General features: G+C 33.5%; 13 protein-coding genes and 1 long non-coding RNA gene across 24 annotated transcripts in view; 9 read left to right on the top strand and 5 right to left on the bottom strand.

Annotated features, from left to right (window-relative positions):
• Positions 1–26,115, top strand: part of LOC120771788 (phosphatidate phosphatase LPIN3) — a 26,248-nt gene extending 133 nt beyond the window's left edge. Inside the window, exons 1-13 of one of the 3 annotated variants that reach the window (XM_040099981.1) lie at positions 1–290; positions 15,426–15,938; positions 16,133–16,338; positions 16,624–16,755; positions 17,077–17,206; positions 17,272–18,395; positions 18,464–18,560; positions 19,031–19,159; positions 19,277–19,466; positions 19,998–20,227; positions 20,301–20,801; positions 20,883–20,986; positions 23,019–24,268. The exon at positions 1–290 is cut by the window's left edge and continues 133 nt beyond it. In XM_040099981.1, the coding sequence (XP_039955915.1) occupies positions 15,759–15,938; positions 16,133–16,338; positions 16,624–16,755; positions 17,077–17,206; positions 17,272–18,395; positions 18,464–18,560; positions 19,031–19,159; positions 19,277–19,466; positions 19,998–20,227; positions 20,301–20,801; positions 20,883–20,986; positions 23,019–23,343 (3,348 nt within the window). In that variant the 5' untranslated portion in view covers positions 1–290; positions 15,426–15,758 and the 3' untranslated portion in view covers positions 23,344–24,268. Of the gene's footprint in view, positions 291–15,425; positions 15,939–16,132; positions 16,339–16,623; positions 16,756–17,076; positions 17,207–17,271; positions 18,396–18,463; positions 18,561–19,030; positions 19,160–19,276; positions 19,467–19,997; positions 20,228–20,300; positions 20,802–20,882; positions 20,987–23,018; positions 24,269–25,524 lie in introns of those variants that run through there. The other 2 variants (XM_040099982.1, XM_040099983.1) reach the window with 2 other exon arrangements.
• A 12,642-nt stretch (positions 26,116–38,757) lies between these two features.
• On the top strand, positions 38,758–39,566 carry LOC120772350 (general odorant-binding protein 99a). The gene is made up of 2 exons (XM_040100915.1): positions 38,758–38,924; positions 39,017–39,566. The coding sequence occupies exons 1-2, from the start codon at positions 38,880–38,882 to the stop codon at positions 39,401–39,403; spliced, it is 432 nt and encodes a 143-aa protein (XP_039956849.1). The 5' UTR covers positions 38,758–38,879; the 3' UTR covers positions 39,404–39,566.
• Positions 39,567–39,672: 106 nt separating this feature from the next.
• On the bottom strand, positions 39,673–42,201 carry LOC120772351. Its single transcript, XR_005705054.1, has 2 exons — positions 40,846–42,201; positions 39,673–40,779 (listed from the first exon to the last, which is right to left on the bottom strand). It is a non-coding gene; the product is annotated as an uncharacterized LOC120772351 (long non-coding RNA).
• A 126-nt stretch (positions 42,202–42,327) lies between these two features.
• On the bottom strand, positions 42,328–46,972 carry LOC120772348 (polyadenylate-binding protein 2). 3 transcript variants are annotated; one of them, XM_040100912.1, is made up of 6 exons: positions 46,809–46,972; positions 46,310–46,554; positions 45,588–45,986; positions 45,378–45,511; positions 45,241–45,305; positions 42,328–43,078 (listed from the first exon to the last, which is right to left on the bottom strand). In XM_040100912.1, exons 2-5 carry the CDS (start codon positions 46,406–46,408, stop codon positions 45,266–45,268), a joined length of 672 nt encoding a protein of 223 aa, XP_039956846.1. In that variant the 5' UTR covers positions 46,409–46,554; positions 46,809–46,972; the 3' UTR covers positions 42,328–43,078; positions 45,241–45,265. The 3 variants fall into 3 exon arrangements, with proteins under 3 accessions (XP_039956846.1, XP_039956844.1, XP_039956845.1); XM_040100910.1 differs by having other exon boundaries at positions 45,241–45,308; positions 46,809–46,971; XM_040100911.1 differs by lacking the exon at positions 42,328–43,078 and having other exon boundaries at positions 45,241–45,308.
• Positions 46,973–48,104: 1,132 nt separating this feature from the next.
• On the top strand, positions 48,105–48,981 carry LOC120772349. The gene is made up of 3 exons (XM_040100914.1): positions 48,105–48,419; positions 48,477–48,800; positions 48,892–48,981. The coding sequence occupies exons 1-3, from the start codon at positions 48,257–48,259 to the stop codon at positions 48,903–48,905; spliced, it is 501 nt and encodes a 166-aa protein (XP_039956848.1). The 5' UTR covers positions 48,105–48,256; the 3' UTR covers positions 48,906–48,981.
• LOC120772347 (snRNA-activating protein complex subunit 3) lies at positions 48,898–50,275 on the top strand. Its single transcript, XM_040100909.1, has one exon. The coding sequence runs from the start codon at positions 48,919–48,921 to the stop codon at positions 50,149–50,151; it is 1,233 nt and encodes a 410-aa protein (XP_039956843.1). The 5' UTR covers positions 48,898–48,918; the 3' UTR covers positions 50,152–50,275.
• Positions 50,276–50,802: 527 nt separating this feature from the next.
• LOC120772270 lies at positions 50,803–53,134 on the top strand. Its single transcript, XM_040100774.1, has 3 exons — positions 50,803–51,032; positions 51,115–51,776; positions 51,862–53,134. Exons 2-3 carry the CDS (start codon positions 51,130–51,132, stop codon positions 52,331–52,333), a joined length of 1,119 nt encoding a protein of 372 aa, XP_039956708.1. The 5' UTR covers positions 50,803–51,032; positions 51,115–51,129; the 3' UTR covers positions 52,334–53,134.
• A 472-nt stretch (positions 53,135–53,606) lies between these two features.
• On the top strand, positions 53,607–56,027 carry LOC120771499 (coilin). Of its 2 annotated transcripts, none has more exons than XM_040099552.1 (5): positions 53,607–53,906; positions 53,958–54,454; positions 54,531–55,579; positions 55,649–55,754; positions 55,861–56,027. In XM_040099552.1, the coding sequence occupies exons 1-5, from the start codon at positions 53,677–53,679 to the stop codon at positions 55,989–55,991; spliced, it is 2,013 nt and encodes a 670-aa protein (XP_039955486.1). In that variant the 5' UTR covers positions 53,607–53,676; the 3' UTR covers positions 55,992–56,027. The 2 variants fall into 2 exon arrangements, with proteins under 2 accessions (XP_039955486.1, XP_039955485.1); XM_040099551.1 differs by having other exon boundaries at positions 53,608–53,906; positions 53,958–54,460.
• On the bottom strand, positions 56,007–57,227 carry LOC120771500 (mediator of RNA polymerase II transcription subunit 30). Its single transcript, XM_040099553.1, has one exon. The coding sequence runs from the start codon at positions 57,143–57,145 to the stop codon at positions 56,075–56,077; it is 1,071 nt and encodes a 356-aa protein (XP_039955487.1). The 5' UTR covers positions 57,146–57,227; the 3' UTR covers positions 56,007–56,074.
• Positions 57,228–57,767: 540 nt separating this feature from the next.
• Positions 57,768–62,681, top strand: LOC120770211 (phosphatidylinositol 3-kinase catalytic subunit type 3). Its single transcript, XM_040097465.1, has 7 exons — positions 57,768–57,929; positions 58,002–58,623; positions 58,686–58,781; positions 59,512–60,586; positions 60,713–60,986; positions 61,051–61,412; positions 61,483–62,681. Exons 1-7 carry the CDS (start codon positions 57,856–57,858, stop codon positions 61,926–61,928), a joined length of 2,949 nt encoding a protein of 982 aa, XP_039953399.1. The 5' UTR covers positions 57,768–57,855; the 3' UTR covers positions 61,929–62,681.
• Positions 62,682–62,784: 103 nt separating this feature from the next.
• LOC120770209 lies at positions 62,785–68,700 on the bottom strand. Of its 3 annotated transcripts, none has more exons than XM_040097464.1 (8): positions 68,628–68,700; positions 66,597–67,942; positions 66,402–66,536; positions 66,189–66,320; positions 66,069–66,130; positions 65,312–65,994; positions 65,089–65,249; positions 62,785–64,163 (listed from the first exon to the last, which is right to left on the bottom strand). In XM_040097464.1, exons 2-8 carry the CDS (start codon positions 67,892–67,894, stop codon positions 63,422–63,424), a joined length of 3,213 nt encoding a protein of 1,070 aa, XP_039953398.1. In that variant the 5' UTR covers positions 67,895–67,942; positions 68,628–68,700; the 3' UTR covers positions 62,785–63,421. The 3 variants fall into 3 exon arrangements, with proteins under 3 accessions (XP_039953398.1, XP_039953397.1, XP_039953396.1); XM_040097463.1 differs by lacking the exon at positions 68,628–68,700 and adding an exon at positions 68,370–68,613; XM_040097462.1 differs by lacking the exon at positions 68,628–68,700 and adding an exon at positions 68,110–68,190.
• Positions 68,701–69,145: 445 nt separating this feature from the next.
• On the top strand, positions 69,146–70,357 carry LOC120772257 (SAGA-associated factor 29). Its single transcript, XM_040100760.1, has 3 exons — positions 69,146–69,324; positions 69,388–70,009; positions 70,070–70,357. The coding sequence occupies exons 1-3, from the start codon at positions 69,286–69,288 to the stop codon at positions 70,282–70,284; spliced, it is 876 nt and encodes a 291-aa protein (XP_039956694.1). The 5' UTR covers positions 69,146–69,285; the 3' UTR covers positions 70,285–70,357.
• On the bottom strand, positions 70,298–71,365 carry LOC120772258 (mRNA turnover protein 4 homolog). Its single transcript, XM_040100761.1, has 3 exons — positions 71,241–71,365; positions 70,913–71,160; positions 70,298–70,857 (listed from the first exon to the last, which is right to left on the bottom strand). The coding sequence occupies exons 1-3, from the start codon at positions 71,266–71,268 to the stop codon at positions 70,363–70,365; spliced, it is 771 nt and encodes a 256-aa protein (XP_039956695.1). The 5' UTR covers positions 71,269–71,365; the 3' UTR covers positions 70,298–70,362.
• Positions 71,366–71,913: 548 nt separating this feature from the next.
• LOC120772074 (14-3-3 protein zeta) lies at positions 71,914–119,345 on the top strand. Of its 4 annotated transcripts, none has more exons than XM_040100468.1 (7): positions 71,914–72,017; positions 110,144–110,344; positions 110,416–110,529; positions 111,826–111,952; positions 114,999–115,122; positions 116,396–116,559; positions 119,088–119,345. In XM_040100468.1, the coding sequence occupies exons 2-7, from the start codon at positions 110,283–110,285 to the stop codon at positions 119,241–119,243; spliced, it is 747 nt and encodes a 248-aa protein (XP_039956402.1). In that variant the 5' UTR covers positions 71,914–72,017; positions 110,144–110,282; the 3' UTR covers positions 119,244–119,345. The 4 variants fall into 4 exon arrangements, with proteins under 4 accessions (XP_039956402.1, XP_039956398.1, XP_039956400.1 ...); XM_040100464.1 differs by lacking the exon at positions 116,396–116,559 and adding an exon at positions 115,474–115,637 and having other exon boundaries at positions 71,915–72,017; XM_040100466.1 differs by lacking the exons at positions 71,914–72,017; positions 116,396–116,559 and adding exons at positions 74,459–74,542; positions 115,474–115,637.
• The last annotated feature ends 2,551 nt before the right edge of the window (positions 119,346–121,896 follow it).

Here is a 121,896-nt window from a genome sequence, read left to right on the forward strand (position 1 = left end):
ATTGTGAAATCAATGTTTCAGCAAAGCAAAGGAAATCAATTTTAAGAATCTTTGTAGTGAAATAACTGAAAGAGCAAAGGTCTAAAGTGTCTAGTAAAAGCAAAATATAAGTGAATTTGATGTGTGTGCAAGACAAGACGGCAATGCTTGCTAAAGTTGTCTAAATTAATTATTACTCTGGTGCAATAAGAATATCTAAACTTGTGAACTAAATGAAATAAGACAAAGTGTATAATATAAAAAAACGCAAAGGAACAAGAAGCGAAAGTCAAAATAATCAAGCAAAAAAGGTAAACCACCGTTAATAGATAAAATTGTGTTAAAAAGCGCTTTCATGAGTTCAAGTTCAATATTGCATGGACTCTGTTAAGAACAAAGGAAGTTTAGTTGTATACAGAAAAACCCAAGAAAATAAAAAAAGAAACCGCCTTTCAAAGCATATTGGCAGACAAAATTTGTGGAGGCGTGCAAGACATCTCCCGATGGAAGTGACCAGAACAGACTGTGCTGGGCATACGAGAAATAACCTAGTGTCGCCCAGGCGCAATGTACGCTGCTCGTGCTGCTTACGTTTTATTAGCGTTCACTTATTATTATTATTATTACTTTTTTTTGTTTGCCTATACTTTGTGCCTTATACTTGATCTCGCATACGACTCAGCGCCAAATGGACTTTGATACTGATTGAACGGCTTGCTAGATGGTCGTTAGTGTTATTTAGTGATATGCATTATTTGTTTATTTGTGCTGGCAAATTGAAGGTTCGCCTGGTGCAAACTGCCATAGAAACAAATTAGCATATAGTAAACATATCTGTTCTCTCTCGCATTCACCTTTGGTTACCAAACGCAGCAAAAACCATGCATGTCTAATCTAAAAATCCCGGATCACCTTCGAGGGTCATTCATTTAAGCAAAGAAACAAACAACATAACGTGCTGTTTATTAACTTTTGTACTTTATTTTGTGTAGTTTTTCGTTAGTTCTGTTTGTCGCCTCTCTCTCATCGCTCAATATACATATGTATGTATGTAATTCGTTGTCATTTTGAAGTCTTCACTTACGGACTGGTTGGTGCGGCTTTAGCGGGGGCAGAAGCTTGGCTTGTATGCTAAGGCATACTCACATAATACAGACTCGTATGTTTGTATGTATGTGTGCCTGTTTGAGCAAACGCTTAGCAACAACAATGTTACAATTTTCTTTTTATAGGCTTTGACTCTCTGTGTATTGTTCATTAGCGGCATTTTGTACGTTACGAAACAGATGATTCGGCGGGAAGCTATAAAATTTGTGTGCACACACTTACATACATACCTGTAGATGCAGAAATACATAGCATACTTGTACATGTACTTACATATATATTTTTGGTACTCTTGTAGCGTTTTTGAAAATTAAATACATATATTGAAATTAAATAAAATTAATAAAAAAAATAATGAAAGAGCTAAGAAAATTAAAATTTTATAGAAAAAATTAATAAAATCCACAAAACAAAATTTTTATAAAGTAAATTAAAAAAAAAAAATTTTTTATGAAAAAAATCCAAAAAAAAATGTATACATTAAATAAAAAAAACACGAAATGTTTGATGCAAAAATTTAAAAAAAAATAAAATTTTTGGGTTTAAACTTTTTATTGTATTATAATCAGAAACGTAACTGTTAAAAATACATGTACATATGTATGTATGTATGTACATACTACATATAATACATATGTACATATGTATTTCTGGCGTACATACATACATATGTATGTATGTAGGTATATAATAAAGTGGCATTTTTGAAAATTAAATACATCGAAAATACAAAAAAAAAATAAAATGTTAATGAAAGAATTAAAAAAATTAAAATTTCATGAAAATAATTAATAAAATGCTATAAATTAAATTAAAAATAATTTTTTTTTGATGCAAAAAAATTAAAACTTTAAAGTTTAAACTTTTCACTGGTTTTTATTTGGAAATGTAACTGTTAAAAATCATTCAAAAAACTTTTGAACTGCGCATAAATAAACTATTTGACCAAGAGCGCCGTTTTCCAATATAAATAATTATAAGAAAATATTAATACAGAAATATAAATCTTTTAATTTTATGTCTCTTTGAGCATAAACAAGATGACATTAAAGTTTAATAATTTCCTTAAGAACTATTTTGAAAAAAAAAAAAAATGATTTTTGACAAAAAAAACTTAAAAAAAATCATACATTTTTAAAAAAAAATAAACTTTTTATGATATTTTTTTGAAAAATAAAAATAGTTTTTCATGATTTTTAGAAACGTTAAAAATCATAAAAATAATTAATTTATAATAATGCGTAATTTTCTTAATATTATTTTGAAAAAAATTTAAATTTTTTGAAAAAAAAATAAAAAGAACTACTTTTTAATGATTTTTAATTTAGAAATTATTTAAAAATCATAAAAATAATTAATTTATAATAATTTTACTAATACATGTATTTTATTTACTAATTTATACATACATATGTATATTGAAATTGACAACAACAAACCAATGTTATTTTTAACAAATTTATTATCTATTATTTTATTTTTTTTTTTCAAAAATATACAGCTTTTGTAAGAAAGTAAGTAACAAAATAAACACAATCATATTCTAATTAGATTATCAAAAGTACACAAACAAATAAATTAATATATTCAAATCAGCGAAAATTTCACATTAAAGGAAATTAGCTATTTCACATTAACATAACTGTATATTTTTCACACTTTATATTAACAAATATTATAAATTATTAATTTTAAAGAGTATTTGTCTTTCCCTGCCTCAGGCGGTATCCGCGAAAAAATTATGATAATTATGCCTAGGCACATGCTTACATACAACTTCATACACATACATATGTACATACATATGGACATATATATTTTTTTACATCTGCTCTTTTTCATTTAATTCGACATGCGAAATAATTCCGCATTCAATTTTGCCGGTTTTAGCTGTCGGTGGAGCGGTGAAAGTTGCCTCAAACCGATACAGAATGGCGTGATTTGTTCATACGCCAAACAAAAAACAGAGAGAGACCGAAATCACACCATAAAGTCTTGTACTACAGGCGATAAGAGGGCGGTGCGTTGAGTTAACGCAATTACAAACAGTGCATAACACACTACACGCATCGTGCGATTTAAGCCATGTTCGGTGTGTACATTACAAGCGTGTGGTACCTTACTGCGGTTAATGAAATCGAGCTTGCCGAAAGACAAAGGTTGGGAAAACAAAGAAGTTGTGAATATCATTAAGAATACCGCATATTTAACCGAAATTCAGTGCTTTAAATGTTGTTTGTAGAAAAGGTTAAAAAGAAAATATGCAAAGGAGCTCGAAACTAAAGCTTGGGTATGTATAGGGTGCTTTTCTACAGGTTTAAGATTTTCATTTCAAATAAAAGTGATGAGAAACAAAAATATTTTGATTTCGTTGGCTCAAAATTTTATTACATGTAAGGTTGAAATAGAAGAATTAAAAAAAAGGTTCAAAAGAAAATATGCAAAGGAGCTCGAAACTAAAGCTTGGGTATGTATAGGGTGCTTTTCTACAGGTTTAAGATTTTCATTTCAAATAAAAGTGATGAGAAACAAAAATATTTTGATTTCGTTGGCTCAAAATTTTATTACATGTAAGGTTGAAATAGAAGAATTAAAAAAAAACTGGAAAAAAATTAAAAGAAAATTTAAAAAAAAAATTAAAAGAAAATTTTTAAAAAAATTAAAAAAAAAATGAAAAAAAATTTTAAGGTAAACAAAATACTAAAAAATATGTGAAATATACAATATTTTGCTTTTATTAGTTCGCAAGTTTTATGAAATGAATGATTTGAATAAAACTGAACTGTGATCTGGCTTGTGAATTATTTCCCAGTACTACACATAAATCTCAAAAACAATCTGCACATATCTAAATGTCAAAAACTAGTGCTTATTTTGACAGCTACCATACATACATATACATACATATATTTAAGAATCTAAAATAAGACTCTCTATTTCTTAGCTATATTATATTTTTAAGGCTTACAAAAGATCATTACATAACACGAAACACCAGAAGAAACTTTCAGTATAATTACCTTTGACCATACTACTCATTAAACAGTTATCTTTGAGCAGCAAAAAATGTATAAATTTGTACATTGAACCTTTTTGGTAAATATACACCAACAATATATACATGCACATGTATTTATGTATATAAATCAGTTATGTTACATAACTATAGTATAGCGCTACAAATAAAGATATGAGTATGTAGATAGTAAAAAAACTGTTAACCTCTTAACGATATGCCGAATTGAAATCAATTAAACGGTCAAAAATTTGTTACTCATGGTTTATGAACTCAATTTCAGAGCTCGTAATAGCTGGAAATGTCATTATTGGCGAGTTATTTAAGAAGTTACGAAGAAGAAGTGATATACAAATGCAAAATAAACATTCTTCTTGTTGTTGTTGTTGTAGCGACAGAGTTCTACCGAAGTGACAGTCCTTGGCCCGATAAAAATCCGGGTCCGTTCCGGTACCGTAGACCCGACTGTCGTGTCTTCTTTATTGGAGTAGACACCGCTTACGCGGTTAGAGCCGAGTTTATGACAGCAAAATGCTGTTTTCTTCTTTTCTTTGAGCGTGTTTTTTACATAGCGGGTCCCAAGCATAGCGCACTACCCTGGGAAGGGATCTCACTTTAGCTCGCCTTCAAACAGATGTTTTTTGGCTACCCAAAGGATACTTGGTCTAAGACCGGAAGTGGAGAGGTACTTGAGCCATATATAAAAGAATCATTTCTAGCCATTTCCGTGTGAATGGCGTTCATAGAACTTTCCTCACTTGCGTGAACTTCTACACATGGATCCATCATCATAAATAAACGTTCAGTGAATTTAATTACAGTAATAGTTAGTAGTAATGATTGTTTGATCTTCTAAAATGAAGTTAAATTGATTTGAAAAAATAATAATAATAATTTTTTATTTTATATTTTCCTCAACATTTAAGCAAAATTATAGCATATGATTCAAATTTCAAAAAACTGTTAAACCTAACTACGGTATAGTCGATCACGCCATTTAGTCATACGTTGTTAGTTTTCGCGGTAAAGAGGAAAATATTGTAAGGGTAGTTAAAAACATACATACATGTACTTAGTCATTTAAGTATTTGTATTTTTATAACAATATTTGAGTACATACATATGTACATAAATACATATTGTACATTGTGCAATGAGTGGTATGACTATAGCCAATTTGCTAGTAAAATTTTATTAGGAAATTATATCATGCTCTACAATTCTGCATACATATTTATCTCGATATATAACACAAATTGTTTTTTTACACTCAATAAATACCTTAATTTGCACTTTGAAATTATTTTACGGCTTCGAACAAAAACTCTTCAAATATAGTATTGTTTAATGGACTTTAATACTACCTCATTGTATAAGACCCAATTGAATGTGGCGAAGCGAAACATTTTGCAAGAATTTGGTAGTAGCCTGCAACTATGTATCCATAAACGTATGTAGTATGTATGTATGTGTATATGTAGGTAGGTAGTTTAATAGCTCCTGGTTGAGTAATTTGTCGCTTTTATTAATGTAGACATACAACCATGAAAATGAGTCAGCAGAATTTACAAGCTAGCATGTGATATTGCTTTGAAGACTGGCTGATAAAAATGGCAGCTGCAAAATAATTTTAAGTTAAGGAGGGAAGTACCCGTAGAGTCCGAAAAAAAGTAATTTTGCGCCATTTCGTTTTAGGGAAATGAAAACGGCGCGCATAAAATTGATAATTGATAAGATTGAAAAAACACACTTTTAATATGATGAGAAATTTTAATAAAGAGTGATCCATTTCGAGCTCTCCATTTTTATGAAGGAAAAACACAGAAATTTAAATTTTATGGAGTATATTTATAATCATTCGAAAAACATTTTTTGAAGATTATCTCTTTCAAATGTTGGCCGCTCCTATGTCTCAGTTGGTGCATTCATTGAGTCCAATTTTCGTTGACTCGTTCGAGCATTTCGACTGGTAACTGGCGAAATACACTCGTGATATTTTGCTCCTAGGTTTGAAGCAAAGCGGGATTGCCCGCATAGACTTTAGACTTTATGTACCCCACAGGAAAAAGTTTAACGGTGTGATAACACGATCTTGGTGGCCAAACGACCGACCCAAAACGTGGAAATATCTGCTCACTGAAATGCTCTCTCAATAAATCCATTGATTGATGCGATGTGTGGGAAGTGGCGCCGTCTTGTTGAAACCAAATATCGCCGAGATCACGAGCTTCAATTTCAGCCATCAAATAGTCGGTTATCATGGTTACCATGACGGTTACGTTCTCACCGGCATCATTTCTTAAGAAATATGGACCGATCATTCCACCAGCCCACAAACCACATCAAACCGTTGTTTTTTCTGGAAGAAATGGTAGCTTTTCAATCTCTTCAGGTTGCTCTTAGTCCCAAATGCGACATCGCTGCACAAAATTTGACTCGAAAACATCGGATCTTCTTGAAACTTTTCAAGAGCTCATAAAGCGAAGCGATGTCGCTTGGGAAGGTTAAGCAGCTTCAGTTTCTTGCACATAAAATGCGCCAAACGTCGAGATTTTAAATTCAAAGCGTACAAAATACAGCTTGTGCAAGAAATTGAAGCTGCTCAACCTTCCCAAGCGATATCGCTTCGTCAGTCCGAGTTGCTGCGAACGATTATGTTAACCATAAGTTGACCGAAACATGCGTTCTAGACAAAAGAATTGAATTTTATCCTATTTTTGTTTAAATAATTAATATACATACATATACCCAACAAATATACATATGCATTCAGGGACAAGTGTTTACACAAATGAAATATTTGCATTGCTTTTGATTTCCCACAAAAAACAAACTCTCGATAGTCCTGACGTCAACAGTGGATATTTTAGAAACGCAGTACCCTTGGAAATTAGCATTATAAAGAAATATTTCTATAGCGACATATACATACGTACAACGTACATGCATACATACGTATAACAACAATAGTTAACTTAAAAGAGAAAGCACGCAATAAACCTATTTTCTGTGAATTACACTAAAACACGAGGGTTTGCAAATACAATTGGATTCCTCACTCACATATGTACTACATACACATGTCAAATATTTTTGTAAACATATACATATGTGATATTTACTCATCGACAGCTCGAACTTATCATCAGTAGTATTTTATTAAACACAAGGTGCTATAATTTGATAATGCCTAATCTTTAGTAGCTCTTCAGTTTATCACGCGCCTTCAAAACAAATCCATTCACACACATAACCACATACAAGTGCGCGCTGCATGCCAAATTGATCAAAACAAGAAATGGAAAACAAATAAAAATTCAAAATAGTTTCAGCTTAATTAATGCCATAATTTAAATTATCAAATAAGAAGTGGAGGACCGGAAATCACAAGTGATAAATATTATATTACATTTGCGAAGCTAACTTCTTTATCTTTATCTGCCTGTCTTTGCTGTTGCTATCAAACAACAGCTGACTTTTATTTACCAACTCGACATATTCCCAGGTTGCTAGAAGCATGAATCATCGACATCTTTCATATGCAACGTTATACACTAAAAAGCCTTGGGAGTTTCATTTCAACACACGCACACACACACACATGTAAACATATAACTGTACTACAATAACTAGACGATTGTGTAATATTGCTGAGTGACGTGTTTATTTGCTTAGTAACTGGTAAGTTTACCGACCCAAAATGCACTTTAAGCCATATCACCTGTTTCGCTCGCGAACTAGCGAGCGTTGAAAAATGAGCCAAAGCTTCTATGAGTTTGCAGGTGTACATATGTACATGTATGTATATACTATATGTCAATTTATAAAACAAGTCGCTACCTTGGTTACACTTTGAGGTTGTTTAACTTCTTGTTATTGAGCTGCAACAACAATTATTTATTTTTAAACATGTTTGATGTATGTATGTATGTATATTTAACCGCTGAATCGGCGATGCCTTGAAGGGGTTTCAAGCAGCTGTGAATGAGAATCTATTTTACCATGCGTGCTTTGCTTTTGTAGAATTATAGCTAGGTATAATATTTTTCATAAAAGGTGATCCTCTTAGAAGTTGCCTACTTTTTTAAATAAAAAACGCAGAAACTTCAAATTTAATGTTATTTAATGTGCATTTGATTTTGAAGATCATATATTTAAAATGTTGGTCGCAGATACGTCTCAGATGGTCCATCCGTTGAGTCCAATTTTTGATGACTCGTTCGAGCATTTCGACTGGTAACTGGCTAATGATACGCTCCAAGACCTGAATCGAAGCGGTACCGTCCGCATAGACTTTTAGATACCCCCTTAGGAAAAAGTCTAAAGGTGGATAACACACGAACTTGGTGACCAATCAACCGACCCAAAACGTGAAATTATCTGCTCATCGAAGTGTTCTTTCAATAAATTCATTGATTGATGCGATGTGTGGGAAGTGGCGTAGTCTTGTAGAAACCAAATGTTGCCGAGATCACGAGCTTCATTTTCAGGCATCATATAGTCGTCATGGCGCGTTAACGGCGCCTTGACGTTTAAGGCATCATTTTTGAAGATATATAGACCGATGATTCCACCGGCCTACAAACCACACCGAACCACCACAGCGCTTTGTTTTTTGGATGAAATGCCACACCCATTACGCCAGAAATGGGCCTCATCACTAAACAAAATCTGGCTCGAAAACATCGGATCTTCTTGGAACTTCCCAAAAACCCATAAAGCGAACCTTTTAACAGGCCAAGGGATTTCCTTCATCCAATAGTGGTAATCTTTAAGGAGACTCTTCATAGTTTGCACTTCTTTATAAATCTGAATGAAAAATTTGCGGTCTGCTAAGAGGTCTGTGAAGTATTTGAGGTGTCCTGTGATAACGAGTTTGGGTTCAAAGTTTTTCATAATATACAACTATTTTAGTAATTTTTGTAAATTGTGATGATTTAATCCCAAAACTCTTTGACTACAACACAAGAAATCATACATGTTAGACACTTTTTACTATCATTTTCGGTTTAGCAACTAAAAATTAGCAAGAAACAGCCTGTATAGTCGCTTTGACAGTACGATTTTTCTCCAATATGATGTGTATAGAAATATCATATTTTTTAGACCTGATACAGAAACCTTACATATTTCAAATATCAAAGAGCTTAAGGGGTTATATACTTTCAGAAAACCGGAAAAAATAACAAATTTTTCAGATCTTTTTCCGAGAAAATTTTTTAATTTATTAATCCAAAAATTTTTACACTTATTATGGTATCTTTTAACTGTATTTCAAGACTTAGTATTAGTAAAAATATTTATTTGGAAAGGAGCTACAGCTGATATAAGTACATACATATGTACATGTTTAAACGAAAAATGTTTATCTTATCTAGTTTTCATTTGCAGAATTCAATTTGAAAGTTGTTTAGAAAAATTAAAAATGTGTCTTAGAAGAACTACTAAATACAAGTATATCGAAATAGCCTTTTAGCATCATTATTAACTTTATTTCGAAACAAGACTAAAATCCAATAATTTGAAATCTTAACATAATTATTCGACATACAAACAGATACATATATATTTATGTATATGGTACAGGTAACATGCGTACACCTATTTCTGTGCATACAAAATTGAAAAACCGGATTTTGTCTTCTTTCAATAAAACTATCGCAACTTTGAACTCGAGGTCAACATCTTTTATGAAATGATCAATATTTTTTTTATTTCAGTTTGAAATATACCGTTACTTTTTGGTAAAAATATTATCGTACTTTAATATGTACATTTAGCAACTTTTAACTGGTGAGCTCAAGCATAAGCTGTTTTAAGGGGTTATATACAGTTAAAACGCCGAAAAAAGCGACTTTTCCAGATTTTTTTCTGAGAAAACTTTTAAATTTATTGATCCAAAAATGTTTACACATATTATGGTATCTATTAACTGTATTTTAATTTAAAATCAACAATATTATTAGGCAGATGAATTTAGCATAAGATTAGCTCTCACGAATTTAAACCAGCTGTTTGCTCGATTCATCATTTGCCATGATCTGAAGTTTTAAGGACACTTTTAAGAATTTTTTTTTATAACTAATTCCAGCATAACAAATTAAGGTTACCATAAATCGTATTTATCCCTTCTTCCCTGAGGTCAGCGATACTTACAAACATAGTATGTACTACATATAGCACTTAAAAGCAGTTGCTATTTATTTTTTTACTACAAAGTAATTAATTTCATAATTATTTCATTTACCATTAAATACTAATTTTCTAATTTCCATGACAAAGTCACCATATATAGGGCCTCACTTGTTAAAATGTATCATCTACTTTGCAAACACTCACACGTAAGCAAACAATTAACGAAAATAAAACGCTAAATCATGCAAGAGGTGTGGCAGTTGGAGCTAATTTAAAAAAAAAATTGAAAATATTTTTATTTATGGTGACAATAAATCAAAATTCTTTGTTAAATCAGCTGATTTCTACCGAGTACAAGCACAAGTTCTTATCGCAAAAAACACAAAGACACACATACATGTATATAAGTCGTATATTTTTAATTATTTTAATAAAGATGTATAAGTAAATACCTACATATGCCGCAGCACTTTGTATTATAATATCACGCCTGCTCTTATCATTATAGCATAACTATATTATATGGTATGTCTGTATATATGTATTTACATATGTGCTTATTTATTTATACTGTTTATTATAGTAAACAATGATAGATTAAAAATAAGTAGCTTACAAAAAATTCCAATTAGGCTTTTTCCAGAGGCTACCAATAAGTTTAATACTTTATTTAGAACAAGTCAAAAATTTTCGATTATATTCACTTTTAATGTTTGGAGTTAAAGTTCGCCGGCTCGACGCCAAACACTTTATCATGGCATATATTCCACAATTTTTGAGATCGTCTCTTGAAATTTTGCAATAATGTTCCTGGAGCATCTTCACACACACACACACACTTCATTTATTATAGATCTTTCTTGACTTCCCAAAGAAATATACGTCGTTATATTTAGTTAAGGGGGTATTGGTCTAGACGCATGAATTTTAGGCATTTTTTAAACTAAGATAAATAAAAATTAAAAATATTTTTACTATCCATTTTTTTATATGTTTTTTACTGACATTTTAATAATATAAAAAAAAATTGCAAGAAAAAAAATCAAAATTCGTCGAGATACGGGTCGGTGGAGTGGGGGCTTCAAAAAAAACGGTGCGTCCTGGTTGACGTGATTTCAACCCCTGTAGAGATCTAAAACACAAAAAACAAGAAGATTCTTTATTAGTAAGGATGTCGTTATGGGGTTGACCATTTTCAAAAAAAAAAAAAAAAAAATGGCGTCGACTTGAAAAAAAAAATTTTTGACCCGATTTGTTCCTCCTTTTCGAATTTTTTAAAAATACTTCAAATCAAAATTTTTGGAAATCCAAGGCAAACACGATAGAGCATTGTATAAATAAGAAATATACCAAATTTCAAAGGAATCGGTTAAGTAGAACTTGAGATATCATACCCCCTTAACTAATCATTTTTGAGATGATAAAAATCCTAAATCGAGATAAGTTTTTTGTTTTGCTCGTACTACTACGCTGCTAAAAAATAAAATTTTGTTTAGGAAAATTAATAATTTTCAAATATGAATATTAAATAATATTTACCTGCTTACATGGTAAATTATTCGACCTTGAAATATGATATATTGGAAATGCAGTATCTTTGATATTTTTGTATCGCCTCTGAAGCGCTGTTGAGTTTCTGTGAGAAATATTATATATGTATGTATATATTTTACATTAAGAATAAATTATTTTAACCTTTCTTGAGATGACCTTTAAGTAAAGTACTTATTCATCGACGATTTTAACTTTATATCCAGCCATTCCAATTTCTAAATCCCATTTCCTGCGCTGTTCGCCGAATTTTTGTTTCTGTACAAATTAGTAGCATGCGATTTTTTGGAAGAAGTTGCATAATGAATGTTATGCTAATAATGTTAATACGCATTTAACACTTGATTTTTGTTTAAATTCGTAAATGCATTATTATTAAACTTGACTTTCATTTATTACTTCGAAATTGCCTCTATACTATTTACACAAGCGATAAATATTTTTTTTGATATAAAAGAGTTACGTATACGCAATGTACACACTCCTGCTTATAAATAACAAAACAATATAAAATTCTGCAAAATTTATTAAGTGGCTTTGAAACAATCATTTTAAAACAATTGGAAAATATTTTAATATTTATATTACATTTATTACTTTTTTAACAATAAAGGAAAAATTTTAGCAACTATTTATTTAGCTACTGGATGCGCCAATTCGAGTAATAATCAAATCAAGGCATATAATTATTTTTTTTTGTTAAAATATTACATATAAAATATTAAAAATTGTGTTATAATAATTAAAAAAATATATTTTTTTGATATAAATATAATATTATATATTAATTCAATTAAAAAATAATAATTAGAAAATATTACATATAAAAATATTAATTTTTTTTATAATAATTATAAATATTTTTTTTCGTTAAAATATACAATAGATATTTATATATGTGTTTTGAATGAAGCGACAATTAAATGATTTAATGGATATAGACACTTATTTATAAGTGTTAGCACTCACAAATGTCTATAGATATATATACACGTGATAATCTGTAGATACAGGTATATTTATATATACCATTTCTCTGTCTGTTGTATTTCTTTCTTTTTTTCGTTTACAAACTGCCAGCTGTGAAATAGGTTTAGCGAGCACAGGTGACTTTGTCAGTTTTGGGACAATACTTGAACTTGCAAATGCGCACACAGACTTTTGCATACTTACTTACGTATGAACATTTGTATACACAGATGCTTAAAAAGGGGCATGCTTAAAGAGTATATAATAGCCACGCGCTGGCAATGCGCCCGAATTTTCAACTGACCGTCATACATACTTATGTACATATGTATGCATGTACGAGTTGAACAGTATGTGCAAATATATGTGCATATATGTACTTGTACCTTCAATAAACCTTTAAGAGCGTCAACTGTATTGTTAACGTTTTTCCTTAGCTTTGACGTCAATTAAAAGACGTGTTTTTTAATTGAACTTACGTTTTAATTGAAATCTACGCAAAGAGACGCAGGTGATTACAAACATTTGCGGGTAATGTGAAAGACATAAGGTTACATACATTTACATATGTCTTCAAGTTAACTTTCTTAACATTTCTTAACGTTTACGCATATACATACAATGAGTATGTAAATATCATGCATCAAATTTAAATAATTGAAAATCGGCCGCATTCGTTAGGCAAAAGTTCTGAAAACACTGATCAAATATATATAGTATAGTCTACTTTGTACCTTTATCCGCTCTATCTAATGTCTCAAAATTTATGCACGTTAAAATACTATATGCACATACATATGTACATATGTGTGAATGATTAGTATATGCAAATACCAAGTTTAGGTTTTAAAGAAATTGTTTAGCTTGTCTGCTGCTGTTTTGGTGCCGAAAATTTTCCACTGTTTTTTTCTAAAATTTGCAAATTTATATTATTTTGACTTTGTTGGGTGTATGTCAACGTTTTCTTTTTTGTTTTCAGACTCATAAGCAACATAAATACATACATATATTTGAATGCCTAAGTACTAGACTAATTTTAGTGGCCTTGCCTAATTGCGATTTTAGTCAGCGAAATTCGTCAAGATGAAAATTTTGTGTGTGTGTGTGTGTGTGTGTGTGTTTTTTTTTTTTTTTTTCAAAGAGCTTGTTAAGCCTCAAGAACATAAATGAGCACAGGATATATAATATGTAAAAATTTAGTATATATGTATAATATATGTACTAGTATCCATGTGGATTTTGTTTTTTTTATATTTTGTTTATAAAAATATGAATAATCAACACTATATGGTATGACACAATGAGGCTGGTAGCACTGGAGAAATACCACTGCAGCGACATCTATTGACAAAATACGAAAAGTCTTTTTTTGACTACCCAATATATGGTTTTTCTTAAAGTAGTTTTCAGCCTTATTTAAAGAGTTTATACTACTTGTAGACTAGAGATGGGCTCGGAACATGATGATTCAGAGGACTAGTCTCAAAATGACCCGGATTGTCAGAGTCCGAAAGATCCTCGAACTGAGCGTGAACTTCCTATCTTACAGTTTCAAGCAATATATAGCATCAAATCTAGGTTTAAAGGAGACGCCTAGTAGGATCGCCTAAAAAAGTGATTTTTGGAAATTAAAAAAAAAACTGTAGCAAAATAGATATCACTCAAACAAATTTGAAATATGTAGTTTTGAAACTGATTGAACTGAGCAGCTACACATATAAGCCTCTAACTCAAATCTATTTGAGTTACGAATTTGAAAATTGAGTATTTTACTTTTGGTGGCGACATACGCCCGCAGAATGGGTCTGACAGGTCGACAAGACTGCAGGAAATGTCTAGAGCAAGGCACGAGCGAAACGATGGTGCACTCTCTTGTGCACTTATCCCACATTGGCGAGACTACGCTGTAAGCATCTGGGGTCCTCACTGTATGAAGAACTGGGGGAGGTATCGATACTGAGGCCACAGAGTCTGTTAAAATTCGCGTAAAGCTCAGGCATCCTAAAGGATAACTACTCCTCATGGACCTAGTAGCTGAACTCCATTTGGAATTGCAAATGACCAAAACTGATCAATCTGGTAGGCCTGTCTCATGGCCTACCAGATTGACCTAACCTAACCTATTTTATTTTTTTTAAAATATGTTTTCTTCGAATTTTGACACTAGGGTGTGTCCCTTTATATTTTGGTATGGGAGCTAAATAAGTCTCAAAAAATTTTGAGGATGGAAATGATGCGATCCTGGTAATTAGATTCTAAAGAAATTTCAGAAAGCTTAAGTCTTTATGATTTCATTCTAAAGAAAAATACAATACACTTTCCAAAATTGAAAATCGACGAGACGGGACAGACTGATTTTGTTATCGCTTCAGAGTAAAAAAAAAAAACAAAACAAAAAAAAAAAAGAAAATAAAAACAAAAAACACAATATAACAAAGTGAATTCTGCAACTCATTGTACTCCATCCGTTATATGAAGATGAATTTATACACATATTTTTTTTGTAGTCTTATCACGAGTCAGGCACGTTTTTGTTCAAAAATTCGCATGCCTAACTGAACTTTGAAATGTTTTCATTTTTTGAATACAATCTTAATGCAATAACGATAATATTTATTTGCCGTCTAATTACACGAAATTTTATTATCTTCTTTTAATTTTTCCACAGATAACAACATAACGGCTAGAACTGTGTAGCCATTTGGACAAAAGACCAAAACATGGCCGAAAAATAAATGTGAATATACTAAAAAAAAATCAAATGGTCAGCCAACCTATAACCTACTAAGTACTAAGTATACAAAGTCTACTAAATAACTGACGATTATAAAAGAACACTACGACGAGCGAAAGCAAAGCAGAAGCCAATTTCAACGTCAACTTTTAGTACGGGGCATTGCTACCAAGAAAGCAGACGTCTGCGAGTAGAAAACTCAAAAACTCTTTAACTTAATTACTAACAAAACTAACTGGAAGCAGCAGCAACAGCCACAGCCACAAAATGAATAGCCTAGTAAAGGTGTTCAGCAACTTCAGAGAGTTCTACAATGAAATCAATGGTGCTACACTCACCGGTGCCATCGATGTGATCGTGGTTGAGCAGCCGGATGGTGAATTTCAATGTTCACCCTTCCACGTGCGCTTCGGTAAACTGGGCGTGTTGCGGAGTCGCGAGAAAGTGGTGTGTACTTTTTGCAAAATAAATTTTATTTGAAAAAAAAAAAACAAAAATGTTAAAATATTAATATTAATTTTATGTTAAAATATGAATTAATATTAATATTAATTTTATGTTAGAATATTAATTAATATTAATATTTAATGTTAAACTATGAATATTTTATGTTAAACATTACTAATTAATTGCGCTTTCAGGTTGACATCGAGATCAATGGTGAGCCCGTCGACATACACATGAAGCTGGGCGACTCCGGTGAGGCATTCTTCGTTGAGGAATGTCCCGAAGAGGACGCAGAAGCATTGCCAGAGAATATGGCTACGTCGCCGATACCGAGCAGCTACTTTCCCAGCAAATTTGACAATGATACATTAATGGACGACACACTCGAGTGCAAGTCAAAGTAAGTTTTTGGCATAAATTTTGTTAAATTTTATGCTAGTTTCGCATTTTTGTTGTTGTAGCATGCACAAATGCTTGTTTTAGCGATTTCGTAGTTGTTATTTCGAAACTCTACACACAATTTGCATTCTAACATTGCATTTACTATAAATTGCGTGATGCATCTGTTTGTATGTATGTTTATTGGATTTGTTGCATACATGCACATATATTAATTTCATATTATTTATTTATTTTCACACTTTTAATTTGTTTTTAATTATTTATTTTTCATTATTCTATATAGAATTGCTAGCGATGACATACAACTGCCGCTGCCATTGCCGCGTCGTAATTCCATTGACTTTTCAAAAGAGACCGAAAAGGAAGATCAAGTGCCGAAATTTGAGAATCAAGTCTCAGATTTTAGTCACAGAAGGTAGTGTTGTGTTTGTTTTTTTGTTTTAGTTTATAGAAACTTAATGTACCGTTAACATTTTTACATTATATGCATACATTTTGAAGCAAACAACAGTTATTCAGTGTCACAAAAAAAAAAATTTATATATGAACTTACATATATTTAGGCATGCATACAAACATATATATGTATGTATGTATGAGAATTAAACATCGAATATTCATAAAACTTAGTTATATATAAAATATAGATATATTATATAACAAAAAATTACACGTATATATAATTATTTTCAAAACCAACACACAACTTAAAAGACGAGTCTTCACTTCATTGCAGACACACCGACAATACATTGGAGCGACGTAATCTTAGTGAAAAACTGCAAGAGTACACTACGCAAAAGCTGCGACAGGAGTGGGCCGAACATGAGGAAATCTTTCAATTTGAAGCCGTTGAAAGAGAGAAGGTGAGCAGCAAAATGAAAAATTAATTGAAGACCCTTTACAAAAACAAAAACTTTTTTCCCAACAGGAATGGATTAACAGCACACAAACAGAAAGCAAAATTCAACAGAAATCCAACACAACAGACGTCGCACCCACACCTACGATCACTGTGCAGCCAGCTTTCAAAGAAGAGCTTCCTGCGAAAGAGCATAACATGAACAATACAAATAATGCAAACAGCAACAACATCACCACGCCCACTACTACAACCGCCGAAACTATCTCCAATAATACGAGTGCAAAGGACGAATCCAAAGGTGGCAAGAAGAAACGCCGCAAGAAGTCACAAATGAAGAAAAAGAATGCACAACGCAAGTCTTCGTCGAGCAGTTCAATTGGCAGCACAACACCCATAGAAGGCGCCAACGGCAATAACACAAATGCCGACGAAGGTGACGGTATTTCCATTTCGAATAATACCAACTCATCGTCGAATGAGGAGATTGCCACAGCAAAATCAAATAACGACCAACAGTCGGTACCGCTCGTCTCCGCCACGGCTGGTGATGAGAGTCCCATCAGCGAAACATGCCAAACATCACCGATTACGCCCAGCACGCGTATACCCGATCTGGATATACACTTCTTCAGCGATACCGAGGTGACGCCTTCGGGTGGTGCTAGCAGTTGTGTTGGACGCGGTTCTGGACGTCCCTCCACACCCATACAAAGCGATAGCGAATTGGAGATTTCGTTGCGTGAAAAAGATGTCGATGCTGAATTGATATCGAATAGCGCTTCATGGAAGTGGGGCCAATTGCCTACGCCCGATGCGAGTGAAAAGGTGGACGGCAGCGGCGATCAGTCGGCACAACGCAACTCAATGCTGAGTGGCATGTTTAATTTTATGAAGAAAACGAATAAGATGCGTAAGCAGGCCAACGATGGTGGTGTCTACTTGTCCGATTTGGATGCAGAAGGTATGGATCCAGAAATGGCTGCATTATACTTCCCACAACCGCGTCTAACGAAGTCGACAAATAATGCCAACGCCGATGCTGGCACAGCCACCAGCAGCACACTGTTACAATCGGGCGATGATGATCGTGAAAGTGGCAATGGCACCAGTTTGCCACATTCGCCTAGTTCAATGGAGGGTCAGAAGAGCGTGGACTCGGACTATGAGGATGGCAAGCCACAGGACGCAAAGTAAGTAGCTAGTAAAAGAGTGTTCCTAAATTATTTATTTAATAATTTGTTAATTTTCATGGTCGTAGATACCTGGACTTTGTGGCGATGTCTTTATGTGGCGTCGGTGACAAAGGCGAGCCATCTGATGAAGAGTTCGATCAACACATGATTAAGTATTCTGATGTAAGTTGATTGCTTGTTGTTTGTGCAACTAAAATGCAAGGAGATTTTTAAGGCATTTATTTTCGAATTTAATCGCTCTTTTATTTTTGCTGAATTTATTTAAATAACAGTAATTTATTTGATAATATATTAGTTTCTGGTATGAGTTAAGTTTTGTTGCACATTTTACTAATATTGCAAGCATTATTTTATATCACAATCATCTAAATTTTTAATCAGCATTTTGAGGTTAAAAATACACATGTAGGAAATTTTGCTTAAATTTTAAAATTGTATACATTTTATTTTTAGTTTATCCAATAATAGTTTTTTCAGTAATTAACCAACAACAACACTTTACTAGTTACAAAAATTTCTTATATTGCCTTTTAGTAGTTATTACACAGAATCCATTCGTTACTGAACAAAAATATTTAAACACCAAACAAAAAATAATATTTACTAATTGCATTACACACCAAAATACCCAGGTTTGCGAAAATCCCAGTTTGTTCTCATCGCCAAATCTAGTTGTACGCCTGAATGGTAAATACTACACGTGGGCAGCTGCATGTCCAATTGTCATGACCATAATAACATTCCAGAAACCACTGACTAACGTAAGTTCGCCAGCACGCCTACTAATGGCATACAAATGCAACGCATTTTTGTTAAAAAATTATTTTGTTTAAAGAATATTCGACTTAATCATATTTAAACAACTTTTCGTAATATAGGATGCCATTGAACAGCTGATGAGCAATGTCAAACCCGATGAATCGGTGAACAAGAGCGAACCGGATGGCACCACAGCAGGTGCTGGCGCTCAATCGAAACGTTCCTGGTGGAATTGGCGGCGTTCGCAGGTTGGCGCCGTGCCGAATTCTGCAAAGATTGCCAAACCAGATGACAAGGTTGATGAGCGAGGTGAGTAAGGAATTAAAGTGTGTATAAAATAAGTGTTTTTTATTTGCGAGTCATATTTAAATATTTGTTTACTTGTTGAGTTTGAAAAATTTGTGAAAATGGTAACAAAAAAATTAATTTTTAAATGAGACATTTATAAACACCAGAATAACAGAATTTTTTAAAGTTTTGCTATTTTTTGGCAGAATTTTTATTTTTTATTTTTAAATTAAATTACAAACTACTATTAATTAAAATTTGTTAAAAAGCTAATTTTAACGGTAGGAAAGATTTTCTTTTCTACTAGTATTTCTATTCACCATTTATTTTATTTTTTAATTTTTGTATTTTTTATTGGTTTGGTGGTTATGTGTTAAGAAGAATTGTTTATAAAAGCTCGTTTATATAAAATTGAAAATAAATTTTCTTATTAAGTATTTATTTTATTTATTTTTTTTTTTTTATTTACTCTTTTTTCTCGAATTGTTACCCAAAAACAACAAAATCGTATATTTCATTACATATAACTAATTTATTTGTTTTATCATACAGACGCCGACCAAGCTGCCGTGGCCACACAAACAACACGTCCCAACTCACCAGATATTAGTGAAAATACACTAAGCAAAACCGACTCGACGCTCAATGCTGAAAACACCTCAGCACAAGTTGAAAATCTCGAGGACCTATCGCAAGCCTCCTCGAAGGCTGAAGCAACCAGCAGTAACGGCAACAAAAACGAACGTTACAAGAAGAGCTTGCGCCTTAGTTCGGAAGCAATTGTAAGTAAAAAATATATATTATTTTTTTAAACTATTTCCTCACTTATTATTACACTTACTTTTCATATTGTAGAAACAACTGAACTTGAAGGATGGCATGAACGAAATTGAGTTCAGCGTCACCACCGCCTATCAGGGCACCACACGCTGCAAATGCTATCTCTTCCGCTGGAAGCACAACGACAAAGTTGTCATTTCTGATATTGATGGCACGATCACCAAATCGGATGTTCTCGGTCACATTTTGCCAATGGTCGGCAAAGATTGGGCCCAATTGGGTGTGGCACAATTGTTTTCGAAAATCGAACAAAATGGCTATAAGCTATTGTATTTATCCGCACGTGCCATAGGGCAATCACGTGCCACACGTGAATACTTACGTTCCATACGTCAGGGTGATGTTAAGCTACCCGATGGGCCATTATTGCTCAATCCCACATCGCTTATTTCGGCATTCCATCGTGAGGTGATCGAACGCAAGCCGGAACAATTTAAAATCGCTTGCCTCTCCGACATACGTGAGCTCTTCCCCGACAAGGATCCCTTCTATGCCGGCTATGGCAATCGCATCAATGTATGTTACTAAAATATGAAGTATTTTCGTATGTGTGTGTTTTGTATTTACTAATTTTTCTGCTTTACCTCATTATTTTAGGATGTATGGGCCTATCGCGCAGTGGGCATACCCATTATGCGCATTTTCACCATCAACACCAAGGGCGAATTGAAGCATGAGCTAACACAAACATTCCAGTCATCGTAAGTACCACTAGAAAAATCTCGTTATTTATATATAGTCACATAAATCAAGAAATCGATTTGTAGTAGTAAACAATTAACCATTAGAAACTGTATACAATCGTCTTAAAGTGGTGGTGTAAAGCTAAATGTGGTGAATGTCACTAAGTGGTGAATATTGCATACGTATATGTACATATGTATATACTTGTACCTGCCATGGAATGCGCTTGAGTCTCATAACCACATATACGTATATATACACAAAATGTATTCTCATGGTGGGTGGCGGCAATTAGTAGGATTTTGAGGTATGCTAAGATTTTGAAAAATGTTGTGTCACCGTTTTTGCTACCCTAGTAAAATACTTTAAGGAAAATATATAAATATTTCTTATAGTAAAGAAATTCATATAATAATTATTATAATGCCTCCCTGAGGCATTTCGAGTCGAGTTTGAGAAATTTTAAAATCGTTTCGAAAAAACACATTTTATGATTTTTTGACGATAGAGCATATTATAATAGCATATTTAGTCAAAACAATTAGGCTTGAAAGAAAGACTAAGCTTTGCACCGTTACCAAATGGATCTACGTACGCAGCAGCATTCAGAAAAGACTAGAATAAATTTTGCTGCTCCAACAAAAACTTTAGCAACAAGACAGTTAAATAGTGTCTAACAAAGCTTAAAGAAAACTTTAAAAACTTTGGAAGAGAAGAATATCTTTCTGTAGGATGTGCTCGCATACATTACGGATCGAATTATGTATTTATAAACGGTTAATGATAACGGGTGATCCAAGTAGAGGTACCTTTTTCTATAGCCTTTTTTTCACAGATCACGAATGAGTCGTGTCAGGCTGTAATAGTATTTTGTTCAGTATTGTTCGGCATTTCATTATGGGAGCACTTACGCCTGAACAACGTTTACAAATCGTTCAACTTTATTACGAAAATTCGCGATCTGTGAAGAATGTATTTCGCGCTCTTCGCTTAACTTATGGTCAACATAATCTTGAGGTCCAGCATTCACTATTGGATAATATTCGACCGAATTGACCACATCCAGCACGCAATGAAGACAATATAGCAACCGTAGCTGAGAGTGTACATGAAGACCGTGGAGAGTCGATTCGGCACCGTTTTTAGTAACTAGGACTGACTTATGGAAGCACTTGGCGTATTTTACGTTGAGATCTTAAATTGAATGCGTACAAATTCAAACTTGTTTAAGAACTGAAGCCGCTCAACAAAAATGATCTTGTGATATCGCACCGTTAGACTTTTTCCTGTGGGAATATGTAAAGTCTAAAGTCTACTTGTATGCATTGTCAGTCGTCAGTTACTAGTCGAAATGCTCGAACGAGTCATCGGAAATTGGACTCAACGGATGGATCATCTGAGTCCATTTTAAAGAGATAATCTTCAAAATATAAATGCAAAAGAATGTTCTTTCGAATGATAATAAACATTCCCCACTAAATTTGAAGTTTCTGTTTTTTTTTTCTTTATAAAAGAAGGGAACCTCGAAATCGATCACTCTTTATTAACCTACAGCACATTATTTTTTATATTATATATAGATATGAATTGAAATTAATAATATTCGATACTTTAATTTTCGAGACACTCATAACATAACACTCCAAAATAGTTGAAATAATTGTTAAGTGTATGCTATATGATCATAAATAAAACGCATTCATAATAATAACAAAAATTCACATAAAATGTAAAATTTCGAAATATTTATTGTATTCTTAAAACTTAAACTCAAAATCATTACAATTCATGTACTTTTAACATAACTGTAAAAAAGGAAAAAAAACTCTTAACAGTACAATATTAAAAGCTATCACTCACACTACGACAAAAGTGTCCACATACGCCCATGCACTTGTATGAACTAAAAAAAGCATTATGTATTTAAGATTTGTGCATTCATTTGTATAAGTAAATCAAACAAGCGATCAAAGTACATATAACCAAAACGAAATAAGCACAATTTGCTAAAGTATATCTTTTCCAAATGCTTTGCAAACATTTTTATAGCGGTTACATCAATCAGTCGCTCGAAGTCGATGAGTACTTCCCGCTATTAGATGTCAACTTGTATGAGTATCGTACCGACACCTTTGACGATGACGAGGAGGAGGACGAATTGAAATTCAGCGAATCGGATGACGGCATTGAACTCGATACAGACGACGTGTATCTCGACGATGACAATGAAAAAACTGCTACGACAGCAGTTGCCGAGGAACGTGGTCTGCTGTTGAGGCAAGATAATGGCAAAACAACGCAAATGAAAAGTAAATTTGCGCAGGCGCGCAACAGCATAGTCATAAACTTCTCTGCTGTTGGAGCAAGACACTAAGCTGGCTAACTATGTTATTACCGGTGGCTGCTGTATGGCGCGCTGTGTCCCCCAACACGGGTGAAACTAATTGTTGGAGTTTTAAAATATATATAAATAAAAATATTTCACCAACATAAATAGCGTGAACGCGTTGAAGCTGAGCAATACACGCTCAAATTGATTTTATTGTGATAATTGTGATCTAGTTTTGCACATATGTATGTATATAAGTGATTCTACAATACAAATGTGATATCGTACTGCTCACAGTTTGTGACTGCTTTTTGTGCCTAAATAATTTAATTGCACTCACAAAACTTTCACAATGCGACCAGTTTTCGTAAGAATAAAATTCATAAAACTAGTCCATAGTAAGCGTATTTAAACATTGCCTTTTGGCAATAAGAAAAACAAATATAGCCTATAGATTGTCTAGTTTTTTATAATAATACATAACAAAAAGCTTTGAAAGCTAACTAAGCAGGTTAAATGAACAATATTTACACACATATATTTATAAGCGTTACAGTATGTACCTTAAATACGAAAGTACAGGAAAATAAATTTTGGTTAATAATTTGTAATTGTAATTACGAAAATTTACTAATTAATTAAGCAAATTGTTGTATGGAAATTTATACACCGATATTATATAAACATTTTTAATCCACAAGCTGGACTGGGATTATTATTTTTTTAATTTTTTTTGTTGTTGCTAATATGCACCACTGTTACTGTTATTCATTTGTTGGCGCACTTTTATTAATATACTTGAATAGCATTAAGCGAAGCAATTAGTATTTATGCATTTTCTATATATGTACATACATACATATATTTACAAATTTAGTAAACACATATACATACTCACTTTTATGCATACAAGTGTTAAATATAATGCTTAAAAATATGTTAATTGAATAAAATTCAAAAGTAAACATTTGTTTGGCTTGTTTTCTTTGTTTGTGTTATTAATATATGGTAGCGGTAATTTTGTAGCGCCGTTGTAAAAACGAGTAATATTGAAAATAGTAAAAAAACTGTATATATTTTGTATTATAATAATAATTATTAAAAAATGTGTATTTTTATAAATGAAAAACTGCTGAACTTATCCATTTTTGTATTTTTGAAAGACAAATGAGTTTAGGCAACGACATTTTTAATATAAACACAAGTCTACTTCAATTTTCTTCTTATTGACAGTAAGCATAACCATACTAAATGTGGTTAGCAATTATTGGTTAAGCACGCTTTCGAAACGATTTTCGGAGCACATACTAATTTACTTAATGCTTTTTTAGGGTTTTTTATATTAAAATAATATATATTTAGAGAAATAGTAATATTAGATGTGTAATGATGATATGCCTTACTTCATCCAATTAATTGCACAACAAGTAGTCAAGATAAAAATTGTGCTACATACATATTTAGTTAAGCATACTTTTGAGCGTTTTTTTTTACCCAGACCCGGATTTTTTATCCCGACAAGGACTGTTAACTCAGCAGAATTCTGCCGCTACAACAATAACAACAACGTTAAAAACTTTTTAGTTTAAGATTATAGATAAAACATCAATTGTGTAGCATACTTTGCGGCGCTTATACCATTTCAGTTATTTAAGTTTGATTTTTGGCAAACATCACCACAAAACAGCTGTATTGTGAAGAAATCATGTGAACTTGGCAGAAAACCTTGCTTATATAGTCAAATTTAGCAATTATTTATGAGATAGCATAATTGACATAGCATACTTTTCGGTGCATACACAAGTTTAGCAATATTTACAAACAATTATGTGACTCCGACGAAAAACGTCGCTTATATAGTCGGATATACATATATAAGGTATTATCAATAACATAGCATACTTTGCGGCGCATATACAAATTTAGTAATTTAAGTTTGATTTTTAGCAAGGATCACCACAAAATGGCCGTATTTTGAAGCAATTGTGTGAGGTTGACAAAAAAAACTTGCTTATATAGTCAAATTTAGCAATTATTTATAAGATATCATCAATAACATAGCATACTTTGCGGCGCATATACATGTTTAGCTATGTTAGACTGCTGTGAAGCATATTTTCAGCAATACTTCAGCCAATATTTTGCAATTTAATATATAAATTTTAATTTTCTCACATACAAATATCAAACTGCTTATAAAACTTTTTTTTACTTTCACTTTTAAAGGTACTGCAGCATGACGTACATTGTGGATCAGCTCTTCCCACCCATACGCGACGATGAGGGCGCTGTAGAATACTCCAATTTTAATTATTGGCGTGATCCTATACCGGAATTGGATTTAGTTTTGGATACGAGTAGCGCCGAAACCAACAACACCAGCAACAATGGTGAAGTAAACGCATTGCTGCAAAAGGGCTTAGCAACCATTCCAGAAAATTAATAACCAACCACAAAATACAACTAATATAAATAAATAAAAAGCTGATAACTGGAAATCATACCAAAAACACGAATGTAGTGTAAAACACAGTATAAGTTTTGAATATTAAGTACCATTTAGTTGCGCTTACGCTTGGCAAGTTTTTCATGGGATATGCTTACACACTTAGCCATAAGTTTACCTTGATTTTATATAATTTAATGTTACACGTGTGAAATAACAACATTTTTCGCTCTAACCTCAATTTTCAAAACTTGTATACCATTTTTATAATGCTTTGTATGGCTGGTATATGGAAGATTTCAATATTTCCGCAAATTAAACTCAAACATTAATAAAAAAGAGTTAAGAAATGAATGAGACTACAATAACAATGTGTGAGACTTTTACTAAACAGTAATGATCTCAGTTTTAGATATCGAAAAAACGTTTTTTAAATTGTCAAAACGTTGGTAGTTAAGACGACTTAAAATTCGTAGTTTCAAAAATTATTCAGAAAAAATGAAATTGATAATTGCCCAAAAATTGGTTTTTGTGTGACGAAATGTGAAAATTTTCTGCAAATTTTTAAGAAAATAATAATGCGTTGAAGGTGTTTTTTGGTATTTAAACTCATCAATTGGATTCATAAAGTTTTTGAACACTTAAAATATTTGCATACTGAATTTAGCAAAACCAAAATTCAAAAACGAATTTAGTTCTTTAGACTGCTACTTATAGTTTTTCAATTTCAAATTTAATTACATGGCAACAAATATTTGAAAATAATCCTTCGTTGCTTTATAAAATATAAAATGAGAACCCTCAGCAAATTTAGTGTTTTTGTCTAGCAAAATAATTATTTCAATCAATATTAAAATATGTTATTTAGAGCATACATCAACTTAAATTGATTTTATATTCCTACTACTTTTAAAGCATTAATTAGAACTATAATAAATTATTAGTATTTAAGTTTATGCTGTTTCTATGTTATAGTTACAAACCACTTACTACGACTATTTAAAAGAAAAAATGCAAAATACCAACATCATTACATGCAAACATTAAACAAAGGTGTATGCAACAATAAAATATTTTTTGGAAAACACTTTATATAAATCATTAGAGTGTGGTGTACTCACTGTTTCAACATATAACATTTCTTAATTACATTTGTATCTCCAAGTGTACATAGACATGTATGTATGTATGTACATAAATATGTACATGAAGAAGATATGTATGTAGTTGCCAATCGTTGCAGATTTCTATGTCTAATATTGTCGTTGTGTTTTTTGAAATAATTAAAATTCGTATGTCATTATAATTGTGATAATTTTTAAGGTCTCCATTTTGTAGCTGTAAGAAATATGCATTAGAAATTGAAAAGCCACAAAATTTATTTTTTTCTTTGTAGAATTATAATATTTTATGTTGCTTTGGGTATTTTAAATTTAAATAGTTTTATTAGTAATGAATTTTTGTTAATGTGATATATTAAAAAACAAAAGCAACAAATGTAATAAAAAAAAACATTCATAACAATTTAAATAATTGATTAAAAACATTCATCTACTACATCAGTTTTATTACAAACTTGCTTTATTTATGATAAAAAGTTGTTTTTAAATTTTTTTTTAAATAATTCTTAAATGCATTTATTCCATTTATCATGCCAATTTGCGTATAAAAAAATAATTTCAAATTGTATGCGTTGCACAATATTAATTTTAGTTTATTTTAAATACATATAAACACAGGTACATGTGTATGTACATTAGGGTATACGTTATTTCCAAAGTTGGTGTATTTTCTTTTCTCAAAGAGGGTTTTGGGGCTTCAGCTTTTGCACAAAAATACGAATTCAACGTAAACAAGTTCTTTATATTCAATTTAAATCGTGCTTAGAATATTTTATTTTCCCCATATATTTTATGTGAGATTTTTTTTTTCAAATTTTGGCAATAAATTTTTTATCGCCACCGGTATTTCGGCACCATTCCTCGAAATTACTTAAGGAATGTTTTCTATCGCTAAAACCCCAACAACAACTGAATAAAACATTTCCCGCTCTACAAGAAAAATGTTTATACTTTTTTTTTATAAAAACATTCCTTTAAAGTTATACTCAATCAAAATTATGCATCAAATGTACTGTATTCATATAGTACACCATGTCGTATGAGCAACAGAGAATGTATAAATCACTTGTGCAGTACTTCTTGCTCAGTACATTTGATGTGCCTATAACTTTAGCTGCATCCAACTTTTAAATTAACAATTTTATAGAAAAAAAAATCTAAATAATGTAGAATGCAATTTTTTACTAGAATATCACTTTTTCATAATTGCAGTTTTTTACCCAATTAATGCAAAATATCAATCAATATACTAATACAAAAAAATATAAAAATATATAAAACAATAAAAATTTAATTAAAATAAAACAATATATTAGACACGTTTTAAATTGGAAATAAAAAATCTTGTTTACATTGAATGCTTGTTTTAGGGCAAAAATTAAAACTTCACGTGGCTTAACAAAGCAAAAAATCAACATGTGAAATAACAGACACCCTAATCTATACTCATGCACGAGTGTTCACAGAAGTACATATACATAGTTTGTATTACATTTAGTTCGTAGCATTGAATCAATAATATTGTGCAACAGATTAGCGTGTACTTATTGTGTGTGATAATGTGTTAGCACGTGATTGGCTTTCTGTATTTTCTTGAGAAGAATTTAATTTTAACGCTTTGCAAAAGCTTTCATTATCGCTTCATATGTAATCGTATATTTAATCGGACCATTTTATAGCACAAACAACAATTACATACATACAAATATACAACAATACCAAACATTATAAAATATTTTAAATATTCAAAATGAGAAAAAAGGAATTTATCTTCAACTAAATAATTACATGTAAGTTACAATAAAAGAACTCATACAAAATATGTCCAAAATTGATTGGAAACAATGAATAAATAAAATTCAAATAAAGCTTGCGTTCATTCATATTTGTACCATTTGGCGATTTCACAAACATATAAATAGGTATATACGAAGTGTTATACGTACATATATATGATGTTTTTAGAGGTGTCAAAGTAAATACAACCATCAAGTGATCTTCAGCAGTGTGGCAGATATTTGGAATAACGACACCAAATAATCCTGATGACCATTTGACAAATAAAAAAGTTCTCCATACAAGGACTTGATTTTGACGGGTTTGATTGTATGCCAGTTTTGGTATATATAAGGAAGAGACACGGCCATTCAATTGAATTTCAACCCGTTTTCGTCTGCTCATGTTGTTGATTTAATATTTGCCGAATATCCAAATATCTCATGGGGGCTCGTTTGCTTCAGCGGCTTGGAAATTAGGTCTGAGGTTCAGAGGTTTTTCCAGCCGGAATGAAACGAACAACCCCGTTCCCTCGACAGTGAGGTCTAAGCAACCGGAACGGACCCGGATTTTTAACCGACCAAGGACTATCATTCTGTTTTCTGCCGCTACAAACACCACAACAACCGCAATTAATCGCATTGCGAATTTGACGCTCGTCAGTGATTACGTCCACATAAAAGTGCGGCAAAGGTGTTTTAAGTAAATTCTGTGAAGCCGATACAGTTAGCTTTGTTAAAGTTTAAGAAGGTCCGATGGTCCGCAGGAATAAAGTGGGGGGTTTTTCGATCGTGATAGCTATAGGCAAATGGTCTAATGCCAGAATTAGCATTGATCGGCAAGTTATGCTATTTATCAAACCACTACCAGGTGAATTATTATCCATTGCCTTTGATTCCGGTGACGGCTTCAACATTCGTTTTGCAGAATGTCGAATCTTCAATCTTTTCCGCAAGCTCTTTCTCGCCATGATCGTTTGTCAAAAATCATGCTGCGCGTTAAATCATGTTCCTCGTGTTAGACAGCATGTAACTGTATATATTAAATAATTCGAGCTCGCTATCGCCTGAGTGGATAGCATTTTAGAGTAGTGCCCCTGCGTCGATTTAGCTGGACCGCCATCATTTACTCGCCATAAACCACAAAACCATAGATATAACGGCTTTTTGCTGCTTCCCTCCTCATAAAATCGCTTATCTCCTCGATCTTAAGTCCATTGCAGTAGAGCCCGCAGAAACAGTTGTCGCACGTTGGAGCTGTTCGGCGACGCTATTTTTGGATGTCATTTTCGCCTGATGGATGTAATATTCGGTCGTATTTCGGTCAAATACACGGAGCGGACGGTGCGAGCGGCCAGGAGTTACCAATAGACGAGGATTGAAGCAATATGAAGGTGCGGACTGGGGCTGATGAGACTGAGAATCACGCTGCCTAGTTGAGCTCTTTTAGAGGTCCGAAGTTGGTGACTTGACCAGAAGGCCAGCGTACTGCGCGAAATTTGTGATTCTGATCGGTAAGTTTGTATGACAGCTAAACTCTGTAGTGCTCCGACATCAGTGGTTCCGACTAAGTGGCTACTTGGAAGAAAAGAACGAGAAACGAACGGTAAACACTGGCTTTCAATATATACCCTACTTTAAGACTGAGAAAAAAAGAAGAACGACTGGCGCGCTGTAGTAAACTCGGTTATAACAGCATAAGCGGTGTTTACGCCAATAACGACGAAGAGGTTAAGACTGATTCTAGTTTTAGCTGATTTTTTTTTATAAAAAACAAGTAAGAAAGGGCTAAGCTCGGGTGCAACCGAACATTTTATACTCTTGCAACTTGCAGGAATCAAAACCAGAGTATCGGAATCTAAACAATTTTATATACATATACATACACCATATCTTCAATATTTTCCGCATACAGATATATAACTTATACACTGACCTCCTTATATATTTGGCATAAGATTTGTTAAAAAATCCAAAATCACTATACATAAAATCAGCCGGATGTTCGAAAATCCTGGTAATAGTTATATTGGGGCTAGGTAAAGTTTTCGCCCAATTGTATCCATTGTAGGCACAATGCACAATGATATACTGCTATGAGTAAAATACGTTCTGAATTTTCATTGAGACAATTCAAATATTGGTCGATATATCCAGCATAAAGTCAACAGGAAGTTCGAAAATCTTTATATTACGAATATGGGGGCTCAGCGAAGTATTGACCCGATTCCACCCAATTTGGATACATAGAATTACTACTACAGAAAAAGGATTCTGTCCGAATTTCTATTGCATATCTCACACGTTGACCGATATTTTCGAACAAAAGTCAACTGTAGACACTGCGATCTACATATTCGGTACCTAGGGTCTTGAACAGTTTTAGTTGGATTAGAACAATTTTTTGTCATAAGGTGGCATACAATAAAGGCAAAGTTGAATCCCGTTATATTAATTGCTTCTTGATTTGTGTACTGATCGAAACAAGTGGAATTTAAATTTGTGCTATATGGGAAGTAAGCGTGGTTATTGTCCGATCTCACTCATTTTCACACAGTGACATACGAATATTAAAAGAATGCCACGTTCCAAATTTGGTCGAAATCGGCCAGTCGGGCCCACCAAAAAGTGGGAATCGTCATATTTTCACACCGGCCCCTGTAAAGCGTTGTCATACCATCCCAGCAGCAAACTTTTACGTTTCTGACACATTCAGTTATTGATTTATCGCGCTTTTAATAGTTTTGAACAGTACCGTTCTATGGGGAGTGAGCGTGGTTTTCATCCGATTCACATCCATTTTCACAGTATCTTGTAATATTCGTGCTGGGCGAATTTGGTTGTTGTAGCTTTAGTGGGTTAGGAGATATGCACATTAAACATATTAGAGGGCGGGGTCACGCTCACTTGTTCAAAATTTTTTATTCACAGCTGCCCCTTGCTACTACGATCCACTGTGCCAAATAACAGTTAATATCTTAATTTAGTCCTTAGTTATGGCACTTTAAAGGTTTTCGGTTAATGACGATTTATGGGCGTGGCAGTGGTCCGATTACGCCCATCTACGAATTCGAATATTTTTTTGGACTAAGGAATCTGTGTACCAAGTTTCATCAAGATATCTCAATTTTTACTCAAGTTAAAGCTTGCACGGACAGACGGACGACGGACGAAGGACAGACAGACAGTCAACCGGATTTCAACTTTTCTCGTCATCCTGATCATTTATATATACATACATAATCCCATATCTATCTCGATTAGGTTTAGGTGATACATACAACCGTTAGGTGAACAAAACTATAATACTCTGTGGCAACACAAACAATGCAATTTAATTGCAACAATAACAATATTAACATAATATTGGCGTACCAATTTCCTAGCAATACATAATCTGACCGACCCACAATAAGCATTTAGTATGGTTGGAAACAGATGGAAAAGTACCGCTGCAGCACAAATGTGCGTTAATCAAATTAATTGAAACAGTTTATCTCAAGAAATTTATGCACAAATGCATACATACATACATATGTATGTACATTTATGTAAACACATAATATGAACAATACAGTAACCACCTTGAATATGGAATCACTTAACAAAAGTTGTTGGGCATTTATGAACATAAAATATTAAAAAAAGGCTATTAATATATGGATAATATGAAAAGGTGAACTAGTCGAACGACAGTAAGTCTAAAGTGCCGAGATATCTGTTTAAAATCTCGTACATCCCGTCTCTTTAAGGGATTACATACATAGGTTTACGGGTTTCAAAAAATCGATTTTTTTTATTGTCTTATTAAATTCTACAACACCTCTAGAATATTGTCCTAAGAAGTTGATCCGAGAAATAGTCTCGGAGATACAGCCTTGATAACTTGTGCGCTCGAGGCTAGCTAGGCTAAGTGCGCCGTCTTTAAACGCGTTTTTCTCGAAACTACTTTTCCCGGCACGGTCTGCATGATAACTCATACAGTTTTTAACATTTTTTGATGCGTTTTTTTTTTAAATATTCGAAAATGTTTTCTCTATAGTCTGTTGAGCCGGATTTTCGATATTTTTATTAAAAAAATTTATAAACATAATTAAATTGTGACATTTATGACGTAAATTCTAAATTTTTTTTTTCTAAATTCCGTAAATTGGAAAATTTTTCGAAATTAAAAAATTCGGCTCGACAGACTATAACTACAACTTCATTCTACAAGAATTTTTTTTTTATTTTTACAAATCCATCAACATTTCAAGGATAAATGATGCAGACCCTGGAACAACTTTTTTTTCATTGCACTTTGGGTCACGTGATATTTTATGTACTAATTTTTGTAAAGAAAAACTAGAATACATTTTTTATAAACTTTAAGTACCCATAAACATTGTATAAAATTTCTTTATATTTATTTCTGTTGTTATCCCTTCTGAAAACAGTTTTTCTTTTAGCCTACTTTTGGTGTTGCTGGACGTATGTAACCCCTTAAAAGTCAAAGCATTATCAGAGACTAGACTGTACACAAACATTTTACCGGCTTTTCATTGGGCAATATGGTAAGGAAAATGTAGGTTACAGTATACTTCCCAGTATCAAAATATTCAATCTGAACACAGCCCTCCAGTCGGCCGATTTTCACTTTGCTCATATTGAAGCAAGTTCGCTCACCGATAATTCTTACCTACTCCGATTGTCCAGAAGCCTGTGGATTGTCGGTCGAGCTGTTCAAATGCGGCATCAGCTTCTTTGACGATTGGAATTTATGTGTGCTCTGCCTAATCCACAAAAAGGGTGATGCCACAATCTGCGCCAACTATCGTGGGAGAAGCCTACTCAACATCAGATATAAGGTTCTATCAAGCGGACTGTATAAAAAATTAAAGCCCACCGTCAACAAAATGATTGGACCTTATCAGTGTGGCTTTAGACCTGGCAAATAAACAACCGACCAGATATTCACCATGCGCCAAATTTTGGGAAAGACCCGTGAAATGAGAATCGACACACACCACATTCGTCGATTTCAAAGCTGCTTTCGACAGCACGAAAAGGAGCTGACTTTATGCCGGGATCTCTGAATTTGGTAACCCGCAAAACTAACACGGCTGTGTAAACTGACGTTGAGCAATACCAAAAACTCCGTAAAGATGGGGAAGAACCTTTCCGAACCGTTCGATACCAAAAAAGGTTTCAGACAATGAGACCCCCTATAGCGTGACTTCTTCAATCTATTGATGGAGAAAATAATCCGAGCTGTAGAGCTAAATAGAGAAGGTACAATCTTCGGTAACCCACGCAGAATAACTCTTGCCAACAGGTGCTACATCGTACTGAGGAGGCAATGGAGATGTAAAGTTCTCTCCCGACAAACAAAGACCAAACTCTACAAGTCACTCATCATTTCCGTCCGGCTTAATGGTGCAGAGGCATGGCCGATGACAACATCTGATGAGTCGGTTTTGAGAGAAAGGTATAAATCTTCTACAGAACCTTTGTTTTTTGCGCTTTGGCCACGGCGAACATCGCAGTCAATGGAACCATGTGCTGTACGAGCTATACGACGACACTGATATAGTTCTGCGAATTAAGAGACAGTGGCTTCGCTGGCTTTGTCATGTCGTCCGAATGGATGAAATGAATGTATTCGACGCAGTACCCGACGGGGGAAGCAGATGAAGAGGAAGACTTCCACTCCGTTGGAAAGACCAAGTGTAGAAAGACCTGGCTACACTTGGAATATCCAATTGGCGCCAAACAGCGAAAAGAAGGAACGACTGGCACGCTGTTGTAAACTCGGCTATAACCACGTAAGGGGTGCCTACGCCAATAAAGAAGAAAAAGATATTAAAGCAAGCTCGCTCATTGATAATTCTTACCTAAGATTTCACATTCAAACATCGTACCATTCACCGACATATGAGACCCCTCTTGAGAAACTTGGTCGGAAAGAAGGTTGTTTTTCATTATGTTTCTGATACATTAAAAACTATGTAGAGAAAACGGTTCCGGTTGAATAAGCATATAGTTTTGGAAATGAAGAACCAGTTTCTCACAAAAACCAAAATGTACCACAAATATGATTGGCCGAACTTGAGCCAATGTTTACTTGAATAAAATTACTGTCATATTTTGTGAGGAGTCGTTCGTTCCTAATAGACCTTAGCCAAAACGGACATGGATTTATAGAACTGTTTTAAAAATGTTTTATACAGTTACAGTAACTACAACAGCAGCAGGTTTTTTGGACCAACCGAATCGACCTTCAGCCAATTTTAACACAAAACCGAAGTCAGATCGAATCAATTCCAGATGTTGATATTTTAAAGCAAGATCGGTTCTATATCAGTATATGGTATAATCGTATATGTGATAAACATGCATTGTTACTTGAATTTAGCCCTGTTATTACTACATAACTCGAAAACTGCAAATAAAAAATAATTTCATTTTCTATTAATGCAATCAGTGCAAGGTCTCAGCTTGAAAACAATTATAGCCGTTCTTCTCCCCAAATAACTGTTGACCGGTGTTATTATTGTTCATAAAATTAACAACAAGAACATATGGACATAATAAAATCACGTGATATTAAAGCACACATACATATGTATCACATATACGATTATACCATAGGTTTATATGTATGTACATATGAATTTTTGAAAGTCTTTAATTATTTAAGTAGGTAAATAAAAAAAAAGTATTTTGATAGCATATCTACATATGTATGTATGCACTATATACAGTATGTATATTGAGCAGATCGGGTGAGCAAAATGTCACAAGAATTGCAACACAAGACGTTCAAGTCACTTGGGGCATTGTCTGCTCTTTTATTTGACCGGCTCTGACACAAGAATCATGCTAATTTGTACATAACGGTGTATGTGCTATGTACTGGGTTGTATTTGTAATATACCATACAATTTGAGCAAATTGAGGAGTGGAAACTTTTCGCCATAAACATTTTAGTACAATTACCTAGCTCCAGAAAGTTCTTCCTATTTATTTAATCATGCTCTTTTATACTGCATACTAAATACCCAGTAGGAAATTCAAACACATACGAGGTTTTGGGCAGAAAAGTACCATATTTCTAAGTACTATCGAATGTAGGTAGGTAGGTTGGATGTCTGATGACGCGCATAGGCCTTTAAAAGGCGTATTGTAAAAGCTATCGAATGTAAAAACTGTCCGCATTAATGGAGAAGTTCGTTCGATTAGTATATCATTACATTTCAAACATTTGATGAGTTTTTTTTTTCTTGAGGTTATGGAAAGAAAAATCGCATTCGCATGCAAAGAAATTGCAACAATAACTTTAGAAAGTACAAAACTAACACAGTGCGTTCACCTAACTTCACCCACTCTGAATTGTTTCCACCCAGAAATTCTTCACGTCTATTGAAGCAGTTCTAGAAAGATACGTTTCGAGCCTACGATAAACTATACAATATATTTATATGTACATATGTATGTTATGGGTATAATTAATATGACTAAATATATACGGACGGACACAAATGAAATAAATGCGCAAATTGTAAGAACTAAAGGAGTATGGTTTATTCTTAGGTGTCGGAAAATATCGAAAATCAGTGTATGTTTTAAGTTGATATGGTGGACCAATTGTAGCAAAGCGTTTCTATTTTTTTGCCACCAAGCTCTAAATATTCCACTACAGAGTCAATCTGATAGTATATTCGATATGTGGATCCTCCAGAAGATCTGAAGAGAGAGGTTAGGATACTGTTAAGTGTAACATGTTAGCAAAATGATATCAAGATATAATATATCGTGTATTGAACGAAGTGTATGATATAAAGTCTGTCGGATCATGATATCTTGGGAATTCAGTATGTAGGGGTTAAAGAGGGGATACGTATAAAAAGCAATAACTCTGTTCTAAATTAAGATAAAACAAGGAGATTACAATTCCGAAAACGTGGGAGTGGCCCCGCTCCCTAATAGGTTTAATGTACATTTTTCTCAAGCCGTTCAAACTAAAATAACTAAATTCGCTCAAGATAAATCCCATAAGAACCCCTCTTACAGTGTGAAAATTAACGAAATTTGATCATAACCCCGCTCACATCCCATATAACGGTACTTTTGGAAACTACTAAAAGCGCGATAAATCAGTAACTAAATACTCCAGAGTCATTAAATTTTACCACCGAGATGGTGTTGGACAGCTCTATAAGAGCCGGAGTCAAAATTGGACAATAGGCATGGTGCAGCCCACTTTTACACTGGCCGAACGATTTCAAACAAATTCCGTACGTAGACTTCTTATTTTACAGTGCGAAAATGTACGAAATCGGACTACAATCACGCCTACTTTCCATATACCACAATTTTAAATTCAAAATAAAATTGTTTAAATCGAACAAAAACTGTTCAAGCCCCTTGGTACAGAAAATGTGAACCCTATTAACTGTAGTTGACGTTTGACCGAAAATATTGGTCAAGATGTGAGATATAAAACTGAAATTCGAAGATAGTCCTTTCCTGACAAAAGTACGTCTATGTCAAAAATGTGTTGAATCGAGTCAATACTTCTCTTAGCCCCTATATACCTATTACGAAGATTTTCGAACTTCCGGATGACTTCACTCCATATGGAGTGACTGTATGCAAGGTACCTTGATGAGAAACTGGGAACATTTATTGGTATTGTACCTTCAAATCACTGAAACTTATCATGGAGAACTCACAGTTATGCTATCATGAAATTTAACTAACTAATCAAGGTCGGTTTAACTAACTAATCAAGGTGGTTCTAAAAAGTTACAAAAAAAATTCTCAGATAAATATAACATGATTTATAGGAAAAAAACAGATAGTCAAGTGCTCCTTATACACAAATCAGCGAAGAAAGACTGAGAACTCCAATAAGGTTAAAACATTTTCAAAATGATGAACTTTTGACCTTTTCATTTTAGATTGAACCAAACTAACATGAGGAGATTGTAACAATATGGAAAAATAACAAGAATTTTGAAGTATACTAGATTTGATAATGGAAAAAGGGGTTATTTCTAATCACTTTATAGGGATTTTCCGAAAAACATGTGAAATACCCGAATTGAGTACCGTTATTGTTATGCGTGGCTTGGAACCAGTTTAAGCAACTATTAGCAAATTAGTCAAATGGCACTAAATTGTAAATGAAAATGAGGTAATTTACGTGAGAAAACATAACAATGTTTGCCCCAATGACTATTATTACACCGCAAGTATTTGGGGCCTGTCGCAGTCAACAACCAATTATACGTTAATGTGCATAAATCTAGAGTAAGTAGTTTGTAATTAGTGATTTGCTAGACTTCAACAAACATACAAATATGAATTTGTACTTGTATATGTATGTATATAGTATGTGTGTGAATGAATAGATGTGTATATGCGCTTGGCAAATTAAGTCCCATTATGGAGTGAAAATTTTCCAAAATTCGAATATGTGACCCAATCGTCATAATCACGATTGAACGAGATCAACGACTGTCTGCCGCCCTGTCTGCCTGTTGGATACCATACATAAATATAATACTACATATCTATGCACATATGTGTGTACATACATATGTATGTATGTATGTATACAGCGACTTCAGAGTCCACTAGAATGCCAGCTTATTATTAAATCCAGTACAGTCGAGCTTTATGTGTGGAGTGCGTTTAAGACGAGATTGTTCTGTACAGTGTGCAGCAAATTGTGTGTGCGGTCTATACTAATAACTATGCGCATTGTATACCATATATGTATGTACATATGTAAGTACATAAGTCCCAACCAACATGACAATGATACACAAATTGCACTTGAATACCCGCTCCTTCAGCGGCGCAGCCACACCACTTAGTCAGCAGATGAACAAATCCACAAATGACCACCTAGGTATACTCGTATACATATGTACATAAGTATGTTATTTATATGTATGTATGTATGTTTGGATTTAATAGCGCACATACTAAAACAAATACAAGTACAATTTGCGTGTATATGCAATGCAGAGCACTCATGATGGTATTGGCACCGACATCACCCACTCAGTTGACATGGACGCACTTGTTTTTATCGGACAAACTATATAAGGCAAAGTTTGATTTGAAAATTTTATCAGTCAATTTTTGTATTTCTCAGCATTTACAATTGCGCTTAGCAACCAACTGAGACATCCTTACAGAGAGCGAGCCTTTACAAAACAGGAATCAAGCATAATTTTAATAAACAAAATGAAATACATCGTCGCTGTTTTACTCGCCGCATTGGTGGCTATGGTAAGTGGTGGACCTGGGAGAAAAAATTAATGATTCAATATATTTTTTTTAATTTTTTTTTCAAATTAATATACACTACATTACATTTGCAGGCCGCTGCCGAGGAGTACAAGATACGCAATCAGGATGATTTGTTGAAGGCGCGCAAAGAATGCATGGAAGCGAAGAAGGTGCCCACCGAACACATTGAGAAGTTCAAGAAATTCGAATTTCCCGATGATGAGGTGACGCGCTGCTATATTGAGTGCATCTTCAACAAATTCCAACTCTTCAGCCCCACCGAAGGTTTCAAAACACAAAATCTGATTGCACAACTCGGCCAAAATAAGGAGAATAAGGACGCTGTGAAGGCTGATATTGAGAAGTGCGCCGATAAGAATGAACAGAAATCAGACTCATGCACATGGGCATATCGTGGATTCAAGTGCTTCATCAGTAAGAATTTACCGCTGGTGCAGGAAAGCCTCAAGAAGAATTAAATGCATTCACAGATGACGAGAAGTGAGCGTGTAGCCGGTGCCGAGCATGACATGAACCACTAACATCACCACCACCACCACAATCACCGTTAGCAACAGCATCATAAACAATAACATAGATAACAACTGCCCTAAGCTTGTGCAATGCAAACCATAGTAGTGAGGAAACAACAACAGCAACTGCATCAGAACCATAGTAAAGCCAGGTAAATTACAAGCGCATAGGCACACCGGCGTCAAATAACTGAAAACAAAAAGTAAACATTCCGGCTCATGCTCATGTATGTATGTATTAAATAATAAAGATAGAGTATACATTTGCAATAGTACGGTTGAATCATCTTGAAACGTCCTGTTATTTTCGCATTTAACTACTACAATTTTTTTTGTTCACACATCTATGTATTATGTTTCATTCGTTCGATGTTAATTAACTTTCACGAATAAAAATGAAATTAATTACAATGTGCAAAAGGATATTTTATTATAATACGAGTAGTAATTAGTTCGAAGAGTCGGAAGATTAGTGAGATTAGTTTTTGAGCTGCTTTAAACGAACGATACTTATCCAGAATTTACCAACATATCAAATATATGTCCAGCATGCAACGAGTCGCCGCATGACACCGGCCACCACGTTTCCTGGGCCTACCGTTGGCTGACGTCGACAACTTATCTAATCCATATCATCCTAACAGGAATTAGGTACCCGCTACAACAACCGAGCGGTGTACCTAACCGGAACGCACCGAGTTTTTATACCTGTCAATTCGGCAGTATTCCTCCAAATTACTTCAGCAATTTTTTGTCGATATAAAAACAACACTGTCGAAATGTTCGAGAATAGAGGTGATTCCCTTTGGTCCATTTTGGTTTCCATATTTTAATTTCAGCACGCTCATTCTATTTTAGAGAGTGTAAGAAAAAAATCGCCAGCTACCGTACCGTTTGCCTCAGTAAGTTCTTGCGGTACGATCCTTATTTTTTACCTGTGACATTATTCATTTAAAGGGGGTGTATTAATCTTCTCCCGTGTAATTGCTTCTGTTTCTTCAGTTTAAAACTCGCTGTCCTGCTAAGTGAACATATTCTTGTTTAGACTTTGGATACTTTTGATTTTGACCTTGATTTATATGTTGTTATAGTTTTCAATCTTGAAATCGCCACGATTATATTGCCGTACAATCCTTTTTTATTCCTCCCCGGTATTAACTTTCGTATGAATGATCACATGAAAGATCGGTTGATATGTATTATCAAGTGAGGGTTTGGAAGTAGTCTCAGTAGCAATATAAAAAGTATAGCAAACATTTTTAGAATTCCTAAATCTTTACCCCATATTGAAGGAATTTCAATCTTCTCTCGTATAATTGTTCCTGAAAAATTTTTTAAAATTTGTTAATAAAATTGCTGGAACACTAAATCAGCATATTATTTATTACCTTTTAGGTACCTGCGACCATGATTTGTATTTGTATGCCTTTGAAGTTTTCAACCTTGAATAAAGCTTTGTGCCATTCCACATTTAGTTATTTATTTTTTATTTAATCAGATTAACGGCGATTTGAGGTGAGCTTCTAGTTGTCATATAGTACAAAATTGTTTAATATCTAACCCTTTTAAGGTCGATGCGCAAATGAAGATTGTGATCCTTATCCTCGATGGAATTTAGGTACCGATTTGGTGCCAAAACACTACATCCTAACCTCCATATCAATTAGGTGTATTTTAAGACCCTTAGGTCATCGAATCATATACCCCAGGATATCACCCAAACTTATTTAGCTTCACTGCTTTGTGCTGAATACCATTTGGCATTACCCTTCTCCGACTATATCTCGGTGAACCACCGTGACTTCGTTAATTTTAAGAAAGCTACAATTGTCAGAAACTTAAATTCTGCAAGCTAATCGCAGCTGCCGTCCAAATATCCCAACAGTCTTTGGTAATGAATGCGATGCCTTTGATTCGTGTGATATAAGCATAAGGGTTCTCCATTTGAGGATTCTACCATCCAACGTCTACGTGAAATACGAAAATACTGTGCGCTACTTACCAGTAAAGAGATTCAAGGCATAATTAGACAAAAGCTTCCAAATCCATCAGCACATACGAAATAAATAGGTTGATGTTAAAACATTTCGGTTCGGCGGGAGTAAGCTACCACACCAAGGTACTCAATCTCCCACTAACCAGACTTTAACTACTTAATGTGAAAAAAGTCGGAAGAGCGGTTTCACTACTGATACCTTAGAAACCGCTAAACATATGTACATAAGTCATATGGTCCGATAATTCTGCTTTTTCACAAAAGTTATTCATGCAGCCATGAGGTTGCATGTACATTTAACCGACCAAATGTCGAACTCGACAAATTTTAGATGCAATGCCCAGCGCGTCCCATATACCTAAAACCCTAACCCCATGGTCCGATCTCGTCGAAATAGCAAGTTTCCTGCGTTTAACGTTAGATGACTTCGATGAACCTTACCACCCAAGTGGGGGACTAGATAACTGCTATAACAACAAATTTTATACTTGTACAGGCCATCAGTAAATGGCATTTTTGTAGTCGAAACAGCCAGACATGTCAGAACAAATACTCGAGTTGCTTGATTGCCACATTTTATATTTTTAACCCACCGAATGTCATTCCAACATCGCGTGAAATTTCTTCTTTAGCTTTCGTCATTGACCTACAATCCGGAATGTACATTTAATCCACATTGTTATCTTTAATATATTTAACATTACATTCGAATTCTTATATAATAGCATGTGCAATAAATAAATAATAAGTATATCAAATAAATATACACAGTGATCTTCAAGTAAAAACGCATTTAAATATTTTATATTAGTTTTATTTTCATCAATTTTTTCATCTAAACTAAATTTTATTATAATATTTTTTTTAATTATAATTTTTTTTTTTAATTTTCGTGCGTTATTATTTCCTTCATTTTTAACGCTATATTATTTTCGTCCGCATTCTTTACTGCCAGCCATTCTTATTTTTTTTGTTTCTCTAATTTTTTTGGATAATGTTGAAGTTTTTTAAGGTGTTTTCTTCTTTTTTACCTTATCTTGCTTTGTTCATCTTATATGCTTTTTGTGGCGTTTTTATATTTTAATTTTTTCATATCTTTTCCCGGTAAGGACTTTAGTTTTCATCTTTTCGTCTTTTGTTTGTTTTTTCTTTTCTTGTTTATCTGCTTCTTTTATATACTATATGTATTATAATATTTTATTTCTTTTGCCATATTTCATTTCCTTTTTTTTTTTGAAAGCTTCTTGAATTTTTAATAGCTTGGAAAATAAAACTGTTTATAAACAGGTATGTTGGTGTGTTGCAGTTCAAAAAACATTATAACCAGTTAACCATTAAAACGGAAATCCATCTTTTACTATTTTTTATATATTTCTCGTTGTATTTTTGCCTTCATTATTTAACAGCATCTTCAATATTTTATTTTTATTCGTTTTTCGCTTTAAGCATTTTGGTCCTTCTTTTTTAATCTTTTCTTTTTTATTTTTTTCCTTTCTGCTTTCACTTTTTTATTCTGATGCTCTATTCTTTAAATATTTATGACATCATTTTTTAAGAAGTTTGGTAACGAACGGCTTTTATATATAATGTTTTTTGAAATCATTTTATATATTGTAAAAAAAAATCTGAAATCAAATTAGTTGGATTATAAAAAGTGTTTAAAATGAAAGGGGTATCACAGGATTTAACAGTTGGTAGGTAATTTTTGCGTTTTTAAAATGATGTTTGAATGAAATGAAGAAAAAATTTGCTTTCTAAACACTATATAAATCACAATTTCTTGACTAAACACATCTATGGCCTCAAAATTAGATTAACGAATATATTATTTTACTATTTTATTATTATAGTACTTTCGAAAAATTTCTATGCTCTCGCCCTTCTTTTCTCGTTTAACCCTATACACTGATTTAAATTATTAAAAAAAAAAATCTCATATGTAATTTAAAAAGTTACATACAGTGACTCACAAAATTGATCACGCTTTAGTTGAATATTCATTTCTTTTTTCATTCCGTCTTACATACATATGCAGTCAATCACAAATCCGACTGAATACTTATGTTGCTTGGCGTTTGATGTACCGTTATCTATATGTTTTACGTCGCCACCAAAATTAGCGGTAAAGTAAAATTTGAACAATGCGCAGAAGGCAAGCGTGATCAATTTTGAGACTTTCGCTCGAAGTGTTCGGACGTGCGCAAAAAAGTGAATTCATAAAATAGAATAGTTTGAATTATGTATTTGAAAAATATAGATATAAAAGGTAAGAGAAAATATGCATACGTTTTTCCGCCGCTATAGTTGCTTATATCTTTGGCAGACATGGGAAAAAAGAACATGGGTATCTCCAATGGAGTTAAAGGCGAAGTGAAAAAATTGTTGATTGATGGTGTGACTCATCGCGAAATTTCTCGAAGGCTGAAAATCTCCGTTGGCATTGTGAGTAAAATTCGCAGCAAACTTGCAGATTTATTCATTAAAAATAAAGCAGGCCGTAAAAGAATTCTTAGCTCAGTTCAGGAACGGGACGTTGTGAGGAGTATAAGAATAATAATTTAAAGGTTTCTGCAGAGACAATACGAAGAACATTACGAAATGCTGGTCTAAAGGGCCGTGCAAAAGTCAAAAAGCCTCTTCTCACTGAGAGACACAAGAAGTTGCGGCTAAATTTTGCCAAAAAATACGAGACCTGGAATGCAAGTGACTGGGAGAAGGTCTTGTGGTCGGATGAGACCAAAATAAATCGTTTAGGATCGGATGGACGCGAATGGACCTGGAGAAGCAAGGATGCGAAATTACAGGCACACCATGTTAAGCCTACGCTGAAGTTTGGAGGAGGCTCCATTATGGTATGGGGATGCATGACGATCAATGGTGTTGGTAGGTTGGCCAAAATCGAAGGACGAATGACGGCAGAGTCTTATATTGAAATTCTGCGCAGTCATTTGCTTGGCACTATAGGAGACTTAGGTGGAAATGGGTCGGACATTGTCTTCCAACAGGACAATGATCCGAAGCACACAGCAAGAGCGACTCGCAAATGGCTCCAAGACAATAGTATTAGTACACTAGATTGGCCTCCGCAATCTCCGGACCTTAACCCCTTCGAGCACCTGTGGGGTATATTAAAAAAATCGGTCGCCGGCGAAGTCGGTTCATTGAGCGAATTATGGCCTAAGGTGCAGCAGGCGTGGGATTCTATTTCGTCAGAAACATGCGCAAATTTGTGTTTAAGTATGACAAGGAGAATCAAAGCCGTTATAGATGCCAAAGGTGGTTATACGAAGTATTAATATTAATTTTTAACCCTGTTAATATTAAGTCACAAAATTGATCACACTGAAATATTCTATATTTAGTTTTTTTATTGCTTTTATTTGTTGTTTTTTAATGAAATATTTCTTGTGTTTTATTCCTTCATTTTATATCTTTAACAAAAACATAAAAAATTTCGAAAATATCAAATCATTTACGAGTTTTTTATCATCGCTTAGGTACGTATTGAGACCGTGATCAATTTTGTGAGTCACTGTATGTATTAAAATCAAAAAAAAAATCTATTAAAGAAATTATAAACTTTCGTTTTTATATACGAATTATTAACTTTAAGAACACTTATTTGAATTATTTTCTATTAAAAAAAATCCCTTTAAAAAGTATATGCTATAATATTGGCATTGAAAATGTGTCTAATTTGTGAAATGAAAAGTAATTTGTAAATAATGAAACATAAAGCCAATGACGTCTTAGCTGTGATAAAGAAAACAAAAATAATATGACTTACCTTAAAAGTAAGAGTAAAACATTAATCAGTATGGTGCATAGTAATTTGCACGTCCGCGATAACCCCTTCTGAAACGAAAGCATAGTTCGAGTTAATTCAATGTATCGAGATAGACAGACCTATAACCGTATACTTACATTGGACGACGTGAACCACGGAACGATGTGTGACAACAAGCGCGTGATATGCGAGCTCCTCGGCCACGGAAACTTCCGCGTGCAAAACGATTTGTCGTAGACAATCCTGGCCGATTAGTGCGCTTTGACATGACCTAAAATATATAAGTATATTCATAATTTTCGTACCAATACTTATATTTCATAATAGATATTTGCATTTGTACAAACCTTAATTTGGCGACCTCTAAAAAGAGTTTCATTCATAGCCAATGCTGTCTCAACAAATTCTTTTGAACCAAACTCAATATAAGCAAAGCCTTTGGGGTGACCATCAGCTTTATTGCATAGTATAGTCACACGGTTTATGGTTCCACAACCATGAAAATGTGATTCTAACTCCTCAGCGGAAGCGCCATAGTCAACATTACCCACGTATACTGAACGTGTATCAATTTCTTGTTTTTCTTCTAAAGATAATGGCACTGTGGCCAATCCTGTTGTAGAACCAGCCATTTGTTTGTCCACTTCGGATTGCATTTGTTTAATTTTTTCGGCTTCCTCCTCCATTTCCTTAACTCGCGCCTTTATTGCTTCCAGTTCAGGATCGATTTGCATATTGGCTTCCTCCTTTTTACAAAACAAAAAAATGTTAATTATAAAACACTGTATACATATAATTGTAATATTAAGGGACTAAATGCATCAATATAATGCGAAACTGAACTGCACTCGCGCAAAACAGAAAATTCAAATGCCAGACTATTGGCTTTATATGTATATGTTGCTCTAGGTAGGCGTTAATTTGAGCTTTTGTTTTACATTTGCGGGTTTCTTTTTGTTCAGTCTTCTACACCCCATGAACCAGTTATTGTCGAAAGTGCACATATTAAACCGGAATTTAAAGATATTTGTATACCACACAGGCTTTTTATTATTTTGTAGGTACTCACCTCGTTTTCGTTCATTAGTTCTGCTTCGTGCTCGCCATTTGCCTCATCAAGATTGTCCAGCAGTTGATCTTCGTTTAACGATAAGTCTTCGTCTGCCATTTTACTAATCGATAATTTAAAGCTGCCACCAAATAAACAACCACGCAAGAAAGCTCAGATACAGTTCTCTTTTAACTTTTGTGGCTCTTTTCCAAGCGTAAACGGTTCACTCTTTTGTCTCCAATACTATTGTTTTGCGACAAAACCTGTGACGTATGAAATTTATATTAGTTTCCTTCTCTGTCCTTAGGCAATTCATATGCTTGCATACAAATACAATGTAAAAGTATCTTATGCGCGCGCACAACTAAATTCGCTTTACTATACCCGCAGCCATTTTGGGCGAATTGTGCGAGCAAAAGCCAAGGGAAATTTTTGTGGGAAACCAAAAACAGAGCACTCATTGACAGCGTGACATTTTTGTTTTCTATATTTACACGAAATGAACTTCAATACTTACCAAGTATAAGTACTACGCCAATTGTGTTAAATTCACTAAGTTTCACGTAATATAAATATTAAAAATTGTTATAGAGTTTCCGCACAATATTAAGATTTTACTTTTATTTTTAATTCCACGAAAGTGAAAACTACACTGATTTCTCTACCACCGGTTGTACGAAAGAAAGCTACGCGGCGAATTTAGTTGACATATAAATTTGACAAATGTTGCGTCGTAATAGATTTCAATTAACATGCAAGGTTGCATTTCGTAAAATGTGAAAATATTTTTCTAGAAAATAGTACACTGTGAATATTTAGAAGGGCCTCCAGGTCAAGAATATATATACACCGCTGACTTATGGTTTTTGAGATATTTGCATTTAAAGTTAAAAAAATCAACTATTTAAAATGCGTGTTTCTCCGATTTATAATGCATTTTACACTTATATTTTTAACTTTTATATCCACTAACACTTCACTAATTCGTTTCTAATCTTTATTTTATATTAAATAGTGTAAAAATAGCTTTAATTCCATATCAAACTTTAGTTAAAATCCATTTATTTATAAAATAAGAAAATGGTTGTAAACAAGCAAAAAATCAGTGTTACCATATTTTGTATTGGAATAAAAATAAAAGAAAAAATTATTATGACGTCATAACTAAATTCATTATCGTGTGATGACTAATGTAAAATCTTTCAGAATTCTCATTATCTTGATAAATCCCGGTGTTGGATCGGGCAAAAAGGAGTTCAACGCAAAAAACTAAGCACGTCCAGGTGTTGGTCCGACCAAAGGTTCTTTTTTTGAACCGCGGCCGAAGGCCGCCAATGCAGAAAGGAATTTTATGCGGAAAACTAATGTTTTAAATATTTCCTTTCATTGGGGTATTATTTGTTTTCTTTATTTCTTTTGGTGCTTCTGTAAAATATGAACGTAAGGTAGCACTGATTAATACTTAGAATGCAACTCTTTTGTTATTGTATTGAATTATGTTAAATGTTGAATAAAGGTAATTTTGCACTATTAAATATAAAACAAATGGTTACAAACGAATTAGTGAAGTGTTAGTGGATATAAAAGTTAAAAATATAACTATGGAATTCATTATAAATGGGAGAAATACGCATTTTAAATAGTTGAATTTTTGAACTTTAAATGCAAATATCTCAAAAACCATAAATCAGCGGTAACTATATATATACATATATATTTTTATGATTACGGGGAAACAAACATACATATATGGTAAAAAAAATATTCCATTAATACTTTACTATATATGAAGTATATTTCAATACCTGTGGCAACATCGAATGAATTCAAAATGTACCGAACCACAGAAGACTATGTAAAATGAACCTCCATTTACAGAAAATCAGCTGTAGCCTAATATTTGTTTACTACGGATTGTGACAAAAGTAGTAAAATAATTATTATATTAAATACGTTGTAAATACGATGAATATTGACGAAGAATCTGACTACGAAGAAGATGAATTTTTAATTTTCGCTGATTTCAAAAATCAACTTGGCCCCCTTGATTTGGATGAAAATATAGCAGTGAAAATCATTGGACTTGAAAAGGACCCAGTCGCTGAAGTGAATGGAAACATATTTAAAGGTACTTCTACATATACACGTTAACATATACATAAGTTTTAAACACGAATATTGATAGGATCCTATGATTACCCAATGGGCACGTGCGTTTTCTTTGAAAAGGATACGGACGCCGCGCCGTCAGATCCTCTATTCGAAACGAGCTGTCGGCAGAAATATAAATATTTTGGGAAAACCAATAAAGTCATTAATTTTGAACGTATATACGTTGAACCGAAATGCGATGAAACCGTGAATAATCTATCTAATACTATAATATCACCAGAAAAAAGTGAAAACAATGAAAAAGAGCAACTTAAAATACAGACTGAGGATGATAAACTTCGGATTAACATTTCATATGAAGATGCTATAAAACAATTTCAATCGTGTGATGAAAACAGTTAATGCATTTATGTACATTTTATAAATATTATAAATATATTATAAATTAAAGTGTTTAACTTTCAATATCATTTCAATTGTCTTTCCAGTGAAATTTCTTTAAAATTTAATTCACAATGGAAGAAATACTAGGTCAGGAAATGCGTCCACCGCTGGTACTTCGAAAATTTTTAAACGAATGGAAGACTTTTCTCGAATCAATGGTAATACCAAAAACTGAATGCGATATACAGAACATTATGAATTTATCAGAAAATCAAAAACGTTTTAGCCACGTTATTGCACAATGTTCATTAGAGAAATTAGAACAAGATAACGACGTTAAGATTATTAAATATGAGCCAGGTGTTACAAATCCTGCACGTATTCCAACAATTGTGGATGACACTAATTTAAAAACATACGGAGAGCTTGCTAAAGCGAAAAACAATACCAATCAAAAAAGCAATCCTTTTAAGCGTTCAAGAGAAACATATGCCATGGTGCCGTCTACTTGTCAACAACAAAATGAAAAATATGATTTCAGTGACTTTTACAATGATATAATTTTAAAGATACGCATTTACCGACCCGCACGTGTTGTACATACAGGTCAAAGTTTAGAAAAACCAGTATTTGCGGAGGAATTCGAGTGTCTGGGATCAAATTATCTTAGCGATTTGCGTGACAAAATTTCGTGTGTCTGTAAAAAGAAGCGGTTTTTTGATGTTAGCGATAACCCAACAGCCGAATTACCAGTAAAAACTACAGATCCAGCTTATTTTTTTATAAATAATACTTTTTACAATGACCGACGAAATCCGGATAACCCAGATTATTCTGAAGTTATAAGAACTTGGGCTAAGAAAGCTGTTGGTTTAAAGGATTTACATTTTGAATTGGCACAAATGGAAACCACGCGTTTCTTAGACTTAACCGTCAGCATAGGTTTTCCGCAATTATATCAACATCACGGCAACTGCGAACATGTTTTTGTTATCTCCCAGATTGAAGTCGTGACACCTAGGTTGCAGTGCGCACAACGACATATGTATCCTCGACTCTGTTCATTTGGATATTTTAATAATCGTGTTTGTAACATGTGTGGCACACGACGTTATACCTTCATCGTAACAAAAAGTGATCGTCAACTACACGATCCAGCATATATATGTAACAAATGCTTTTTTGATTACCATTATATAAATGGGAAGAAAATAGGTAATTTCCAAGCTTTTAAAGTGAATGAGGATAATGATGAGGAAGAAGTAATGAAATATATCAAAAAATCAGCAGTTGAAGATGAATATAGCACAGATGAAAATGATGAAATGGCTAATATGCAAACATCAATAAACAAAACAATTTAAATAAATTCATATTGGATTAAATAAGCTAATTATTAACGTTTAAGAATGTCCAAGAAATTACTTTACTTTAATACTTAATATTAAATATGTTAAATAAATAAGTATGTATAATAATGAATTCGCATTACACTTATACATGAATATATTCGAAAAAGTACTTATTGCTTATGAGTACTATAAATTAAAAAAATTGTTTTTATTATTGGTAATTAGTATAGGCTTATGTTTATGGTCAGATTTGTTTAGCTGGAATCCGTGTAGATATGTATTTATAAGTATATGTTGTTTTTGCTGTGGTGTCGGGTCAATGACAATAATTTCCCCAAATAATTTTGAGAAATGTTGCCAAATAGACAGTTTTAGGCCGGATAAAAATACAAGTCCGATTAGGATACGTCAACCCGACTCTTACTTGAACGTTTGCTGTCGTACTATTTATTAAAAGAAATTAAAGAAATTTTCCAACATCTACAAGCAGTTAAAGCAAATTTTTAATTTTTCGTATAGTATCATTTAACGGCGAAGTTTCAATGTACCAAAATTGAATTTGCTTACTACTTTAAAGTCGAAATGCAACACTGTTTATTTACAACCAGAGCTGACTTGCTTGAGTAACTACCATTGACAGTTGCAGAAGAGAGAAAGTCAAACAAAAACAGTAATTTCTCAAGAATTAATTCTTTGCAATTTCTTATCTGTTTCATTTTACACCTTTTCTTTTTGTATTAGTTGTAAAAAACAGTTTAATAAAAAGAGTCTTAAGACATTACTCATTTTCAATGACAGAATTGTTTGAGGAAAAGATGACATGATGTCATACTCGTACAAATAATCCCTATATCAAAAAAGATATAGACAACATGATAATGTGTGTAACATAGGTGAGTCCTTTATAATATATATATTGTTGTTATGGAAGTTGGAATATTTTATATTAATTGATTGTGTATAAAATATAACCAGGATTTTGCAGTCATAATGAACGAGCGCATTTTCATAAATAATGTTAATTGTGAACAGCCGCCAAATGCAAGCGGTGGAATTGTTCCTGATACCAGTCCTAACGCATCCAATGCTACAACTCCCACATCGACACTGAAGGAGAAGCGCAACTGGTTCCAATCGCTAACAAGGCGAAAAAAATCTCAATCCCAGGTCTCGTTGGCTGACATACCATCAACATCTAGACAAGTACCACAGATACAAAATAACAACAATGAGCCTGTGCAAGTGACATGTACACGAAACGTTACAGCAATCAAGGAAGCAAATATTACTAATGATGCTAATGCTTCTGGGCGGAAGCGCAAAGATGGAAAGAACGTTTTTCAAAGGCTGCGTAAGAGAATGGGCTTAAGATTTTCTTCTTTGCGAAATCGAAATGATGAAACTGGTAATTCTGAATTTGGAGTAGCCTGTGCTTCGGGTACAATAAATGCTGCCGATGAATTCTCAACTCATTCACCTATACATGAACCACAGCAATGTGTACAAAACATAGCAATTGAAGAGGAAGAAATTGTACCATTTACTATTAGTTATAAACGATTTATTGCGAAAAAATGGTTGGAAAATGAAGAAAGGCCAAACCGAGTAATGTATACTGCAAGTTCACAAATGTTAAGGTAAGATGAAAAGAATGACTATGCAATATATTATTTTTACTTTAAAAACAATAATCTGAAATATTTTGAAATTATGTTACGTCAGCCAAGTTTGGTACTGGGGCGAGATATCGCGATTAGACGCTCAAAAACAACTGAGTGACAAACCCACCGGTTCATTTCTGGTACGCGACTCGGAGACACGTGGCTGTCAGTTTACGCTTAGCTTTCGTATGGTGAATGTGACGTTTCATTATCGTTTGGAATATCATGATGATTATTGGCACTTTGAGGAATTACAATATGAGTCCATAGTAGACATGATAAAGGATATACTTGACCGTTGTACCAATGACAATTTTGTATGCTTCGTAAAAGTTCCAAATGAGTTGCAACCACCTTGTCCGGTCATACTGAAGTATCCACTAAGTCGATATTTCCAAATGCCACAATTACAGGACTTGTGTCGACGCGTTATACAACAACATGCTGCAGCAGAAGAAATCACAAAGCTGCCCATTCCACCAAAACTTCGTGATTATTTAAGTGTTCGACGAGAGTTAGTTTTTCACAGTTAATCAAAAACTCATTATTTTATAAGAAGAAAATATAGGCTAGCAATATTTGTTGAACATGCTACCCTAAACCCTAATTTAGTAGTTTTATTACATATTTAAGTTATTTTAAGAAGTGTTAACTAATAATTTAATTCAGACGTATTAGTAATATTAAAGATATGTAAAAGCCAAAGTAAGGATATACATACACAACAAAAATTATTTGTATATTAGATAAATTCGACAAAACAAATATGTTCGCTATTAGATTTATAGTAATATGCACACATAAGTATAAATAATGTGCCAATGTATATATATTCCAATCAATTTCCATTTAGTATAGTTCAATTTGAAATGTAAAATAATCATGAAATAATTTAGTAAACTCATAAACAATCCAAGTCCAAAGATATACTTTTGTTACTGTTGAAAAATAAAAATAAAAAAATAATAATGTATGATGCAAGAATATATATTGAATATGCATTTAAACAGTGAAACTGTTAAGTTATATGGTCACAAAATTCATCACTTTATTTTAAGATATGCGCATATATGTAGCTTAAATACGAAGCGCCGTCATTAAGCTTTATCTCATATTGGTATTATTTATTACCTTAAGTCGGATAATAACAGTTAGTTGTAAGTTGAATCCCTAATCACAAACTGCATAAAAACCTACTGACTATGGAGGGAACCAAACGCAATATATTGCAAACGATACGCACAAATTGTATTTATCTATTAAACAATAAATTCAATTCTAGATTAACCATTAACCTATGCCTAAGAATATATACGACGTGTGTTCAAAAATAAGACCGATTTTAATTTTTATAAGCAAATTTGAGTATTTGAAAGAAATAAAAATTCACAGAGCTAAATTCATTGAAATCGGTGGCTGAAACATGATTCCGGTTTAATTTTTGGCCCTAAAACCACTCACAACAACAATCTTATATTAAAAAATACAGAATTAATTAATTTTTGTGACATCTAATTATTTTTATTATAATCTCAATGCTTATGTAGTTTATACATTCGTGAAAAACAGTTAAAGCGAACGTTTAAAACAGCCGGATTGCGCCAATTATAAATCATATCAAATAATGTATTTGTTAATTAAACTGGAAATAACCCTATTTTATTAAAAAAATATTAATTAATCTACGTTTTTGCGACTAATAACAACTTTTCAGATCATAATCGATTTCGGTTTAAGTAAAAACGATTCGAAAGTGATTAGCAACCAATTTTCATAATAGCTCTATTGTGAATGAATGCGTTGAGAACAAAAAGGCGAAGACGGCCGCGTATTTTGTGATCATATGTCGTTAATGTCGTTTGTTATTTGTTTATGAATGTTAAAAATGAAAAAGTTTCCAGTTAAAATTGATCTTTCAACATTTTTCGAGGACGAAAGAAAATATGTTATAATTCTTGTGGATCCACAATGGAAAAACGTGGAGTATTTACAACATCGAGTGGAAGAAATATTTGATGTGCGGCCGGTCCGGTTTTTGACCATAGATAATCTATTTATACCTCCACAAGAATCTATAGAAGTTGTAGAATTTACGGAATCTCTTAAGTATGAAAATTTTCTTCTTTAGTTTGCATTAACATATATTTATATTTACAGAGCTTTTATACCAAAACGAGCACTGGAGGAATCTCGCCGACGCTCAAAGCAATTGAAACCTGAAACTCAAGCAATTGTTAATAATGTAGAAGAATCGATTGAGAAGAATTTAGTTAAAAAGAGAAAGTACTATACATTGGGTATGGATATTCAAGGAAGCTCTACTCCCAACCTGACGAAAAAATCGAGACATACTGCAAAAATTGTAAATCAGTCACCAGTAGATACAATAAGAAAAGTTTCCAATGAATCACAAGAAATCACAAGTACTAATGAACAATTAAGCATATTGAAAGGATGTGAACAAGTCCAACTCAATAAAAGCGTCGAAAAAAAGTCTATGTGCGATGGTGCAAAATCTTTACCCAGTTTGGTGGAAAAACAAAGTGTAACAACGAATGAATCAAACGAGAATTCAACTAGTAAACGTAAACGTAAAAGGGCTCATAAAGAAAGCTCCGCACTGTCTATGGATTTCGAGGAAGAAAAAACTGAGTGTACATGTACAAAAAATATAGCTGAATTTAATTACTTTAGTTTAGAAGCAATAAACTTTTTGTTTTGTTTTTACAGTGACGTTGCGGCCGGAAGTACCTTCGTCTACATTCCTTAACAATTCTAAATCATCAAATAAATCATCGCATATATACTTTGAAGACTCAACTATCATGGAATCTAAAAGCAAGAATCAACAAAAGAAAAATATTAATAAGTCAACTACTAATGGGAAAGCAAATACAACCAAAGTATCATTTAAATGTAAACGAAGTGATGCAGAGTTTGAGAAACCAGTAGTCTTTCCCTTAAAATATATCAACAAAAATAATAAACCTCTTAAATCAATCATAGATATACAAGAAAATATACTTCTTCAGCCAGCCAATGTCAATATACTGTGTAAAGCGCCGGTTATGAATGATACAGAAAATCAATTGGAAGAAAATGTTTTGTCAACTACTTTTAATACAACAGAGAACAAGGAAAATGAAACAATTGATGAAATCACGAATATAACAGAAACTGCTGATAATTTTGAACAAGAAAATAATGCCAACATTATCACAAATGGTTTGGACCACATCAATTGCAAGGTGGTTAGAGACTCTGGTACAGGAAAAGAAATACAAAATAACAATACAGAAAAAGAAATACAAAATAAAAATTTAAAAGAAAATTCCAATTGTGAGGGTAACATCAATGATGAGAAGGACACTATTACGGACGATAACTCAAATGGCAAAGACAAGAAGGTTACAAACCCATCACAAGCTGAGATTTGCTACAATGAATATAATTTAAATAAGGAGGTACAAGAGCCTGTGTCCTCCATTGATAAAATAAAACAAACAAATATAACAAACTCCACATCTACCAACATGACAGAAATGTCCGATTATTCACAGCTAATGGACGAAAGCTCTGTCATAGACTTGGATGACGATGATGAAGTGGTAATTGATTTAAGTGATGCTGATGATCAACAAAAGTCGCTGGCAACAAGTCGCGGAAAGTTGTCTGTAACTTTAAATAAAAGTATAAGCACAATGAGTATCGATGAAATGCTTCACTTTTGTGTGCCACTGACCGGTATTCCTGAATTGGGTGATGTTATCATATTTAAGGTAAATTTCTTGGATTAATATCATATATGTATACATATGTAATTATATTCTTTGTACATTTTCCTACAGTTTAATCGTCGTGTTTCTGGTGCTAAAATAGATGAATCACAATTCATAGCCTGTAGATGCGAACACATTAATAGACGCACTAAAGCTTTAAAGCTCGCTGTGATAAGTAAGTTTCCAATGTTTGTTATTGTTATTAAATTCCCATCTAGTTGTATATTGTTCGAAAATAACTCAGGAAAATTATTTATATTACTACAAATATTTACTTTCAGATGCTAGTCTAGAAAACGACGTCCTTCCTCAAAAGTATAAGTATAGTTTAGATGATACTTTTGAAATAAAATTTATGAATATGAAGTTTACGGAAATGATCGATCCTAAGGTATTGAAACTAAGTAGTTAGATTAAAAAGAAAATATTATGTTGTAATAAATTTAAATGTTTTGATTTTTTCTTTAATAAATGTATTATAAATAATCATTAATACTAAGAACGTCTCATTGCCAACATAGTATTGATTTCCCAAATAATTATACGAGTGCGATCAATAACTTCGCGTAATTGTCGATTTTTTAATCTAACTGTCTCAATAAGTTCCTGGTTCTCTTGCAACGCTTTTCGGTATTCATCACATTGCGAAGGTTCGTTACGGTGGTCGGGTTGCTCCTCTTTATAAGTTATCAAGCTCTCGACGTTTGTATAATCCATGCCATGTGGATAACCATCATTACATTTTTCGTATATTATACGTACGCGCTTAAATAATAGCCGTATAGTTCGGAAATATTCCTGCACCTTTTTTTCTGTACTGTTATCTCGATTTCCTGTTGGCTGAATTACTTTAAGCGCAGTAAATATCTCTTGAAAACGTGAAGTAATGTCTTGGACAGTTTCTTGACCCAAGCGAGATAGGGACACAATATTTATTTCTTTATGTGGATTTGGTTGTGATATTGCCAACATATTGCTCCCCGTTGCAGATGTCGTTTGTGGCGCAGGTTGTTGTGTATGCATCATTCCTGCTGTATTGCCATGGGGCATCTGCCCTTGTTGTTGCTGTTGCTGCTGTTGTACATTCATTGGCATACCTGTGGGCATGTGTTGTTGTTGAGGATGTTGCATTATATTTCCAGTAGCGCTAACACCGATTCCCTGCCCACCGCCTCCGACACCCATCATACCGACACCTACCGGACCACTACCTCCACCACCACCTTGTACCATTTGCACATGTTGTTGCATTTGTTGTTGTTGTTGCTGCTGCTGCATTTGCATTGGCGTATTCATAAGATTTCCCGGTCCACTCAAGCTCATACCACTTTGCAACTGTTGTTGTTGTTGTGGATGATATCCTCCCATTGGCATCATACCGCCACTACCAACACCTATTTGTGCTCCAGCTCCACCGCCAACCATTGCATTCTGCCCCATTCCACCGGCGCCCATTTGGTTCATTGTATTTATCATTTGAGGCGATTGTTGTTGCTGCTGAGGATTAAACTGACCACGGTGACCCCCAAGTGGGCTATTGTAACCACTTGGATATTGTCCAGACATTTTTAAGATTGATACAAAAAAAAGCTGATTAATAAAAGTCTCGCAGATTTCGCTCTGTAAACAAAAATATTTAATTAACTATAATGGATGACAATATAATGTGAAAAATATCGATTTTTATTTTACAATATTTTTAATCGATTACATTTATTTAATTTTAATTGCACTAATCAACTCCATGGCCACATATACCACCCTGCAGCTAAGAATCGGTTAAATCACCGTTTAACAACCCAACCATACTTCCAGATATTTTTGTTAAAGTTTCTATGAGTTCCTTCAGGTTGAATTGTCATATATAATCGATTGTTTTAGTTTCTGGACTAATTACTTCAATGTTTTGAACTTTATATATCCATATTGCTATATACATATCTTATGAATTTAAAAGTCTTTCCCTTTCCAAGCACGTATACAAGCTTTAAGAACTAAAATATAATTAATAATAACTTATCAGATACTTAAAGGTAACGATCATCAGTTATTAGCAATAATTTATAATAAATTCAGAAGTACATATGTGTAATGGAAACTAACAGCTATGCTGGCGGGTATTAGCCTTAATTCGCATAAATAAACGGTGGCATCACTTTCAAATTATTACACAGCTGATATTGATATTGTGAAAAAATACAAAAGTAGCTGCGATTTTTAACTGCATCGCAGATGCAAATAACATAAATTGTATAATTTAGCAATTTCCTTCAACTATGAATCAGCTACCAGACGACCATTTTCGTTATATTTATAGTTCTTCATTACATGAACAAGTGCAAATAAAAGTGTAAGTAGGCATATCATTTCAACACTTTCAATTGTGAAGGGCGGATACAACAACAATTTCATTGTATTACAGTGGTACATTAGAAGGTAAAAAACGTCAGCCAGATTTTGAAAAACTCTTAGAAGATCCCATTTTACGCTTTTCTGGCCTCTACTCGGAGGAATGTCCGGCCTTTCAAATTCGTTTACAAGTGTTCAACAAAAATCGGCCATACTGCCTGCCAGTAACCACCTCTTACAAAGCTTTCACTAAACGTTGGAGCTGGAATGAATGGGTGACACTGCCATTACAATTTTCCGACTTACCACGAACAGCTATGTTAGTGCTAACAATCCTCGACTGTGCAGGTGCTGGTAAAACCACAGTAATAGGCGGTACAGCAATTTCTTTGTTCGGCAAGAATGGTTTATTCCGCCAAGGTATGTTCGATTTGCGAGTGTGGTTGGGTGTAGAAGGTGATGGCAGTTATCCATCGAAAACGCCTGGCAAGGGGAAAGAATCCTCAAAATCGCAAATGCAACGCTTAGGTAAACTGGCAAAGAAACATCGAAACGGGCAGATGCATAAAGTCGATTGGTTAGATCGGTTGACATTCCGTGAGATAGAAGTAATTAATGAACGAGAAAAACGCATGTCGGATTACATGTATCTAATGATAGAGTTCCCTACAGCCGTGTTTCAAGAGTATTATAATGTAAGTCCGTAGTAACATGCTTCATCCTCAATATATTCACACTTTCACTATTTTCTTACTAGTATTCCATTGTGTACTTCGAACCAGAAGGAGATAAAAGCCATAAAATACTGACAAAACCCAAATTGGTAACTGTGCCGGATTCAGATATATTGCAGGTATGTTGCATCTTTCTTTTGGTCTGACGTAATGTTTTATAAACAACCCTTAAGCTTAAGCCTATACTGCCCTCTTCGGAAAACGAAAATAATTGCTTCAATGCCATTAAAAAGTGCGTTATTATGCTCTAAAGTGTCACCGCTAAAGCTCTTTTAGCCTAAAATAGTAGCTAATTTGCGGTCGTGCTTTGATGTAAAATTGTGGTTTAAATGCAGACAAACAATCGCACTGTCAATACACTCTCACACATTTTTCTTAAATATTTATTTTAACCCTCACAAGGCTAGTAGAATCGATTTTCTTCATTTCACAAATTATTTATGCTAACTTGAATTAGCGCACGCAATCGTTGTAATATCTCGCCAAACAGTTTGGTTTCGCTTTTCTCATGTGAATTGCAACGAACAGCCTTTCTTACGCGAGTTACACTTGATTTAAGTATTAAGTTGAGAATTGAAGGAAATTGTCATTTAGCCCGCAAACTGTTACATTTAAAGATTAAAATTTTGAAATTTAAATTAAAATTTAACCCGCCATGTAGTGTTCTAAAACTTTTTGCTTATCTACGATGGCGTCTTCAAAAGTTTCTCCTGCATTTACAAACTAAATTAATATTTATTAAATGGTATTTGAAATTTAAAGCATGGTTTTGCGCTTGCTGGGTAATTGAATGCAATCAACCTAAAATTAATACGCTTATTTAAATAAAATGTTCGCTTAACTTTCAAGGAGAATCTCGTCGAGCGTAAACACCATCGCCTGGCACGTTCTGAACGTTCTCGAATTTCCGATCGCGATGCAAAGCCAACCGCTGTTATTCGCAATCAACTGCACACCATTGTTTACCGTTATCCACCAACATGCGTTCTCAGCAGTGAAGAGCAGGATCTTTTATGGAAGTTCCGATTTTATTTATGTTCACATCGTAAAGCGTTGACGAAATTTCTCAAATGCATCAACTGGGAGACACAACACGAAGTTATGCAAGCGCTCTCGCTAATGGCCAAATGGGAACCGATGGATGTGGAGGACGCCTTAGAGTTACTTAGTCCAGTCTTTACACATCCCGAAGTGCGACGTTATGCCATCAGCCGTTTGGCTCAAGCGCCTGATGAAGATTTGCTGCTATATCTGTTGCAACTTGTGCAGGCTTTGAAATATGAAAATTTCAACGATATCGTCGACTTACATAAACAACTATTTCCCGATCATGATGTTGTACGTTCATTAGATGGTACCTCCACCATCTTAGACCCAAGTTCGATTTGCTCCGATTCACTTAGTGCTGGCTCGTCAGTGATTGCAGCAAGTAGCGTTGGTTCTCAGCGCGGCATTGTGGCGTCTGTTCTTCAGCGCAATGTACAAACAGAAATGTCGACACCGCGCACATCAACGTCTGTAGCTCCATTAGCGATAACAAGCACAAAAGCAGCAGCAGCAACGGACACACCACCAATTTCCATTTCCACAACTTCGTCAGCTATTGCTGCTGCAGTTGGCGGTAGCGGTGCTGGTGATGGCGATAACAATTATATAAATACTACTTCGGTAGTTTCTGGTACTTCTGTTGCCACTAATACTCTGTCTGGTGATAGTAACTCAATTGGTCCACTGAGAAATGATCCCGGAGATCTCTGTACATTCCTAATACAACGTGCTTGCAAAAATCCTACACTGGCCAATTATCTTTACTGGTATTTGTCCATAGAGGTGGAGGACCATGAGTCCTTACGTAAGCAGGATGAGCGGGTGCATGATATGTATGTGATGGTGTTGCGTATTTTCCTTAAGGTCCTAGAAACCGGTGAGTATAATAACATGCACATTGGTTTCAAAATTTAGTGTGGCTTCTTATAAAAAGCGTAAATTTAGAGAATGAATTAACCGGACGTACTTTTTCACAAAATATTTTATAACTCATGTTCAACAGGCAACTTTCAATTGCGAAATATTCGGCATAATTTGAAGAAACAGCAGATTTTAGTGGATGAGTTGGTTAAGTTGGTGAAGATGGTGGCCAAGGAGCCGGGAAACCGCAATAAAAAGACAGAAAAGTTCCAGAAACTTTTAACCGAAATGGATACATTTAAAATCAACTTTACTGGCTTCGATCCGCGTCCCTTTCCTTTGGACCCAGAGATTTATATAACGAAAATAGTTCCATCGAAAACTTCACTTTTCAAAAGTGCATTAATGCCCGCCAAGTAAGTGATCGCCACAATAAATATTGCATCAGCCAATAATTTACTACCATTTCACTTTATGTAGACTGACTTTCGTCACTACTATCGGCAAACACGAATATGTAGCGATTTTTAAGCATGGCGATGACCTACGTCAAGACCAACTTATACTTCAGATGATAACCCTAATGGATAAATTGTTGCGGCGTGAGAATCTCGACCTGAAACTAACCCCTTATAAGGTGCTGGCCACCAGCTCGAAACATGGCCTCTTACAGTATATCGATTCGTTTACTGTAGCCGATGTTTTGGCGCGCGAAGGCAGCATACATAACTTTTTCCGCAAGCATAATCCCTGCGAAAATGGACCCTATGGCATTGCGGCAGAAACTATGGATACATATATAAAAAGCTGTGCCGGCTACTGTGTGATAACATATCTTCTAGGTAATGCATTTTGTGTGCATGTATACATATAATATTCCAACTACATACATATATGTTATTTTATGCTTAGGTGTTGGCGATCGTCACTTGGATAACTTGCTGCTCACGACGAACGGCAAGTTGTTCCACATCGATTTCGGCTACATACTGGGACGTGATCCGAAACCGATGCCACCGCCCATGAAGCTGAGCAAAGAAATGGTCGAGGCCATGGGCGGCGTTAGCTCCGATCATCATCATGAATTTCGTAAACAATGTTATACGGCATATTTGCATTTGCGGCGACACGCCAATGTTATGCTGAATCTGTTTTCACTGATGGTGGACGCCTCAGTGCCCGATATAGCGCTCGAACCGGACAAAGCTGTGAAAAAGGTCGAAGAAAATTTGCAGTTAGGCCTAACAGATGAGGAGGCGGTGCAGCATTTACAAGCGCTACTCGATGTCTCGATTACAGCTGTAATGCCAGCACTGGTCGAACAAATTCATAAATTAGCTCAGTATTGGCGAAAGTAAATGCATAATAATACTAATAATAATTCATTGTTATATACATAAGCTCTTTATTTGCCAACCTCATCATTTGCATGCATGTTTTTTAAGAGTAATTTTTTTAAGTTCTAGAACAGACATGTTGAAAGTATCATAAGCAAATGTTATCAAAGAATTTTATGTATGATTTTAGTGTATGGTATGCATATATGTACATATGTATATCTTAGCGAGTAAAATGTTTTATTTAGACAAATTTATAAACACCCTACTTCATTAATCACATACATACATTTATGAATATGTAATAACAAAAAACAAAACAAAAAAATAGATTTACTGACTACTATAACAATATAAACATAGTTTACTATTTTTATAATTAAAAAAGAAAAGCGTTAACTTCGTTTGCACCGCAGCTATAATACCCTACACAAATAAAAGAAGTCTCCATATAAGAACTTGATTTTGGTTGTTCAATTTGTATGGCAGCTACTAGCTATAGTTGTTTGGATATTATTGTACTTTCTTGAAGAATAATTCATGCCAAATTTCATGCAAATAACTTGCCAAATAAAAAAGTTTTCCATACAAAAACTTAATTTTGATCATACAGCTTGTATGGCAGCTATATGCTATAGTGGTCAGATCTAAAAAAAATCTTGGAAGATTGTGTAACTGCTTTGGACAATAATTCATGCCAAATTTCATGCAAATATCTTGCCAAAAAAAAAAGTTTTCCATACAAAAACTTTTACCTGTTCAGGGTATAAAAATATTGACAATGGCGAGCCGTTGCTGTAATTCTAAGGTCATCTCACTTACCATTCTCACTGCTATTTTCACATTTTTTTTAATTTATCAGTAAAACACAGCTTAATTTAAATTGAAAAGTCTTTATTCACTTTCGTTTTTTTCGTGTACTGGGCCGCATTAGAAGATAACTAGCAATAAAAAGTCTTAAGTAATGTAATTTTCAAAGTATGTATTAGAAACAAGACAATTATGCCGCCAAACCATTTTTGAAATGGTGTATTTTTGACGTACATATATTTGAACCGTTTGCTTTCTGCAATTAAGACCTACATACATATGTATGTATGCATGCATCTTGTATGAAATTAATCAAACACCGCAACATCAATAATATTGTATTTATGTATATGCTTGCATACATACATATGTATGTATGTACGAGTACAGATTGCTTTTCCTAATACGGCATTATATCGGAAGCTAAAACGAAATTTTAAATATTACGTGAAATCATCATGGGGTCTTGGTTGGGTCTTTACAGGCATATATTAGAAACATTGCAAATTCTCCTAATTATTACTTATAACTACTTAATAATTCAAGACTGTCTTATATATTTGGAAATGACCACTAACACACTATCAGTGTTGGCATTTGTTAGATATTCCACAAAAGACCACAATTTAACTAAGGGTTTTCTACAGCTAATGATGGTGGTGAGTGGAGTAGCGAATGCTAGAGCATCTGTGAAAGAGGTATTATTAATTATCGAAACTTATCTGTCGCTTCACTTTCGTTGAGCCTGGATGTAACACACTGGTTTCCGCGGACAACATGCTCTTCGTTTGCAATTGCGATTTTCCCATGGAAGCTGAACACAATACTGGTGCGATTGGTATGCTATTAATATTGCTTGCTATCAGCTGGTTGCTGTGGTTATTGTGGTAGTAATGACTATTAGCGTTGGCATATGGACTGACATTGCGTTGATCTTTGCCGGTGAAATTCTTTTGTGTAGAACGACGTTGTTGTTCGATTTCGAAATTGACATTTTCACGCAAGGCTAAGCCACACATATTATTCTTGGAAGAACTATTTTGTAGCGAGGCATTCGGTTGTACGGGCAGTTTTTTAAGTGATGACGGGTTTGAGTTGCTATCGAAAAGTTGGGAGCTATAAGTTGATTGTGTTGTTGTATTGGAGGCGGGTATTGTCTCGTAACCACTCGTCATGCAGAAGGAGTCCATTGATTTGTCGCACGAAAATATGTTCGAAATTGAGGCTGAGATCGTGGTGTTTTGACTAAATGAATTATTTTGCTCCTCATGTTGCTGTTGTTGTTTTTGTGTGTCTTTACGACGACGATACTCCTCTGGCCCAATATAACCGCTAAGACGAGTATTGGATTCGCTTCTCTCGCGTGCAATTTTCGCTTTCGCATGTAGGTAAATATCGTCTGCATTGCGTCCGCCTATCACATTGTGCACATACCGTTTGGCCAGACTATAAATAATTTATATGAATTTGAAAATATTTTTCTACACAATATATGCAATCTCTTGGCCCACAGGGTTGTAAATATTTTAATAAAAAATTTTTGGATTAAATATAAAAATCTTTCCAAAAGCGGAATTAAAAACTTAAAATTTAATTTCTGTTTGGATTAGTTCAAGTTGTAGGGATAAAAATTATATTTAAAATTTTTAATACTGATTTTGGGATTAAAAAAAAAAATGAGTTTTTTGGTTGCGCATTTTTTAATAAAAAACAATTTGGGAAAATTTAAAATTTTATTTTAAATCCCATTTAAAATTTTTACTATTTAAATAAAAAATAAAATGTTCAGTTTTTAATACCAAAGGAATTTTTTGGTTGCGAATTTTGGAATAAAAAAAATTTTGGGAAACATTAAAATTTTGTTTTTATAAATTTTTGGAAAAATTTCAAATCTTATTTTAAATCCAAAATTTTTTAAATAAAAAAATTTTAAATTTTAATTTAAATCCAACATTTTTTAAATAAAATATTTTACATCCAAATTTTTTTAAATAAAAATTAACAACCAAAAAGTGGGATTAAATATTTAGAAAATATAAACAATTTAAATGTGTAAATTTAGCGAACAGTATAAAGTATTAAAGATAGTGGTACGAGCTGTAGTTCAAAAACGGCGCAAAAGCGAAAAGAGTAAATTCAAAAACATTTGCGTTTTTTAATTTGTTAGTATATGCTTAGAGTTAAATTTTTAAATTCCGTATTTAGAATTAAAAATAAATTATTAATCTGATTTGTGAGATTGGTTTAAAAATTTAACATTACTTTTAATTAAATTTTTAGGGATTATAAAATAAAAAAAATTTAATTGACTTATTTTTAAAGCATTATTTACGACTCTGTATGCAATTCATTTTACAACACACAAACTTACCGCAACAACGTTTCACTGTTGCTTGTGCTGCTCTTTTGAAAAAATTCCTGAAAGATACGCCGCACAACTCTAGCCAATACTGCTGCATACTGTTTGAAGCTTTCGTGTTTCATGGTGATTTTCTTCTCTTGCAGCGCTTGCGACACTGCCCACAAAAGTTTCTACAATCAATCATAATTGAAATAAAATTTGTTTTCAGCATATAAATAATTTCACTGTGTACCTTCCGTTGATTCTCCGTTAAATTGCTTGTTTGTGCAACCATTTCCGAGTGCGAACGTTGTATTTTCGCACCGCTATTCATGGCTGTTGAACCAGACGATAAAGCGCTTGTGCTGCCAAACAAAGTGACACTACTGCCGAGACCTGAGCTTCTACTAGCCATTAAATTGTGCGTTTCAACACCAGCAATGCAAGTTAAACCAGAAATCGCAGTGGTCGTAGGCAGTGTTGACGAGGAACCAGCCCCAATACAAAAGCTTTGACTTTTAATTTTTAAGGCACGTGGTGTTAAATTCTCAGCACCACCTCGAAACAGTTTACTGCTTTGTGATGGTAAATCAGCGGAGTCGTCGTCGTCGATGGCTGAACGTTTGCGCTTAAAGATCGAATCAAATTGTTGTGTACTTAAACGACTTTGCTGTGCGGCATTCGACCTTAGCATATTTGCATTTGAGTTTTCCGTTCCTTTGTCGGGTGAGAAAAGTGCACGTTTTGATTTCTCAACACGATTTGCTATTTCAGGCTTAATGCTGGGCATCAGTCTTTGGACGGACTGTTTCTGTTCCATTTGCTTAGCCGGGCTTTGAAACAGTGCGCGTTTCGAAGATTCTCGCGACGGGCCGGGTTTACTGAGATCACAACGAAAAAGTCGTTTACGTGCCGATGATGAGGGCGTCTTGCGATCTAAGCGAAAAAGAAACATCGAATATTAAAATATTACTATATTAATATATATTATTAAGACTTTAGATAATTACTTTTCTTTTTGCTGCCTGGAGTCATACGTTTTGGTGTATTTTTACGCCGATTTTTATTCTTCCTACAAGAGAGATTGATTAATGTTGGAATTGCATTGGGATAAGGATTGTTGTACATACTTTTGAACATCCACCAATATTTGTGGACCACGCAAACTATTTGATTTCTGAGTGGCCAACTGCGCTGAAGAGAAAGTGGCACGACGTCTAGCCAAATGGCTTAAACGATTTCCAGGGGATTGTGTCAGTAATCTGAAAAATAAAACGAATATCAGAATTTATACGATAAAAGGTAGGATAAAAGATTCAACTATTTTTTATAAGTTCACTCACTTCATACGTGCATTACGCTTTTTGGCGCTAGATGGTGAATTACGATATGAAGACGCTGTTTCGGCACCAATGAAGCGTTCAATTACAGACAAGCCCAAATACTCATTATTTTCAGATGCCTTGCATAGGTTAAAACTGAAACAAAAAAAAAACATAACAAACAATTTTTCACGTATGCCAAGCGCATTACTTTACCTAAGACCATGTTGTCTGACACCAAGCACCTGTCGCCAACCCATTTCCTTCGTCTCATCAATCGGATGTGTGGGCTTGAAGAGGCTGGCACAAGTGTTTGAAGTACTACCAGCACCTAAACTACTTGAGGAGTTGATATCGACAGTAAAATCCAATATATCCTGTTTTCGACTTATCACAGCACTGAACATGTCCAACTGTGGTATAGTTACCGATGGAGGTGGTGGTATACCGGCCAAACATTTTCGTATACGGCGTAAGAGTTCCTTTTCTCGACGACAGTTCTCGCGATATAAACTGTAATTATCTGCACGCGGCTGATCTGTTTGTTGTGAGTCCAATTCACATGTTTGCTCGTCAGCGAAACTGGACTCAGTTGGGCAGTTTACTGATTTATTTACACTTGTGTCCATAGATGCTTCAACGGTATTTTGATCATTATTTGCGTTGTCAATAGCAATGGCGACTGGTGAAACAATTTCCACCTGATTTTCATTTTCTATAATCTCCGTTGCTTCTTCATCAACAGCTGTCCCAACAAATTCAATTAATTCTTCAGCTTTGTAGCGATCTTCATAATTGCATGTGTCCACGTCTTCTTCATTTTCATCGTCATCGTCATCGCCAAACAAGTCTGGTGATTTTTCATTACTATATTTTTTAAGAATAAAGGATTGATTAAGTTGGCTTTGAATTTCAATAGTAGATTCTCCCTCTTTTTCATCAGCTGTGGGTGGAGTCAGACTTTTTATTTTTCCATTAAACGATAGTTCGACCTCTGCCAATGGCTGAGATTGGTGATATGAAGCTACAGGTTCTAATTCTTTGCTAAGTGAAAGCAAATAATCGACGCCATTTTCTTGAGAGACTTCATCTATTTCTGTAGGCGAGACCTTTTCGTTCAGTAACTGAATGTCAACTGCATTACAACTATTTTCCTCGACAATCATATCATAGAATCTTGAAAAGACGGTGTTGCCTTTTGTGGGAACTGGCTTTTCAAACGAATCAGGTAGGTGAGCAGATACAGAAGTAGTAGGAAAGAATTGCCTTTGCAATTTTCCATAAGGACTTTCTGTAAAACCTTTAAATGCTGACTCTAAGCTTATTGGTCGACTTGCAACAGTTTCATTGCTTCTACTTGGTGATGGTTCTTCATATATTCCTGGCAACGAATTGGACATTGCTGATATGAGTGGAATTTTATTTTCTTGACTTGATATATAATAATTGCCGTCTGCTTGGATTATAACTTCAGTTTCATACGATGGTGGTTTCAGTATATATGGTAAATGCATACTTGCGTCATAAACTGAGTTGTACTCCAGTGGCTCGGAGAGAGACGACTGAAAATGTGAAAAATATAAATATATTTCAAACTTCCAAATAATATAAATAATGTAAGTAAGATGTAGATGTTAATATAATGAAAAAATAGAGCATGCATATTAAGTAATGAAGCTACATATACAGTATTTAGGTGGAGAATTGAGAAAATTTGGAAACCACTTACACCACTAGACGGTTCAGATTCATAGCTATTATTAATTTTGAAGCGTTTTTCTGCGCTCATACTTCAAAAAATTGCACTCAGCTTTTGAAATAACCTGCAGTAAGGAAGGTATTTTTAACTCTACCCCAAATACAATGCACTACAATATTAGGATAGTCAATACTTTACATATTACATTCAACATACTTTATCAAAATAAATATATATTTTATAAAAACTAATTTGATACAAATCTAAAAATATTCATTTATATTATTTACCAATCCTAAAAAATTCTTTCACTATCTATATGTAGGTTTGTATAAGCAATTTACAGCCAGATGTTCACATTTATAAAAAAAAATTACTCAAAGCGTAGTGAAAAGCGCGCGCCTGTTATTGTTGCCGCTGATTTCTCTTCACACATATGTACGCTATTATTCAACACCAAATAATTAATCCAATAGATTACAAAATATTTTAATTAGCCAATATTAGTTAAATTTAAACACATTTCGATAATATTATTCTTTATAAACCTTTATCACGGAATCTAATTAAAATATCCTAGAACAATTATACAAAATTCTGCTGCGGTGATCTATCTGTTTGCAATAGGTGAAGTTGCATTGCCACTGGGCAATGAAACTGTCAAAGTTTGTGGTACCACCCGTGCCATCGATTAAAGAATATCGATTAATACGATTATTCATAAAAAAAAAAAAAAAACAAAAATTGAATGTACATAAAATATATGTTTTCTAGTTAAAAAGTGTTTCACATAGATTACTTAAATAAATATAGTGAATGAGGAGAATTTTTTATAGATATGTTACGGTGTCTGGTGTAAACTATCATTATCATTAAATGAATTTTTACAACTGACAAGCATTTCATTCGTATGAAATTCAGAGAAGATTACAAATATCAAAATTACAAATTTAAAAGGTTTGCAAAGTTAATATACAAAAAATACATAATTCATAATAAAAGTGTAAGCTCTTATACCGTTTTTGAGATAGTTAAAATATATCGATAATATAATTACATCCTTGTTTGTTTACATTTATTACAAACTTGAAAATATTTTTCGCCAATTGTATATTATTTATCCGAATTTGATAATTTGAAAGTAGCGACCGTGGAAACGATTGCAACCTCTAAATAAACAAAATATTTAATATAGACAACTCAAAGATGCCACTAACTGCTGAAAATGCTGCTCTACAAATTCAGGTACATATATACGTCAGCTCTTTTTATTAAATGTTCATAATAAACATTTACAATATCTTTAAGGACCGTTTAAAAGATTTGCAGCGACTCATTCATCAAATCGATGAGGAACGTAGGCGTTCTGAGGCGAATGTGAATAGTATACTTCGCGCACAACAATCAAATTTTCCACCACAAAAGTTGAAAACATTATTCAAAACGGGACTGCAAGATGCTTCTCATGAAGAGGCGACTATACGTGGTGCTTTAGAAAAAATACAAGAGATTCGGAATATTCGAAATGAACGTCGCGTTGCTGCCCGCAATGCTGGTAATAAGGAGGCCATACGTCGAGGAGCCCTTATGAAAATGGTTCAAATTTCTGCACAGACCTTGCCTCTATTTGTAAGCAAGCCGGGTGAAAAGGTGCCTCCTTTATGTGGCGCTACGCCAGCGGAAAGCAATTACATTGCAAAAGTTGGTGATAATGTAGCGGCTTTAGTCAAAGGTGTAGAAGATGACGAAAATTGGATTTTAGCAGAAGTTGTGCAATTCTTACACAGGCAAAACAAATATGATGTGATCGATATAGATGAAGAGCAAAAGGATCGTCATGTATTAAGTAAGCGTAAGATTATACCACTGCCGTTGATGAGAGCTAATCCAGAAACTGATGGCCATGCATTGTTTCCAAAAGACACAGTTGGTATGTCAAGACAAAAATCGTATAAATATATATATATATTGATATATCTCCTATTTTTAGTCATGGCACTTTATCCGCAAACTACATGTTTTTACAAAGCTATTATACACCGTTTGCCGCAGACAGCCACAGAGGATTATTTGGTGCTATTTGAAGACTCATCTTGTACAAACGGATACGCTGATCCATTACCAGTAGCTCAACGGTATGTCATTGCTTACAAACCAACAAAGAAGAGTGGAGGTGGTGGAAGTGGAAGTGTTTCTTCAGCATAAAAAAAACAACGTATTTATATTCAGTAAATTTATCTTATAAAATAAAATGTAATAATTAAATCTATATTTACAATTAAACTACTCTTCATCATCATCTTCATTGTCTGACTCATCTTGATCCATTTCTTCATCCTCTACATCATCGCCTTGGCCACTGTCTGTTTTATCCTCGTCGTCATTAATATCATCTTCAACATGCAATTCAAAACCGCTTTCCTTTGTCCAAGAACATTTCATTGTTAATTGAAATTTGGCCATGGGTTTCGCAATCAGTTTTAAGATTCTCGCTTGCTCTGGTGTCAACACTTTACCCTCTTCGCACACAGTGTAATCACTATACAACGTTACAACACCCTTTTGAAGTTTTGTTGGCATTCCCAGTGATCGTAAATGTGGTTCTATGGAATGTGTGAATTCCTCTAGAGGACCTGCTGGCAACACAACAGTTTCTGTTGCTTTGAAACCACTTCGAGCATATTCCACAGCCCAGTACTTTTTTGCCCACTCCAAGACTTCTTTCTTTGATTTTTCTGTGAATAATAGACCAACTTGTCCTGTCAGTCGCTTAGAAAGCTAAACAGTGATACCATTAGAGCAATACATACAAAAAATATAAATAAATATTTACCTTATAAAGATCTACTTCTATTTCCTCAGCTTTTGTGCGTCCTAATCCGATTTGCATTATGCGATTTTTACCAAAGAAGAATCGAGAATTTGTTTTCCATTCTTGACGTAGATCCTTTAAAAGATTGTTGCGCATATTTTGAACTTGAAAAACAAAAATATTTGGATATTTTTCAACACAGTGTCGAATATCTTCAATAATTTTTTGTTTCCATGCCAGCCCTTTCCGATCAGTCTTGGTCAACGAAACTGTTCAAGTAATACGCATAAACAAATAAGTTATTGGAAGCAAATCAAACGTTATTGAAATTTCATTAATATAAACATACTTTTCTTATCCCTTTTGGAGCGTGGCATTTTTAAATTAATTTATTTTTGGGAAACAAATTGGTGTATTTCTCAATTTACGCTAAAATTTACTGTGCGATACAACACGTGCAATATTTCAAATGGTTAAATATTATCGAAAAAACATTTTACAATACAAAGTGTATATCGACACTGCGATACTTGTTTTAAAAAATATCAGATGATTTAAATGTTATCGACACTCTGTGGTTTTATTCATTAATAGTCCATATCACCATAAAGTTTGCAATTTGTAAATAATATAAAAACTATTCTTTGAGTCCAATAATAGGTATTGTATCTTTAAACACAATTTTTGCTATTTCAAATGCTTAGAAATGCAAATAATCTATTAGAATAATTTTGTAGAGTGTGTAAATTTAGTATTATAATTGTAATAGATTATATATGTAGATCAGGGAAGTTTCTGATAGTACTAGGTATATGAAAAATGCTTACCAATAAATATTGTTAAATTTTATATAATAATTATAAAAGTATTGAAATATTATAGATATAAATATTTTGCTTAAAGCGATATATAATATGGTTTGTATAATAATATATTTGTAGATATAAGATATAAATGTAAATTTACATTTTGTTTTGCCGAAGTTCGCAACCCTGTTTTCCCATCCCTGTCTCAGATTTGTCATCGATTCGTCAACGCGTGGGAAAAGAAATCGGTTTGTCTGTCGCAATTGTGAAAATTGAAATAAACTTTAAATTAAATTGTTGGTGAATTTGCAAATTGAGTGGTAAGTATTAAATATGTATATTGAATGCGCAATGAATTGTTATGAGACTTTGTTATCTGCCATACAAATGTGTATAAAGTGTTTAGAGAATATGAAAAGTGCGGTTGTGTAGGTAGAAAAAATGAGCAGGTGGAATAGGCAGGTATAACATATGTATATGCCATTAATATAATACGAAAAGGTCATTAATATAATGGCAAAAAGAGTTAATTAAATATACATCGAAATGTATTGTATTGCAATGTTAAGGAACTGTTCGCCTTGTAGCAAAGTTGGTCATTGTTATGAAAGGAGGCGCTATTCTCCATAGAGCATAAGTAGTTCAATTAAAAGTTGATTTTAACTGAATCAACTTTACCGTTTTGCATAAAAAAATTTTGCTAATGGATAATCGGAATTTGGCGGTGCAAATGGTTATCCCGGCTGCGACGCAGCTAACCATGTAGTCATGATGACGTAATGCGCTAAATCAGCTCGGTACAGAGTGGTCATGCCGCAATAATACTGCAGTGATAATTGGGGAAACAGGGTTGCATAGTATATCCTATGCCTCAACAAGCAATCATTCATATTTCGACATATATCGTTTTATATGTTTCTAGTGGTTAATATTAGTAAATAATACACCGCCACTTACTTTCAAAAGCATCATTTATCATTAATTTTTTCGTTGATTTTATATACATACATCTGCATGTATGAATTATATATGTAATGTTTATTAAAAGCTTTAAAATATTCATATGTACAAATATATGGTGCTTACGGTTTTTTCTACACAAGAAGCTGCTCATTTTTCGGGATCGTCGATATCGGACCACTATATTATAAAGCTGGTGAACTATCAAAATCAAGTTATATTGAAAATTCTTTATTTTGAAGGTTAGTTTAGCTTCGGTGCATCCATATTCTTGAATAATTCTATTATAAGATGAGATTGATTTTATATGATGTTACTTTGCTACATGTTAATACCTATGTATGTATAATGTTGATAAATACTATTTCCATGCTTTACCAATTGAAGTGTAATTATCAACAATTGAACGGCCTCTGTATGAAATGTACTTGTATAAGCGTTGTAGTCGATGTATCATCAGTTCGGTTGGGCGATGCATTATTCAGAAGGCGGATGAATAAGCCGGTTGCATATTTTATTTCAATCCCTTGTTGCCCCGCTTCAAAACAGTGTGACTACTGCCACAATTACTCATATACATACTTATACGTATGCGTAAATTTGTATTTATAAAAGTTATTGCACTTGTGTATGTGTTTGCCAGTCAATGCAGCACGTGATCTGTTGATATTGCAGATGAAATTTTTCTAAATCCTAAACTATACCATACTGTACTACACTATACTATATGTACATATATATCAACAAATATACATATGTTTAATATTTAATATAATTATTTTTGTATTTTGTATGGAAATAAGTACTAAATATGAAGTTTCTTTAATTGTGGTGCCTCAAAATGCAATGACTTCATATTGTTATCGTTCACATCTCATTCACTTTGATAAGAAGCATTGTGATTTTAAGCAATTGTTGTTTTTTATTGTGTATACAAAGGGCATTTAAATATAGTATCTCAGAGTTGCCAACACTTTTGCAGAGCGACCTTGCTGTGAGCATGTGCTAGTCCTGGAATGAAAATGTAGAATTGAGAATATATTACATGCTCATAATTGTGGATGTTGTAGAAGCAAAAGAATCGCAATACCGCCAGTTGATTATGCATTTTATGGTTTGTGTAACTTTGTATAGTATGATTTGTACTTTCGATGTAATTTTATTTGCGAATTTCTTTTTCGTTGGTTTGTTCGCTCCAAATGTACTCACAAATGAATATTACCGCGAATTTTTCAGATAGCTACGCTCTTTTTAGAGTGCATTGTAGGAGCACTAATGGAGAAGAGCTTGATTAGTTGATGCGTAGAGATGCCACCTAATGTCTTATAGACTTTGTATTTTTTAGTAAAATTTTTTGATAATTGTGTTTTGGTTATTGTTGTTGGTTTGGTGAAGTTATTATCCATTTAAAATAGCAATTCTTAAATAGTATTATGTAAAGCTTTCCGGAAATAGTTTGGTGTATAAAAATGTGGTGGCAGTCCTTAAACGGATGTGAGTTCGGTTCCGCTACGGTTAATAGCAGCATGCTTTTAGGGGCTGCATACTTCCTGAATTCCTGAAATACACGTGTATTAAATATCTAGTGTAATTTTGATAAAATATATATTTGAGTTTAGTAGTAGTATTCAGACTACTGACCACATTGTTTTAGCGTAAGCCAGGCCAGAAACATCTGGCAATTCTACTGTACTGACTCAGCTCCGCTCTGCACACGCGCACTATGTTCTCTATTCTCGCGAGAAGCACAAGTTGAATAGTTTTCTTTTTGGCCGTAGCCTCAGCATAGTGGTTTCCATCGTCCGTATGTCGTTGTCGTCGCTTTCAGTCGTTCGTTCTCGTTGTCGTCGTTGTAGTCGTTGTCGTCATTTCAATTGAAGCAAAAGTAAGTAAAATATAATTTTTACCTACTTCATAATGCAAATGAAAATTAATGGAGAAAAGTGAAAAATAATAAAACGAAGTGATAAAACGTTGTATAATTAAAAGCATTTGGCATTTGTGTATAGAAGAAACGAATTTATTGAAATTTCTATTGTATGTATGTACTGTATATGTACATATGTATGTATGTGCATGTATATGGCTCAAAGTGACGAAAGGCACACTTTTAAATCATTAACGATTTTACTTAACTAGTGGACTTTGCTGTGATGAACTATGCGTAAATAATATACATATGTATATGTATATCCATAATTGCAAAATCTATGGCGTTAACTGCTTTTTTTTTACCTTTGGCGCTGTCATGGTTTTTCTAGTATAATAAATGTGGTGTGGTGTGGTGTGGCTACACATATATACATATGTACGTTTAACTCGATCGATAAAAATACTACGCAAAAAGTACTGACGACCGCGGCGGCGAGTAGAGCAACAGCAACAGCATGCAAAGTAAAAAAGCAACAACAACACCGCCTCACTGGCGGAACCCATAATAGTAGGCAACTTAAATAATAAGAGTGTGTATGTGAATGTGTGTTTGTGTGCGTGTATATGTGAAATTCCTCGTTCGTTTGTTCACTCGCCGTTATCCACAATCCGCCAAGTTGGGGGGCAACACACATTTGGCAATCAAGGCGGTGGCGACAGGCGACTAGCGGTTGGCTGTTGGCTGTTGTTGTTGATTGTGCTGGCATGGCTTGCGCTTGTAGTTGCTACCACATTTTCTTTACCTTACCAACTTGGATTCGCCTATCGAGTTAACCATGTTTGCAGACGGTTTGCCGTTTTTATACTGCCATCTAATTACGGATAAAGAATGCCGACAATGTTTTTTTGTGTAGTGAGTTTTCAATGAAATGCTTCTAAGTTCAACAACGGGTTGATATAACTATGATCCTAAACCCTAATACACATTAGGTAGAAAAGCTCTTCTACTCGTAATATTTGCAAAGACTTCTGAATATAAATTATGTATGTTCATTCACACATATGCATACAAATGTATGTTTATATATGGTATATGTCTATGCGTATGTATACTGCGGTAACTTGAAGCGTATACAAGTGAGTCAACAGAAAGTGGCGCAGACGTCGACGCAAGCGTTGTCACGGTTGGAGTTTCTAAACAGTTTTTCCCTCCATTCCATATGACTATCCAACAATATTTCTATCTAGTAGATAGATAATTCTTTATTATAATACATCTTTTTCCATAATAACTTTTAACTAAACATATTCTTTGTATGTAGCCAAAGTTTGTCCACTTTTTCTAATATTATCCATAGTGGCACGTACTATACCTTGTGTATTATGCCTGTGTTCATACATAGATACATACATTCATAATCTTCTTAACGCAAACAAACTTAAAAATTCGTTTATAAGTATGTGTAAATATTCATATCTACATGTACTACATACATTGAAATATGCGGCAAAATGCGTATGTGCAGAAGACCGTTCGCGAGCGGTTGTCGTTGTTCTTTGCCTTTGCTACCAAGTCGTTATTCGGTTATTTCTTCTTGCATATAAGAACGCTGTAGAAATTTATTGAGTTCTCCACCTCGTCGATGGGCTGAAGTCATTGCGTTGCCTCGTCGTCGCCGACGTTCTGATAAAATTTCATTGTATCCCCACATCTAATTTTTAGCTTGCATTCGCTCAAACTATACATCCGCCCATTCATGCTCGTATTTAAGTACATATGTATGTACATATATTTGTATGCATGAACTGTATGTATGTAGGTCTCTCTTCTCTGGCGTTGGTGGTGTTGGTGTTGGCACTACCTTTGTCGCCTCGTTCGCCGTTGCTGCTGCTATTGCTATGCCGTTTGTGGTACGTGCTCGGTGGTGCTCTCGTACTTGAATATATGGAATATATCAGTATTTCATGACTCTCGCTTAAATTTTATTTTGTTGCTGCTATTACTGTATAGCAGTGGTATCCCCTCAAGTAGACTTCACTGTACATGCCACCAGACCTGTATCGTACTATTTGCTTCGGTTCTCATAATGAGTAACGTTCTTGGCACTCTCGCTCTGCTGGTTTTCGTGCTCATCGTAGTAACTCGTTTCAACCATGTATTTCTCATAGCAATGCTCACTGCTTTTTGACATGTGATTTTCGAATTATGGTAAAAATAATACCTTTGTAGTTTTGTTGAATTTTTGCTTGAATATTTCATTTAGTTGTATTTACTTTATGCAGCTAATACTAACATAAATAACTTGAAGTAAATAATTCAGCATACTCGTAGTACGAAATGTTTTTTTATTTATTATCATTTCATTTATTATCGGTACACCTCAACCCTCCTGTTGCTCAACAAACCGTCATTAAGATTTGATTTGTGTAATTTCGTTAACATTTCACTGCAGGCATGGTGCGACAATAGCTCATTGACTTTCCGCTCTGGCGCTCTCTGTACCGTCATTCAATGGTCGTACTTACTAAATTTATTATAAATATAGTATCTCAATTGATATAATGCGCATGGCTTTTGCACTAGGGTGTAGTAGCGAATTCACGTTATTTTAAATTTAATGTTTTCTTTCATTTTGATTTATTTTCTATATAATTTACTCGCCAAATGTTAGTTTAAACTGTCATTATTACGTTTAGCGAATGAAAAACACCAGGCGCATGTATCTCCCAATTTATTTGAATACCCGTACATATGGGACGTTGCTTGAGATATGCTCTCTTTTTCCTCAACTACTCACTTCCAATGATTTACTCATTTTTTCTTACGGAAAGTTACACATTTCTCGAAATTAGCGCTAGAATATGTTATTATGTATTTCCAAGAAGTTAAAATCGGCGGTTTGGTTCTTATGATATATTCGGTGTATTATAAGAAAACTTTTTAGGGACTATCCTTTTGGTTTCCTAAATTTCGTATTGATGTTGTTCTAAATTATGCTTGGAAAATTCTCTTGGCTGGATAGCTACAACCGCTGTTAATGTTTTAAAATTTGCAACATATTTTCATTTTACCATTTTACGATTCGGCGATCCACAGCGTGACAGCGTAACCCACTCGAAACTATGACTGCAGTATTAACCAACTAAAAATTAATTAAGAATTTCTTTAAAACTTTTGCCTGCCATTCGCTACAAAACTGCACCTATTTTTGTGCTTGTTTTTATTAAATTGATTTTCGCCGGTAGTTTTTCTTTGGCTAGTCGAAGAGACAATTCAAAAATATTCTTTGTCGACACTTCACATTCTCTAAGCGCTAATTATTTTGTCTGCTATAGATTTTAGTCTTTTATAACGAAAAGGTGAAAGAAGAAATGACGCGGAAAAGTAATATGAAAACTATTCGTGTATGCTCTCACAATCATCTGTAGTTTCGTTTCTCCTTTTGTATTATTTTCTAAAGTTTAGAAGTGTATTCTTTCGATAGTCGTTTGTTTAAATATAACTATATGCATAACATTATATGTACATATGTATATATGCACAAGCATACATAAAAATGTACATATACATATGCTTTTCTTACATAGATCATTTCATTGCGGCTAGAAACCATTTATTTTTAGCTTTGCTGTCAGTATTTTATACTTTTGTTGTTCGCTATTGAACACTTCTCTTTTGTCAGTTTTTTGTTTGTAATTTTTTTTATTAATTCTGTTCTAAACGCGTGCTTAACGAGATAGGAAATTTGAATTATTTATTTGATTTTATTTGTCATTGAATCATGCTTTGGAACAATAATTCTCAGAAAACGCTTTCTCTTTATTGTGTACTTGCGATCTGTTATCTTTCTTCTAACATACATCCATATTTACATACATATGGGGTTTCGAGTGCTTTAGTACACTTGGAAATTTTAGCTCTACATAAAAGCAGAAATTGGCCTAACCCTGGCGAGCTGTGTATTTCTAACCTTTGTTATTTTCCACACAACAACGAAGAATGCAACTGCGATCATATCTAGTGTCTAGTGCTCCATAACAACAAAATTTTTTTTTATTTAATACACGAGCCCGTCGTAATTAAAAGGTAGCACTTACAACTTTATTACAGTTCGGGTTTTCGCTGAACATTTATAGTAAATTACTGAACAGAAATAATGTTGCAAATTCAATAAAGAATATTGAAAATTTAAATTTTAACTAATTTTTATAAAAAATATTAAAATTTCGCGTAAGAAATGAAATGCCAGTAAGTGACAGACAATCAGCTGTTGTTTTGCTTATTTATTAATACCGTTGATAGACTTGCCATCCTGTTGCTCATAACTTTTCAATTCAACAAACAAAAAAATGTCGGTGAAATGTCATCGAATTAGCTTTAGTGTAAATAACGTTAATATATTTAATCATTCGGCTATAATCGCGTAAGCGGTGCCTACGCCAATTAAGAAGAAGAAGATATTTAATCAACCTAACAATAATTAGTTTAAAAAACTTAATTATAATTCTCATATATTGGTAATTTATGTGTTTTTTTTTTAATTTTCCATCTACTAAATAAGTATGGTAAATCAATTTCTCATTGTGTGTCAGCAAAAAAAGAAATTAATTCACGACAAACAATAGACCAAATTGCTTATCAAATACATACAAATTGTGTAAAAGAAATACATATATCGTCTAACAGCATTGTCTACATATTCGATCTTGACTTTGAAAAACGTAATATATACACTTTTATATCCTCCCTACTCATTGACATATGTAAATATGTATATGTACGTATGTAATCATAAAGAAGGGGAGGTGGCGTCAATTAGGCATTCTGGGTAGTTGAAATAGTTGACTGCTTAATTCTGGTTCTACTGTTCTACTGTATGCATACATACTTATAAAAAAATATACACATATATTGTATGTAATGTAGAGTTAAATATGTATGCATTTACTTCCTGGACACTAATTGCTCGACAATAAGTTGCAAATTAGCGCACAAAATGACGATTTCCTCCACACTCGCCTCTCAGTTATTGTTCGATTTTCCTTTCCGTGTCTATGCACATAAATGATGTTTGCATATAACTTTTAATTTGCATTTCTGCTTTTGCGTTCTATTTGTTTGGGAATTATTGCAGTGACGCAAGCATATACGTAATTACTTCTTGTCCTCCAAATATACTGTGGCACAGTCATATTGTGTTTACCCAGCAATTCTCATAGTTTTCATGTACTCATGTACATACCTTAGTTATCATATGTGTACATATATATATTTATACATATAAATAAATACATTGTTATATGAGTTGACATAACATCTGATCAAATTTGACTCGGACTAGTCCATTTAAACTGCGCGCGCAAACAGCACAGATAAAAAATCCTAGAATCCTAAAGTTTGATCTCCATATAGTAGTATGTCAATTAGTGTGTGCTTAACAGTTGTTTGTTTAAGACGCGAAAAGTTTGGATGGCGATTTTACATTAAAAAACATTGAACAACAAGTTTGCCTGACTATGAGTATTTCCAATGGAATCACGGCTAAGGAATCGTTGAAAATGTTGCAGAAGTGTTTTGGTGTTTTGAGGAATCTACTTTTTCACGAACACAAGTATTTGAGTGTCACAAAGCATGCAGTGAAGGTTGTGAAGTCATCGAAAAACTTGCCTTTTTCTACGCTATCGTCATCAACAAAGGTGCGACTCGTTTTTCTATCCATGTGGAAAAAACGAAAAAGTATCTTCTTGGTATGAAATAGATAGCAGAGAACATCAACATGTCTTGTGAATCGACTCAATACACTTTGGTTACTTACACTTGTACCAAAAGACCTTAATCGTCGGGTAGAGGTCGCAAAAGAGATAAGGAATACTTGACACACTGAGGACCCTATAATCATCACACGGTTTTTTACTGGTGACGAAACCTGTATTTTTGAATACGACGTCGAAATCGTCCAAAAATCAAGTGAATGGCGCTCCATAAAAAAATAAAGAAACGAAAACTTCCTAAAGGCACTGAAGGCTATCGCAGTCAAGGCTTATGACAAGTGTTTGAAAATTCAATTAAACTTGGCATGCTTATATGTATTCTCTCAAAAGCAGCCGAAGGCGTTAATAAAGCTTTGTAAAAAATACATAAATTTTTTGTCAGTCCGGTTTAAATTTGATCTGGTTGTATATTATGCTATGCCATGTTAATTAGCTTATGTATGTGTATAAATAGCAATCGTCAGTTAATTTATTATGTAATAGTCATTTATTAATTAATCAACTGTATTTACTTTCACCAATGTGACCAGTGCAGCTGTCGTTGCATCACTTATGTTATCAATAACAGCTTTTACCTCTTTTACTCATTTGGTTGGTAATATTATTTATTAACATGGAAGTAATGTCTTTAATTTCTGCAAAGTGCATCTAAGTGCTTTGCGTAAAGTGTGCCTTTGTATTGGCTAATAGGCTCGTTTATTTCTCTGGCATCGGTTACCTCCTATTTACCTATGGTATGTACTACTTGCGTTGTGCAGAAGACCGCTCAATACTTGTATGCGAGGTGTTTAATTAATTCAGTTTCGTTTGATTGTCATAATGGGAGAATTCGCTTTTCTGCAACTGAGAAGTAATGACTTTGTTCAGACTGAAAACTTTGTATTTTGTCGACTCGTAGTCCGAAATTGATTTGCATCAAACTCAAGCGCAAACTATACTTCATAATATACAGGTTTTGAAAAAGTACGGTTGGATGTTGCAGTGGAAGAGAACGAACTGTGAATGATGATATAAAGGAATTTTCTCATTAGAAGGATCGAAGCATGGTTCAAATATCTTCACTTTTAATTACTGCCGTGTCTAATGAATATGTTGTTGTTATAGCGACAAAAAACTTTCGCCAAAGAATTTTGACTAACCTCGGTCGAATAAATTCCGGGTCCGTTCTAATCACGTTGACACGTAGACCGTCATCGGCACGCAGGATACATTGATATGCTGGAATTTTAACCATTTTCAGAGAAGTTGTTTCTTATAGAAACGAATCTGAACTTAAAAAATTTTGTAAACAAATTTCAAAATTAAAAAAAAGTACTATTTTTTTGTTCATAAAGAATTGGTATAGTTTGCTATGAAGCAACTAGCGCCGTACTGCAATGCCGTAGCTTTTAATTTGTGCTAAAATAAATCCGACCAATAACGCCATTCTCTGAAATCTGCGCTCAAAAGCAGCTTTTATATGCGTCAATACCCAAAATCCTTTGAATATATTTATATTTTACCTTGATTTTGACACGTACGCCTTGTAAATGCTTTCATAAGCGAAATCTTTGACAGTCATCTATTATTGAAGTTCATTTCATGGCACTGAAGTGAAGATGATTCAATATTTCATTGCTGCATAAATTTTCAATGTCGCTTATGGAAATCACGTAAACGCCTCAAAGCTCAAAGCCTATTCACAGCGAAATTCACCATATGACCAACATACTCAACAGCTTGGGAAAGAGACGACGGCGTCAACCTGTCTAACGATTGGCCTATTGAATATTTATCCACCCCTACGTGGAAGAAAGTGATGGAAAAGGATGGTGTGGTATCCTTCAATGTGGCATACAATATTTATGAGTCGAACGTGTAGGCGCTTAACTATTGTATTACTCATTTATGAGATTTCTATATGTATTTATAAGATTTCCTAATAATAAGTTAACACTATTGACCTATTACAGCTTATAGTTGCTTGCTTACAGTTAGCTGTGTGTGACGGTGTCACGTGATGTTAAAAGCTGCTTTTCTTTATTTCTTTTATTGGGCGCCTATTCGTCCTAAATCGCTACGGTAGTAGCCTTTGTTGTTATTGTTTTTGTGCAACTAACATATGTTCACGGTTGCTATGCTGTTGCGGTTTCCCCACACGAATATTTTCAAAAATTTTTCATTAATTTTACATTTTCAATAAATGGATATTTTTTATTGTTGTTTAACAAGAAAATCCACGAGAAGCTGAATTGCGCAAGGACACCTTATTGATTTTATGCCACACAAACGCACATATACATATACCTAGGTGGGTCTGTGTACGTGTATATGCGACTCTCCCACCCACTGTGAGAACAAGACTGCTTAACATCAGCTGGGTAACGATAGTCGATGAGAGTAGCGCCAGCATGCCACACAGCGCAGACAGAGTGATGATTCAGCGCGAAAAGAAGAGTCCAAATAGCCAGCTAGCATGTATTTCATTTTATTCCATTTCATTTTGTTCGCACTCCCCTTTTGGGTTTTGCAGCCTTGCGGCTAAACTTGGCGAAGGTTGACAGGGCTTTAATGCGGTACACAGTGCTAAGCCCCTGCATGCATATTCATAAGCAACATGCGTGCTTAGGGAACTACAGCATTTATAAACGTTTTCAAAAGAGTCGGTAGGAAGGAAGACTCAATTTGTTTATGCAGCAAAATTTTTTTCTTTAAAAGAAAAATGGTGTTTATTTTGTTTCAAATCGAGATAAGCTTTACAAATAATCCTCGAACAATTTTAATTTTTGAATAATCGAAATTCGTTAAAAAGCTTGGAAAATTCATATTTTGTTAGCAATCGGAAACCTTTTTAGGGTTGCATTATGATATTACAACAGCAATAACACATTTAAAAATTTTAAAGTGTCGAAAAATCCATATTTTTGGAGCAATCCGAGTGTTTTTTTAGGTTGTATTGTGATATTACAAAAACAATTACACATTTTAAAATGTTAAAATTTCGAAAAAAATCACTATTTCCGAAAAAATTCGAAACTCTTCGAGCATAATTTTACTTTAGAGTATTAAAAAATATCAATTTATTGTCTAAACACCTAACGAGCCCTTTTGAAAAATCTAAATCTAATCAACCACAAACTTCAGTGTCATCAATCACATGACAAACCCGCTAAAACTGTGGCTAGTTGTTGCTTCATGTCTATATTTGGTGTAAATTTTATGAAACGTTTCATGCCAGCCTTTCAGCTCTTTGGCTCCACCTGTTTGAGCTTTTGTCAACATTCGCGCTCCGTTAGGTAATACAATTTATTTTTGGTTGTACTGCCCTTAATATTGCTTATATACACCTACATATGTACAAACAAACTCTTATGTCTTGTAATGTGTAAGTATGCGTGTATGTATCAATCAAGGGTTGCTCACACCTAAAAAATATTTTGTTCCAGAACGTCGCGCTTGAGTTAAATACACCAAACAAAGCTTCATAACGTCGCTCTATATATTGCAGCTACAACATATACACAAATGCATGTACATATATATGTCGTTATGTATTTGTATTTGCCCAGAGGTAACCATGTGTTTAGCCCACAGTTGAGTGCACAATACGGATTATTGGTAAATGTGGGTCTTTAGAAAATATCGTAATTTAAGTAGACTGCTTCGGCACACGTCAACCAACTTCCCTTCACTTGGCTGACTCACTTTCCATTTCACTTCGACAGCGCCATTGACGGCCGCTTTATTTCAAACATACATATTTATATGTATGCTGTTGCCACTTTGTGTTTTTGCCGCCCGTTATAAATTTACTTCACTCGATGGAATCGGTCCTTTTGGTACACCAACTCACCTGGTGAGATTTATTTTTGATTTTTTTTAAGTATGCGCAAAAGGAAGTGTGTAAGTTTGCACGCTTGTGTATTATATCGTTTTTAGCATTTTGTATTTATGTTATTTTTTGTGAGAGTATTTTTTCTACCTTCACATGCACGTGTACGTCTCCACTTACTCGCTTACTATACATCATCGCTTGAGTGATTTTTCGGGCTTCTGTTTAAAAGCAAAGTCCTCTCATATCCCTTAAAATATTACTTGAAGCATGAAAGTAGACAGAATTAAAAAATTATAAATATTGCTTTCGACCTTATGAATTAATTATGTACTCATTTGTGTATGTATGTATGTCTGATACATACAACAGTGGCTGAACATAATATTCGGACAAATAGAATTTAAATGTTTAAGTAAAATACGGCATAGGCTCGCCATAATATTTGGTTTAATATCGATTCTATCAGTTTTCTCTATATTAGTGTTTCTATATTCTCTTCTATCAAAGAAACTGAAGCATAATAATTAAGTTTTTGTTTGGAAAACTTTTTTGATTGACAAGATATCTTCATGAAATTTTACATGGAATACTGCCCAAGCCAATGCTTCAACATCTGAACAAATTGTTCAGAACGGAGTACTATAACATATAGCTGTCATACAAACGGAAAGATCGAAATCCAGTTTTTGTATGGAAAACTTTTTTACTTAACAAGATATCTTCACGAAATTGGACATGGATTTTTGTCCAAGCCAACGCCACAATCTCCGAATAAATTATTCAGATCGGACCACTACAGCATATAGCTGCCATACAAACTGAACAATTGAAATCCAGTTTTTGTATGGAAAACTATTTTACTTGATAAACTATCACAAAACTGGGTATGGATTGTTGCCAAAGACAACGCTACAATATCCCAATAAATTATTCAGATCGGACCACTACAGCATATAACTGCCATACAAACTCAACGATCGAAATCATGTTTTTGTACGGAATTAACTTTATTTGTGGGAATATTGTAGCTTCGAAGCTGTTGTAATAATCAGCAAATACTAAATACTTTTACTAGTAAAATGTAACTTATGCCTTGTCCGATTTAGTTTTTGACCCACTGTAGCATATCTTGAAAATTTCATCAGAAACATGTACCATAATACCCTGTGTATATACATATGTATGTCTACTTTTTCTTGCAGCAATTAGCTTTTTTTAGGCTTAACGTTTTTTTAATCGTCCAATTGCTTTCTCACCACTTTTAATTCCGCACACATTTCATATAATCGGCAGAAGCATTTATACCGTTATTACCAAACTGATTGCAGGCAATTCACGCCAAGTACATATTACTGCTGGAACATTTCACTGTTTTCCTTGGCTTAAGGCCATCAACACGGATTACAAGCTTTATAACTGACATACATATCGTCATCAGTATATATGCATATATACATATGCATATATGTATGTACTTAGTTGATAATAGACCTTTTTGCATTTCACATTTTATCCTTTGTTCTATTGTTTTATGTGCATTTCTCCTACTGTTGCTGCTGCTGCTATTTAACCAGTGAGCATATGTTAATTGTTACAAAGCGCCTGTCCACATACATATATGTATATACAAATAAATTAATGCACATACCAACTGCTGTGCTGCCACCTTACACATACATACAAACACATTTCTGCACAATATCGTCCCCACAACAGTTTATTTGCCAGTTCTAAATGCTTTGTGTCGGTATTTCTGGTGAAATTACTCTCTCACTTGTCGGTCGTTGGTTGTCGTTTATGACGGATGCCGGGGACCTTGTCCTTTAAATCAATGTTTCTGCCGCTGTGGTATACATTTCAACTCATTGGGCTGTGTTGTTTGGTTGTTTCGTTGGTTGAGCGATACAAACTGACTTGACTGCACTTGTCATTCAATATTTCGCTGAATATGTAGTTTTTGCTGTTGTTGCACACACACACACACACACTCCTTTATCAATTGTTGGCTGGGCGAGTGTGTGTGCTTGACAATGAAATGTGTGCCCTTCTCCTTTCCAATTCTACACACATTTCGAGCAGCAATTAAAATGCTGTCATTAAAAATGTAACAGAAATTTTCTTCATGTTTACAAAATGTTAAACAGAACACAAGTTAACATATTTGCGCAGGCTGTGACCCCAATATGTATATTTTTTGCGTTTAGGTTGTTAACATGCATGTTGAAGTGTAGATAGGCGTGATGGCTTCATATATTTCTGGTCTACCTGGGTTAACGTGTCAATTATAATATTTTTATGCCAATGAAATATTTCAAAAATCGATTTTGCAGTAGGATTTGCTTTGGCTGCAACAACAAGGCAACTTTAATGCCGTTTTTATGCTCTTAGCAGAGTATTTATAATCGACTGTCTTTCTGTCTGTATATAACCAATCGATCTGAAATTTTGCATACGTTATTTTCTCCCTAAGATGTTGCCAATTTGTCGAAACTGCCGTTATCGGACCCCTATAGCATGTAGCTGCCATACAAACTGAACGATCGAAATCAAGTTTTTGTATGGAAAACTATTTTATTTGTCAAGATATCTTTGAGAAATTTGACACAGATTATTTTCTAAGGCAACGCAACAACCTCCGAACAAAGAGATCGGATGACTATAGCATTCAGCTGACTTACAAACTGACCGATCAAAATCAAGATAAAATCTTTTTATCTTTTTATAGCATTTAATGCTATAATATATGCAGCTGTAAAGGGTATAATAGCTCCGCTGCAGCCGCAGTTAGCGTTTTTTTCTTGTTTAAGTCTAATTTCTACTTGTTTGGTCACCAAAATATCGAGCTTAAGTCGCAAAATTTAATGTCGATATTATTTCGTATATTGACTAATCAACAACACAACAAATGCTGACAAATTATTTGAACATTCAAAGTCACTTAATTTTTCACCCAACGGTACTTGGTATGATTTTGTATGTAAATTTGTATGATTCAGTTGTTTAGCTTTAACTATCTGGTTACAATTAATATAATCATCATTGTTTACATTTTTATTATTTCTAAATCACGTATGTAGGTATGCGTTGCGCATGCCCAGCTCGAACTGCGTTTTGTATGCCGATGACTCACATATTTGAAATCAGCTATGGATATTACTCATACGCCATGTCATACGGCATTGATCAGTTGCTGATCATTGGTACACTAATTAAATACAAAAACAAAAACATATAAAGCAACTAGCAAGTGATTACCTTCAGTTTATAACAAATTATGCCACATTGTACAAAAACACATTGAAATAACTGTTTTTTATTTACTTTTGTTTTTAACTGTGTGGAATAAATTGCGTTAAGCCCAAGATCATATACAATCTAAGCAAAAAATAATGCGTGTATATAATGAATATTTATATACATATACATATATATTTTTTATACGTGGGTATATAGCGCTTGTCATGTATAAAATTCATCCACATAAAAATATATGCATATTTGCGCAGATTAAAAATTATCATCTAAAAGTGCCAACGATGCTAAAAATATTTCACACACACACCTACACATATGCACAAAAACTCGTTGCGAAAACTCAACAACCGTTACATGTTGCCGCCTGAGGCAATGTTTTACAAAGTGGACGGTCGTTCAGGTCAGTGGTTGGTAGTATGTATGGTGTCTGTACATACTCGTATGTTCGCCAGTACCAACGCTCGGGTCATCGCATTGATGTCAACTCGAAATAAACAAATTAGTCAATCGACCCACATGATGGCCATTATGTAAAGGGCTGACCTATTAGGTGGTACGTACTACCTGGTTTCCTGTTATTTATGTAATACAACACGACGCGTTACGCTCTAACGCCTGAATGTATGCTGTGATTTTTTTTTATTTGCGCTCAATTTGTATATCCGCATTTGTGGGTCGTCGGATGAGTGGGTGTACAAGCGGCAGGGCAGCAAGCTTAGCTGTGGTATTTTTAAACCTACGAGCCAGTGGTGCTTTCGCTCAGATGCTCCAGCTTATTGCTATGTAATGTTGCAGCTTTTGCTTCGGGTGCGCTGTGTGCATGTGTGTGTGTAGCTGTAAGCATTTGTTAGGTATTTTGCTACTTCTTTAATTAGGGTTTAGTGCAGGAAATGACCAAAGTTGTGAAACAAAACGGAAAATGTATTACCTGACGTTCTCTCGTCCACTTCTTTAACTTTGATTTAATTAAGTACATTGTATGTATGACATAGAGTTTACAACAGTGAGGTTCGAAATACAAAGTGGGTACTTGAAAACAGTATTTAAGTATTCGAATTGCTTTTTTCTGTATAGTTTGAGATTTTTGTGGAATTTTAGGAAAGTGTAAATGGATCTAAAGTGCGTTCTAAAGAAGTATGAGTGAATTCGTGTGCGTATAGTGTTACTAAAGTTTGATCCCACCACTGGTAAACACCAATAATAGGCGTCCGTTAGAAAAAAATCTCAGTGTAATATTTTATTTAAATTTTTTATTGTTATAAACATACACTATTACCAAAAAATTCTGCAATTTTTGAAAAAAAAAAAATGTTTTAAACTGGGTCAGCGCGACGCCATTTCCGGTGACCCTTCGGAAAAAGAAGCGCCCGCATTGGCAGGATAACTCTTTACAGGATTTATTTTATTTTATTTATAATAATTCATATAACAAAAAGAGTTTTATTATATAAATACATAAACGCAGCACTTACAGGATTTAGTTAAAACCTTAACTTATAACTTGGACGAAGGATAAAATACTGAAAATTGGATTTTTGGCAGACATTTTTACAAAAATAATGAAAATTTCGAGATTTTTTTTCAAATATTTGTAATCGAAAAAAAAATTCTTCGTCCATGTCTTTAAGAAGTGTATCTCAAAGACCTGTTTAAAATTTCATGAAGATCAATTGAGTACATATTCCTCTAGAAATCTTGCCAATTGACTTCAAAAACCCAGTTTCGAAAAAAACGCGTTTAAAGCCAGCGCACTTAGCCCGACTAGCAACGAGCGCACAAGTTCTCAAGGCTCTATCTCCGAAACTATTACTCGGATCAACTTGAATTTAGAACAATATTCTAGAGATGTTCTAGAATTTAACAAGAAAATAAAAAAAATTGGATTTTTTTAAAACCCATATCACCCCTTAAAAATGTTAGAAACATTTTTCTTGTATATTTTTGCTACAAAAATTTCCCTTAAAAATGTTAAAAATTTTTCCTGTATATTTTCACTAAAATAACTTCCTAAAATCGATTAATTTTTCATGGGTCTTCATAATTCTTCTTTTTGTCTTAAAAAGATTTTATTTTTTATTTATACCTATTTTCTCTCTATCTAGTAATTTATTCTTCATTCTCGCTATGTGCAGCACTCGCATAACATTCATACGAATCTATACGCCGTCAAGTGTAACAAATCTGTAAATGCTGCACATAACCTCCAATATTGCATACATTTTTCGATTAGCTATTGGCGCTGCAAACGCTCCCCGCTACACTTGAACGATTTTTTACACAGGCGCATGCTTAGTTTGAGTGTGTGTTGTAGCTTTTCCACTGATTCAAACTTTTCTTATTTTTCGTTTTATTTTTTTTTTTAATTTTTTCTCTTATTTTTCATTTTCTTAACTACTATCATTGTTAGTTTTTCAATTAAATTCTAGCCTTTTGTTCCTTCCTTCGTTTTTTTTTCCCCTAACTGTTTCTGACATTCATGCATTTATGATTTTTAATAAGTAACTGTATATACTACGTGCTGTGTGTGTGCTCAAATAGTTTACTATTGTTTGTGCAATACTTTCATTAGTTTTTTTTATCTATTTTGTTTTTCATTTACATTTTCTGTGCTTTCAACTTGCATGAGTTTTCTGATTTAATTTTCATAAGACTTTTTGAATAGACCGAAGTAGAGTGTGTCTGGCTGGTAATTGACACATTGACCTCGGAAATTGTGTAGCGAAAGAACTACAGAATGCATTGCCTGACTGCCTTTCCACTATTGTCTGTTAGCTACAATTCTATTGGTTTGTTTGTGTATAAGTGTATGTGTGTGCATGTGTGTTTGCGTTGTCTGAGTACGTTTTAAGCTACCGCTTTCGTGCAAATGACAATTGAAAATTAAATTAATTCACCAAATCTCTTGCTATCAACAATTATCACACAAACCTGGCTCACAAAAGCTCCTACATATTCATCTCTATATACATATGCTTCAGTTTAATAAGCCAGCTATATGTCTGACCGCTTGTGTATTTGTTCATTTGTGTGAACCTATAAATACTAAATGCGTGGGTGGAATTGCCGTACGGAATCGTTTTGGCGGCAGAACTACAAGTAATACATGCTGACATGCATGCACGAGCACATTGAACACACACACATATGCATATATACCTGGCTGTACATAGTAATGGCTGCAGCCAAAAGACCAATGCGTCGCCTCGTGTATGGCACTTTTTCAGGTCAATAAATGCTTGTGAAACTTGTACGTGAATGCATCTCTGCACACGGAATTCCATTTGCTTGCACTTAGGAGTATTTTATGTCATTCAACAGTAGTTCCTTGTGTTTTGGTCTATTGTTTAGCCGAAATATCAGTGCGAATGTAAGTCATTTTAATTTATGTAATATAAGCAAGAGGCGCGAGTGGATTTGAAAGTTTTCACCGGTGAATCATTTACTTAATGCTAAAATTGTACGGTATTCTCCAGGTGCCGTTATACATGCATACATGTAGTTAATATTTTTCACAGTATTTTGTGTTTAAATTTAATTGGAGTCTTATTTTATATATAAAATATTTCGTGATTGTATGGGAATTATAATTTTGTGATAAAAAACAAGGGTGCTCCGAAGCTATAAAACTTGATTTTCATCCATCAGTTTATATTGTTGCTATATACTATAGTGGTCCCATATAGGCGGTACCGAAAAATGAGCAGTTTCTTGGAGAAAAAATGAAAATTTCAGATCGATATCTCAAAAACTGAGGGATTAGTTCCCGTATATACAGACAGATAGATGGATATGGCTAAATCGACTCAGCTCGTCTCGCTAATAATTAATTTATATAAGTATTATAGGGGGGTTTCTTTTACGAGGCTGTTGTTTTGTTTTCATTATGGATGTTCTTTTACGTGGCGGGTTCCAAACTCAGAGCACAACCCTGGGGAGTGATGGTTCGCCTTCACACTTTACGTCGCCTTCAAACGGATGTTCTTTGGCTACCCCCTTGTTCTAAGACCGGAATTCGTGAGCTGTTTAAGCCATATGTAAAAGACACGTTTCTGGCCACTCCCAAGTGAATGGTAATCAGAGAACTTTCCTCACTTGCGTGAACATATGACTCCACCCTCCAGTAAAGAAGAAGATACGTTATAAGGTCTATGAAGTGCTTCGATGACTTGCTGTCCGTTATAAAATTTTGTAAATTCCAATCTAGTTTTATGCTAACTAGTATAAACGTAGTGATTTTATTGGTTCACCAAATCAGGGATGACCAAAACATTGAACCACGGAGTCTCATAACAACAATATCAAGAAAAATTACAACTACTCGGTTCACAAAACTATATTTCTGTTGTGTGTACTAAGAAGTGATTAAATAAGCATAAATTATAACTGCAGAATTTTCATCATTAACGCCTAACTGCAGCCTTGACATGATCGAATACATACGTAAACGTAAGCTCTTACATACATTCGTAATTGCTGAATTATATTTTTTCAGCGACAATTACCAGCAGTTAGCTGATTGCAACGCCGTCACAGACTCTTCAACGATGTTTTTATTCAATTTCAACTGCGCAAGATGACGCAGCACGGTAGCAGCATAATTTTCAAAATTAATGACTACTGCAACAACAACAACAATCGCAACGATAACACCATTTGCCTCACTCCATTTTCAATTGCCGCATATTACTCATCGTTTTCTAAGCTTTTTATTGCTACTGTAAAGCAGCAATCTAGTACTGTTGGTGGCCCATAGCAACGCGCATAGTTTAGTGCACACGAAGTTGCATTAAGTTCAGGCCACGCCATTGCTTGTTGGGAACTCGAAAATCGAGTTATACGCATGCATGTGCAATCACACATCCACATATATGTATGTATATGTACATACGCATTCACGGAATTCCAATGCTATGGAAAAATGTAATCATCATGCACTCGATACCTAATCGGACACCAACTTGTCTCACTCGCTGCAGTCGGCATTTTGATTTTTTCTCCGCTGCCGTTTTGCCACTGCAATTTTGCCGTCTCTTCACACTACTGTACTCGGCTTGCCGCTTTGGTATGCAGCGCTGAGTTGTTGCTGTAGTAACATAAAAGTGGCCAGCGGCATGGACTAGCTAACATTGGCCTCCGCGTGCTGCAGCTTTTAGCTGCCGCATGCGTTTATATTGGGCCACAGCTAAGCTTCTATCTTACCAGTACAATTGATATGCCATTGTCTCGATCTAGCTATGTATATAACTACATCTGTTTGTGTGTGTGTGTACTATGCTGTATATAAGGTAGACTTGAAATCTCGCTTGCGTTTCGTCAAGCTGCAGCTTGTCGAGTCGAGGTGCCCAGTCAGTACGTCGACGTCGTTGACGGCGTCAGTGCTGCAAAGTAATCGTTGCCATCGGCGCTTTACACACTCCCCAGCTTCATATGCTGCGCACAAGTTCCCTAGCTCTATGTGTATATGTATGTGCGGTTGCAGCTTTTTGCCCGGTCGGCTCCAAATTCGCTCCAGCGAGTGCCACAAACAGCATATACATAATCGTTGCTAGCTTAGTTTTCTGGCAATCCTCTCACTAACTCGCTCGCCCATTTGTTTGCGGCGCTCATGCGTCATCTCGCTGATTTGCAGCTACTCGCGTAGTCGCGCTCGTTACTTTGTCCAATTGCCGAGGCTCATTCGGCGTTTGCGTTTTTGATGCTCAACTCCAATTTGGCCAATTGGCATGTTGGTAGTTAAGTTGCGGTGAGAAGCGTGTTAGCATGTTTCTTGTCGGTGTTGCGTGAACGCAAAATAGCAAATTATAAAGAAAAAGTCAGTACCATTAAATTTATTCTGCAAACAAAGAAAAAAAAAGTAAAGAGTAATCAAACACTCACATATATACACACAAAGACACTTATTCGATTTGGTTGCAGTGCGAAATTTTCCACATTTGCGAAGTGTGTAACAATTGACTAAAAGCAAGCAATAAAGTAAAAAGTGCTGGCAAAGTAGTAGAAAAACCACATATTGATTTGTGAAAAGACGTGAAAACGTGTAAAGTATTTGAACGCGTCGTTTGTAGTAGCCACTAAGTCGGCGGCAGTGTCTCGCAATTTTGTGCCGCAGAATCTGCAACATCTGTGTTGGCTCGTTCTGCAGCTAAATTCGTAATTGGATTTGTTAGGCGTTGCATTTTTGCTTAGATTAGGAGCAGTAGAAGTATTGGAGAAAAGCATACCTACATACTTATACACATTTATACAACTATAAGTTAGTTAAGGTAAAAAGAAAATAATTAAAGTGAAGCATACAAACAAACTCAAGTTTAAAGAAGTAGGTATGTATCTTTATTAATGGAGAATTTGTTTTTTCTCAACTTCCTTTTGTAGCTTGTGAAAGTAAAATAATTGCGACGATATTGCCAAATTGAAATTGTCGTTTAAATGTGAATTTTCTGTGTGCTTAGGAAGTCATTTAAAGCAGGTGTTAGTTAGAGTGCGAATTGTGGCTTCAACTTTTAATTTTATTTCATAAATGTTGCTACGGCTGTCCGAAATGTGCGCTATGCTATTAAAATTGTAAATTTTACTAGGTTTTAGGTTATGTTTGCGAATTTATTTGTACATAATATTTGAAAAAGTCTATAATTTATATTTTGTCAACATTTTATAAACATATAAACGCATACATAACTATAATATAAATATTTTATAAAAAAAAGTTTCCAAAATAGCAGCAATTAGACGCAATACTTTCTTCTTCGACAAAACGCACCCACTTTTGCGTAAACTCCAGTATTTTCTTGTTTGCTACGCCACTACACGTTCAGTTAACCAGTCGGTTGTACGAGTATCAGCAAACATTGCTGGCACTCCTTCGCATTGCATTAGCGTGACGCCAGTTATCTTTTATTTAATTTTTAAGTTTTATAAATTTTCGCATGTTTGTCACATGCCGTGGAGGTCAAGGGTGTGTTGCCATATGCGTAAGCGATAAGAATAAACAATTTTTTATGGAAAATACGTAAAAAGCGAATAAATTTTGAAAAGGAAATTAGTACAATAGAACTTTTTCCATTACTAATTTAAGGTTAACTATATCGTCACCTAAAATGCAAAATAACGTATAACTATTTATATCCATTTTATACCAAAACTCAAATTTTGTTTCAATATGAGTTGGTTCTATTAATCGTTTCTCCTTGGCTTGATGTTACGTTATTTTGCATTTTAGGTAACGTTATGTTGATTAGTAATTTTATGTTTTCGTTCGAAATACTTCTAATTAGCTGCTTCCAGCTGGTAGCGTTCATTCATTTCTCATATTACGCCAGTTTTTATATCTTCAATTAATTTTGTACTTCACTGTTGCCACTCACATCAAAATAAATATGCTTTTACTCTCCAAAGCATCACCGCGCAGCATTTGAGAACACTTCTCTCATCTTTTGATACTTTTGCTTTATTAATAAACGTTTTATTAGAACCATTTGCTTCGCTCGTTATAATGCGCTTTTATATTCTGTTGCATTTAGTTTTAATTATAAATTTATGATATATGTATGCACAAAGAATGCGCGGCGCTGCGTTATGATGCATCACTGCACATATTGCATATATACAGGCACACGTACATAGTACAATATATAATATATAGTGGTGGGGATGATAGTGCTGCAATGCGGTTCTCTGCCGTCATGGAGAAACAAACCAAGCAAAAGCGTACAAAGAAAAATATATTAAAATCTTATACACAAGCAATATAATTAAATAAAAAAATTGTTTTACATAAATTATGAATAACACTCAAATAATTGTTACTTGTTTGCATACAAATACGTTTTTTTCTTATTTGTAGTTTCTAAGCATAATTTATTAATGGCAACTCTCTTCAATTTGACAGCATATCCTTTTGTGTTTACTTTGTGGAAATATTTTGTTGGAACTTTTCACTTTAGTAATTGCTTTCAATTTCTTGTACGCACATACATATATTTAGAACGCTTTTACATTTGTCACAAATGTGGGTTGCGACGAACCTTTTTAACCTGGAGCATCTAAATCGCCATATTTATAATGTCATTACCATTTGCTGTGTATTCCCAGACGTTGGCTCCTTTGTTCGTTGCTGGCAACGTGCCTTTTGAACTTGTAATGAGATTTCGACAACCTTTTTGCACAGAGTTCACCAATTCAAATATATCAGCGCAACGAAACTAAAGAAAGTCAACGAATTGCTATTCTGCACCGCCATCCTCCATGCCACAAACGTACATACACACAAATTCTTCAACGCCCAATTTTTCTGCTTACCACGCATTTTGTGTATTTGATGTTTTTGAGAGCCCGGTCAGTGGGTGGGTGTAATTTTCTTCTGATTACTTATACTGTTTTCACGTGCGTATGTATGTATATGTTTCGCAAATGCAACGCTGGTGTTCAACAAACTTCTTAATTACCTGCGCATTTCCGTTCGGTGCGTGCCGAAATTAGTTAGACGAGCTCTTACACTTTAGTATGTGGGTGGCACATGTCGGTTTTGCCAGTGGGAGTTGTGGTATTCTTCATTGGTTTCTATATAACCTCATATTTCTGCTTGTTTCCTTTACAACATTTGAAGGAATGCTGCGTGAAAGCAATTATATGATTCGTCGGATTTATTACCATAGATTTTGTTTGCGGTGATATACAAATATATTTGTAAAATATATCTTATTTTATTTATCGCTGATTCTGTCTTGTCATCTCATGTATTTGGCATTTTCCTTTTTACGCTTCATTTATATATTATTGGTTTACATACATAACACAAATATACTTTCATTTGTACATATAAAATCTATGTACATATGTATATGAGGAGGTGGCTGTATTGAGTTTGAGTTTACTCACCTATTCCATTCAATTTAAGTAGTCGCTGTCGGCAGCTTAGTATGTACATATGTATGTATGCATGTATGAATGTGTGTCTTTCCTCAACGTCCTCGCCGTCCTTTCGGCGCCTTAAAACTTTTTTAATTCATTTGCTTTATTTTTCGAAATTTATTTGTTTTACCAAATTGAGTCGTTTTACCCACCACCCTGTTGTTCTTGGCCCTGTTCTTGCCTATAAGCGCCTTTATATATATTTGTCTGAGTGCTATTTGCGCCTTTGCCTTCACCTAAATTTTTTGAAAAGTTTCGCTTAGCAACGTCAAATTCATTTTCATCCTTATTTTTTTTTCTTCTTACTGTTTGCTCTTTCCATCTGCTAATTTTCTTTTGATATTTGCTTTTGCATTCGAAATGAAAATTTGGCAAAACATTTTCATAGACGCGATGTCGCGTGTGCTATAAAGACGACATTCGTTTGTTGAACTTACAGCCAAACATACATAGGTACATATGTACATTTGTATATATTATATGTAGTAATTTTTCGCTGTAGACTTCTGAAGAGGCCTTAAGATTTCTTATCAGCCATTTTGGTACGGTTGGGAGATGCAAATTTGCTGCCAAGTAATAAAGTAATATGTATGCAGTTGTGTAGGCGCAATGACAATTAATTTAATTGGAAAATAATCTTTTTCCAATAAAAAAAGCTGATTATTATATTTTATTTTTTAAATTTAATTTTCTTTAGTTAGATGATATCGAATGGAAAAAATTTACAATTAAAAGAAAGCTTGAAAAAAATATTGTTATTACATATTGTTTTTTAATATTTTTTTTATTATATTTAAATATTTTTGTCTGTTTGAAAAATTATTTTTTTTGTTATTTAAATGTATATGTATATTGGTTTTTATATTTATATATTTTTTTAACATTTTATTTATTAAAATTTATTTATTATTTACAATTTTTTCATTTAAAATAATTATATTTTTTTGTTTTGAAACGTTTCATTAAATATTTACATTCAATATTGCTATTGCAACCTTGAACAAATGTTACTTTTTTATTAAATTTAAATATTTTTATCTTTATTTAATTATTTTATTTCATTTCATCTTATTTTAATTTAAATATTTCTCTTATTATATTTATTTATTTTTTATTTTATTTCATTTCATTTTTTTTAAATATATTTATATTAAATTTTTCTTTTTAACCGTTTCATTAAATATTTACACTAAAATTTGTCAATATAAACCTTGAAAAAAATATTATTTATTTTGATTTAATTTAAATATTTAGTTTTTATGTTATTTAAATCTAAATATTTGTTCATTAAATTTATTTATTTTTTACATACATATAATTTATTATTTTACATATTGTTTTCATTGAATTTTATTTTTTATGTTACCGTTTTATTAAATATTTAATAATATAATATGTATGTATGTACATACATTAAATATTGTTATTGCAACCTTGAAAAAAAGATTATTTATGTTTTATTTTATTTAAATATTTTAATATTTTTTGTTTCAATCTCTATTTATTTTTAACCCTTTCATTTGATATTTCGATTAAAATTTGTTATTATAAACCTTGAAAAAAGAATTATCATTTATTTTTATTTTATTTAAATTTTTTTTATATTTATTTAGTTTTTACTTATTTTTTATTTATTTTTTAATATTTATTTTTTATTTTTCTCATTTCATTATATCTTTCATCAAATATATGTATATCATTCGATATTTACATTAAAAATTGTTATTTTTTATAATTATGCAAGCTATTAAGTAAATGAATAGTAATATTATTTTTTTTTAAAAAGGTGGTTGCCGCAAATGTCAAAAAAACATATCCACACAACAAAATAAATATTTCTTTTAAATATTTTGTAAGCATTACTTTCCGAAAGACATTCGTAGTCTTTACTCAAGCCTTCGATATTTACGAAATAATAATTATATCTTATCAGCCAAACTTGACAGTAATATCTGCAAATTTCTAAACTCATTGTTATTGCAATTTGTACACCGTTTTCATAACAGCCAATTTTTTTTAAATCACCTTTTCTTTCTTTCGTACTTACTGTGTGTTAAGTAGGTACTTATTTACTTTCAATTTCATTTTCATTACTTACTGCTTTCTGGAATTTTCTAAGCGTATATAAAAGTAAATGTGTGCCCTTCCACTTTTTGTGAACCCTACCTCATGTTATGCTTTAATATTTTATGGCATTTCACATTGTATGCAATGTCATTCACTAGGCCGTTATTAGAGGTGCGAGTTTTAGAATGCGCTGTGTGTGTGTTGCTGTAAAGCCATAACTGTTGGTTTCATATAGCATTACTGGTTCGTCGGGCATTCATTTTCATTTTTTATGCCCGCTTTTAAATTGTTAAGCAAAAGTCGCGCGCTTTCAGAACTTCGAAGCCGTTTTTTATATATACATACATAATTTTGTGTGCAAAAAATAAATACGGTAACGTGGTAATAAAAGCTCGATTTTTTATTATTAATTTTTTTTCCTCAGTTGATGTGCTTTTATTACAAGTCCAATCGGCATTTACGCCTATCAGCATGTTATTTCTTCCACTTTTTTGTGGCTGTTTCATTATTACATTATTTTGTTTGTCGCCGTCGATTTTTTGAATGTCAAGTGCGCAATATTTTAAGTACCTACACACAGTTTCTCGTACATACACTCATATGTACCTGTATGTATGTATGTATGTATAAACCTACAATTATTGTATGTATAAATGTATTCGTTGCATATTTGGGTTCTTCAATTACTACTGCCATATATTGTTCGTTTGCTGCTCAAGCACATTGGATTTTTTTATTCAATTATTCATTTACTTACTTCCACTTGCCTTAAATTTAAACAAAAAATGTATATGTATGTATGTATGCGTATAAAAATATGCACATTACGTCAGCATTCGTTAATAAATATATTCTGCCTTTGTTTGCCTTTGTGTACACACATGTTTATCGGGAACACAACGCAATTATTTGTTTGTTCGTCGGAAAATCTACTATTTACAGTTGTTGATGAAAACACACAGTATTTATCGTATTTAGTTTTATGTGGAAAGTTTTAGAGTAATCGTAGGAACGAAAAATCATAAAATATTTGAAATAATTGTTAGTAAAAGGGGGGAATAGCTTGTATGGTGTGTTTTTAATTTTTTAAATACTTTGTTTTTAGTTTTTTAATATGTTTTTTTAAATACTTTTTTTATTTTTTAAGTCCTTTTTATTTTTTAAATACTTTTTTATTTTTGAAATCCGTTTTTTATTTTTTTAAATACTTTTTTTTAAACTTTTTTAATTTTTTATAATACTCTTTTACTTTTTTTTAAATACTTTTTTATTTTTATTTTTAAAATCCGTTTTTTTTTTTATTTTTTTAAATACTTTTTTATTTTTTAATACTTTTTTTATTTTTTAATGATTTTTTTAATTTTTTTAAATACTTTTTATTTTTTGTATACTTTTTATTTTTAAATACTTTATTTTTTAAAACGTTTTTTTAATTTTTTAAATTTTTTAATATTTTTTATTTTATTTTTTAAACATTTTTTCTCCTTTTTAATCACTTAATATTCGTATTAATTACATAAATTTGGTTTTAAATACTAAAATAGTGTTTTTGTTATTCGTCGAATCGCTGAAAACTTATGAAAAATTAAAAAAAAATGCGTTGAAAACGGGTAGTAAGTTTCATTAATAGAATTTTATATAATATAATTGTTAAGTCACTCCAGACTTATTCAGAAAACCCCACAAATATTATCAATTATTTATGCATATATTCCGCGAGTTTATGCTTCAACGCATTTAAATTGTACACGGTAATTAAAAGGCGAAAAGGAATTGCTTTGCCAAAATTAACTGACAGCTAACAGCATTAATATTCTGTACATTTATTTCACATAAAATACCATACACACACTAGGCATACAACAACAAATAGCAGCAGCAAATCGAAGACTACACAATAAAAAGTTGATGAGCGGGCCAAGGGGAGTTGGGGTGAGCTGGCTAGTGAAAGATAATTTGAGGCAATATAGCAACCACCCACACGCAGACGCACATATGTATTTATTAGACATGAAAAATTACTTATGCATAAATTTGTATATACATAAATATACATATACGTATATTATGTGTACATATATTTATACATATTATATATGTACATATGTACATATATGCATAATTTTCCTCATAAATATATACGTGTTTGTATGTACATATGTAAGCACACACATTCCACAGGCGTTAATTCAACACATTTTGTTTAATACATTCATACACTTAATCGCATATTTCTGTGAGCAATAGTGAGCGTAGCACCGCATACAAATTAACGCAATTTCAATTATTTATTATGAGCGATAAACGAAATTTGGCGCTTGGTTTCATGTAAAACTTATTAGATAATGCTTTATTAACATATTCATATGAGCAAGTGTATAAGCCTTATGCGCTGTTTGTATTTACATAAATAAATTTATGTACTAATAAGTATGCTGATTATGTGCTTCTGTCTTTAGCGCTATAAAGGTAGTCGTTTCGTGAATGACACAAATGTCTACGAAGAATTTACAAATATAATCGAAATGGCGCGCCGATCGTGCATAACCTACAATAGTGTTGATCATTACCATGAGCTTGAGCGAGTATGACGGTGCGTTAGTGTTCGCTACTTTGCCACGAGCGGCTTTTCTTGTATATATGTACATACACATGATTGAGTTATGGTTCTCCGTATACAATGTGCTCTGCTCTTCTGTGTGGCTCCCTCAATATATATTATATGTATATGAGTCTTGCCGGCCGGCCGGTCTCTACCGATTAGTCAAATGTATGTAATCGTTTGAATGACCGCACTGACTTTGCTAGAAATACTAGTGTCGAAAAATATGTAGTGCCTCGTGCTTGAACCTACTACTGTCTGTGATGAAGCCATTGAACTCTTTGCTGTGCGTGCATAATAATTATTATTTGATTGATTTGCGTTTCTTGGAAGAAGAAATTGCTCCATTTTACCTATGCAAAATTACATATTATTTACGACACATTAAATGCTCATTTGTAGCGGTATTTTTGAGGCATAACCGATAACCTAAAATTTTAGCAATTTTACCGGATTACTGTCGGAAACGCTTTACAAAATAAACTATTTGCCTTTACAACAACGATAGACAGCTTTCTTAAATACCTTTTTGTTGACCGCAACAATTTTTTTTGCATATTTTTCTTTGCATATTTTCGTTTTTGTTTTCGCGTAACAATTCATTGCAAATGACCGCTAATTGCCTAAGTTCGAATCGAGAGCAAAATAAATGCCATAAAGCTATGTGCCAAATTCTTTGCGAAATTTCCCTAAAATGGCCAATTAACTGAAGTGCAAAAATGTTTCATTTGTGTAGGCACGTGCTCGCTTTTTGGTTGTTGATTTCTTTTTGGCAACTCATTGTGAATTGAGCATTCACACCATGTACATACGTATACCATGGCGTATAAGCAACACATAATGCAAAAATCACTTGCATGAATGCACAGGTCATTTCATGTATAAATTTAACATTTAATAGAATGTTTTTATGGAAAAAATTAATGAGATCTTTTTAGAATTTTGTGTTAGAATAACATTTTTACAAAGTTGTAGATTTACTTGCTAAAAAATTCGAGGCTATTATATACCGAGGAAAAAATATAGTTTACGCACGGTTTAAATTGAAAAAAAAAAACGCCTGTTTATGTTGAATCCTGTTTTTAAGGAAAAAAGTGAAACTTCATGTGACGTTTGCAAAAAAAAGTTAAATTAAGAAATAATGGATACCCTAAGACATACTATATACCTTTATTTTTAGTAGTATGTGTGGCGCGTAAACATATACATACATACATATGTACATGCATTCATATATATTATATGTATATTGATTTAAATTTTCGAAACCCAAATTACAAACATACATACGTATTCCGCATTTTTATGCTAATCAAGTTGGTGACTAATTCTGTGACAACTACACGGTATACTGTTAGCTTTTGCTAACTGTGCAAAACACTTACGAAAATGGACAACTTGAAAATTTGCTGCTCGCTATTTTTGATTGAATTCGTTTTCTGTCAAAAAAAAATGCATATTGGTGTATCGTAAATAATAATGCTACTTACACACATGCACTCGTTTATTCATACTTCCTGTTTGCGGCATGACTTATATTCGCTAGCTTTAGTCGACTTTTGTGTGTTTTTTTTTGCACAGCCGCCCACCGAAAGTGATCATGCAGCCGATTGCTGTTGTGTGTGCCTCTCATTGCTCAGTTCAATTTAAAATGAATTCGCACATGCTTATAATATTACAAATATATATAGTTTTATACAATATACTAATATATTTGTGCATGCATGTACATACATATGTTTGTGAATTTATATCAAGCAGAGCAATAACCGACAACAGACTGAGTGAGTGACTGCTGCTGGATGACTCAACGCTGAATTCCGTGGTTGTGTTCACTGAAATACTGTTTGTGGAAATGACGTTGGCCCAATGGCACTCAGACTTTTCTGCTTGCTCTATGCCTCATTGCTCTGCTTCAATGAGTTAATGCAATTTCCGATCTCCATTTTTGATAGCCTTCACATACATATGTTTGTAGATTGCAGTGTATTTTGCGAGTATGTGTCATTGGATCGTGAAATGAAGTGCGAAATGTGTCTGAGAAATGCAAAAAATTAATATATTGTACCGACTACTAATAATAATGCTTATAATACTTGATAATACATTTTTTGAGCTTAGCAACACGAGTTTGCTCGTTACTATTGTCGAATATATTTTTATTTTCCGTTGTTTATTGTTTATAACCTGAACTTTGTATAACAAGTTTGGCACAAATTTTGTAACACCCCGAGGAAAACGTAGGATACCTTATAAAAGTTATATACATACATATGTATACCTATATATAAATGATCAGCATGATAAGCCCCATGTATCTGTTTGTATATCCGCGAACTAGTTCCTCAGTTTTTGAGCTATCGGTCTGAAATTATGTATTTTCCTTTGCTCCCGAAAATACTGTTTATATATCAAATAGCCGGTTATCGGACCACTACCACCTAGGATATACATACATACATAGCTGCCATACAAACTGTTCGATCCAACTCAAATCCTTGTATGGACAACTCTTTTGTTTGACAAGTTATTGTCACAAATTTCTTTTTTATAGATTATTGACCAGGGTAACACTACAATCTCCGAACGAATTATTCAGATCGGACTACTGTGGCATATAGTTGCCACCCAAATTGATCGATCAAAATCGCTTTCTTGCATTGAAAACTCTTTTATTTGACAAATTACCGTCACGAAATTTTGCATAGATAATTTTCCAGGGTAACGCTACAATCTCCGAATTGTTCAGATCGGACTACTATAGCATATATGTAGCTGTCTTACAAACGGACCGATCAAAAGTTCTGGTAGGGAAAACCAATTTATTTGTGCCGCGTATTATATGTATGTAGCATCGATGGAACCGAAATTAACTTTTTTTCCTTGTTTTCATATACCGTTACTTTTTTTTTAATATTTAACATTTTGTTATAACTGTAATGATTTCTAATTTTTAATTACAATTAGATTTATTTCCGCCTTATTATTGACTGTTAAGTATTCAATGACATTGCACCACTCCCCCGTTGCTGTTCCCCAATTGCACTGTATTGTCCTTTATTTGGTTTTACAATTTCGCCATTCCAATTCGATTCGTATCAGTTTTTACACTGCGCACCCATAACATTACATTGTTTTTCGCTTGCCAGCAACAACTTTTACAACTACAACTACAGCGACAACTAAATACTACACACAATACAGTATTGATTACCTTTGCACACAAGTGTACGCCATACTGTACATACAATGCAACTTGACTGCATGCACCATTCGTTCGTTTACTCGTTAGCCGGTGAAATAGTCGGCTGTTTCGCCGGTTCGCTAAGTGGTGCTGTCTGAACAGAGCAAAGTTGGTTTGGGTGGTTCCCTTGTGAAAACTGCTAACAACGCTGTTAACTAGCAAAAGTTGCAGTCATTAGTATACACATTTTTGTCTGCTGCATTCTATATATGTACATATATGTATTTGTATTTGCGTTTTGTTTTCCATGTTGCGGAATTTTTTCGTTTTTAGTTTCTCCACAACTCGTTGCATATTGCCGTTGCTGTTGCTGTTGCTGTTGCCATTGCTGTTGCTTTTGCTTTGGTTTTTCCTTTTCATTCCTGCATTATTGCGTTGTATTTGTGGTTGGTTGCTTGGTTGGAAGTGGTCGCACCACCAACAAACAGTGTGAGTCATCCAATGCCATAGCCAACGCCATCTGGGGATAAGTGTGCCACCAGTGTGGCGTCACGTCACCTCGCCAGCATTGCAGTGTTGGCTGCGATGCCACAATTTTTCTTGTGGTAGCCTCATTTTTATTAGTTGCTTGTTTTTGTTTGCGCTTGCAACACCCTAACCACCTATTCAACTGACAGCCAGTTAGTTGCTATGCGCGCACACAAGCATACAAGCTTTGTCCAGCAAAATTTTCTCCTTTGCCCTCTACTCCTATCGCTTGCAGCCATCGCTATGTTGGCGACTCCACTGCCGCTTTTATACCATACATACACGATTTTTTCAGCTACGCGACTTGTAATTTGTTCTGCATTGCATTTGTTGTTGTTGTTTGCATAGTGTTCTGTATGTGTGCATGGTTATTTTCGTATTTTCTATTTTTATTTGTATCACTGCAGCTGTAAATAACAAATCAACGCATACTGAAATAAAATAACGCCATGGTCCTAATGGCCCTAATAGGTGCTGAGCCATTGGAGTGCTTCATGCAGTGAGGTGCTGTGTGCCAACTGAGTGTCGTTTTTGTGCACAAAAGTCGGAGTTTTTCTCTCACTCGCTTTGACTGCCGCCGTATAATGTCTGCGGTCATATCTTTTTTATTGGGGTTGTTCCTTGTATGATATTTTCTTAATTGTATTATATGTTTCAATAGTATTATATATTTTTTTTATTTTCAACAAAAATCACTAACTTTATTACGCAATGTAAATACTTTCCACCATAATATAGTGGATTTTATGTGTTTTCATGTTAAAAGGAAGCGCTCTGAAAGTAAACAGAGAGACACAAATCCACCTTTTTTTCTACATTTAAGCTTAACAGTTGTAAATCATTTTCTTTAAAAGAGCAGTTTGAAAATCTGCTTCTAAATCTAAAAGTAATTTTAGTACTATTTGCTCAATAAGACCCACTGTAATCAACGTTGTGTTAAGTTGAGTTCACCGCCTTAAATACTAGTTTTGTCGGCTCCTTTCTTAGCAGCTACAGCAAATAGTAACCAAAATTTAACTGAATAATAACGAAAACTTAAGTGAATAATAACTAAAACTTAAGTGAATAGTAACCAAAACTTTAATGAGTAGTAAACAATCGCGACAATTTTGTGTTTATTCACCTAAAAGCTTTTTGCATGCAGTAAATTTTGAAAATATATAGATTTCTTTGGTTTCTAAATACTCAATTAAGGTAAATTTTTTCGCTACACGCATTTCCTTTATGCTTTTAAGCATAACGTTGTTTTCCATCCATTAATTTTATTTGTATTGTATGCTGGAAGTATGGACACATATTCGTTCGTGGTTTGTGTCCAATTTGGGCAATTATGCGTAGCTGTGTCAACACAAATAAATTAAACGTTGTAGCAATTCGGTAAATGTTTTACTGTTTATTTTTCTGGCCTTGCGACCCATTCAAATCGCAATCGAATGGCTGCCCAAATATTGTATCGGTAAATATGAGACAACACGCGCGTTGTAGACTGTGTACACTGTGAGAAATTGTGCAAATTGTGTTTTTTGTATTTTTTTTTATACATTTTTTAAAGATATAGGCAGTATTTGATAATTATCGATTTAACTGCTTAATTTGGATCAGAAACTAACTTCACATTTGCCCTAGTACGATTGCGCAAGCGCGCTGTCATCAATCAAAATGCAGTCATAAAATTATTTAATCACTTACGCTGATATCTGATTAAAACTGATTCAATATCTCACTTAAAACTAATTGGCAAGTGTTAGCAAGCAATCAAATCAATCAAATCGCGTGCATACACATATTATATTGTGAAGGAAGTGGTTGCGAATACCGTTAGCTGTCGGCTTCATGAATTTGAATTTATAACACTTTTTTTTTGACATTTAATATGAACCACTAATTTTTCACCTTTAATATTTATAGAAAAGTTTCGTTTTGTACTCAAAAGTCAATCAGTCATATGCGCACGTGGCCACACGTCTGACATATGTCATTTTATATTATATATATTATTATTGATGCTAATTGCTCAACACTACTCTGTTACGTCACAGCTATAGGTGCAACACATAGAAACAATTCGAAAACTATTAAATTCTTCAAAAATTTGAACCGTACACAGAAGGTTAAAACTAAATGACTACAACTTTATTTTTTAAGCCGAAACTGTGGACATAACAGAAGGTGCCAAGTGAGCTTCTGCTGTAACTAGCAAGTCCATAAACATCCTAGTGAATAGCCAAGCGGCAATTAAGCCAAGCATAGGAATTGGCCCGCTCGGGAGCAGCTGGAGACACAATACCTCTAGGCTCCCAAGGTGAACAGTCTAAAAAGCTCCTACTTGCAAAAGGGAACTTAGTAACATTGTAGTCGTCATCACAGGGATCCCACCTTCAGAAAAGGAAGAAAAATGTTATCGGCGGAATGCAAAGCATAGAGGATGATGAGACATTGAATCATTATCTATGCGAATGGCCGCCCCTCAGCGGGATGAGAAGGAACATATTCCACGGCTTCCATTAGTCCAATTTAAGAGATATTGGGCAGCTGGGGTGGAAAAGAATCACATTATTTATAAAATCTACGGAGAAGCTAGATAAGGCTTGCATTGGTTACCACCCGGGCGAACAATGAGCCTCATGCGGCTGTCTTTTCACTCAACCGTTAAAAATTCGTTTTTGCATTGAAGCTTTTTTTTATTTGTGAAGGGTATTATAGCTTAAGCTAATCTTTTTTCTTGTTTAAGTCTGACGTTTTGTTGCTATTGCTTCTAATAAATAACGTTTCACTGTTGTATATTTTTACTGCTCAACACATTTTTTAACTATGTTTTATGACCCACTCACGCTGACTTGACTACAAGCTAAATAACTCAACTACGCAGTTATTTAAAACAGTTGTTTTCTACAGTAAAAATCTACATACATGTATACAAACGTACATACAATGTACTTATCAGCTACGTCAGTTCCGCTACTTAGATTACATACAACTGATAATGCTGGTGCATATTATCATTATCATGCGCTATCAGGTGTCACCAACATTAAAGTTTCCATTTCACATTCGTGGATATGTATTTGGCTAACGAAATATGCTAAATCTAGCAGTCTGGTAATTTTTTTTTAATTTTCATTCTATTTAAAAAGCTTAAGTTCGTTTAAATTGACATTAAAATTGCCATTTAACTTTATTTCACTAACAACTCACAGAGTTGTTAAATTTTCCTCATAAACTTTTTGTTTATCACACATTTACGCCTGCAATGCTTTGAAATGAAACTTTTTCAGCATTTGTGTAAACTGCAATTAGCGTTGATATCACCACATCCACAAGCTTTCGTCCGCTTCTTCTTCATTCTGTCTGTTTCGTTGTTGAGTACTGTTATTTTTAATTGTGGCAACTTTTTGCAACCATTGCAAAACTTTTAATTATGTTAAAACGCTTGTTGCCGCTGCATTGCTTGGTTGCCGCCTCCGTTGCGGTTCAACACAACAACAACACACATATTTCAGGATTCCACAACCCAATCCACCCAACTACTCGGGCGTAATGGTTTCTTTTTTTTGCTTTTTTGTTGCATTAATGAAATTTTTATTTAAAATGAATTTCTACTGGCGCTGCGTGTAACTGTATGTGTGTGTAATTGTTTAAAATAATCAAAGGTCAACTGGACTTGGGGCGTCGGCATGATTACACCCTTATCGCAGCAGCATTAAGCCTTTTTCATGTAAATTAAATGGAGCCGCTGCGTTCAAAGGATACATGAAAGTGAAAGTAGTGTTGATGTTGCTTTAATTAAGGTCACCTAGCTAATAATTTTCCATTGCATTGTACTGTTGTATTTTTTACGTGTTGATTTTTTGCGACATCAGATCAACGACGGCTTCAATGTCGCCTTTTTCACAGCTACCTACCGCTTTCATATGCAAATCTGTTTCGTTGGCTAGTTTACGTTCTATTAATTTGGGCGCTCCCGGCCGATCAAGCTTCTACTACTGCTGCTGCTGCGCCTCCAACGCTTATCAAGTCTTGGTTATAAATATTAAAAGAAAAGAAAAATAACTTAACCAACAGCGTAGCACTTGTAATCTGCTCTTGACGTCCCGTGATTATGCAATCGCGTTCGCATGCCGCGAAATTGGCGTGTAGCCGTAAAGTCATTTGCTATGTGATGAAAGTATGTGTGTTTGTGTGACATTAAAATCTTTGCTGATAAGCTTTCAGGCTTGCAAGCTTGCTTGCCGACCAGTTAGCGTGTAGTCTGCCCTAAATTCATTTCTTGTAGGCCGCGGTATTCCAGCGGTGAGTGTTGTCAAGTATTGCTCTCCTCGTGTATGGTTTGTGAAATACATACTGTGTGCTGTTTTTTACAAATGATTTAAATTCGCAACGAAAAATGTAAACGAAGAAGAGTTGATAATGGCTTATATGTGTGAAAATGTTCTAGGTGTTGGAGTTTCTAATTGAAAATCTAAGATTTGTTACACTCTTGGATCTATGAGGTTTAGTAGCGCAACAAAAAATAAATTTTGTAAATTAGTTGTGAAATATTGTTAAAAAAAATCACAAATATTGCAATATTTGTCTAAACTTTTTTGCACTTCAACTTGCAAGCTATTACAAAACAACGAGCAAGCTATTACAAAACAACTTTCCAGCTGTTACAAAACACAAAACAAAAATAATTTTGCCCCCAAAAAATCTCCTTCACGTCATTTCACCTAATTTCGTAAATGAAATTTTATTTTGCTTCAACTTTGGAAATTACAAACAATTTTAAGCTAATAAAAGCTCGAATGCTTTGAAGTTACACGAATTTCAGTCTCGCCATACCGGTTAAATAATTGCTAACGGGGCACGGCACGCACGTCAGCGCAGCTTTTGACATTGTGCTAATGATCCTTATGCGCTTCAAGGCCAAGCGCACTAACTAATGTTCTTGCGCCGCTTTATATTCTAGCGTAAATACACACGCATGACTGGCGGTGGCGTATTTACTTTGGCCTTATGAACTCTTTACCCAGCGGCTACTGACGCATAAAATTCGCCGACTTTACTTACGGTTGTCACCGCCCTCGGTGCTTGCCAACACAACGCAAATGCCGCGTATTCACTGCGGCGTAATTTCTTTCATTGCTTCGGGGATTTGTGCGCTTTTAATTATGAATTTCTAATTAGTTATATTTAAATTAATATCGTCGCTTCTATGTGTATGTATGTATGTGTGGATGTTTGTGCATTTTGAGCGCACCGCATAAATTTGCCGATTCTGTGGTTATTTGAGGAATTTAGGCAATTTCGCTTCGTCACTACTAGTAACTTTTGTTAAAATATTAAATCCTTTTAGTCTACAACTTAATTGAGTAGCAAACAAAGTTAACGGCTGTATAATTAGTAGATTTCGTGCACTTTCTTCTAAGCAAAATATTTTAATTTTAAGTTACGCATACTTATTATTTTACTAATCAATTTGAGTACTCTTCTAATTTACTCTCAGATAGTCACACTGTGAGCGGCGCATTCAGTTTTAGAAACCCTGCGTTGTAATCTCTCTTGGCGGTTTGATAAGAAAAACCCAGCTTCAGTTATTTTCTTTAAGCTCTTGTTAAGCAAACAAAAAAAAACAACACATCAAAATGTCAACAGTCGACAAAGAGGAATTGGTTCAAAAGGCAAAATTGGCCGAACAATCTGAAAGGTTGGTAACTCTAATAAAATTCATAGACATTTTTTAACATTTTAATTAATAAATATTTGCTTTATTTCCAGATACGATGACATGGCCCAGGCTATGAAATCAGTCACAGAAACAGGTGTTGAACTGTCAAATGAAGAAAGAAATTTACTCTCCGTTGCATACAAAAATGTTGTTGGTGCCCGCCGGTATGTCATTTCTGCCTAACTATTGTGAATTGATAAGATAAAGTTACAAAATTGTTTATGTGTGGTTATATATAGCAAGTGACTTCAAATAATTTATACAGAAAAGGGCAGCATTAGCCATGCCTGAATTTAGTTGATTTTAACACATGTTAAATTTAAAAAATTCCATAGTTTACTATTACCTTTGTGGTTGTATGTGTGCTGTATATATCGTTAGCAAAGTTCTGATATGACCTATGATATGTGTCAAATTTCAGTTGTACAACAATTTTTCTATTTAAGGGGTTACATGGGTTTTCTTGAGCCAAAAACGAGCTATTTAATTTTTTTTTTCATATAAATAATGAAACATTTTATTTAAAATATTTATTATTTCAAAGACATATATTTCACAACGATTTTATGAACTTCTTGAAGGAAAATGTTGAAATCTTGGCTATAAATTTACCAATCTTAACGGGGTTAGATCCCCGAAATAACAGCCTTTGGCCGGATAAAATTAGGGTCAATTCCGGTACGTAGAACCGGATGTTATGGGCAGTCCCTCGAAAAAAGTTGTTTCCGCGTTGACAGCAGGTTCGGTTCTTATAGCATCTTAAAAAGTAAAAAGAAAAAAAAATCGCCTTAAATTAAGACCAGTTATTTGACGAAGGAAAAACAAAAAACTGAAAATAATATTTTTAGCAGACGTTTTTAAAAAAATGAAAATTTTGGTGAAAATATCTCGACTTTATTTTTTTTTTAATAGTTGTAATTGAACAAAAATAAAATCCTTCGTTCAAGACCTTGTATATTATACATCGTAGCCGACTTATGTAAAATTTCATTAAGATCGTTTGAGTAGTTCGCGAGTAATTTTGACAACCGACTGTGAAAACACATTTTCGAGAAAAACTCATTTAAATGTTTGAATGACTTTATAGCTAACCTGGAACGCGCAACTTTTCAAGGTATTATCTCCATAACTTTTACTCGGTTCAACAATTGAGGACAATATACTAGAGATGTTATAGAATTGAATAACTATTTTTTTTTTTTTTGAAGCCGTGAACATCATGTAACCTCTTAAATTATTTTAAAATCTGAAATAATGAATAATTATTGAAATACAATTTTTAACAAAATTTTTAATTAATTAATTGAAAATAAATTAAATCATATTCAATTAATAATAATAATAAAATTAAATTAATATTATATTCAATTAATAATAATAATAAATTAAATTAAATTATATTTAATTAATTAAGTTTTTTAAAAATATTATAAATAATTAATTATCACATCACATTTCAGATCATCATGGAGAGTTATTTCATCGATCGAACAAAAAACTGAATCCTCCGCCAGAAAACAACAGCTCGCCCGCGAGTACAGAGAGCGCGTGGAGAAGGAACTGAGGGAAATTTGTTACGAAGTTTTGGTAAGTTTACAGCTCCATATTTCCAAAACAGTATTTTTAAGCGTAATATCAACGCCATTAGAGACAAACAGTTTAATTGACTATGAAATAATTTTCAAATTAGCCTTTGTTAGTGCCAAATTGAAAGTGGTATGCCAATTGTTTAGAAAAGCATTAAATTTATGTTTAAATTTGATAGTAAAAATGTTTAATACACAGCAATCGTGCTATCATAGAATGGAGTTGCTATGATATATGTATGTATATGCGCCACTAGCTCGTTGTTGACATTAACAATAAGTCGATTAAATTGGAGGTGAATGTGAATGCTAGGCGGTAATTGAAATAGCAATAAAAGCGCTATACCGGCGCACATACCCCTATACTTCGATTTGCACGAGTAGAAAAACATAAAAAAACGATATAAAATGCCGGAGCAAATGGCGCATTTGGCTAGTGCTTAACAACGGCCGGTCCACGAGTAAATGACATGCCACCTCACTGCTACCAGCACCACCACCTAATGGTAGCAATATGCCGTACGGAAGCGTAAAAACAAAGGCACTTCTTTCTCTCTTCTTATTTGCTTTTGAACACTCCCGTGCACATACTTCTGTGTCACTATGTATTGGTTGAGGTGGCACTGTGGCAAGTACAATGATTGTAAGGGGTATCATTAAAAGCATCGCCAGTAAAATTTGTGATATATTTGTATGTGTATGTGTGAGCAATGTCACGTTCGTACCGAACTCGTCTCACTTTGCCGCAGTCCGCTTCTACATATTCAAGTGCAATATTCTTTGTTTGCTGTTGCTGCTCCGCTGTGTGTCTAATGCAATAATGTCCATTAGAATTTGCTTTCGATTTCGTTATTTAATGTGGCTATAATGCCTTTGCCTGCCTCTTTGGCTGCCTTCCTGCTTGCCTATCGGCCTTCTTGCCTGTTTTGCATGTCGCGCGCGCATTGCTTGGTTGGTGGTTTCGTTGGTCGGTGTGTTATAAGTGCTCGTGTTTGACGCCATATTTCCAACGCCTCTGCAGCAGCGCTTTTAATAGCACAAATTGAAATTCAATCGATACCGAGAGCACAACGGCTATTTTTAAGTGCTTTTCTGCGCATTTAATTTTCCTGCCTCTCCTATGTCTAACAGTTTTCATATTTTTCTTTTTTGTTTGTATATTTGCTCTTTCTACTTTGCACTGTCACTTGCATTATATACGTTTGACGTTTTTATTGCCCTTTTAATGGAGCTTTGGCTTATCGTAAATGAAAAGTACACCACGCATAAGTCCGTTTAGGCATTTGTTGTCCAAGAAATTTGTTAAACAAATAGCCGAGTTTATGTATTCTTGCTTTTAGTCGTTATTATGAAATCGACAGCAATTACTTTTATCGCAAGCTGCCATTGTTTATATGCTTGTGCTTATATGTGTGTTCGCTGCTCTCAAATGTCCAAAAGCATATTTATAACATGTTGTACTTAATAGATAATCAATTTTACGCCTTTGATAGTTAATCAGCTGTGAAATAGGTCGTTGGGCGTGCTCTAGCAAAGAAAATGAAAGTGTACTATGTCACTGAAAGCAGTCCACTGGGAAATGGTGTTGAGCAGGTGGCCTGAAATCGTGATCCATACCACACCTAACTCCCTTTTGAAAGCATACATACATAAATCTACTGTGTGAAAAACTTAAAACTTATTTATGTATACACTTGTATGTGTATGCAGATTGTTTGAGCTGTTGTTAATGCTCGAGCATGCGTGAAGCGGTATTCTGTACATTGCTTTTATCTTATATTTACCCTGTCGCTTACTCGCCCACCCACCATTTGTACAGTAATAAATTGTTGCTTTTCACTCCCACTCCCTGCCCACAATAATTTTCATTTTCATACCGGCGCTGCTGCAAGGGCGAAGTGTGATCAATATGCTGACAATTAATCACGCGTACACACATTTCGGGGTTAAGGGAATTCAATTACATTCCTTCACATATGTGTGTGTCGGTATCTTTTTTTTATTGCCTCAAGGATGCTGCCCATATGATGCCATTGTGCTCATTAGGGCTCCATCAACACGATACGCTACGCCCATCAGCTTGTGTGCTGTAATAACAGGCGCGTGTCAAATTTAAGTCATTAAAATTTAAAGGGCCGACCTGCTTTACCAGCAAGAGAGTGTATAGTTTCGTAAGTAGGTGTCTAAGTTGGCAGTTCAGCGTGTTAAATATCTGTATTGAATGAAATTTGTACTGTAAGCTTTATATGTTGCTCATTAAGTTTGAATGCAGGTGGTAAAAAGAAAATGGCTCAGGTTGCTACTAGCAGTTGTAATATTTTTCTTTCATGAAACCTTTTCGAGAGTATTGAAAATTGAGATTTTCGCAACTTGGTGACATACAATTTGGTTTCCTATTAAAGAAACTCTTTTTCACTCTTCTATTTTTATAAAACTCTCTCCATCTGAAGCGAGTTAACATCAAAACGTTAAGGAGAGTTCATAGTAGATACATATTTGAGCACATAGCTGTGTTCGATTCGCTATTTACCTGCTCAACTTCTTTGCGCGCCGACTTCTTGCCAAAGAAATACTTGTGGAAGCAACAACAAAGCTTTCGAATGGTATAACCGCTTTACTCAATGCTACCCAGTTTGGTTTTGCATAGCATAGATCAGTTTTACTATTGCAAATGGTTTAAATGACAAATGAAAACCAGAAATCACGTTTACCGTTAATAAATAAAATAGCTTGACGAGAATTTCAAGCTTGCTTTTCCGTCAAGTAGCTTCTTTTCCAATATATATGTTTTCGGCTTAGTGAGTAAACACCGACTTGGTCAATAACCACAATAACCGCCTCTAAATTAGCAATAAATAATTGTTCGTCTTACCGATGATAATAAATATAGGTGACAATTAGTTTTTCACAACTGTAGTCTCTTTTGGCATATTTCCATCGAAAACGACTCATTTAGTTTAATAAATATGTCATAAGAAAGTCTACATACAATTATCTATATATACAATTTCTATAATCATAATATTTTTGTTAAATTTAATTTTCAGGGTCTTCTCGACAAACACCTTATTCCAAAAGCCAGCAATCCAGAAAGCAAGGTTTTCTACCTGAAAATGAAGGGAGATTATTACAGGTATTTAGCTGAGGTGGCCACAGGAGACGCACGCAACAGTAAGTATTCGATGCTAGTTTATATTCCATTTCGGTTATGCGGTATTGTAATACTGTTCAAACACATTCCTACACCACATATCCAAAACCTGCCATCCGTCCCGAAAATGTCACTTTAAAACCAACAAAACCTCATACTTCGCTCCTAACCTCTACATTATATCCGCCATTTACAGTACTTACATTATGAAAAAATAATCTAATTTTACAAAATGAATCCATTGGAAAATACTAATATTAATTTAATTTTTTTATCCCTCCAAACAAACAAAAAATTGTATAACCATGAAACAAAAAAAATTTCTACAACACTAAAAAAAAATTATTCGAAACGCTGCGTCGTGTAAACAGCCGTTGTAGACGACTCCCAAACCGCCTACCAGGATGCATTTGAAATTAGCAAGGGAAAAATGCAGCCAACACATCCAATCCGGTTGGGTCTCGCACTAAACTTTTCAGTCTTCTATTATGAGATTCTGAATTCTCCAGACAAAGCTTGCCAACTGGCCAAACAGGTTAATATATGCACAAATACAGTTTGAATACAAACGAAAAAAAACGGAAAATTCAAGCATTTCAAACAAACAAAAAATACTTATGTACACTTGAAGTGCTTTGGGAATCCAGTGTGGTTCCCCAGGCTCAACGAAAAAAATTGAAAAAACAAAAAAGACATAGTTTAAACATGACACATCATCAATCGCCCAAAACCAAATCTTCTGCGTTAAATTGTCTACAATAGTGATTTGGAATTAGTAGAAATCTATAGCTCTTTATATTGCGGTTCATAATTAGGATATACAAAAATTAGGTTGCAAATGGTTTCTAAGAGGCAGCTATGGTTATTGAACCCTTTAAATATTTTTTTATTATTTTTTTTTTATAATTAAAAACAAAAATATTTCTATATGTAATTTTAATTATTTTTCTTTACAAATTTACCAAAGTTATCTCTTGTTGCTTCTTAACCAAGTTTTTTTTTGTTTTTTTAAACGTAAGTGAAATTTCACTGCACATTGTTTTTTAATAAGTAATTTTCATCTATTTTTTCTTTTCATTACCTACTCATCTGCTCATCAATTTTCTGCTCTCAATTACTCCTCTTCCGTTCGTGTGCTACTATATACAACTTCACACCTAAAATTGCACGCACAAATCAATTAAAATATTATGAAAACCTGAAAACAACGTGTTTCACTTTCCACAATAAACAAAAAAAAACAAAAATGTTTGCGTGACTACTCTAATTTATTGTGACTTGGCTATTTACCAGGCGTGGTTGAGGATTCGAAAAAGGCCTATCAGGAGGCATTCGATATTGCTAAAGGCAAAATGCAGCCAACACATCCGATACGTTTAGGCCTCGCCCTCAACTTTTCCGTATTCTATTATGAAATTATCAATTCGCCGGCGCGGGCTTGCCACTTGGCCAAACAGGTTCAACTGATGATTGTGTTTTTATGTTACTTGAACGTGAATAATTAACAAATTAATAACTTTTCTGCTAGCCTTTGTCGATTTTTTGATTAATTCATAACAAAACATATTTTTGTATGTATGTATACCTTATTCTATTTATAAAGGCTTTTGATGTTCGCTCGAATCTACCACGCAACCCGTTCCCTGCCTAAATTGAACATACCTAATAAGAAGTTAAGCATACTAATTGTTTTTTTTTTTCAAAGTAACACATACATTTTTTTTTGAAAGTGGAATTTTGCACATGTTTTATCATAATTCATATTTTTTGTGTGTTATTTTGCTTTACTAAACGCAGGGTTGCAAATTTTTAAATTAAATAAAAATTTAAAAAAGTAGAGTTTCAATTTTTAATGCCAACATTGTGGGTTCAAAATTAATATTTAAATTTTTTAATACTTATTCTTTAGTTTTGTAATTTATAAATTTAAATTTTTATTTACTTAATCTTTAGTCATTAATTTATAAATTTCACTTTTTAATTACTTAATCATAAATTTTAATTTTTCAAAGTTAAATAAAATCTTAAATTTTTAATTCCGAAATTAGATTTTTAATTTTTACAGTTATTTTCTTTTTAATTAAATTTAAATTTATTTAATTTTTTTATTCTGATTTTGGTATTAAAAATAAAATTTTCATTGTTCGAGAGTAAAAATGAAAGTTGATAATTTTATTTAACTTAATTTTTAATTTTAAAGTTCAAAATTTCAATTTTTAATTACTTATTCTTTAATTTTTGATTTATAAATATACATTTTTAATTACTTAATTTTTCATGTTTAATTTATAAATTCCAATTTTTAATTACTCAACCATAAATTTTTATTTTTCAAATTTAATATAAAAAAAATCTTAAATTTTTAATTCCGAAATTAATTTTTGAAATTATTTTCTTTTAATTAAATTTAAATTTTATAAAAATACAATTTTCATTGTTTGTGATTTAAAAATGAATGTTGAATTTTTAATTACTTATTCTTTAATTTTTAATTTATAAATTTCAATTTTTAATTACTTAACCTTAAATTTGTATTTTTAAAACTATTTAAAAAAATAATTAATTTCTTTTTAATTAAATTTAAATTTTAATTTTTAATTCTGATTTTGGTATTAAAAATTAAATTTTCAATGTTCCAGATTAAAAATTGAAATTAAAAATTTATTTTTTTAATTTAATTAATTTTTAAAATTCAAAATTAAAGACGTGTGCTCTTCCGATCTAATTAATCTTTAATTTTTAATTTATAAATTTCAATTTTTAATGACTTAACCATTAATTGTTTTTTATTTAATTTAATTTAAAGAAATCATCAATTTTTAATTCTAAAATTAGGTTTTTAATTTTTAAAATTATTTTCTTTTTAATTAAATTTTAATTTTATAATTCTTAATTTGGTATTAGTAATTAAACTCTCAATGTTCGATATTAAAAATTAAAGGTTGATAATTTTATTTTTTTAATTTAAAACTACAAATTTCATATTCAGCATTAAAAACTGATAAAATATATGTAAGTCGTTTAATTGTGTAATTTTTTTGTTTTCCAACCCTGTATTTGGGATCTTTTTTCAACCTTTTCTCACGTTAAATCAGTTATTAATGAATTATTTGTAACCCTGCAGACTAAAAGCTTCAACTACTACTGTAAAAGAAGATTTTGTTTGTGATTTTTTCCATTTCACCATATTTATGAGCAGCCAAAGACACTTGTAACACCCGTTCCAGCTCCAAACCGTGCTAAAAAATTAAAATTTTTCACCATAACCTAAAAAAGAAACATTAACTCAATAATATTTTGGCGGTATGGAGCTTTTAAGTAATAATACTTCACGTTTTTGTTCATTCAACAGTTGTTTAGGATCTTGAGCTTAACTTTTAATATATATAAGTACTTATAATAATCCATATGCATATACATATGTACTTAATAATAGATACATATGTACATATTATGTACTTTTATTTGTTCAACTTACAACTTTTCTTGCTGTGGTACTGAAAACAATCCCTTTTGCCAAAAAATGCTTTCTAAAACCCGCCATGACAGTCGAATTCTGTGTGTTCTTTCATACACGCATAGCGCTTGTAGGCTCCTAAAACCCAGGCAGGGAAATTCTTGCATATTTGACTTGATGATTGATGATGTAACGTGTTTTAAATCTATATATTTTTCGTTGTTTCTTTTTGTTAGCTAAACACAGCTGGCGCGTTTGTAAGATTAAAACAAGAAATAAATTATATATTTGTACTAATAAAAATGCATAAATATATACAATACATGCAACTTACAAACATACAAATTTCAATAATTGGTTGCTTTTGGATTGAAATGCTTCGAATTTTCTGTGATTTTCGTAATTATATATAATATAATCAATTTGCTTGCTTTGAACGAATTGATATACTCACTTTTTATTATATATACATATATACTAAAATATATATTTTTATTTGTTTTCGTATAATCTACAATCGTCTTTTAGGCGTTCGATGACGCGATAGCCGAACTGGATACACTCAACGAGGACTCATACAAAGACTCAACGCTGATTATGCAATTGTTGAGAGACAACTTGACCCTCTGGACGTCGGACACGCAAGGGGATGGCGATGAACCACAGGAGGGTGGTGACAACTAACCAAACTAAATTGTTTCCTTTTGACTATGCAAATATAATAATTAAAAAAATAAAAAACAAAAACAAAACAAATACAACAACAGCAAGAGAGAAGTACAGAAACAGAAACAAAAACATAACAAGAACAACAACAACAGAACAGCAAGCAAAATTTAAAGCAAAACAAAAACAAAATCTTCAAATAGTGTGAAACAGAGGCAGAAGCTACATAGAAAATACAAACTAAATTTCAAAACAACAACAACAGCAACAAGAAAACCAAATTCATTTCAAATGCAAGTGCGGTGAAACTGCAGCAAACAACAGCAACAACCACCACAGGCAATAAAGCAGAATAGTTACAGTCAGTAATAGCAGAACATCATTTGAATGCAACTTTCGAGAAGAAGCCAAATCAACTCCCGAGTTAAATGCAGAGCAATATTGTGTTTGACTCGAATCATGAATAAACGAAAAGAAACGCAAAAATTTCAAATGTGATTTCCTCCGCATTCAAAACACATAATCGTGTTGAGTCGACAAGCGACGAAACGCATAAAAGCAACAAGTTAGCAATAACAGCGATTCGCAGAAAGTCGAAAGTCTTGAGCGAAATTCATTTGCATTCGTTGCACAACATTGCATACACACATACATATGTATGTACATGCGTAATTACATAGCTAAAATGTGTATTATATTATGTATGATATATGTGTGCGCAAAAGGAGCACAGTGCGGCGCGGCGAGTTGTGAGAAAAACGCCAATCTGTTTGCTTGCGGCCACCAAAACCACTTGTGGTTTGTAAATTACTTAATTTCGGCGGCAGCAAATGCGTTTTCCCTGCTCCGTCACACTGCGCTCGTCGTGAGTAACGCAGGCCGTTTGTTGGTTATTGCCACGCCCTACATAATGCATGTAGCAAGCGAAGCGCAGCGAGGCAAATGTTTTGGGAAAATTTTGGAATTTTTTAAAATTTCTTTTTGTTGTTGCATATGATGCGCGCGAAGTATACAAAATTCAAAGTGTGTTTTGCCATTCAACAGTGCAGTTCACCACCACCAACAACAGCAATATGTATAACATGAAGCAGTTTTTGTCAGAGAAACTGTGAAACAGAGAAGACCGTTTCAACCACAACAACAACAACAACATCAGCAACAAACAACCAGCCGAGAAGAACAGTACCAACAAAGCAAGAAGAGCAAAATTCGCAAAAACTGCAATAATTATGATCGATAAGCATACATATATTTAAATGAAACTATATCATCAAAGCTACAAAAGCGTAAATTTTGTTAGGCAGAGCATTATATATTATTTATTATTTTTTTAATAAATAATTTGATTTTGTTTTTTTATATTAACCAAAAAGTCATTCTCGTTTCGTTTTCCAAATTTTGTACGTACCTTAAAAAACAAAAAACAACAACAAAAAGGAAAAGAAAGGTGCACTTGAGCATGAAATGCATGTGTCAACGCAAAATGAAAAAAGTAAATGCGTGTTAAAGCGTTTTCTCACTTTTTTTTTAATGTAAGACAACTGCAACCCTGTTTGAATGCACATTTTCTGCCAATTTTTTGTTTGAAATCATTACAAAACTAAACGGCTGAAATGAAAAGAGTACCAATACAAACAAACAAATAGTGTAGCAAAACTTTTACACAAAAGAAAAAAAAAGAAAAACAACAACACACGCGTCAAGCGTGTTTGAATGTGTACGCGTTTGTGCGGTCAAAGTTGTATGGCGTAATCCCGTTAGACGCTTCCTCGAACAATTTTTACGGCATGCCAATTCATTTTAATTCCCTTCCAAAATTGTTTTGTCAAAGAAAAGTATAAACGATGATTTCTATAATTTTTAAATAAAACAACGTTATTACGTTATATATATCCCATTGTTTTTATTGCTTTCATTATTATTACTATTACATAAATATACCTACCTATTAAGTAGGTATTAAGTAAAAATTATCTCTATTGTGCGCTGTTGATTGCTAAACGGTCGAAAATATATGAAAAGTACCAAAAACCATAAAGGCAGTGCAAACGTTAAATTAAAGTTACAATTTTTTTTAGGTTTTTTTAGTGAAATCGTTAAATTTTTTGTTGTTTTAGTTTGTTTAGCCTATTTTTTTGTATGCGCACTCATGAACGTAAGCGCATTAGTGGAAAAATGAGAGAGCGCGCGAAATCTACAACAGCTATTTGCATGTTGACAGTTATATATGGCATGTAACGGTTGTGTACGAAGTGCTTTTATGCCTTTTCTCCGAAATATTTTCACAAATTGCCAAATGCATTCACGCCATACGCAAGCGGCGGCGTTTTTTTTTAAATGAAATGCTCTCCATAAGATTTTATGCAGTTTTTAGCGTGAACAGCAAGCTATAAATAGTAAAAAAAAACAACAACTAAGCGCTGTTAGCCAAATCCCTTGTTCACACTACTACCTTCATACACTTCGGTAACCACGCTTTGCATTGAAGTTGTTTGTATGTGCGTTTGAATGGGATTCATTTATTTTTTCATTATTACAATCGTTACTGAAATATACACCGTTATACAGATTTACAACGTTTTTCAAATTTATAACATATTTTAAATGTAAACTGTGCTTTTTTTAAGTGTAGTCTGTTGTGTTTTGATTTTTCGAAATTTCAAATTTTTGC

Source organism: Bactrocera tryoni, chromosome 3, assembly GCF_016617805.1.
Source record: "Bactrocera tryoni isolate S06 chromosome 3, CSIRO_BtryS06_freeze2, whole genome shotgun sequence".
Classification (NCBI taxonomy): Eukaryota; Metazoa; Arthropoda; class Insecta; order Diptera; family Tephritidae; genus Bactrocera; species Bactrocera tryoni.

Bases quoted from the DNA above. Each gene is read 5' to 3' on its own strand.
- LOC120772257 (XM_040100760.1), top strand. From the start codon at position 69,286: ATGCCACTAACTGCTGAAAATGCTGCTCTACAAATTCAG. The intron at 69,325-69,387 runs GTACATATATAC...AATATCTTTAAG, and splicing joins ATGCTGCTCTACAAATTCAG to GACCGTTTAAAAGATTTGCA. The intron at 70,010-70,069 runs GTATGTCAAGAC...TCCTATTTTTAG, and splicing joins GTTTCCAAAAGACACAGTTG to TCATGGCACTTTATCCGCAA.
- LOC120771500 (XM_040099553.1), bottom strand. From the start codon at position 57,145: ATGTCTGGACAATATCCAAGTGGTTACAATAGCCCACTTGGGGGTCAC.
- LOC120772350 (XM_040100915.1), top strand. From the start codon at position 38,880: ATGAAATACATCGTCGCTGTTTTACTCGCCGCATTGGTGGCTATG. The intron at 38,925-39,016 runs GTAAGTGGTGGA...TTACATTTGCAG, and splicing joins TCGCCGCATTGGTGGCTATG to GCCGCTGCCGAGGAGTACAA.
- LOC120772348 (XM_040100910.1), bottom strand. From the start codon at position 46,408: ATGGCAGACGAAGACTTATCGTTAAACGAAGATCAACTGCTGGACAAT. The intron at 45,987-46,309 runs GTGAGTACCTAC...TTTTGTAAAAAG, and splicing joins AACTAATGAACGAAAACGAG to GAGGAAGCCAATATGCAAAT. The intron at 45,512-45,587 runs GTTTGTACAAAT...TATATATTTTAG, and splicing joins TTAGAGGTCGCCAAATTAAG to GTCATGTCAAAGCGCACTAA.
- LOC120772074 (XM_040100468.1), top strand. From the start codon at position 110,283: ATGTCAACAGTCGACAAAGAGGAATTGGTTCAAAAGGCAAAATTGGCC. The intron at 110,530-111,825 runs GTATGTCATTTC...ATCACATTTCAG, and splicing joins AATGTTGTTGGTGCCCGCCG to ATCATCATGGAGAGTTATTT. The intron at 115,123-116,395 runs GTAAGTATTCGA...GCTATTTACCAG, and splicing joins CACAGGAGACGCACGCAACA to GCGTGGTTGAGGATTCGAAA.
- LOC120772347 (XM_040100909.1), top strand. From the start codon at position 48,919: ATGGAAGAAATACTAGGTCAGGAAATGCGTCCACCGCTGGTACTTCGA.
- LOC120770209 (XM_040097462.1), bottom strand. From the start codon at position 68,169: ATGAGCGCAGAAAAACGCTTCAAAATTAATAATAGCTATGAATCTGAA. The intron at 67,943-68,109 runs GTAAGTGGTTTC...TCACATTTTCAG, and splicing joins AATCTGAACCGTCTAGTGGT to TCGTCTCTCTCCGAGCCACT. The intron at 65,250-65,311 runs GTACACAGTGAA...GATTGATTGTAG, and splicing joins TAACGGAGAATCAACGGAAG to AAACTTTTGTGGGCAGTGTC.
- LOC120772258 (XM_040100761.1), bottom strand. From the start codon at position 71,268: ATGCCACGCTCCAAAAGGGATAAGAAAA. The intron at 71,161-71,240 runs GTATGTTTATAT...TTACTTGAACAG, and splicing joins CTCCAAAAGGGATAAGAAAA to TTTCGTTGACCAAGACTGAT. The intron at 70,858-70,912 runs GTAAATATTTAT...ATCACTGTTTAG, and splicing joins TAGAAGTAGATCTTTATAAG to CTTTCTAAGCGACTGACAGG.
- LOC120772270 (XM_040100774.1), top strand. From the start codon at position 51,130: ATGAACGAGCGCATTTTCATAAATAATGTTAATTGTGAACAGCCGCCA. The intron at 51,777-51,861 runs GTAAGATGAAAA...ATGTTACGTCAG, and splicing joins GCAAGTTCACAAATGTTAAG to CCAAGTTTGGTACTGGGGCG.
- LOC120770211 (XM_040097465.1), top strand. From the start codon at position 57,856: ATGAATCAGCTACCAGACGACCATTTTCGTTATATTTATAGTTCTTCA. The intron at 58,624-58,685 runs GTAAGTCCGTAG...TTTTCTTACTAG, and splicing joins TGTTTCAAGAGTATTATAAT to TATTCCATTGTGTACTTCGA. The intron at 60,987-61,050 runs GTAAGTGATCGC...CACTTTATGTAG, and splicing joins AGTGCATTAATGCCCGCCAA to ACTGACTTTCGTCACTACTA.
- LOC120771499 (XM_040099551.1), top strand. From the start codon at position 53,677: ATGTTAAAAATGAAAAAGTTTCCAGTTAAAATTGATCTTTCAACATTT. The intron at 53,907-53,957 runs GTATGAAAATTT...TTATATTTACAG, and splicing joins GAATTTACGGAATCTCTTAA to AGCTTTTATACCAAAACGAG. The intron at 55,580-55,648 runs GTAAATTTCTTG...ATTTTCCTACAG, and splicing joins GTGATGTTATCATATTTAAG to TTTAATCGTCGTGTTTCTGG.
- LOC120772349 (XM_040100914.1), top strand. From the start codon at position 48,257: ATGAATATTGACGAAGAATCTGACTACGAAGAAGATGAATTTTTAATT. The intron at 48,420-48,476 runs GTACTTCTACAT...GAATATTGATAG, and splicing joins GAATGGAAACATATTTAAAG to GATCCTATGATTACCCAATG.